The 144,179-nt window shown below is 33.8% G+C and overlaps 1 protein-coding gene, 1 long non-coding RNA gene and 1 pseudogene across 3 annotated transcripts; all 3 read left to right on the top strand.

Moving 5' to 3' along the window:
- Positions 1-1,551: 1,551 nt before the first annotated feature.
- On the top strand, positions 1,552-2,136 carry LOC142236973 (uncharacterized). The gene is made up of 2 exons (XR_012722284.1): positions 1,552-1,833; positions 1,901-2,136. It is a non-coding gene; the product is annotated as an uncharacterized LOC142236973 (long non-coding RNA).
- Positions 2,137-46,844: 44,708 nt separating this feature from the next.
- On the top strand, positions 46,845-132,126 carry LOC142233775 (proton-coupled amino acid transporter-like protein acs). 2 transcript variants are annotated; one of them, XM_075304808.1, is made up of 8 exons: positions 46,845-47,158; positions 105,028-105,280; positions 112,555-112,741; positions 112,810-113,245; positions 119,908-120,097; positions 131,063-131,238; positions 131,324-131,479; positions 131,755-132,126. In XM_075304808.1, exons 2-8 carry the CDS (start codon positions 105,117-105,119, stop codon positions 131,844-131,846), a joined length of 1,401 nt encoding a protein of 466 aa, XP_075160923.1. In that variant the 5' UTR covers positions 46,845-47,158; positions 105,028-105,116; the 3' UTR covers positions 131,847-132,126. The 2 variants fall into 2 exon arrangements, with proteins under 2 accessions (XP_075160923.1, XP_075160922.1); XM_075304807.1 differs by lacking the exon at positions 46,845-47,158 and adding an exon at positions 47,178-47,547.
- Positions 113,411-114,510, top strand: LOC142233372 (large ribosomal subunit protein eL20-like; annotated as a pseudogene).
- Positions 132,127-144,179: the final 12,053 nt, after the last annotated feature.

The following is a 144,179-nucleotide window of genomic DNA, read 5'->3' as shown; positions in this document are numbered from 1 at the left end:
AAATACAAATTTGTAAAAATCGAGCAATATTCTTATGTAAGAGCTACAAGTACGTATAAGTACGATCGGCTAGTACATCAAAATTTGAAATTTGTGTAACATTCACACAAAAAATTATCACCAACATTTTTTCAATTAAACACTTAATTGAATTTGGAAACGGATTCAATTAATATGTTAATTGATTCAATTAATTATTTAATCAAATCCGAATAAAACCCAATTAAAAAAATGATTGATATTTGTTACGTTTCCAATTAAAATATTAATTGATTCAATCAATTTGTTAATCAATTCGGAAATAATTTTCAATTACAAACGTGATTGAAATTTTTTCCGTTTCCAATTACACATGTGATTGATCCAATCACTTTTGTGATTGAAATTGAATAATTTTGAGCAATGGAAAGAGCGAAAAGAGAACAAGAGAATGGGTATTTATTCAACATTGTATGATGGAGAGATCAGTCTGTAGAAGTAACTTGTAACGAACGGTTGGGTTTTTGTTTTTCGCGTAAATTGAAAAACATGATTGGCGACATTCTGTCTGCTGCATGGAAAATGTGTACATAAATATTTTGAACGCAACAACAAATCATAGCAAAGGGTTGAAATAAATAAAGTGTGCAACAACAAATGGCCACGTGGTAAAGGTTTGAAAAATATATGAGAGAACGCATTTGAAATTACCTGTGTTTGTGGTATTGTAAAAATGGAAAACAATCTACGTTTATTGAAGGTAAGAAATTGTGAAATGTGAATACCGTTTTCCATTGAAGCCTGTTTACATTAAACGGACTAAAATAATATATTTTTTATTCATTTCTTTTAGTAACCAATTTTATTTCGTGAAATTGACCAATCAATCCCATCAACTCCATCATTTTATCAAATATGTAAGAATATGTTTGCAACAAAAAAGTGGGTACCGTATTGATCTTTTAAAATTATAATTTTTTTCACTCCTAGTTTTCTTTAAACCAAGAGCGGTATGGGTTTGTTGGAAGATTCACCTTGAAGTTGCGAAGTGGCGTTGGCATTAAATACAATTTACCTTTTTTTTTACCTGCCTTTTTCAGTTTGAACCCAAGTAGAGAGCAGTATATCTGATATATAAACAAATGAGCTGAATTATGTAATGGTAAAAAAGTTCTTTCTTTTGGATTTAAAAATATGAAAAATATCCGAAAATAATAAAAATATGTATTTCCCATTTATATATTTTTTCTATTTTTAGAATTTGCAAAGTATCATCAATATAATACCAAATATTACATTGCTTTCCCATTATTTTTATCTATGATTGGTTCAAATTTTAATAGACGATTTAAATGTGCGGAAATTTTGGAAAGGAATTGTTACTAAACTTAAATTACCGAGCTCCTTAATACACGGAGCCACCGTGGTGCAATGGTTAGCATGCCCGCCTTGCATACACAAGGTCGTGGGTTCGATTCCTGCTGCGACCGAACACCAAAAAGTTTTTCAGCGGTGGATTATCCCATCTCAGTAATGCTGGTGACATTTCTGAGGGTTTCAAAGCTTCTCTAAGTGGTTTCACTGGAATGTGGAACGCCGTTCGGACTCGGCTATAAAAAGGAGGTCCCTTGTCATTGAGCTTAACATGGAATCGGGCAGCACTCAGTGATAAGAGAGAAGTTCACCACTGTGGTATCACAATGGACTGAATAGTCTAAGTGAGCCTGATACATCGGGCTGCCACATAACCTAACCTAACCTAATACACCTTTTTATGCTAAAAGACTACAACTGCAAAAGAAGATTATAAATCTGCAACCTGGAACTAAGAATTGAACTTGATATTCTATGCAGGTAATGTTCAACAAAATTAACTTTTAATTTAACAAAATTAAATTCGAATTATTCTGTTTACTTTCAGAAAAACTAATTTAGCTTACAGGCTGCTGATTTATTGGAAATCTAGGCGCATCTACATATTAGAAGGACCATGCTAACATGGTTATTATTATAAGGAAGATAATGATTTATATAATTTATGTAATTGTATTTGTAAGTTATGTTAGAACAAACCACAAATGACAAGAACCAAATTTATTTGTCTATTGCATAATTCAAAAAATAATAAAATATTAAATATGTTTTATAAGAAACACATATTTTCTTGTATTTCAAATAAAATTAAATACGATTTTGGGGTCGCAATATATAATTTCTTTGATTGAAATTTATAGCCAATTTCAATTAATTATTTAATTGAATGAATCAAATAGTTGATTGTTTTTTGTCGCGAAATTAATTAAAATTTTAATTGATTCAATTAAAACTGTGATTGAATTTTATGTTAAAAATCAATCGCGTTTTTAATTGATTCAATCACACAATTAATTGATTCCGTGACAAAAGTCAATTAAATTTTTAATTGAAAATCGTGTTGGTTTTCAATCAAAATGGGTGATTGATACTATCATTTTCGTGATTGAAGACATTTCAATTAAAAAAATGATTGAATCCGCGATTTTCGTGATTGAAATCAAAAAAAAAAATTTTGTGTGTTGGTTAATAAATAACAGTACTATGGCCAAATTTGGGAAAATCGAGCGATGCATATATATGGAAGCTATATCTAAATCTGAACCAATTTGCATAATATTTTGCTGGTTTGATTAATACCACAAAAGGTTACCTTGTGCAAGATTTGAGTAAGGTCAGTTAAGAAATGAGGCCTGTATGGTCAAACATAAGGCTATTAGGGGCGAATTTTTCAAAATCGGGTGATACATATATGGGAGCTATATCTACATCTGAACCGATTTCGATGAAATTTGGCACATATAGTTAGTACTATAGAGGACTGGATCTAGCCAACTTCTAGTAAGATCGGTTAATAAATAAGGGTTCTATGGCCAAATTTGGGAAAATCGGGCTATACATATATATGGGAGCTATATCTAAATCTGAACCGATTTCGATGATGTTTTGCACATATAGTTAGTGCTATAGAAGACTACCTTTAGCCAAATTTAAGTAAGATCGGTTGATAAATAAGGGTTTTATCGCCAAATTTAGAAAATTCGGGCGGTACATATATATGGGAGTTATATCTAAATTTGAACCGATTTCGATGATTTTTTGCACATATAGTTAGTGCTATAGAAGACTACATTTAGCCAAATTTGAGTAAGATCGGTTGATAAATAAAGGTTTTGTGGCCAAATTTGGGAAAATCGGGCGATACATATATATGAGAGCTATATCTAAATCTGAACCGATTTGGATGAAATTTTGCAGACTTGAAGGGCGATGGAAAAGATTAGATTTTGCCAAATTTGGTGACGATGTGTATGCAAAAAAAGCGCAACGTGACCCCATTTGTCGAAATCGGGCGATACATATATATGGGAGCTATATCTAAATTTGATCCGATTTCTTCCAAATTCAATAGCGTTCGTCCTTGTGCCCAAAAAACTCCCTGTACCAAATTTCATCAAAATCGGTTAATAATTGCGACCGGAATCCTGTGAACAACAAATACATGGACAGACGGACGGACGGACGGACACCAAGCGCTAGATCGACTCAGGAGGTGATTCTGAGTCGATCGGTATATATTTTATGGGGTCTAAAATCAATATCTCTGGTAGGCACATTTTTTGGCCAATCAAACTTATTATACCCTGACCACTATGTGCTTTAGGGTATAAAAACAAAATTATTTGGAAACACACAAATAGGAACTCCTACCCATTTAATTTAAACAACATTAATATTGTATGTTAAGGCGGAAACCATTTTATGGGGTTGATAATGGGTTCTACAAACACATTTTCTCACACTGAAAAAAAAGCGTACTCGGTTCCAAAGATTTTGTCTTTACTTTAAAAAATTTGGTATTGATTCCGAGCCAAAGAAGCGGAGAATACAAGTAAGGATACTTTTAAGACACAATTCTCTTTTAAATTTAGGTTTTGTGTACTTGCTTCTAGAAAGCAAATTTTAATTTTTCGCTTTCTCAGCTTTTTTCTTCATATGCTATCAAAGTCCTTTAAAAACGTGTTAACGGCAACTTTATTTTCCAAATTAGGACTCGACTTCCAGTAGAAATTATGTTATGTTTGAAGTAAAAAACTTCTTTAAAATAAAGTTTTGAAAAACATGTCCTATATTTGAACGATTTTTTGCTTTGTAGTCAAGATGCAAAAAGACAACAAATTTAAAGACAATTTCATTAAATTTAAGAATTTTTCTGAATTATTAAAGTCAAGTTGACCTTAGCCTATAAATTTTTTCTTTCATGTTAAGATACCCATTTTTAAGTCAAATCACTTAATTATAAGGACAATACGACTTCATTGAAAAGTTTATCGACTTTTGGACAAGGAAAATAACTTTATTTTAGAGAAATGCGTCTTCTATGCTAAGCAAAATTTGTATTCGTATTTTAAAGACATGAAATCTTTGACCTCACGACAATATTTTTTTCAGTGCATATCAAATTTGACTTCACTGGCTTTATTCACAGATTTCAATGTCGCTATGAAATCAACGTGCGACATACTCTCATATAATTGTCAACTATATTAAACCATACAAGTCTATGTGATTGGATGGTGTGTTATGTTATTTATGTTCTATTATATTATTTATTAGATTTTTGTTGTTTTGCCATTTAACCTTATTCACTTTAGAGTTCATTTAAAAGTTTATTGACTTCATGTGTTTACCGCATAATGCATGTGTGACGATTTGTTATGTTTCTCCAGTAATAATCTAATAAAATTTATAAAATCTCAACCATATGCTGGGCCGTTAAATAAACGTTTAAAATAGTTTTCAATACTATAATGGGTAGGTGAAATGCGAGCGGCACAATCAAATTCGTTATGTAATTTTAGGCGCAATGTGGAGTTATCTAACTTTTTAGATATTTTGGGTAGAATTCTATTCTAGTTCTACGAATGTTGCCAGATAAGGGGATCCATATTGATCGTCAAAGAAAAGTCTCCACAGACAAAAGATCAACAAACTATTTCCCATTAAAATTTTGCATGCAGTTGAAACTAATAACATATTTTATAGGAAAACTAACTGATTCAATTGATTTGATTTAAAAGAAAAGTAATTTGGTTAACCGTATAAAAATTGAGGGATCTACCCTTTAGATATAAGCAGATATACCAACATATGATGATATAGAATTAGATATAAATGTATATAATTCCATATACACAGAAAAAAAAGTGTCTCGTAAATTTAAGAAGATTTTTACAATAATTTATTACAAGAATTTTCCAGAATTTTAGTTCATTTTTCGTATTTTCTACGAAAATTAACTACTCGAAAGGAAATTTTACAAATTCTAAGTAGCAATCGTTTAGTTCATGGCCTACAAAATACGATGGAAATTTCCTTAAAAAATTTCTTAACTGGTAGTTAAAAATTCGTTTGTCATGCTATAAAACTACTTGTGAAATGTAAAGTATTTTCTAAATAATAAGTGAAATTTACCATAAGATTTTTTTGTATGAGAAAATATTTTTTTACGAAAAATGAACTTGAAAGTGGATAGCAATTTCTTACTGACAATTCCTATGGTTAATAATTGTTGGTAAAAAATTTCCCAATGAAATATTTTTAGTTCACATGTAATTAAATTTATAGACATTTTCGTCAAAAATGGGTAGATATCATTTCATGAAGTTTTTGCTAATTTTAAGTTAAACGTTTCATCGTTCTTATACTGATATGCATTTAAGAGTATTGTTTTTAGAGTAAATTGTGGACAGATGCGATGAACTAATGCATAGTACAGAGATCTTTCTCGTCAAAGTGGAATATGTTTAATGTAATGATGATGTTACTTGATTTTTTTTTTTTGAGAGTGAGAGCATGCAATGCAATAATGAGAAATGGTAGCGAGTGATGGGGATGTTGTGTATATCTGAGCGTGGGGTTGTTTTTGTTCTTTCAGTGGTTTGTGTGTGTGTTTATTATTGGCGAATGGTTTATTTGTCTGGATGAGGTGTTGTTTTCAATGAAAGCACATGTGTTTTTGTTGTTGTAGGAATGTTTTGGTTTTGCTTGGTTTTGTTTGGCATGCTTCAGTTATATAGTTGGCGTTGGCGTGGGATGTTGCATCTTTTTAGCAAGTATGTAACAAGGGAATATAAAGGTATGGAATATTTTGGTTTTTTTAGACATATATTGGTGTTTGTTTATTAAAACTTTGAAATGAAAGTTATTACTATTTTAGCGATGAGATGTACGATGGCGAAGTGATGATCGGTAGCTTAGAAAAAAGTTATTAAGAATGTTCAATATTTAGGAAAAAAATGCTGAAATGGAAAGTATATTGAAATTGTTTTATCTAATTTAATTTTTATTATACAATGTAAAAAATAAATATTCAATTTCAGAGTAACTCCAGATGAATTTGTATATTATTATTTGCTAATTATTATTATTATTTTTTTTTTAACAAGTTTCATGTTTTTCTTTGTTGTAAAAAAATGTCTAAGTTAAGAGCAACCCCAGATGGATTCGGGCAAATTTTTATATTTCTCCTCAGCGTATAATTTAATAGAGAAGTGGTAAGTTTTCTTTTAAAAATTGGCTTTCTTCTCACTAGAATATTTACCTTTTAATGACATTTTTATTGTCAAATACCTTATTTTAGTATTTAATCAAATATTTTTGGAAAATTTTTGTTACACCTCAGCATATAGCAGGTAAGTATTCTTTTTAAAATGTGATTTTCTTTTAAAAATTATATTTTTTATTTATATCATTATTTGCTAATTATTATTATTATTATTATTATTTTTTTAACTAGTTTAATGTTTTTCTTTGTTTTAAAAAAAAATATTAAATTTCAGAGCAACCCCAAGATGGATTCAGGCATATTTTTATATTCCTCCTCAGCGTATAATTTAATAGAGAAGTGGTAAGTTTTCTTTTAAAAATTGGCTTTCTTCTCACTAGAATATTTACGTTTTAATGACATTTTTATTGTCAAAAATTACAGGTTTTAATACCTTATTAGTATTACCTAAATCAAATATTTTTAGAAAATTTTTGTTACACCTCAGCATATAGTTTAATCATAAATTGGTAAGTATTCTTTTTAAAATGTGGTTTTCTTTTAAAAAGGATATTTTTTATTTATATCATTATTTGCTAATTATTATTATTATTATTATTTTTTTTTTTTTTTTGAAACTAGTTTAATGTGTTTCTTTGTTGTAAAAAAAATATTTAATTTCAGAGCAACCCCAAGATGGATTCGGGCATATTTTTATATTCCTCCTCAGCGTATAATAGAGAAGTGGTAAGTTTTCTTTTAAAATTTGGCTTTCTTTTCACTAGAATATTTAAATTTTTATGACATTTTTATTATCAAAATTACATGTTTTTAATACCTTATTTTAGTATTACAATAATCAAATATTTTTGGAAACAAATTTAATATTTTTATTGTATTTAATTTCAGAATAACAATTTGGAAACATTTTTATGAACTGGTAAGCTTTCTTTAACATTCTTTTAACCAGAATATTTAGTTTTTTTGCCTATTAATTCTTTAAACTGATTTTTTGGTAACCAATTTAATGTTTTTTATTTAATGTAAAAAATAAATATTTAATTTCAGAGTATCCCCAAATGAATTTCGATAACTTTTTAACCTCAGCGTACAATTTAGTAGAGAATTGGTAAGTTTTATATTAAAACTTTGGCTTTCTTTTGACAAGAATATTTATTGTATTATGTCCTTCACATCGATAACAACACAGTTTTATGAGTTAATATATTACTTAATTCATTATTTCTCTAATTGTTTCAGGTACAAAGTTTATGAGGTACGTTTATCTAAGAAAAGTTGAATTCCTTACACCATTTATTAAAATGCCCTCAAATATGGTAAGTTACAAGCTAATTTAAAGAGATTAAAAATTATATTTTATTACATGTTAATTTTTAACATTTTTCATTATTCCTTCCATTTTTTTCAGCAAGATATGTGAATATACTAACGATGAATAAAAAACTAAGGAAAAGTCAAAATGTCCAAATAGCGAGTTAAAATAAACTAATTTCTTGTTCCACGTGGTCATAATTTTTATTCACAAAAACATTGTATTAAGAACTCTCATCATAAGTTTTTATAATAAAGTATTTTTGCTTAAAGAAAGTTGAATTTTAATGTATGCACATTTTCATAATAGTAAAACGGGTTGTTGTTCCTTTAATTATTTAATTTCTCTGTACTGTGGGATGATTGATTTAAAAATAGTTTAGTCGTCGACATTTTAAGGAGACTGTTAACCACTTTTTATTATCGGGTTTCCCAAAAAATAAGCAGGTAAACCAAAATAATACTGACTTTTTAACTTGGTAGGGGTATATAAATCTTATGGTGTTGTAAAAATGAACTAAAATACAATGTTATAGATTAACTAAAATTTAAGAGAATTATAAACTAGACAAGTTGAAAAAAATCTTAAGGGCTAAATCATGGTCAATATTACTACAGTTTAGTTCATTTTGCAATGGAAAAGGGTTCACTGTTTTTTCAGTGTATGACCAGATCTAACATCAGATCCAATAATATATAGGGACAGATATAATTACATCTAAGACATTAAATCTAGGCCAATTTTGAGATCTGATCAGATCTAATTCCATAGTAATTAGATATGATTAGATCTTACTATTTCTCGGATCTACTCATATCTAATTGTATCAAATTAGATCTCTTAATTTTTTTCTCGGGTAGGAAAATGACTTTCACACTGTGGAACAGGGTATTATAAGATTGTGCATATGTTTGCAACACCGAGAAGGAGACGAGATAGATACATGGTGTTGTGGCAATAATGCTCAGGGTGGGCACCTGAGTCGATTTGTCCGTCTGTCCATGTCCGTCTGTCTATGAACACATTCTTGTGTTTTTGTCCAATCGAGTTCAAATTTGTCACAAGTATGTGTTTTGGGTCAGAATAGAGCCCTAATGAGTTTGGAAGAAATCGGTTAAGATTTAAGTATAGCTCCCTGGGCGCTTACCCTATTCCAACGATTTCGTCCTTACACTCCAAAAAAAAGTTTACTTAGATCCAAAAATTTTGACCTTCCTTTAAAGATTTTGGTATTGATTCCGAGCCAAAGCGAGCGAGCGGCTTCTTTAAAATAAAGACATTTTTTAGGGACCTCCCTGGCTTTACATCTAGGATCGATAAAATTGTAATTGGATACAGATCTCATTCATCGAATTTTAATTCTCTGTTTGCGATATATTAATAAAGGTATTCATGTACAAACAAATTCCAGTTTCAAAATCCAAATTATGCCAAGTAATTCAAAGTAAAAACTGTTTTCTTAATGCTAAAAAAAAACTTTAAACCAAAGATGCAAATCCTTAAAATAAGTGTTAGCCTACATTTGAAGCATTTTTATCTTAAATTTAAAAATTCAATTTGTCAGTTGAGTTAAAGACGATTTCTTTACATTAAAAATGTTTTTCTTTATTTTAAGAAACATTTGCCTTACTTCAAATATCTTCAACTTCAACATAGGGCCGCAAAATTTCACGATTTGTGTCCTAAATTTAATGAAAAAAATTTTTGAAGCAAGAATTGTAAGCTTTCTTTTAATTAAAATGTCATTATTTTAAAGAATTTTGTCCTTAGCATTGCGTAAATGTCGAGTCCTAAAATTTAAGTTGCATAATCTTCCATATTAGGTCAATATTTTTTTCAGTGTTCATTGATGATTTTCTTATTTATTTCGCGCTAACCCACAGAAAAAGTGAAACCACAGCGAAAACAAGTAAGGAAAGTCTAAAGTCGGGCGGGGCCGACTATATTATACCCTGCACCACTTTGTAGATCTAAATTTTCGATAGAATACCACATCCGCCAAATGTGTTGGGGGCTCCATATAAAGGTTTGTCCCAAATACTTACATTTAAATATCACTCGATCTGGACAGAATTTGATAGACTTCTACAAAATCTATAGGCTCAAAATTTAAGTCGGCTAATGCACTATTTACACTGAAAAAACAGTGAACCCACCAGGAAAGATAACTTTCGATTAATTTTAGAAAATTTTGAATTTTTTTAGAAAATTTTAACTAAACAGTATTACAAGTGCTGGCATCACTCCGATATGGTAAAAATAAGTAAATATTTTTCGACAAATTCAAGAAAATTTATTAGACATAACTAAGTTTTTGCACTTGTTAAAGAAAATTTTGTAGTTTTAAGAGAAATCTTGGAGTTCAAAATTGCAAGAATGTCTTTAGTGCCATACGAAGTTCATGATGGACACATATTTGGTAAAATTTACAAATTTAAAGAAATAATGAACTATTTTGTGAGAAATACGAAATTAGGAAACCTTTATGCTTTATTTTTGTATAATTTTTTCCTGTTTTTTAGTTAATTTAACTATCATACGCAAAAAATTATTTGAGTAAAGTAAACTTTTTCCAAACATAATGATTCTATGAACTAATATAAAGTTAAATTGGCTTTAGTGAAATAGAGAGTTCACTTTTTTTTGAGTGTAGGGTGGAACACAATGTTAGTAAAAAACAAGTAAGTAAAGTAGAAAGTCGGGCGGGGCCGACTATATCATACCCTAAACCACCATTACAGAATTAGTAATCATAAGCATTTGTGGGGTAACATATAGGTCTGGGAGATAAACCGCAGATACATATTTAAGAAAATTAAGGGGTACATGTCTATGGGTGCTTTGTGTCAATCTGGTTATAGCTCATAGTCAATGTTGCCAGGGAAAATGTTCGGCTTACCCTAAAAGAACAAAAGAAGTTCCCTACTTCCCCATACATTCCCAAACAATTTTCCCTACTATATTTTTCGTTAAATTTAAAAAATTTTACAAAACAAAAATGGTTCTAAGTACTTTGTTATCTTAAAACATGAATATGCAACGTATATAACTTAGAATATAAATTTGTATTACCACCACGGTTGCCTCAGTTGGTAGAATTCTACCCAAATTAGTAACCTTTTTTGTTAAATCTCTACAAAAATAAAATTTTGGAAAAAGTTTCTATAAACAAATTTTTGTGAGAAATTTTTCTATAGAAATAAAATTTTGACAATAAATTCTATAGAAATAAAATTTTGAGAAAAAATTCCACAGAAATAAAATTTTGAGAAAATTTTTTTAGAAATAATATTTTGAAAAAAAAAATTCTATAGAAATACAATTTTGACAAAATGTTCTATAGAAATAAAATGTTAACAAAATTTTCTACAGGAATAAAGTTTACCACACATTATTAAAGATCAAGCCTTGCCGGCTTCTAATTTCCTCCTCTAGAGCCACCAAAATGTAAAAATTATTACAAATTATGTTGAGTGAAAATGTCCTACACTGTGGCCCTACGTCCCTACAAGACGCTAAATATTAGAAAAAACCTACATATAGGGAATTTCCCCTGGCTGTAGTTGATATTGCACCTACGGGGTTAGTATGACACTAATATTGAGCCCATTATTAAAAAAGAGAAAATCGTTAAATTAGTGTGGGTAATAAATCAAAATTTGTAAAAATCGAGCATAATTCTTATGTAAAAGCTACAAGTACGTATAAATACGATCGGCTAGTACATCAAAATTTGAAATTTGAGTAACATTGTTTAATAAATAAGAGTATTATGGCCAAATTTGGGAAAATAGAGAGTTGCATTTATATGGAAGCTATATCTAAATCTGAACCAAATTGCATAATATTTTGCGGGTTTGATTAATACCACAAAAGGTTATCTTGTGCAAGATTTGAGTAAGATCAGTTAAGAAATGAGGCCTATATGGTCAAACATAAGGTTATTAGGGGCGATTTTTTCAAAATCGGGTGATACATATATGGGAGCTATATCTACATCTGAACCGATTTCGATGAAATTTTGCACATATAGTTAGTACTATAGAGGACTGAATCTAGCAAACTTTTAGTAAGATCGGTTAATAAATAAGGGTTTTATGGCCAAATTTAGAAAAATCGGACGGTACATATATTTATTTATTTATTTAAGTCTATGGATTACAATCCTTACAGACTAGCAGAATTAAAAGTAAATTAAATCTAAAGTCGAGTTAAACTTATTTAAGGACATTGCAAAGTCCAAACCATGCAAGCTACTCAATTTATTAAACTCTTTAAGTGCTCTTAAGATTGGTTCATGATTGGCATAGTTACTTCTATGCAAAGGTATACTAAAGAATAGAGGTCTGCACAATTCCATTTGTAACTGCAGAGTACACGTGTACTTGCTACATGAGTACATCTATTTGAGAGAGTCGCAAAACTATTGGTACACATTTTGATGAACACCAAAAGTCACGAGTAACTTCTTGTTGGTACTCTGATGTCTTCACTACCAACAAACACATATTCCTCTTTCTCTTTTATTGAAGTGTACTCAGAGTGATCACGTCGAATATGTTGCGAGAACAAAACTTCATAGAGTACTCCATGTACCACGTGCAGTTTCAGAAATACAAAAAAACAGTTACTCTCCACAATATATGTTTTGGTTTGTTATAAAGAACGGCAAACGTTAATGTAAGTGTGTGACATACATAAATATATGAAATATGTAATATACATACATATCTACACTCTTAGAAAAATATGTTTTTCATATGTTCCGATATAAACAAAATGTGTTTCGGGCACAATTTTTAAGCACAATTTATTTAAGTGCAAACATGTAATGTTCCTAAACTAACACTAAATGTTTGGGACATCTATGTTAATATGTTAGAATATATTATGTTTGGGGCATGAATGTTTCATAAAAATCATATGTGTGAATGCCAACATATATGAATTTACAAATTTCGACTAAACATACATATGTTGTGATATTTTATTCAAAGCGACAGAGAGAGAGAGTATAGAGAAAGAAATAGAGATGGAAACCGGGAGAGTTGACGAAAGATATCAACATAACACACCGAAAGAATCAAAAGAGAACAATTTCTGTGAAACCGCTTGCATGTTGTTTCGGAAAACTGTTTTATGATAAGGCCAAAAATTTGATATGCTTAAGTCTAAATATTATTTAATTTGAATAAAGAGAATGGACATTCCGAACCAAGAGAATAGACATTTGAAAAACAAACAGCATACGTTTTCGCCTTGAGAGCAGGGGCCAAATCACCGCATTCGTCATCGAGTTCTGTTTCGTATAGAGAAACATTTCGATCGCATTAAATTTTTGCATCACCGCATTCGATCGTAATTTATTTTGTCTACTACTTTTTTTTACATTGCTGTAAACATATGGTAATAAGAAATTGAAAGAGAGTAGAATTTCAAAATAATGTTTTGTTATCAAATTATGTTATTTCTGAGATATTTACATTGTTTTTGTGTGTTAAAATATATGTGTAAAAATATATTATGAATCCAAGTGTTTTTTTCTTCGTTTTCGGATTCAGACGATGAGAACAAAGTGGCATTAATAAGGAAAAATATTCGTGACAAAAGCAGTCCTTTAGCATTGCCTGAATTGTGTTTTTAACATCCATAGATTTAAAAGACGTTTTCATATGTCAAAAGAAGCTTTTAAATATGTTCTTGAAAAAATAAGTTTTTTTGAAGCGGCTATTGAGCATTCCTTTCTTTGAGCCGATTCCCCAAATGCAAGTAATATATTTTCTTAAATGTATTTTGCCAAAATGGAATAATAATTACATTTTCACCAACTTTTTTCTTTTTGTTTGCCTTTTTTCTGCTCAAAAATCACTACATACTTCGTTTTCGATAGCATGCTACCTATCGTGTTCAACTTCGAGTAGAAACAATTCGATAACGACTGCGGTGATCCGCGTAAACTACATTACGAAGACGAAGTACTCGATTTCGACTGCGGTGATTTGGCCCCAGCATTTTATGTATGTGTGGACATGTGTTTTGTTTATCATTTTGGCATTATGGGCACAATTTTTTTCTTGGTTCGTTAAAAGAAATCAGTGGTCTTCATAAAAATAACAAAAAGGGCACTATACTCTTTTTAGAGTTGGGACAGTAAAATGAAATAAGGAGGAAATAGTGAAAAATTACGCAGTAAAATGTATAAAAACAAAGTTTAGTTCCTCTTTATTAATAAGTAGTCCACGAGGAGTTGACGGACACCTTCAAATATAAAAGCGGGCATTAAGTTCGAGTTTTGCAGCTAAAACAATTTAAAAAGTTTATTTTCTTTAAAATGAATTATTAAAGAAAAATAAAAGGCATTTTAGAGCGATGGTATTAAATGCTAGTAAAAAACTGTTCACGCCTAAATAAATTTATGTTTATATTATAAAATTATTTATGTATGTTTATACTCGACTCCACGTTCTTCTTTTGTTAGAGTTTTTGAATTCCTTCCAAATTTTAAAGTTTTGTACCAAAAACAGTTTTTTGTTACAAAATTGTTATTTTTGCAATAAAAAAATAATATTTTATCCAAAAATCAGCCAATTTCGTTTATATCAAGCACTGTTACTGACTATAAATCTTTAATAACCCACATTTCGAAGTTTCATAATAAAAATTTAATATAGTATAAATATAAATGTGTAAATTAAAAAAAAAAACAAAAAAAATTGTTCGGTCGGACCAGGAATTGAACCCACGACCCTTTGCATGCAAGGCAGACATGCTAACCACTGCTCCACGTGGCAAACAAATGTATGTTTCTGTTAAATAATGTTATGTTTGCATGGGCTCGTGGGCGCTGCAAACTATGCTATATAAATGTAACTTATAACGATAATTATCTGCTGGTGACCATAATAGCTACGTAGCCCAGTGGATAGTGTGTTGGTTTACAAACAGTATGGTCCTCGGTTCGATTCTCCGTGCAGGCGAAAGGTAAAATTTAAAAAAATTTATAAAAGTGAATAATTTCTTCAACATTATTTGTATTACAGAAAAAGGTGCCAAGAACTAAAAATTTCGTGGAAGTGAAAATTACGATAATGTTAGGGAATGAGCACAATCGTCTTTGGGAAAAATTCTTCCAAGCATATAATATTTTTGGGCTCAAAATGCTTCCAAACATATCATATGTTCACATAAAACAAACATATTAATGTTTCGGCAGTATCCAATAATATATGTGCTTCCTGCAAAATATGTTTGGAACATATGTTAAAGAAGCGATTTTTTTTGAGGGTGTATGATTAATAATAATGGAAAGTTTTGCTTCGCACATAACTGAGAGTTACTTGTGGTACCACGTGAAGAGAAGAGAATCCATGTTGTACTTTTTCTCAAGTACTTACATTTTTATTGTTCCTTTTTTTCGGAACACATATTATTTCGGATAAGTACTTGGTGGTATTTGACAAGCAAGTGTTCTCTTCACTTCACTACTTGCGCTCTGAGAGACAGACAGTGTATGTACTATATTCGATAGCGAATTGCATACATGTAGTGAAAAGTTATTTGATGCAGACCTCTACTAAAGAACTCAAATTGACGCAAACATCGCACTGGTAAATTAAAGCCAATTGTTTCAAGAAGCAATGGGCAATCTATAACTCCATTTACGATCTTATAGATACATTTAATAGAACATTTGGATCTATGATTGCTTAATGTTTCTAAATGAATCAATCTACATCTATCTTCATAAGAAGGTAGAGGATCAACAAATGCAATAGGGGCCAAAGCAAATTTAATAAATTTCTTTTGTAGTTTTTCAACGCGATCAGTATGTACTTTGTAGATTGGATTCCAAATCATGTTGGCATAATCAAGCTTAGATCTAACCAAAGCAGTATATAGTGACTTTCTGGTGTACGGATTAAGAAACTCTTTGCTATTACGTTTGACAAACGCTAGCATCGAGTACGCTTTAGGTAAAACATAATCAATATGTAAATTGAAAGAAAGTTTAGAATCAAACATTACACCTAAATCAAGTTTTCTATCCACCTTTTCCAAAACTTGACTATCAATAGAATAATAAAATCTTAAAGTGGACGATCTTTTAGAAAAAGTTAAATGGACACATTTTGATACATTGAGGGGTAAATGGTTCAATTTACACCAATTCAAAATTCTATCAAAATCAGATTGAAATAAAAGTGAATCATGCTGATTTGTAATACTAGAAAAAATTTTCATATCATCAGCATATAATAGAAAATTGGAGAAAGAGCAACACATTGAAATGTCATTCAGAAAAAGCACAAAGAGCAGAGGACCCAAAATACTACCTTGAGGCACTCCGGAAGTAGCTGAATACACATATGACTTGGTATCATTAATAACAACAAAGCAACGTCTATCTCTCAAATACGAATGAAACCATAACAATAAACTTGAATGAAACCCTATTTTAGATAATTTTGATAACCCTATTTTAGATAATTTTGATATATGGGAGCTATAGCTAAATCTGAACCGATTTCGATGATTTTTTGCACATATAGTTAGTGCTATAGAAGATTATATTTAGCAAACTTTGAGTAAGATCGGTTGATAAATAAACACCCAGAAAAAAGTGACCCCTTCTTTAAGTTAAAATGAACTCATTGTGAAGAAAGTTGAACTTCGTATAGCGCCAAAGACATTTTTATTTGTTTGAACGATGTGATTTTCGTAGAAATTAGGAATAATGCATTCCATATATTAGTTAACATTTTCCTATATTTATATACCACTATACTACAGAATGAAAAAATTTAACTAATTTGAATTCATATATGGAATGATTTTATTGAAATTTTTTCATTCATTTCGACAAATCTTACACATTTGTGGTAAAACTTTTACTTCATAATTAGAACTGCTTACCTTCGTTTTTAAATGCAATTTTATTTATTTCTATAAGCAATTTTATCTTCAATAAAAGACATGTTTTATTAATATATTGAATATATTTATTAAGAATCAACAGCATCGAATCTCTTTGAAATATTAGTTTATTATTCCACTATTTCCAATTTCCGTGTGATACTATCAACTGTAAAACGCACTTTTTCTTCTTCTTGCACTTTTCACTTTTAATAAGTTGCTGCCTAACGATTTTGTCCTCCTTTTACAATTTCAATACCTACAAATATAAAAAATCATAAAACATTTTTGTTGCAAAAGGTTAGCGTCACTGAATATTACCTGATAATTGAAGATTCCAAAATGAAGACAAATGAAAGGGTTGTTATTCTGCTGGTGTTTTCTTTCTTTATACACTATCACGAACATTGATAGATTTATTTAAAAAAAACGAAAATTTTTCTCACTAATTTAAAATAACAAATATTTTATATATTTTATTTGTTATTTATTATATTATTTTACCATATTATTTTTTAACAATCTCTCCGTATACCAAAACAACGCGATTCCAACTAAAAAAACAACCGACGCGCAAATATATCGATTACACCCACGCGCAAACACATCGATTACGATGACAGGTATCGATTACAGGTAGACAATAGAAATTTAGGAAAATTTCCTATATTCTAACAAGTGTGTTTCCTTAAGTTTTGAAAGGATTGCATACTTCTTAGTACGAATGAACTAAAATATTTTTCTATGCCAAGTGTTGTTCGTATGTATGAAAAACTTTCTATTATAAAGGAAGTCGCAATTATCATTTTATAAGAAATTTTACTAATTTTGAGGAAACTTGGCTTTAGTTCGGTTTTTGTTTATTTTTACGAATGCTTTGTTATCGGTGAATAAAATTTTCTTTTTCAGTAGTAAATTCTTATACCCAGCGAAGAAAATAGTATGAGTAAAATTCCATGCCTTATTCTAGTTAATGAACTATTCCTAACTGCTTACAGTTTAGCATTTTTTTACTGAAACGAGTAAATTTTATTATTTTTCACAAAAATGTACCTTAATGGAAATAAAATGGATAAACTATATTGATGAAAATTTTTTCCTTTAGTTTCGAAGGCACTTTTTTCTGGGTGAAGGTTTTGTGGCCAAATTTGGGAAAATCGGGCGATGCATATATATGGGAGCTATATCTAAATCTGAACCTATTTGGATGAAATTTTGCACACGTGAAGGGCGATGGAAAAGATTACCTTTTGCCAAATTTGGTGACGATGTGTTTGCAAAAACGCGCAACGTGACCCCATTTGTCGAAATCGGGCGATACATATATATGGGAGCTATATCTAAATTTGATCCGATTTCTTCCAAATTCAATAGCGTTCGTCCTTGTGCCCAAGAAACTCCCTGTACCAAATTTCATCAAAATCGGTTAATTATTACGACCGGAATCCTGTGAACAACAAATACATGGACAGACGGACGGACACCAAGCGCTAGATCGACTCAGGAGGTGATTCTGAGTCGATCGGTATATATCTTATGGGGTCTACAATCAATATTTCTGGTAGGCACATTTTTTGACCGATCAAACTTATTATACCCAAACCACTATGTGGTTTAGGGTATAAATATGGGAAACATTTAAATCTGAAGCAATTTTAAGGAAACTTCGCAAAAGTTTATTAGAAGTTTAGGAAAATTAGAGCCATTTTTACAACTTTTCGCCTAAGCACTGGCGGTTTTACAAGGAAATTGTTGGTATTTTGACCATTTTTGTTGAAATCAGAAAAAAACATATATATGGGAGCTATATCTAAGTCTGAACCGATTTCAACCAAATTTGGCACGCATAGCTACAATGCTAATTCCACTTCCTGTGCAAAATTTCAACTAAATCGGAGCGAAAAATTGGCCTCTGTGGTCATATGAGTGTAAATCGGGCGAAAGCTATATATGGGATATATATCTAAATCTGAACCGATTTCAACCAAATTTGGCAAGCATAGCTACAATGCTAATTGTACTTCCTGTGCAAAATTTCAACAAAATCGGAGTTAAAAATTGGCCTCTGTGGTCATATGAGTGTAAATCGGGCGAAAGCTATATATGGGAGCTATATCTAAATCTGAACCGATTTCAACCAAATTTGGCACGCATAGCTACAATGCTAATTCTACTCCCTGTGCAAAATTTCAACTAAATCGGAGCAAACAATTGGCCTCTGTGGTCATATGAGTGTAAATCGGGCGAAAGCTACATATGGGAGCTATATCTAAACTGAACCGATTTCAACCAAATTTAGCACGCATAACTACAATGCTAATTCTACTCCTTGTGCAAAATTTCAACTAAATCGGAGCAAAAAATTGGCCTTTGTGGTCATATGAATGTAAATCGGCCGAAAGCTATATATGGGAGCTATATATAAATCTGAACCGATTTCAATAAAATTTGACACACCTGACTACACTACTAATTGTACTCCTAGTGCAAAATTTCAACCAAATGTGGGTAAAACTCTAGCTTCTGGGACCGTATTAGTCCATATCGGGCGAAAGATATATATGGGAGCTATATCTAAATCTGAACCGATTTCAATAAAATTTGGCACACTTGACTCTAGTACTAATTGTTCTTCTTGTGCAAAATTTTAAGCAAGTTAGGGTAAAACTCTGGCTTCTGGGGCCATATAAGTCCATTTCGGGCGAAAAAAAAAAAGAGAGAAAAAAAAAAATATATATATATATATATATATATATATATATATATATATATATATATATATATATATATATATATATATATATATATATATATATATATATATATATATATATATATATATATATATATATATATATAGACTTTGATTACAAACATGTGTTCACGGACAGACGGACATGGCGACTCAGGAGCCCACCCTGAGCATTTTTGCCAAAGACACCATGTGTCTATCTCGTCTCCTTCTGGGTGTTTTAAACATATGCACTAACTGTTCCACAGTGTGGCGCAGGGTATAATACGTTAGGTTAGTTGGCAGCCCGATGTATCAGGCTCACTTAGACTATTCAGTCCATTGTGATACCACATTGGTGAACTTCTCTCTTATCACTGAGTGCTGCCCGATTCCATGTTAAGCTCAATGACAAGGGACCTCCCTTTTATAGCCGAGTCCGAACGGCGTTCCACATTGCAGTGAAACCACTTAGAGAAGCTTTGAAACCCTCAGAAATGTCACCAGCATTACTGAGGTGGGATAATCCACCGCTGAAAAACTTTTTGGTGTTCGGTCGAAGCAGCAATCGAACCCACGACCTTGTGTATGCAAGGCGGGCATGCTAACCATTGCACCACGGTGCCATAATAAGAAAAATATTCTCACATTTGGCAAAATGTAACTAAAACCAACTAATTCACGAGAACTAAAGTAATGTTAAATTGGCTATAAAAAATTCTGGGTGAAAGAAGCGGATAATTGCAGTGAGGATGCCCTTAGTCACAGTGAAAAAAACATTTTACACTTCAATCGCAATTAATTAATCAAAGTAATTCTTAAATAAATTTTTTTCAATCATAGAATGATAATATCAATCAGCAAAGTGATAAATTTTTCAATCAATTAAAATTGTTTATAATTCAATTAAAATATTAATTGTACAAAAAAATGGTTATATATTTTCCATGTGATACTGGGAAATCCAATAATCTTCATATGTATAAACTTTAAATTGAACTTTTAAACGCTCTTGTTGAGGGAGTACGCTTCGTAAAATCCGAGCACGTAAACAACGATCAAATATGAAGGTTTCGGTCACCGTTTTCTTCGACTACAATGGCGTGGTGCATATTGAATTCTCGTAACAATAAAACCTTGAAGTTATGCGCATTTCTCAGATACGTAAAGAATTCCTGAAAAAGCAATCATGGATTTTGGTCCTTTTTTTATACCCTCCACCATAGGATGGGGGATATATTAACTTTGTCATTCCGTTTGTAACACATCGAAATATTGCTGTAAGACCCCATAAAGTATATATATATTCTGGGTCGTGGTGAAATTCTGAGTCGATCTAAGCATGTCCGTCCATCCGTCTGTTGACATCACGCTAACTTCCGAACGAAACAAGCTATCGACTTGAAACTTGGCATAAATAGTTGTCATTGATGTAGGTCGCATTGTGTTGCAAATGGGGCATATCGGACCATACCCCTAGATTTGGCTTGCGGAAACTCTTCATACGATCCGGTTAAAATTTGGTACGTGGTGTTAATATATGGTCTCTAACAACTATGCAAAAACTGGTTCATATCGGTCCATAATTATATATAGCCCCTATTTAATCCGATCCCCAGATTGGAACTCCAGAGCCTCTTGGAAGAGCAAATTTAATCCGATCCGGTTAAAATTTGGTAAGTGGTGTTAGTATATGGTCTCTAACACCAATGCAACAATTGGTCCATATCGGTCCATATATTACCCCCATATAAATCGATCCCCAGATTCGATCTCCGGAACCTCTTGGTTCCGATTCGGTTGAAATTTGGTACATGTTGGTATATGGCCGCTAACAACCATGCAAAAATTGGTCCATATAGGTCTATAGTTATATATAGCCAATGGCCAGTCACACAAAAATTGGTCCATATCGCCAAAAACAATCTACCAAAATTTGATTTCTATAGAAAATGTTGTCAAAATTTTATTTGTATAGAAAATTTTGTCAAAATACTATTTATATAGAAAATTTTGTCAAAATTTTAGTTCTATGGAAAATTTTGTCAAAATTTTATTTCTATAGAAAATTTTGTCAAAATTTTATTTCTATAGAAATTTTTGTCAAAATTTTATTTCTATAGAAAATTTTGTCAACATTTTATTTCTATAGAAAATTTTGTCAAAATTTTATTTGTTGTTGTTTTTTTATTTCAGCTTAAAACCATACATTGACTAAACTACAAGAGTAGCTTAACCAACAGAGGAAAAGAATGTTTGTCAAATTTATTTGGGCAAAGCCCTATAGACTGCAAGATGGTTGGATGGACGCACGTTTCGGAATTACCACATTCCTCATCAGCATCCTCTACTTGCAGCAAAACTATCAACCAATTATCAGAATAAATTCAGGCAGTTTATTAAACCCAACAAAAACCACACTTGAACCCTCCGAAAAAAGGTTTTACATTGATAGCCGGCTTATGCCGAAATAAACTCGAAACAAACATATCTCTTTTCCTATGCCACTGTCAAATCATCGATTTGAATTCACATGGCTGGGTTTATTTTGAGCGTGCCTCCTCTTCTTTTTCCATTTGTTTTGTTTTGTTATTGTTGGTTTTGTTCTTTAAGCATTGTTGTTGTTTTTTTATTTCAGCTTAAAACCATACATTGACTAAACTACAAGAGTAGCTTAACCAACAGAGGAAAAGAATGTTTGTCAAATTTATTTGGGCAAAGCCCTATAGACTGCAAGATGGTTGGATGGACGCACGTTTCGGAATTACCACATTCCTCATCAGCATCCTCTACTTGCAGCAAAACTATCAACCAATTATCAGAATAAATTCAGGCAGTTTATTAAACCCAACAAAAACCACACTTGAACCCTCCGAAAAAAGGTTTTACATTGATAGCCGGCTTATGCCGAAATAAACTCGAAACAAACATATCTCTTTTCCTATGCCACTGTCAAATCATCGATTTGAATTCACATGGCTGGGTTTATTTTGAGCGTGCCTCCTCTTCTTTTTCCATTTGTTTTGTTTTGTTATTGTTGGTTTTGTTCTTTAAGCATTGTTGTTGTTTTTTTATTTCAGCTTAAAACCCAGCCATGTGAATTCAAATCGATGATTTGACAGTGGCATAGGAAAAGAGATATGTTTGTTTCGAGTTTATTTCGGCATAAGCCGGCTATCAATGTAAAACCTTTTTTCGGAGGGTTCAAGTGTGGTTTTTGTTGGGTTTAATAAACTGCCTGAATTTATTCTGATAATTGGTTGATAGTTTTGCTGCAAGTAGAGGATGCTGATGAGGAATGTGGTAATTCCGAAACGTGCGTCCATCCAACCATCTTGCAGTCTATAGGGCTTTGCCCAAATAAATTTGACAAACATTCTTTTCCTCTGTTGGTTAAGCTACTCTTGTAGTTTAGTCAATGTATGGTTTTAAGCTGAAATAAAAAAACAACAACAATGCTTAAAGAACAAAACCAACAATAACAAAACAAAATTTTATTTCTATGGAAAATTTTCTCAAAATTTTATTTCTATAGAAAATTTTGTCAAAATTTTATTTCTATAGAAAATTTTGTCAAAATTTTATTTCTATAGAAAATTTTGTCAAAATTTTATTTCTATAGAAAATTTTGTCAAAATTTTATTTCTATAGAAAATTTTGTCAAAATTTTATTTCTATAGAAAATTTTGTCAAAATTTTATTTCTATAGAAAATTTTGTAAAAATTTTATTTCTATACAAAATTTTGTAAAAATTTTATTTCTATACAAAATTTTGTAAAAATTTTATTTCTATAGAAAATTTTGTCAAACTTTTATTTCTATAGAAAATTTTGTCAAAATTTTACTTTTATAGAAAATTTTGTAAAAATTTTACTTCTATAGAAAATTTTGTCAAAATTTTAGTCCTATAGAAAATTTTGTCAAAATTTTATTTCTTTAGAAAATTTTGTAAAAATTTTATTTGTATAGAAAATTTTGTCAAAATTTTATTTCTATAGAAAATTTTGTAAAAATTTTATTTCTATAGAAAATTTTGTAAAAAATTTTATTTCTATAGAAAATTTTGTCAAACTTTTATTTCTATAGAAAATTTGGTCAAAATTTTATTTCTATAGAAAATTTTGTCAAAATTTTATTTCTATAGAAAATTTTGTCAAAATTTTAGTCCTATAGAAAATTTTGTCAAAATTTTATTTGTATAGAAAATTTTGTCAAAATTTTATTTCTATAGAAAATTTTGTCAAAATTTTAGTTCTATAGAAAATTTTGGCAAAATTTTAGTTCTATAGAAAATTTTGGCAAAATTTTAGTTCTATAGAAACTTTTGTCAAAATTTTAGATCTATAGAAAATTTTATCAAAATTTTATTTCTATAGAAAATTTTGTCAAAATTTTATTTCTATCGAAATTTTTGTCAAAATTTTATTTCTATAGAAAATTTTGTCAAAATTTTAGTCCTATAGAAAATTTTGTCAAAATTTTAGTTCTTTAGAAAATTTTGTCAAAATTTTATTTCTATAGTAAATTTTATCAAAATTTTATTTCTATAGAAAATTTTGTCAAATTTTTATTTCTAAAGAAAATTTTGTCGAACTGAATTATATACGTATCTAATCGGCCTTTTTTTTTTGGTTAATACATACCCCGTATGGACTAGCTTACCATTTAGAAGACGGTGTTAAGAAGTTTTAAGATACCTTGCCATCGGCAAGATTTTCCGCAACCCAAGTATATCGATTGTGGATGACAGTCTTTAGTAGAAGTTTCTAAGTAATCCATGGTGGAGGGTACATAAGATTCGGCCTGGCCGAACTCACGGCCGTATATGTTTTTTTTTTTTTAAGGCGATCACAAAAGCCGAACCGGGTAAACGGTGTAGGTTTTGGACACCCTAATCGCCTATCGACATTCGCTATTAATGTGCTTATACACTTCGACTAAATTTAACCCTAACTAGCATTTTCAGAGCACTTGGACAGAAGCACCCTATAAAATGATCTGACGTTCATGGCAGACAATGCCATCAAATTCTTAATTGAAAAATTACCCCCGGCAAATTGTATAAGTAGCAGATAAACATCAACTATCGTAACACTATCCCAATGTGTTATAAAGATGGATATCAGGTTGTCTTTCACACATTTCTTCCATTAGAAGATCTCATATGAGATTACTTAGATTATCAGTGTAAATAGTCTACGTGATTCTAAATGCGTCTACGCATTCATGAGAAATTCTGCATAATTTGCAAAGTTCCTCAATGGTTGACATTTTGCTTCTCAGATTTATTAGACATGATATAAAAATTGGCTTTGTATTTAATTGAATTTAATATGAATGAATGAATTTTGTTCAGTGTAAATTATTTTAAAGTGACAGTAGATGGAATTCATATGATTTCCTTAAATTGCTTAGACATAGCGTGATATTACTTTCTGAATTTTAAATGAAAAGAATGCAATTTATTCTTTTCTTCTATACAATCATCAGGAAATATGACATATAGAGTAGTGTTTGCTAATAGCACCCAATGGAAATGTGGCCGAACAAATATATGAAATACTAGCCGAACCAGGCTCGTTTCGCAGCGCATTTCTATAGAAAATTTTGTCAAAATTTTATTTCTACAGAAAATTTTGTCAAAATTTTAGTTTTATAGAAACTTTTGTCAAAATTTTAGTTCTATAGAAAATTTTGTCAAAATTTTATTTCTATAGAAAATTTTGACAAAATTTTATTTCTATAGAAAATTTTGACAAAATTTTATTTCTATAGAAAATTTTGACAAAATTTTATTTCTATAGAAAATTTTGTCAAAATTTTATTTCTACAGAAAATTTTGGCAAAATTTTAGTTCTATACAAACTTTTGTCAAAATTTTATTTCTATAGAAAATTTGGTCAAAATTTTATTTCTATAGAAAATTTTGTAAAAATTTTATTTCTATAGAAAATTTTGTCAAACTTTTATTTCTATAGAAAATTTTGTCAAAATTTTATTTTTATAGAAAATTTTGTAAAAATTTTACTTCTATAGAAAATTTTGTCAAAATTTTAGTCCTATAGAAAATTTTGTCAAAATTTTATTTCTTTAGAAAATTTTGTAAAAATTTTATTTGTATAGAAAATTTTGTAAAAATTTTATTTCTATAGAAAATTTTGTAAAAAATTTTATTTCTATAGAAAATTTTGTCAAACTTTTATTTCTATAGAAAATTTGGTCAAAATTTTATTTCTATAGAAAATTTTGTCAAAATTTTATTTCTATAGAAAATTTTGTCAAAATTTTAGTCCTATAGAAAATTTTGTCAAAATTTTATTTGTACAGAAAATTTTGTCAAAATTTTATTTCTATAGAAAATTTTGTCAAAATTTTAGTTCTATAGAAAATTTTGGCAAAATTTTAGTTCTATAGAAAATTTTGTCAAAATTTTAGTCCTATAGAAAATTTTGTCAAAATTTTAGTTCTTTAGAAAATTTTGTCAAAATTTTATTTCTATAGTAAATTTTATCAAAATTTTGTCAAATTTTTATTTCTATAGAAAATTTTGTCAAAATTTTATTTCTATAGAAAATTTTGTCAAAATTGTATTTCTATAGAAAATTTTGTCAAAATTTTATTTGTATAGAAAATTTTGTCAAAATTTTATTTCTATAGAAAATTTTGTCACAATTTTATTTCTATAGAAAATTTTGTCAAAATTTTATTTGTATAGAAAATTTTGTCAAAATTTTATTTGTATAGAAAATTTTGTCAAAATTTTATTTCTATAGAAAATTTTGTCAAAATTTTAGTTCTATAGAAAATTTTGTCAAAATTTTAGTCCTATAGAAACTTTTGTCAAAATTTTAGTTCTATAGAAAATTTTGTCAAAATTTTATTTCTATAGAAAATTTTGACAAAATTTTATTTCTATAGAAAATTTTGACAAAATTTTATTTCTATAGAAAATTTTGACAAAATTTTATTTCTATAGAAAATTTTGTCAAAATTTTATTTCTACAGAAAATTTTGGCAAAATTTTAGTTCTATACAAACTTTTGTCAATATTTTATTTCTATAGAAAATTTTATCAACATTTTATTTCTACAGAAAATTTTGTCAAAATTTTAGTTCTATAGAAACTTTTGTCAAAATTTTATTTCTATAGAAAATTTTATCAACATTTTATTTCTACAGAAAATTTTGTCAAAATTTTAGTTCTATAGAAACTTTTGTCAAAATTTTATTTCTATAGAAAATATATGAAATACTAGCCAGGCTCGTTTCGCAGCGCATTCCTGATTTTTTATAACTGAGAGACCATTTATTAAAACTTTTCTCATTCACTTGGAAGTACAGTTCTAAAGAACACTTTGCGTTAACTAAGGCAACCGTATTCTCCATAGTACATTTCGTGCAACACTTATTTTTAAGAGAGTTAACTCATGGAAGAGTTTGATGTATTGTGTATTATTTAAATTTCTCCGATCGACATTTCATAAAATTTTGATAAAAATTTTAATAAAGTTAGATTAAATGTGAATTCGGAAATTCGAAGTAAAATTCTTCCGACACTGCGTTACCTATTTTTAATAGCTGGATGATCTTTAAGGAAAATTTCAAATTTCGCGACTCTAATAGTAAAAGATATTCAGAATTATTAACATGGACCGCTCGTAAAATTATCAAAACAAAAAAATAATCCAGATATCCTTTTAAAGAGTAGGATCAGTCTGCCTACAGGCACTAAAAATTATGTAATATTTTTCAACCCATAGTTCCCTTTATATTTGCACAAATCGGAAATCTTGCTTTTTCGATTTTTAACGGGTAACGTCCCAGCAAAAAAATTTGGAAGTTCTTCTTAAGGCACAACTTTAAAAGCACTTCCAAAAATGTTCTCCCATAGATGTTCTTTATTTTAGCTGCACAGGATGTTTATTTGAGTCAATTTTTTATAACTCGCTTTTTTCATATTTTTAATGGGAAATTTAAGAATGGGTTAAAAACATATCAAAAATTAATAAAATTATTTAAATTTTGCCGAAAAAAATGCTAAATCCGAATTTTGGAATATATTTGATGTCAAACGTTCCAGACAACCGTTATAATGCTTTAAAAATCATAATAAATTTTAAAAATTATTTATTCGTCAAAATATCACAAAATTTCTTTATTCACATCCAAATCACTGGATTCGTATCACACCTTAGGAAGTGATGCGAATTCAGTGCAACGGCTGTTGAAATGGTGAACATCCGTCCTATGACAAGCCCATGTTAAAATCATCGCTTCTGTACCAATTTTGAACCACTTCTGGATTCAAAAAGAACATTTTCACTACTTTTTTAGCGACGCTTTTTTTGCTGGGGTATCTACAAACGTATGCTGAATATATACGGACGAAAAAGATTGTTTTTCATATGTTTCAGTGTAAAATTTAAATGTTTGGAACTCAAATTTGTAGCACATTATTGTTAGGTGCAAGCATATAATGTTTTTAAACTAGTATAACATGTATGGAACATATATGTTAATACGTTAGAACATATTATGTTTGAAACTTTTTAATATAACATGTATTGATGGAAACATATATTAATTTGGAAATTTCGTATAAACGCATATATGTTTAGAAACGTCAAAGAGAGAGAGAGAGAGAGAGAATACAGGAAAATTTTAAACAGGGCGAAAGAAACGAAACACTTCAACATAACACTGTGAGAGAATCAAAATTACAACAAATGGTTCTCCACACAGAAAAAAAATATTATCAAAATATTTGCAATTAAAAAGTTGATTGAAGTTGAAAAAAATTTTCAATTAATAATTTAATTGATACAATTAACTTTTTAATCAAACTCGGAAGACTAAGTCACTTAAAAAAGTAATGAACATTTTTTTTTTAATTTTTATACACTGCCACGCCACACTGTAGAACAGGGTATTATAAGTTAGTGCATATGTTTGTAACACCCAGAAAGAGACGCGATAGACACATGGTGTCTTTGGCAATAATGCTCAGGGTGGGTCCCTGAGTCGATATTACCATGTCCGTCTGTCCGTCCGTCTGTCTGTGAACACATTTTTGTGATCAAAGTCTAGGTCGCAATTTAAGTCCAAGCGCCTTCAAATGTGGCACATGTTCCTAATTTGGGTCACAATAGAACCCTATTGATTTTGGAGAAATCGGTTCAGATTTAGATATAGCTCTCATATATATCTTTCGCCCGATATGCACTAATATGGACCCAGCAGCCAGAGTTTTATACCGAGTTGCTTTAAATTTTGTACAAACATAACACTTAGTCGTATAGTCAAGTGTGCAAAATTTGGTTGAAATCGATTCAGATTTAGATATAGCTCCCATATATATCTTTCGCCCGATATGCACTTATATGGACCCAGAAGCCAGAGTTTTATCCCGATTGGCTTGAAATTTTGCACAAGGAGTACAAGTGGTAGTATAGTTATGTGTGCCAAATTTGATTGAAATCGGTTCAGATTTAGATATAGCTTCCATATATATTTTTCGCCCGATTTTCCGTCATATGACCACAGAGTTCCAAGTTATAGTCCGATTTACGTGAAATTTTGCACAGGGAGTAGAATTAAAATACTAAGTATGCATGTAACATTTGGTTGAAATCGGTTCAGATTTCTATATAGCTTCCATATATATGCTTTTCCGATTTGCACAAAAATGGCCAAAATACCCACATTTTCCTTATAAAATCGCCACTGCTATGTCGAAAACTTGTAAAAGTGTATATAGCACCCAACACATTTGATGGATTTGATATAGTATCGAAAATGTGGATTTACAAAGTGGTGCAGGGTATGATATAGTCGGCCCCGCCCGACTTTAGACTTTCCTTACTTGTTAAATAAAAATTTATTTCAAACAATCAATTTCTTAATCAAACTAAAAACACAAAGTCCGATAAGAAAGTAATTGAAAATTGTCACGTTTTTATACCCACCAACATAGAATTTTGACGGGGGTATAATAAGTTTGCATTCCGTTTGTAACACATTGAAATATCGAAATAAGGCGATATAGCCATGTCCGTCTGTCTGTTGTAATCGCTAGAGTGACCGCAACTTATATGGGGCAAAAAAATGTAATCGTGTTCGCCTTAACACCACAAAACGAATCCCCTTTCCAGATATTGGGATAGCCAAAATTTGAGCCCGATTAAACGACGTTAACACGTGCCGCTCGTCGCTCAAAATTTGAAAAAAAACGAATGTTTTGGCCAAAAAGTTGACGTATTGAGCCATAACTCGAGAACGGTAAATAATAAAAACACGCACGATATCACAAGCGATAGCTTATATTGTCCTTAAAGATTTATGTTATGAACAAACTTGTTGTAACTCTGAGTCAAACCGAGTTACGCCAGCCTTTAGCTTCGAAAACGCGACCTGGTGCCACTAGGAGCATTCGCCTCAACCCCACAAAACGAATCCCCTTTCCAGATATTGGGATAGCCAAAATTTGAGCCCGATTAAACGACGTTAACACATGCCGCCAAACTTTTTGGCAAAAAAATTCTTTTTTTTTTCAAATTTTGAGTGACGAGCGGCACGTGTTAACGTCGTTTAATCGGGCTCAATTTTTGGCTATCCCAATATCTGGAAAGGGGATTCGTTTTGTGGGGTTAAGGCGAACAAGATTCCGACATTTTTTTTTGCCCCATATAAGTTGCGTTCACTCTAGTAATCACGCTACACTCCTCAATAATGAAGCAATCGATTTTTGTCTGCAGGCAGGTCAAATTCGAAGATGTTCTATATCGCTACAGGTTTTGATATAGTCCCCATATAAACCGACCTCCCGATTTGAGGTCTTGGGTTTATGCAAACCGTAGTTTTTATCTAATTTGCATGAAATTTTAAATCTAATATTATTTGAGGACCATTAATAGGTGCTCCGAAAATGGTGAGTATCGGTGGTGAATGTTTTAGTATAGCCCCCATATAGACCGATATTCCGATTTTACTTTTTTGGCTTGTAGAAACCGTAGTTGTTGTTCATTTTTACTGAAATTGAAAATCTGGAGTTTTTTTTAGAACTATAAATAGGTATGTAAGAAATGATTTTATTGTTTGGGATTCTAGAAACCGTAGTTTTTACCAGGGATCCGGAGCGGAGCAAGCCCTTTTTTTGCCGGAGCGGGAGCGACATTTCTAACATCCGGAGCGGAGCGGGAGCGGAGCGGTTTCCAAATGAAAAACCGCTCCGCTCCGAATAAAATATTACTTGAATGAAATGTGTAACTTTGAAATTACACTGTGTAGGTAATTTCTAATTTACACTGAAAAAACAGTGAACCCACCAGGAAAGAAAATTTTAGTTAATTGTTGAAAAATTTGATTATTTGTAGAAAATTTTAACTAAACAGTATTATAAACGCAGATGTCGCTCCGATTTCGCAAAAACAAGTAAAAAATTTTCGACAAATTTGAGAAGATTTATCAGACAATATTATTATTTTTCACTTATTAAAGGAAACTTCGTAGTTTGAAGGAAAAAATTGGAGTTCAAAATTGCAAAAATGTCTTTAGTGCCATACGAAGTTCATGATGGACTCATTATTGGTAAAATTTACAAATATTAAGGAATTCTGAACTATTTTGTGGGAGACACGAATTTAGTTCATCTTTATACTTCAATTGTGTATAATTTTTTCTTCTGCTTTAGTTAAGTTAACTTACGTACGCAAAAAATTGTTAATGGCATGGAAACTTTCTTAAAACGTAATAATTCCATGTACTAAAAGACAATTAAATCAGCTTTAGTGAAATATAGGGTTCACTTTTTTTTGAGTGTAGCTAGTACTTAGCGTAGTGTGAGTAAACGTTTAAAAAGTACGATATGTATTTTTGTACGTACGTACATTGGGGAAAACACAACGTGTTTTTTAGTAATTGTTTTCAAAAACGGCAAATGTCAAAATATATATCTAGTATGTGTTGTAAAAGTAACAACAGTACTTTCGATCAATTTCATCCCGTATTACTACAAAGATGTTTGTAATGAACGTCAAATAAATGCAATTAAACGATCTTATTTATATTTAATTTTTTAGTTTTCTACACTGAAAAAAATATTGTCGTGAAGTCAAAGATTCCATGTCCTTAGAATAAGAATGCAAATTTTGCTTAACATGGAAGACGCATTTCTCTAAAATAAAGTTTTTTATACCCATCACCATAGAATGGTGACGGGGGTATAATAAGTTTGTCATTCCGTTTGTAACACATCGAAATATCGATTTCCGACTATATAAAGTATATATAAAGTATATATATATATATATATATATATATATATATATATATATATATATATATATATATATATATATATATATATATATATATATATATATATATATATATATATATATATATATATATATATATATATATATATATATATATATATATATATATATATATATATATATATATTCTTGATCAGGGCGAAATTCTAAGACGATATAACGATGTCCGTCTGTCCGTCTGTCTGTTGTAATCACGCTACAGTCTTCAATAATGAAGCAATCGTGCTGAAATTTTGCACAACCTCGTCTTTTGTCTGCAGGCAGGTCAAGTTCGAAGATGGGTTATATCGGTCCAGGTTTTGATATAGTCCCCATATAAACCGACCTCCCGATTTGGGGTCTTGGGCTTATAGAAATCGTATTTTTTATCCAATTTGCCTGAAATTTGAAATCTGGAGGTATTTTATGACCGTAAAGAGGTGTGCCAAAAATGGTGAGTATCGGTCCATGTTTTGGTATAGCCCCATATAGACCGATCTCCCGATTTTACTTCTTGGACTTATAGAAACCGCAGTTTTTATCCAATTTACCTGAAATTAGAAATCTAGAGGTATTGTAGGACCACAAATACGTGTGCCAAAAATTGTAAGTATCGGTCCATATTTTTGTATAGCCCCCATAGAGACCGATCTCCCGATTTTACTTCTTGGGCTTATAGAAACCGCAGTTTTTATTCAATTTACCTGAAATGGGAAATCTAGAGGTATTGTAGGACCACAAATACGTGTGCCAAAAATTGTGAGTATCGGTCCATGTTTTGGTATGGTCCCCATATAAAACGACCTCCCGATTTGGGGTCTTGGGCTTATAGAAAGCGTATTTTTTATCCAATTTGTTTGAAATTGGAAATCTAGGGGTATTTTCGGACCATAAAGATGTGTGCGGAAAATGGTGAGTATCGGTCCATATTTTGGTATAGCCCCCATATAGACCGATTTCCCGATTTTACTTCTTGGGCTTCTAGAATCCGAAGTTTTTATCCTATTTGCCTGAAATTGGAAATCTAGAGGTATTTTCGGGTCATAAAGAGGTGTGCCGAAAATAGGGAGTAGCGGTCCATGTTTTAGTATAGCCCCCATAATAACGATCTCCCGATTTAACTCCTTGGGTTTCTAGAAACCGTAATTTTTATCTGATTTGCCTGAAATTGTAAATATTCTGGTATTTTAGGCTCGGTCCATTTGGTAATGCCTCCATATAGACCGACTTCACTTGAATTGCTTGAAACTCAATGTAAAATTTCCAGATTTTACTTCTACATATTTAAGATTTCAAATCAAGACGTTATTTTATAATTTTCTTGCACACTTACAAGAGATGTTAATGATTCCTCTAAAACTCAAACAAAAATGGTTCTTATAAATCCAGAATCTGATATAGTCCTCATAGGTGAAATCTTTAAATTTATTTTCGGGAAGTGTCCTCAAGTCCACAAGCCCTCCTAAAATTTCAAAGGAAACCCTAATATTTGGTTCATGGTGGTGGGTATTTAATGTTCGGCCCGGCTGAATTTAGTGCTGTATATACTTGTTTTCTTGTCCAAAAGGCAATAAACTTTTGAATGAAGTTGCAATGTCCTTATAATTAAGTGATTTTACTTAAAAATGTGTATCATAACATGAAAGATAAAATTTTTGAGGTAAGGTCAACGTGACTTTAATAATTAAGAAAAATTCTTTAAAATTAATAAAATTGTCTTTAAATTTGTTTCCTTTTTGCATCTTGCCTACAAAGCAAAAAATCCTTAAAAAATGAGACATGTTTTCAACACTTTATTTTAAAGACGCTTTTTACTTGAAACATAGCATAATTTCTACTGGAAGTCGAGTCTTAATATGGAAAAAAAAATTACTCGTTAACTCGTTTTTAAAGGATTTTGATAACAACTGACGAAAAATCTAAAAAAATGAAAAATTAACATATGCTTCCTAGATTGCTTCCTTTAATGAAGTCAAAATGGATTTAATATTTCTGAAAAAATCTTCAAAATTAATAAAATATTTCAACACATTGTTTTAAAGTCATTATACCCTAAACCACATAGTGGTTAGGGTATAACAAGTTTGATCTGCCAAAAAATGTGCCTACAAGAAATATTGATTTTAGACCCCATAAAATATATACCGATCGACTCAGAATAACCTCCTGAGTCGATCTAGCGCTTGGCGTCCGTCCGTCCATCCGTCCGTCTGTCCATGTATTTGTTGTTCACAGGATTTCGGTCGCAATTATTAACCGATTTTGATGAAATTTGGTACAGGGAGTTTTTTTGGGCACAAGGACGTACGTTATTGAATTTGGAAGAAATCGGATCAAATTTAGATATAGCTCCCATATGTATTGCCCGATTTCGACAAATGGGGTCACGTTGCACTTTTTTTACTAACCGATCGTCGTCAAATTTAGCACAAAATAATCTTCTGTATCACCCTATAAGTCTGAAAATTGCATCGAAATCGGTTCAGATTTAGATATAGGTCCCATATATATGTATCGCCCGATTTTGTCAAATTAGGTCATAAAACCCTTATTTATCAACCCATCTTACTCAAAGTTGGCGAAATGTAATCTTCTATAGCACTAACTATATGTGCAAAAAATCATCGAAATCGGTTCAGATTTAGCTATAGCTCCCATATATGTACCGCCCGATTTTTCTAAATAAAATAAAACTCAATTGAACAAATAATACAATGTTTGTACTATAATTTTCTCGAAGAGGAGCGGAGCGGAGCGAGGAGCGGAGCGTTTTTTTTTTTTCTCCGGAGCGGGAGCGGAGCGGAGCGAAAAAAATGGACCGCTCCGGATCCCTGGTTTTTACCCAAGAATAACAAGTATTCTTTAACAATATGGGACATATCCTAAGGGTCATTATCTTGGACAAACACAAATCCATCTTCCAGGTCCATTTTTTGGACAGATTCAGAATATTTAAATTATCTATTTTGTTTACATTTCCTTCAAGAAATATCAGGTTTTCAACGTCATTTGCATGCAGTCACATTCCCACCTACGTGGTTAACAGTATGTGTAATCATGTACAACTTTATTTGTTGACAGTATGCGTAAAGAAGATTAGGTTTGGGAGTATATATTACAGAGACGATTTTTTCAGGCTGTACAGGAGTAGGTTAGGTATAGTTGCATCCCGATATTTCAGGCTCACTTAAACTATTCAGTCCATTGTGAAACCACAGTGGAGTCCGAACGGCGTTCCACATTGCATTGAAACCACTTAGAGAAGCTTTGAAACACTCAGAAATCGTCCTTAAATTAGCTGAATCTTTAGATTTAAGATAAAAACGCTTCAACTAAGACTTATTTTGAGGATTTAGCATCTTTGCTTTAAAGTTTTTTTTTTTTTGAATTAAGAAACTATTTTTTACTTTGAAGTATCCGTTATAAATTGGATTTCTAAACTGGCGTTCGCTTGTACGTGAATAGCTTTATTAATATATCGTGAAAAGAGAATTAATATTCGATAAATGAAATTTGTATCCTAATTTTAATTTTATTGATCCTAGATTTAAAGCCAGGCAGGTCGCTAATAAATTTCTTTATTTTAAAGAAGCCGCATCTTTGGCTAAGAATCAATACCAAAATCCTTAAGGGAAGGTCAAAATCATTGGATCCAAGTAAACTTTGTTTTGGGTGTACCTTTAAATCTAGGCTCTATAGTCATTGTATTGATAATTTAAAAAAAAAAGTTAACCAAAGATCCAATATTCTCAACTAACTATTAGGACGGGAGCCACCGTGGTGCAATGGTTAGCATGCCCGCCTTGCATACACAAGGTCGTGGGTTCGATTCCAGCTACGACCGAACACCAAAAAGTTTTTCAGCGGTGGATTATCCCACCTCAGTAATGCTGGTGACATTTCTGAGGGTTTCAAAGCTTCTCTAAGTGGTTTCACTAGAATGTGGAACGCCGTTCGGACTCGGCTATAAAAAGGAGGTCCCTTGTCATTGAGTTTAACATGGAATCGGGCAGCACTCAGTGATAAGAGAGAAGTTCACCACTGTGGTATCACAATGGACTGAATAGTCTAAGTGAGCCTGATACATCGGGCTGCCACATAACCTAACCTAACCTAACCTAACTATTAGGACATCGCTAGAGCGACTCTGAATTTCAGCACGGCTCAGAATGGGTCCTGAGACCAAAATTTCGATGTGTTACAAACGGATTGGCAAAGTTAATATAATTTCATATAAAAACAAGTATATACGGCCGTAAGTTCGGCCAGGCCGAATCTTATGTACCCTCCACCATGGATTGCGTAGAAACTTCTACGAAAGACTGCCATTCAAAATCGAATTACTTGGGTTGTGGTATTTTAAAACTTCTTAACATAGTTTTCTAAATTGTGAGTTAGTCCATACGTGGAATATATTAGACAAAAAAGTTATGTATAGGTAAGTCTACAAATAATTACGAATCGACATGGAAATTGAAATATGGGGGTCGCTTATATGGGAATTATGAACTTGATATGGACCAATTTTTGTGTGATTGGGGATCGATTTATCTGAAGGCTATATATAACTATAGACCGATATGGACCTAGTTAGGCATGTTTGTTAACGGCCATATACTAAAGGGTGATACGGTCAAATATTCAAATATTCAGTTAGGCTTTCGCTTTTCCAAATCCGAATTGCCGGGCCTCACGCTTGACACCTGCCATCAGATTTTGTACAGCCACCTTGTCCACCTTCTTCGCCGCAGAAAGCCAGTTTGCCTTGAACTGCTGCTCGTCCTTAGCAGTTTTTTTGGTCTTCTTTAGGTTCCGCTTGACAATAGCCCAGTATTTCTCAATTGGGCGGAGCTCTGGCGTGTTGGGAGGGTTCTTGTCCTTGGGAACCACCTGCACGTTGTTGGCGGCGTACCACTCCATGGCCTGTTTACCGTAATGGCAAGATGCCAAATCCGACCAAAACAGTACGGAACAACCGTGTTTCTTCAGGAAAGCCAACAGACGTTTATTCAAACACTCTTTCACGTAAATTTCTTGGTTGACAGTCCCGGAAGCTATGAAAATGCTGCTTTTCAAGCCACAGGTACAGATGGCTTGCCAAACCAGATATTTCTTTGCGAACTTTGACAGTTTTATGTGCTTGAAAATATCTGCTACCTTTCCCCTTCCTTTTGTCGTATAAAACTCCTGTCCCGGAAGCTGCTTGTAGTCGGCTTTGACGTAGGTTTCGTCGTCCATTACCACGCAGTCAAACTTCGTCAGCATCGTCGTGTACAGCCTCCGGGATCGCGCTTTGGCCGTCATATTTTGTTTATCATCGACATTTGGAGTCACTACCTTCTTGTAAGTCGATAGTCCGGCTCGTTTTTTGGCTCGATGCACGGTTGTAGACGATACACCCAGCTTATTTGCGGCATCTCGGAGAGAGAGGTTAGGGTTTCGCTTGAAACTACCGGCAACTCTCTTTGTCGTCCCAGCGGCTTCCGGTTTTCGATTTCCCCCCGATCCAGACTTCCTGGCTGTCGACAAACGTTCCCCAAACACTTTAATTACATTTGTAACGGTTGATTTGGCAACTTTTAGCGATTTTGCCAGCTTTGCGTGCGAGTAGCTCGGATTTTCGCGATGCGCGAGCAAAATTTTGATACGCTGCTCTTCTTGCTTGGACGACATTTTGACAACTGAAGAGTGAATTCCAAAATCAAAATAGGAGCAACATTCTACACACACACACCTTCAAAATGATGGGTGTTCAGGTTTTTTAAATGCAAAATTGAAAGAAATACGTCAAGTTTATATTGACCAAATTTTGACCGTATCACCCTTTAGCACAATGTACCAAATTTCAACTCGGATGAAATTTGCTCCTCCAAGAGACTCCAAAACCAAATTTCGGGATCGGTTTATATGGGGGCTATATATGATTATGGACTGATATGGACCACTTCTAGCATGGTTGTTAAATATCATATACTACCACCACGTACCAAATTGCAACCAGATCGGATGAATTTTGCTTCTCCAAAAGGCACGAGAGGTCAAATCTGGGGATCGGTTTATATGGGGGCTATATATAATTATGGAGCGATGCAAACCAATTTTTGCATTGTTGTTAGAGACCATATACTAACACCATGTACCAAATTTCAGCCGGATCTGATGAAATTTGCTTCTCTTAGAGGCTCCGCAAGCCAAATCGGGGGATCGGTTTATATGGGGGCTATATATAATTATGGACCGATGTGGCCCATTTGCAATACCATCCGACCTACATCAATAACAACTACTTGTGCTAAGTTTCACGTCGATAGCTTGTTTCGTTCGGAAGTTAGCGTGATTTCAACAGACGGACGGACATGCTTAGATCGACTCAGAATTTCGCCACGACCCAGAATATATATATCTTATGGGATCTTAGAGCAATATTTCGATGTGTTACAAACGGAATGACAAAGTTAATATACCCCCAACCTATGGTGGAGGGTATAATAAACTTTTGACAAATTTTTCTGCAGAAATAAAATTTTGACACAATTTTCTATAGAAATAAAATTTTGACATTTTCTATAGAAATAAAATTTTGACAACATTTTCTATCGAAATAAAATTTTGACAACATTTTCTATCGAAATAAAATTTTGACAAACTTTTCTATAGAAATTAAATTTTGACAATATTTTCTATAGAAATAAAATTTTGACAAAATTTTCTATAGAAATAAAATTTAACAAAATTTTCCATAGAAATAAAATTTAACAAAATTTTCTATAGAAATAAAATGTTGACAAAATTTTTTGTAGAAATAAAATTTTGACAAAATTTTCTATAAAAATAAAATTTTGACAAAATTTTCTATAGAAATAAAATTTTGACAAAATTTTCTATAGAAATAAAATTTTGACAAAATTTTCTATAGAAATAAAATTTTGACAAAATTTCCTTTAGAAATAAAATTTTGACAAAATTTCCTTTTGAAATAAAATTTTGACAACATCAGATTATTCAATCAGATTTTTTCGTTTGGAAGTTTTTTTTGGTAAAATTTTCTCCAAATTTTGGTAGATTTTTTTTGGCTCTAGTGGCAACCGTGCTGGGAATTCCTACCTCACCCGAAATTATTACCACTTGTTCCGGTCGTTGACGCATTACCTGGCAGTTTAGCAGTTTTGTTCTGATAAGGAATACAAAAATTGGTTTTACTTGCTAATTGAGCCAAAGATGAGTATTTTTTGTCGCGGTATCTGCATGTTACCAAAAGATGGGACAAAGTACTGGCTGGCGATGGGCAACATTTCGATTGAGTAACCTGTTAGAATTTTATTCGGAACATTTAAAAAAATACAACATTTTTAATTTGCATTCCCAATATTATTCAATTTCTGTCCTTGAGCATCATCTCGTATTAAATATGTGAATATTATTATTTTTATTTCAAGATTTAGATATATTAAAATAAATATATAACAAGTAAATACAGTCGAAAGTTCAGCCACGCCAAATCTTATGTACTCTCCACCATGGATTATATACCAGGTTCTACTAAAGACTGTCATCCACAATCGAATTATTTGGGTAGTGGTGACAGTTATCGATGACAAGGTATATTAAACCTTCCTAGCATTGTCTTCTAAATTGTATGTTAGTTCATATGGACTGATATGAACCAGTCTTCGCATGGTTATTAGAGGTTCAAATTTCAACCAGTCAGATGAAATATGTTCGTCCACGAGGCTTCCGAAGTTAAATCTTGGTGGACCAATTTTATTGATGTTGGTCGGGTGGTATTGCAAATGGGCCATATCGGTCCACTTTTACGTATAGCCCCCATATAAACGGACACCCAGATTTGGCTTTCAGACCCTCTAAGAGAAGCAACTTTCATCCGATCCGGTTGAAATTTGGTACATGGTGTGAGTATATGGTATCTAACAACCATGCAAAAATTGGTCTACATCGGTCCATAATTATATATAGCCCCCATATAAACCGATCCCCCGATTTGGCTCTCGGAGCCTCTAAGAGAAACAAATTTCATCCGATCCGGCTGAAATTTGATACATGGTGCTCGTCTGTGGTCTCTAACAACCATGCAAAAATTGGTCCACACCGGTCCATAATTATATATAGCCCCCATATAAACCGATTTCTCGATTTGGCTTTCGGAGCCTCTAAGAGAAACAAATTTCATCCGATCCGGCTGAAATTTGGTACATGGTGTTGGTATATGGTCTCTAACAACCATGCAAAAATTGGTCCAAATCGGTCCATAATTATATAGCCCCCATATAAACCGATCCCCGTATATACTTGTTCATTTTACTGTCCCAACTCTAAAAAGGGTATAGTGCCCTTTCGTTATTTTTATGAATATCCCTTTGTAATTTTTGTATATTTTCCACCGTTTTTATACCCTCCACCATAGGATGGGGGTATATTAACTTTGTCATTCAGTTTGTAACACATCGAAATATTGCTCTAAGACCCCATAAAGTATATATATATATATATATATATATATATATATATATATATATATATATATATATATATATATATATATATATATATATATATATATATATATATATATATATATATATATATATATATAACTTCCTAACTTCCGAACGAAACAAGCTAGCGACTTGAAACTTGGCACAAGTCGTTATTATTGATGTAGGTCGGATGGTACTGCAAATGGGCCATATCGGTCCACTTTTACGTATAGACCCCATATAAACGGACCCCCAGATTTGGCTTTCAGACCCTCTAAGAGAAGCAAATTTCATCCGATCCGGTTGAAATTTGGTACATGGTGTGAGTATATGGTATCTAACAACCATGCAAAAATTGGTCTACATCGGTACATAATTATATATAGCCCCCATATATACCGATCCCCCGATTTGGCTTTCGAAGCCTCTAAGAGAAACAAATTTCATCCGATCCGGCTGAAATTTGATACATGGTGTTCGTATGTGGTCTCTAACAACCATGCAAAAATTGGTCCACACCGGTCCATAATTATATATAGCCCCCATATAAACCGATTTCCCGATTTGGCTTTCGGAGCCTCTAAGAGAAACAAATTTCATCCGATCCGGCTGAAATTTGGTACATGGTGTTGGTATATGGTCTCTAACAACCATGCAAAAATTGGTCCAAATCGGTCCATAATTATATAGCCCCCATATAAACCGATCCCCGTATATACTTGTTCATTTTACTGTCCCAACTCTAAAAAGAGTATAGTGCCCTTTCGTTATTTTTATGAATATCCCTTGGTAATTTTTGTATATTTTCCACCGTTTTTTTAAATTCCATTGCCAGAATATTTTGACTTACTCCTTGTACGTTCCAATTTCTTTTAATGAACCACGAAAAAATTGTGCTCACAATGCCAAAATGATAAACAAAACACATGTCCACACATACATAAAATGCTGCTCTCAAGGCGAAAACACATGCTGTTTTTTTTCAAATGTCTATTCTCTTGGTTCCGAATGTCTATTCTCTTCACTGCGAATATTCTTTCTAATATTCAAATTAAATAATATTTAGGCTTAAGCATATCAAAATTTTGGCCTTATCATTATCAACAGTTTTCCGAAACAACAAACAAGTGGTTTCACAGAAATTGCTCTCTTTTGATTCTCTCGCTCCCTCCTGGTTTCTATCTCTATCTCTATTTCTTTCTCTATACTCTATCTCCGTCGCTATCTGAATAAAATATCACAACATATATATGTTTATTCAACATTTGTAAATTTATATATGTTTACATTCACACATATTATTTTTATTAAACATTCATGCCCCAAACATAATATATTCTAACATATTAACATATGTGTCCCAGATATTTAGTGTTAGTTTAGAAACATTACATGTTTGCACTTAAATATATTGTGTTTAAAAATTGTGCCTGAAACACATTTTGTTTATATCGGAACATATTAAAAATATATTTTTCTAACAGTGCAATTTATTCGGGGCCTATGATGGACCGATATGACCCAATTTTTCATGATAATTGAGGAACATATACTGACTTTCCTCCTCCAGTGGCCCCAGAATTCAAATCTGGGGGTCTGTTTATATGTGGGCTATATGTAGTCCGACAATACCGACCGACGGTCTGTGACCAATATGACAAAGTTTATATAGCCCTCATCCTATGGTGGTGAAAGTAAATGTAGATATAGTAAACGGTAAAGACCCAGCAAAAATATTGGAACTTCTTTTAAAGGTACAACTTTAAAATCGAATCCTCCCAAATTGTTCTTTATTTTAACTACAAAGAGAGTTCTTTTAATTAAATTTTTTATACCCACCACCATAGAATGGTGACGGGGGTATAATAAGTTTGTCATTCCGTTTGTAACACATCGAAATATCGATTTCCGACTATATAAAGTATATATAATCTTGATCAGGGAGAAATTCTAAGACGATATAACGATGTCCGTCTGTCTGTCTTTTGTAATCACGCTACAGTCTTCAATAATGAAGCAATTGTACTGAAATTTTGCACAAACTCGTCATTTGTCTGCAGGCAGGTCAAGTTCGAAGATGGGCTATATCGGTCGAGGTTTTGATATAGTCCCCATATAAACCGACCTCCTGATTTGTGGTCTTGGGCTTATAGAAATCGTAGTTTTTATCCAATTTGAAATCTAGAGGTATTTTGTGACCATAAAGAGGTGTGCCAAAAATGGTGAGTATCGGTCCATGTTTTGGTATAGCCCCCATATACACCGATCCCCCGATTTTACTTCTTGGGCTTATAGAAACCGCAGTTTTTATTCAATTTACCTGAAATTTGAGATCTAGAGGTATTGTAGGACCTCAAATGCTTGTGCCAAAAATTGTGAGTATCGGTCCATATTTTGGTATAGCCCCCATATAGACCGATCTCCCGATTTTACTTCTTGGGCTTATAGAAACCGCTGTTTTTATTCAATTTACCTGAAATCGGAAATCTAGAGGTATTGTAGGAACACAAATACGTGTGCCAAAAATTGTGAGTATCGGTTCATGTTTTGGTATGGTCCCCATATAAAACGACCTCCCGATTTGGGGTCTTGGGCTTCTAGAATCCGAAATTTTTAATCCTATTTGCCTGAAATTGGAAATCTAGAGGTATTTTCGGGTCATAAAGAGGTGTGCCGAAAACGGTGAGTATCGGTCCATATTTTAATTTAGCCCCCATAAGAACGATCTCCCGATTTAACTAATTGGGTTTCTAGAAACCGTAGTTTTTATCTGATTTGCCTGAAATTGTAAATATTTTGGTATTTTAGGCTCACAAAAACGTGTATCGGATTAAGTTTTTATCGGTCCATTTGGTAGTGCCTCCATATAGACCGACTTCCCTTTTGAGGGTGTAGAAGGCGCACTGATCATGAAAATTACTTGAAACTCAATGTAAAATTTCAAGATTTTACTTCTGCAGATTTAAGATTTCAAATCAAGACGTTATTTTATAATTTTCTTGCGCACTTGCAAGAGATGTTAATGATTCCTCTAAAACTCAAACAAAAATGGTTCTTATAAATCCAGAGTCTGATATAGTCCTCATAGGTGAAATCTTTAAATGTATCTTCAGGAAGTGTCCTCAAGTCCTCATGCCCTCCTGAAATTTCAAAGGACACCCTACTATTTGGTTCATGGTGGTGGGTATTTAAGATTCGGCCCGGCCGAACTTACTGCTGTATATACTTGTTATAATTCGCTTTTTCATATTTTTAATGGGTAATTTTAACTGATTTTGTTCCAAATAGGTTAAAACCAGAGTAAGAATTAATGGTAGACATTATTTAAATGTTGTCGACAAAAATGCTAAATCTATTCTAGAAAGATAGCGAATTGTTGAAAATATTTGCGGTCTAGCGTTTCAGATGAACGTTAGAATGTATTAAAAATCATAAAACATTATAAAAACAAGTAAGGAAAGTCTAAAGTCGGGCGGGGCGACTATATTATACCCTGCACCACTCTGTAGACCTAAATTTTCGATACCATATCACATCCGTCAAATGTGTTGGGGGGCTATATATAAAGGTTTGTCCCAAATACATACATTTAAATATCACGCGATCTGGACAGAATTTCATAGACTTCTACAAAATCTATAGACTCAAAATTTAAGTCGGCTAATGCACTAAGATGGAACACAATGTTAGTAAAAAAAATATGGGAAACATTTAAATCTGAAGCAATTTTAAGGAATCTTCGCAAAAATTTATTTATGATTTATCACTCGATATGAATGTATTAGAAGTTTAGGAAAATTAGAGTCATTTTTACAACTTTTCGACAAAGAAGTGGCGATTTTACAAGGAAAATAATGGTATTTTGACCATTTTTGACGAAATCAGAAAAACATATATATGGGAGCTATATCTAAATCTGAACCGATTTCAACCAAATTTGGCACGCATAGCAACAATGCTAATTCTACTCCCTGTGCAAAATTTCAACAAAATCGGAGTTAAAAATTGGTCTCTGTGGTCATATGAGTGTAAATCGGGCGAAAGCTATATATGGGAGCTATATCTAAATCTTAACCGATTTCAACCAAATTTGGCACGCATAGCTACAATGCTAATTCTATTCCCTGTGCAAAATTTCAACCAAATTGGGGTAATACTCAGACTTCTAGGGCCGTATAAGTGCATATCGGGCGAAAGATATATATGAGAGCTATATCTAAATCTGAACCGATTTCTTCCAAAATCAATAGGGTTCTATTTTGACCCAAGACACATACTTGTGCCAAATTCGAAGTCGATTTGGCTTAAATTACTACCTAATCCCTTTGTTACAAAAATGTGTTCACGGACAGACGGACATGGCTATATCGACTCAGGAGCCCACCCTAAGCATTTTTGTCAAAGACACCATGTGTCTATCTCGTCTCCTTCTGGGTGTTGCAAACATATGCACTAACTTAAAATACCCTGTTCCACAGTGTGGCGCAGGGTATAAATATGGGAAACATTTAAATCTGAAGCAATTTTAAGGAAACTTCGCAAAAGTTTGTTGTTAATTTTTTTGGTACGACCTTCTTATTCTTTATTTTTGGTTATTTTTAGATCTGTTCTAAAATGGGCTTTCAAGGTCTCTCAATATGCAAATAAAAAGACTTTATTTCATATTTACATCCGACGTTTCGTTGGTGATTTCCAACTTCTTCTGGGATGAATTTTTTATTGAAATCTGGCAACCATATTGTAAACAGAAAAAAAACATACAATTACTTCTATGTGGCGTATCATAAGCTAAACTCTAAACTTACATTTAGTCTTTTGTCATATTTTTTTAAATTAATTTTAAATTGTAAAAAGTAACGGCACAGGAACACCACGACATTAAACAAATATTTAAAATAATTTCAAAAAAAAGTTTATTTATGATTTATCGCTCGATATATATGTTTTAGAGGTTTAGGAAAATTTGAGTCATTTTTACAACTTTTTGAGTAAGCAGTGGCGATTTAACAAGGAAAATGTTGGTATTTTGACCATTTTTGTCGAAATCAGAAAAACATATATATGGGAGCTATATCTAAATCTGAACCGATTTCAACCAAATTTGGCACGCATAGCTACAATGCTAATTATACTCCCTGTGCAAAATTTCAACTAAATCGAAGCAAAAAATTGGCCTCTGTGGTCATTTGAGTGTAAATCGGTCGAAAGCTATATATGGGAGCTATATCTAAATCTGAACCGATTTCAACCAAATTTGGCACGCATAGTTACAATGCTAATTCTACTCCCTATGCAAAATTTCAACAAAATCGAAGCAAAAAATTGGCCTCTATGGGCAAATGAGTGTAAATCGGGCGAAAGCTATATATGGGAGCTATATCTAAATCTGAACCGATTTGGCTGATATTTTGCAAGTTTTTCGAGACTCATAAAATATTCGGATGTACGGAATTTGAGGAATTTGAGGAAGATCGGTTGATATACACGCCAATTATGACCAGATCGGTGAAAAATATATATGGCAGCTATATCTAAATCTGAACCGATTTGTTTCCAAAATCAATAGGGATCGTCTTTGAGCCGAAACAGGACCCTATACCAAATTTTAGGACCATCGGACTAAAACTGCGAGCTGTACTTTGCACACAAAATACATCAACAGACAGACGGACAGACAGACGGACAGACAGACAGACAGACAGACAGACAGACAGACAGACAGACGGACGGACATCGCTAAATCGACTCAGAATTTAATTCTAAGACGATCGGTATACTAAACGATGGGTCTCAGACTTTTCCTTCTTGGCGTTACATACAAATGCACAAACTTATTATAACACAGTAGTGGTGAAGGGTATAATTAGTTATTTGACAAAATATCATAAATTTTTTTAATTCGAATCCAAAAACTGAATTCGGATCACACCTTAAGAAGTGATTCAAAATCAGTGCAACTATTGTTGAAATGGTGGACATCCCTCCTATGACAAGCCCATGTTTAATTCATCGCTTCTGCGCCAATTTTGCACCACTTTCGGATCCAGAAAGAACATTTTTGCTGCTTTTTTTGCAACGCTTTTTTATCTGGGAAGTTTAATATGGACGACCGACATTGTGTACTTGTTTTTGAGGAAAGTTGTTAGCCAATGGTTTTCGTAATGAAAAATGTAGGGAGGCTGATATCATACCAAGATAGACCAGTATATGCTTAATGGAATTATTCATCTGTCTTTCAACCCATACCACTGTGCAATGTCAGCGTACTCTCGAAAATGATGCGGCAGCTTTAAAACGCTCTATGGCACTAAGCTTTTCAAATCGCCAAATGATCACTGTGTTGTTACGGTCTGAAGTTAACACCGTAAGTAATCGCTGGCGTCAACATCGCCAATTGCGGCGACCTGTCATGAAATGAACTGGCCGTCGCAGTAACGTCCACTTAATTGTATATTTCGCCAAAGAGTTTCAGTATGTGCTTAAAACTGTTCAAACTGTAGGCATACAGATTTAGTCGTTAACGCACGGCCAATACGTACACTTAGTTCAAATAAAACAAAACGCAATCAGAGCAAAAGAGAAACGAAATCGCAACGCGAAAAGAAAAGTTCTTTTTACCTGTGGTCAGCCAATAAATAAACTCGATTTTCAACAAAAAAAAGTCAACTTAGGGTCACTAATCAAAATTTTCAAAAAAAAAAAAAAAAAAACAAAGAAACACGCTTAATATATGTAAATCATTGTTTCAAATGTGGATATGAAAAATTTTAAATATATTTTGTTGATAAAAATATAAACTAGAAATCTTTCCAGTAAGAAGCTTAATATATACAATCCAAAGAAAATTAAAACAGAAATATATAGTTGTTTAAAAATAATAAAAAAATTAGTGAATTGATTACGTATCTTACACTTGTTGCTACTGACAAAGTGTTAATTATTTGATTACATAGTTTTTGGAGCATTAAATCGCTATCCATAATAACAACAACATTTCAGCATCGCTGATTTCAAATCAATTCAATCATTATTTGCACCTCACTACGTAATAGCATAGTATACCTACGTAGGAAGGTATCTATTGTGGAATTTAACAGGCTTCCAGCGGTATTTAAATTAATATATCATTGAAATCTCAACTAAACAATCCAATCAAAGCCTACCATACCTACTGTCATCAGCAACAAAAACGCACAGCGGGGTTAGTATTATGCTCGTATATCCAAATATGTATATTTGCTCAACATACAAACATATAAACAATTACGTATTTACATACCATTTAATTTGTATAAATAGTTATTAATGTTTTCTTCTATTTCTATTGTTGTTATTGCCGCATATATATTTTGTTGACGACATTGCCCAAGAACTTTACCGCTCGATGTGCAAGATCACACACCACCAACGGAAACGGAAGCTTATATTAAGACACCATAGTAAAAACAATAACAAACGATGTGCTTTCAACAGTAATGGATTATCTGTGAAATACAATTGTGTGTGTGTGTGCATGTGTTTTTAAATGGTTTATGTGTTCAGTTGATTTTGCAAGTGACAAAAAGAAGCAACTGTCCTATTAATAGTAATTTACAATAGGTCCGTTCCACTAAGAAACATTCACTAAAAATCACATACGTGGATTGCCTTTTATATTTGGGTATTCGAAAACAAAAACAAATCGTTCTATTGTTTTTCAAAATATTCCCCATTAAGATCTATACACTATAGCATGCGTGTGAACCAATAGTCGAAACATCTCTGATTGGGGTATCTCCAAAACATACCCCAGCAAAAAAATGGAGCACTATTTCAGCAGGATTGTAAGGGAGAGATGCAGTATCAACTGCTTACAAAACAACCGAATCAGCGCTGATTTTTGTGGGCGATGTCCCGATCTAGGGCAGCTTCTACATAGCGCTGATATAATTTCTCATTTTAATAGATATATTGCTCAGAAGTGATATATAATCTTGAGTATAGCATTGTTGGCATGAAGGAAAACAGCACTACCTTCCATGCATCTATACTGCATGAATTGCTTACAATAACGTAAACGAATGATCATAAACTAGTTTGATTACTCGTTTACGTTATTGCCACCGATTCATGCAGTGTGGATGCACTGCCTACTTTTTTGTATACCACAAAGCGCAACTAAACTCTTACTGCTGAGTATTTTTTGCTGGGACATTTGAATACATCAACCGCTTCTTCAGGTGTCGATAAACGTTGACCTCCCATTTTATTATACCCTGCGCCACACTGTGGAACAGGGTATTATAAGTTAGTGCATATGTTTGCAACACCCAGAAGGAGACGAGATAGACAAATGGTGTCTTTGGCAAAAATGCTCAGGGTGGGCTCTTGAGTCGATATAGCGATGTCCGTCTGTCCGTGAACACATTTTTGTAATCAAAGTCTAGGTCGCAGTTTTAGTCCAATCGACTTCAAATTTGGCACGAGTATGTGTTTTGGCTCAGAATAGATCCCTATTGATTTTGGAAGAAATCGGTTCAGATTTAGATATAGCTTCCATATATATTTCGCCCGATACGGACTTATATGGCCCCAGAAGCCAGAGTTTTACCCTAATTTACTTAAAATTTTGCACAAGAAGAACAATTAGTACTATAGTCAAGTGTGCCAAATTTTATTGAAATCGGTTCAGATTTAGATATAGCTCCAATATATAGCTTTCGGCCGATTTACATTCATATGACCACAGAGGCCAATTTTTTGCTCCGATTTAATTGAAATTTTGCATAGGGAGTAATATTAGCATTGTAACTATGCGTGCCTAATTTGGTTGAAATCGGTTCAGATTTGGATATATCTCCCATATATAGCTTTCGCCCGATTTACACTCATATGACCACAGAGGCCAATTTTTAACTCCGATTTAGTTGAAATTTTGCACAGGGAGTAGAATTAGCATTATAGCCATGCATGCCAAATTTGGTTGGCATGGGTTCAGATTTAGATATAGCTCCCATATATATGTTTTTCTGATTTCGACAAAAATGGTCAAAATACCAACATTTTCCTTGTTAAATCGCCAATGCTTAGTCGAAAAGTTGTAAAAATGGTTCTAATTTCCCTAAATTTCTAATACATATATATCGAGCGATAAATCATAAATAAACTTTTGCGAAGTTTCCTTAATATTGCTTCAGATTTAACTGTTTTCCATATTTTTATACCCTCCATCATAGGATGGGGGTATATTAACTTTGTCATTCCGTTTGTAACACATCGAAATATTGCTCTAAGACCCCATAAAGTATATATATTCTGGGTCGTGGTGAAATTCTGAGTCGATCTAAGCATGTCCGTCCCTCCGTCCGTCTGTTGAAATCACGCTAACTTCCGAACGAAACAAGCTATCGACTTGAAACTTGGCACAAGTAGTTGTTATCGATGTAGGTCGGACGGTATCGGTCCACTTTTACGTATAGCCCCCATATAAAGGGACCCTCAGATTTGGCTTGTGGAGCCTCTAACAGAAGCATATTTCATCCGATCCGGCTGAAATTTGGTATATGGTGTTGGTATATGGTCTCTGATAACCATGCAAAAATTGGTCCACATCGGTCCATAATTATATATAGCCCCCATATAAACCGATCCCCAGATTTGGCTTGCGGAGCCTAAAATAGAAGCAAATTTCATCCGATCCGGCTGAAATTTGGTACATGGTGTTGGTATATGGTCTCTAACGACCATGCAAAAATTGGTTCAGATCGGTCCATAATTATATATAGCCCCCATATAAACCGATCCCCAGATTTGGCTTGCGGAGCCTCAAAGAGAAGAAAATTTCATCCGATCCGGCTGAAATTTGAAACATTCTCCAGATTTGACCTCCGGAGCCTCTTGGAGGAGCAAAATTCATCCGATCCGGTTCAAATTAGACACGTGGTGTTAGTATATGGTCGCTAACAACCATACCAAAATTGGTCCAATCACACAAAAATTGGTCCATATCGGTTCATAATCATGGTTGCCACTAGAGCCAAAAATAATCTACCAACATTTTATTTCTATAGAAATTTTATTTCTATAGAAAATTTTGTCAAAATTTTATTTCTAGAGAAAATTTTGTTAAAATTTTATTCGGTTCATAATAAAATTTTCATCATTGTCAAAATTTTATTTCTATAGAAAATTTTGTCAAAATGTTATTTCTATAGAAAATTTTGTTCAAATTTTATTCGGTTCATATTCATGGTTGCCACTCGAGCCAAAAATCATCTACCAAGATTTTATTTCTATAGAAAATTTTGTCAAAAGTTTATTTCTATAGAAAATTTTGTTAAAATTTTATTTCTGTAGAAATTTTTGTCAAAATTTTCTTTCTATAGAAAATTTTGTGAAATTTTTTATTTCTATAGAAAATTTTGTGAAAATTTTATTTCTATAGAAAATTTTGTGAAAATTTTATTCCTGTAGAAAATTTTGTCAAAATTTTATGTCTACTTTGTCAAACTGAATTATATACGTGTTGGATCGATCTTTTTTGATTTAATATATACCACGTATGGACTTACATACAATTTAGAAGATGGTGTTAGGAGGTTTCAAGATACCTTGCCATCGGCAAGCGTTACCGCAACCCAAGTAATTCGATTGTGGATGGCAGTGTTTAGATGAAGTATCTACGCAATCCATGATGGAGGGTACATAAGCTTCGGCCTGGCCGAACTTACGGCCGTATGTACTTGTTTTTTTACTAACATTGTGTTCCACCCTAGTGCCGACTTAAATTTTGAGTCTATAGATTTTGTAGAAGTCTATCAAATTCTGTCCAGATCGAGTGATATCTAAATGTATGTAAAGGGTGATTCTTTTGAGGTTAGGATTTTCATGCATTAGTATTTGACAGATCACGTGGGATTTCAGACATGGTGTCAAAGAGAAAGATGCTCAGTATGCTTTGACATTTCATCATGAATAGACGAACGATCTGCCACAACGTCGAATTTTCAGTGAATGGGCCCTAGAAAAGTTGGCAGAAAATCCGCTTTTTTATCGACAAATTTTGTTCAGCGATGAGGCTCATTTCTGGTTGAATGGCTACGTAAATAAGCAAAATTGCCGCATTTGGAGTGAAGAGCAACCAGAAGCCGTTCAAGAACTGCCCATGCATCCCGAAAAATGCACTGTTTGGTGTGGTTTGTACGCTGATGGAATCATTGGACCGTATTTTTTCAAAGATGCTGTTGGACGCAACGTTACGGTGAATGGCGATCGCTATCGTTCGATGCTAACAAACTTTTTGTTGCCAAAAATGGAAGAACTGAACTTGGTTGACATGTGGTTTCAACAAGATGGCGCTACATGCCACACAGCTCGCGATTCTATGGCCATTTTGAGGGAAAACTTCGGAGAACAATTCATCTCAAGAAATGGACCGGTAAGTTGGCCACCAAGATCATGCGATTTGACGCCTTTAGACTATTTTTTGTGGGGCTACGTCAAGTCTAAAGTCTACAGAAATAAGCCAGCAACTATTCCAGCTTTGGAAGACAACATTTCCGAAGAAATTCGGGCTATTCCGGCCGAAATGCTCGAAAAAGTTGACCAAAATTGGACTTTCCGAATGGACCACCTAAGACGCAGCCGCGGTCAACATTTAAATGAAATTATCTTCAAAAAGTAAATGTCATGGACCAATCTAACGTTTCAAATAAAGAACCGATGAGATTTTGCAAATTTTATGAGTTTTTTAAAAAAAAAAGTTATCAAGCTCTTAACAAATCACCCTTTATTTGGGACAGTCCTCTATATATAGACCAGAGAATGAAGCCGCCGAGTCGCGCCGATTTAAATCAGAAAAATTTGTATATAATTGTCGTATTTTTCCCAAAATTTTGAACACAACCAATCATATTTAAGCTGCTATAATAATTTAGCAAAAATTTAGCTCAGAAAATTTGAACGAAAAGTAAATTTGTTTGTAAGATAGGTTGTACAACTAATCTCATTACCATTCGATTATCTTCAAATTGATTTTATAATGGATAATTGTCCGCCGCCGAGTGAACAAAATTATATTGGCTCAGCCGTCAAGCCGCCGCCGCCGGAGGCAAAAATTTAGTGTCCGCCGCCGCCGACAAAAATGGGTCGGCTTCATTCTCTGATATAGACCCCAACACATTTGACGGATATGATGTGGTATCGAAAATTTAGATCTACAAAGTGGTGCAGGGTATAACATAGTCGGCCCCGCCCGACTTTAGACTTTCCTTACTTGTTTTTTACGTACGGTAATAAAAAGAAGTCATTCAGTGCCAAGTCAGGACTATACGTCGGATGATCCATCAAATCCAGTTGTTTGAGCCGATACGTAAGAGCTCGCATTGTCCTGGTGAACAGGGCAGCCGATTTATCGGCATTTTGACGATTTTTTACTCAAAAAATGGACAATTCCGATTTTTTCCGATTTTAACGATATTAACTACGTTCTCTAGACACATAGTTTACGGAGTTAAAATTTTTACATTTTGAAGAAACTTTTGAAAATATTAAAATAAATTTGAAAAATTTTGGGAAAAAAAAATCGGAAACAAAACGTGGAGTACTTTGGCTCTTCGAGTTTTGTCAAAATTCGTACAAATAATCATGATTCTGCCAAACTCCACAGCAAACGTAGAAATTTTTAAGCAAAAAACTAAAATTAGATGCTATTAGGCAATTCATTGGATGGAATATTCTGTTCAAAAAATAAGCTAAAATGAAATAACTCAAGTTGTTTTAATAACAGGTTGGCTGATAAGTCCCCGGTCTAACAAAGAAAAACACATTTTTTTGTTGCCAAAATTTGTTTCTAATATTCAACATAATTCCTTCAAGATCGATAGAACGATTATAACGATCTTCCAATTTTTTGATACCATTTTGGTAGTACTCCTTCGGTTTTGCCTCAAAATAGGCCTCAGTTTCGGCGATCACCTCTTCATTGCAGCCAAATTTTTTCCCCTGCGAGCATCCTTTTGAGGTCTGAGAACAAGAAAAAAGGTGGGGAAGCAATTCGAAGCCCAATTCATGAATTTTTGCCATCGTTCTCAATGACTTGTGGCACGGTGCGTTGTCTTGGTGGAACAACACTTTTTTCTTCTTTCTATGGGGCCGTTTTGCCGCGATTTCGACCTTCAAATGCTCCAATAACGCCATATAATAGTCACTGTTGATGGTTTTTCCCTTCTCAAGATAATCGTTAAAAATTATTCCATGCGCATTCCAAAAAACAGAGGTCATTACTTTGCCAGCGAATTTTGAATCTTTCCACGCTTCGGAGACCGTTCACCGGTCGCTGTCCACTCAGCCGACTGTCGATTGGACTCAGGAGTGTAGTGATGGAGCCATGTTTCATCCATTGTCACATATCGATGGAAAAACACGGATGTATTACGAGTTAACAGCTGCAAACACCGCTCAGAATCATCAACACGTTGTTGTTTTTGGTCAAATGTGAGCTCGCGCGGCACCCATTTTGCACAGAGCTTCCGCATATCCAAATATTGATGAATGATATGACCAACACGTTCTTTTGATATCTTTAAGGCCTCTACTATCTCGATCAACTTCATTTTACGGTCATTCAAAATAATTTTGTGGATTTTTTGATGTTTTCTTCGGTAACCACCTCTTTCGGGCGTCCACTGCGTTCACCGTCCTCCGTGCTCATTTCACCACGCTTGAATTTTGCATACCAATCAATTATTGTTGATTTCCCTGGGGCAGAGTCCGGAAACTCATTATCAAGCCAAGTTTTTGCTTCCACCGTATTTTTCCCTTCACAAAACAGTATTTTATCAAAACACGAAATTCCTTTTTTCCATTTTTTTTTCACAATAACAAAAGCTGCTTCACAAAAGACGCTTTATCTCACAAACTAATTGACTTACAGACGTCAAATTTTGGCACGAATCATCTGAAGGTTGGTACTATATAAAAATAATATACACACTGAAAAAAAAGCATGTCCGGTTCCAAAGATTTTGTCTTTACTTTAAAAATGTTGGTATTGATTCCGCGCCAAAGAAGCGGAGAATTCAAGTAAGGATACTTTTAAGACACAATTCTCTTTTAAATTTGGGTTTTGTGTACTTGCTTCTAGGAAGCAAATTTTAATTTTTCGCTTTTTCAGCCTTTTTTCTTCATATGCTATCAAAGTCCTTTAAAAACGAGTTAACGACAGCTTTATTTTCCAAATTAAGGCTCGACTTCCAATAAAAATTATGCTATGTTTCAAGTAAAAAACGTCTTTAAAATAAAGTGTTGAAAAACATGTCCTATATTAGAACAATTTTTTGCTTTGTAGTCAAGATGCAAAAAGGCAACAAATTTAATGGCAATTTCATTAAATTTAAAGATTTTTTTTTGAATTATTAAAGTCAAATTAACCTTAGCCCAAACATTTTTTCTTTCATGTTATGATACCCATTTGTAAGTGAAATCACTCAATTATAAGGACAATACGACTTCATTGAAAAGTTTGTCGACTTTTGGACAAGGAAAAAATTTCCATTAGAGAAATATGTCTTCTATGCTAAGCAAAATTTGCATTCGTATTTTAAAGACATGAAAACTTTGACCTCACGACAATATTTTTTTCAGTGCATTTAATACTAGCGACGCTATCTATGTGTCAGACCGGGGACTTATCAGCCAACCTATTACTCAGAATGTGCAATAGAAAGTTTTACTAATTATGATAAAATTCTAGTACAGTATAAAAAATAACTACCCAGCAAAAAAATTTGGAAGTTCTTCTACAGCCACAACTTTAAAAGCACTTCCAAAAATGTACTCCCTAAGATGTTCTTTATTTGAACTGCAGAGGAAGTTTATTTGAGTCAATTTTTTTATAACTCGCTTTTTTCATATTTTTAGCGTGAAATTTAAAATTTTATTGTTTCAAACAGGTTAAAAACAGATTAAGAATTAATAAATTAGTGCAAATTAATTAAATTTTGCCGAAAAAGATGCTAAATCCTTTTTAGAAAAATTGTGATTTTATGCAAATATTAAAAATATGTCAAACGTTCCGGACAAGCGTTATAATGTATTAAAAATCATAAAAATTTTAAAAATTATTTATTCGTCAAAATATCACAAAATTTCTTAATTCACATCTAAAACATTGAATTCGCTTCACACCTTAAGAAGTGATCAAAATTCAGTGCAACGGCTGTTGAAATGGTGAACATCCGTCGTATGACAAACGAATGTTAAATTCATCTTCAAATTTGCACCACTTCCGGATCCAAAAAGAACATTTTCACTGCTTTTTTGGCGACGCTTTTTTTTGCTGGGTACATATAGACATATCTATCGGAAACACCAGAAAAAACCGCGGGACTTTTTATTTAGTTTCAAAATATATAATTTTTAAATAAAAGTGTTACTCAATTAATAACAATATTTTAGAAAATTTTATTTTTTATACAAAAATTACGAAATATTTTTGTTTAAGAAAATGATTTTTATGGTAATGTTATTTTAATTTTGTGTTTTGTATATCAAGTAAATACTTTTGTTTTGTGTTTACCCAAAAAATATGTTTAATTTTAATATTATTTATTTGCCGATTTTTTGACGATTTTTAAAATGCAAGTGCGATTATGACGATTTTTATCGAAAAAAGTGACGATTTTTCATGAAATTTTATTGGCAGCCTTGCTGGTGAAGAGTGATCCGTCTTCGGCGGTTGGTTTTCCTGATGTTTTGGAAAACAACTTGCAAACAGATGGTTGTGTACCACAACATGCCCAGCCAGCAAAAAACAGAGATTCCAAAAAAAGTAGTTTGGATCCCCCATTTGTGATCCGTAAGTAGTCCAAGCTTGGGTTATCTGCAAAGAATTTTACATGGGCTTGTCATAGGACGGAAGTACTCCATTTTTGGATGCTTTGCATTGCTTTAGAAGTTAGATGAAGAAAATTAGAAAAACCAAATTTCTATCAGAATTTTTGTATACCCACCACTATAGAATGGTGACGGGGGTATAATAAGTTTGCCATTCCGTTTGTAACACATCGAAATATCGATTTCCGACTATATAAAATATATATATTCTTGATCAGGGAGCCATGACCGTCTGTCCGTTCGTCTGTCTGTCTGTATGGCTGTCTGCCTGGCTGTCTGTTGTAATCACGCTACAGTCTTCAATAATGAAGCAATCGTGCTGAAATTTCGCACAAACTCGTCTTTTATCTGCAGGCAGGTCAAGTTCGAAGATGGGCTATATCGGTCCAGATTTTGATATAACATAGTCCCCATATAAACCGACCTTCCGATTTGGGGTCTTGGGCTTATAAAAACCGTAGAGTATATCCAATTTGCCTGAAATTGAAAATCTAAAGGTACTTTAGGACCACAAGGGGGTGTGCCAAAAATGCTGAGTATCGGTCCATGTTTCGATATAGCCTCCTTATAGACCGATCTCCAGATTTTACTTCTTGGGCTTATAGATACCGTAGTTTCTATCCAATTTGCCTGAAATTGAAAATCTAAAGATATTTTAGTACCACAAGGAGGTGTGCCGAAAATGTTGAGTGTCCGTCCATGTTTTGATATAGCCTCCATATAGATCGATCTCCAGACCGATCTTCTTGGGCTTACAGATACCTTAGTTTCTATCCAATTTGCCTGAAAGTGGAAATCTAAGGGTATTTTAGGACCACAAGGAGGTGTGCCGAAAATGGTGAGTCTCGGTCCATGTTTTGATATAGCCCCCATATAGACCGATCTCCAGATTTTATTTCTCGGGCTTATAGAAACCGTAGTTTTTATAATATTTGCCAGAAATTGGAGATCTAGATGTCTTGTAAGACCACAAATACGTGTGTTTAAAATGGCGTGTATTGGTCCATGTTTTGGTATATCCCCCATATAGACCGGTGTCCCGATTTTACTTCTTGGAAACCGTAATTTATATCCAATTTGCCTGAAATTGGAAATCTAGAGGTATTTTAGGAACACAAGGAAGTGTGCCGAAAATGGTGAATATCGGTCCATGTGCACCGATATTGAAAAATGCTTGAAACTGAATTATAATTTCCAGATTTTACTTCTGGTAATCATTTAAATAATGGAGGTAAAAATCTACAGATGTTAGATTTAAAATCAAGGCGTTATTTCATCGTTTTCTTACACATTGCAAACGATGTTTATGATTCCTCTAAAACTTAAAAAAATATGGTTCTTATAAATCCAGAATCTGATCTAGTCTTCATAGGTAAAATCTTTGAATTTATCTTCGGGAAGTGTACTGGTTGAACTGATCTGCTTGTCATTACAATCCCCCCGAAAATTTCACAGGAAACTATAATATTTGATTCATGAGGGTGGGTATTTAAGATTCGGCCTGGCCGAACTTGCTGCTGTATATACTTGTTTGTTTTTTTTTTATTTATTTAACGATCCAGGCTTTTTCTTAATCGCTTACGTTTTCTAACTTGAACACATAAAAATGAAATAAATTCTATATTTACGATTGTGTGACATAAATCAATTTTAATCGCGATTTTCATCTGGATAATACGCTTTTTTGAAAACTAATATCACATTTCAACTAATTGGCATGCACATCGAATATTTTCGATCGTCCGGGTCGAATCTTTTATACCCACCACCACGGATTATGTACAATCACATCGAACTACGTTGAAAGCTATCACACAAAAATTATATATTTATGTCCATATTCATAATATTTTACCGACAGTTTATGGAAGAAATTTGTATGGTAATAGTAGGTTTAAAGTTTACGTTTACTTTTATGAATATGGGGGTTAATATAAAACTGCGATTTTTGCTTAGCACAGAAGACGATTTTTTGCCTGGCAATTGTTAGGTTATATATATTGGCAGCCTGATGTATCAGGCTCACTTAGACTATTCATTCCTTTGTGATACCACAGTGATGAACTTCTCTCTTATCACTGAGTGCTGCCCGATTCAATGTTAAGCTAAATGACAAGGGACCTCCTTTTTATAGACGAGTCCGAACTATGTACTAACTTATAATACCCTGTTCCACAGTGTGGCGCAGGGTATAAAAAGAACAAATAGAAAAGACACCACGCACAAGTAGGAAGGTTGCCTTTTATACTTCGGGATTGGGCATCCCTAGTATTGCAATCTGCCAACTTAGAGCTCTATCATAAAGCTTGACATTTTTGAGGTTATACGTACTTGGAACGTTTCGACATGTGAGAACTACTAGTGTTATTTAGAGCAGCTTAAAAGATTCATCTCGCCCAAAAATGGAATTGATCTTAATTCAATTTTTGGCGATGAAGATCCGTCAAGGACCAGTGTTTAACGATGGTATGTTGCATTCAGTCCGAGAGGAAGTTCATGAAGGTCATCCAAAATAAGTAGTTGTTCCCGAAACCATTGATGCTATTCGCTAACGGATATTGCAAGATCGTCAAGTGACCTATCGTAAGATTGAGACAATCTTAATATTGTCTTATATATTGTAAATTAGTGCATTAGTTATGGCAATTTCGATTGGGGAAAAAGGTGCAACATTCTCGAAATTGATTGCAAAATATGAAGGACACTGTCAAAGCTTTTGGGTCCTGTATTCCTAAAAATATTATGAGTTAAAAATAACTTTGAAATGGCACTATCATTTGGGCGAAAATACAATGAGGGAAAAAGTAGTGAAACACCAAGGCAACTTTTTTTTGCGAAACGAAAACGCCATTAGATAAAATGCCCCCTTCGACGATATATTGAAAAAAAAAGTTACACCCTATATTTACCTGATCACTTCCCTCTAAGTATCCCATAAAGTCATGGGCGTAGGAAGGCCTCAGGGGAGGCCCGAATTTGACAATCCATTTACGACTTTCCATTTTTATACCCTTCACCACTACTGTGGTAGAGGGTATAATAAGTTTGTGCATTTGTGTGTAACGCCAAGAAGGAGTAATCATAGACCAACCTTTTAGTATACGGATCGGCTTAGAATTAAATTCTAAGTCGATTTAGCGATGTCCGTGTGTCTGTCCGTCTGTCTGTTGGTGTATTTTTGTGTGCAAAGTACAGCTCGCAGTTTTAGTCCTCAAATTCCGTACATCCGAATATTTTATGAGTCTTGCATAATATTAGCCAAATCGGTTCAGATTTAGATATAGCTCCCATATAGCTTTCGCCCGATTTACACTCATATGACCACAGAGGCCAATTTTTAACTCCGATTTAGTTGAAATTTTTCACAGGGAGTTTTAACTCCGATTTAGTTGAAATTTTTGCACAAGGAGTAGAATTAGCATTGTAGCTAAAGGGTGATACGATCAAAATTTGGTCAATATAAACTTAACGTATTTCTTTCAATTTTGCATTTAAAAAACCTGAACACCCCTCATTTTGAAGGTGTGTGTGCGTGTAGAATGTTGCTCCTATTTTGATTTTGGAATTCACTCTTCAGTTGTCAAAATGCCGTCCAAGCAAGAAGAGTAGCGTATCAAAATTTTGCTCGCGCATCGCGAAAATCCGAGCTATTCGCACGCAAAGCTGGCAAAATCTAAAATCTAAATCTAAAAGTTGCCAAATCAACCGTTACAAATGTAATTAAAGTGTTTGGGGAACGTTTGTCGACAGCCAGGAAGTCTGGATCGGGGGGAAATCGAAAACCGGAAGCCGCTGAGACGACAAAGTTGCCGGTAGTGTCAAGCGAAACCCTAACCTCTCTCTCCGAGATGCCGCAAATAAGCTGGGTGTATCATCTACAACCGTGCATCGAGACAAAAAACGAGCTGGACTATCGACTTACAAGAAGGTAGTGACTCCAAATCGCGATGATAAACAAAATACGACGGCCAAAGCGCGATCCCGGAGGCTGTACACGACGATGCTGACGAAGTTTGACTGCGTGGTAATGGACGACGAAACCTACGTCAAAGCCGACTACAAGCAGCTTCCGGGACAGGAGTTTTATACGGCAAAAGGAAGGGGAAAGGTAGCAGATATTTTCAAGCACATAAAACTCTCAAAGTTCGCAAAGAAATATCTGGTTTGGCAAGCCATCTGTACCTGTGGCTTGAAAAGCAGCATTTTCATAGCTTCCGGGACTGTCAACCAAGAAATTTACGTGAAAGAGTGTTTGAATAAACGTCTGCTGCCTTTCCTGAAGAAACACGGTTGTTCCGTACTGTTTTGGCCGCATTTGCAATCTTGCCATTACTGTAAAAAGGCCATGGATTGGTACGCCGCCAACAACGTGCATGTGGTTCCCAAGGACAAGAACCCTCCCAACACGCCAGACCTCCGCCCAATTGAGAAATACTGGGCTATTGTCAAGCGGAACCTCAAGAAGACCAAAAAAACTGCTAAGGACGAGCAGCAGTTCAAGGCAAACTGGCTTTCTGCGGCGAAGAAGGTGGACAAGGTGGCTGTACAAAATCTGATGGCAGGTGACAAGCGTGAGCCCCGGCAAGTCGTATTTGGAAAAGCGAAAGCCTAACTGAATATTTTTCCTGAATTTTATACTAATTGAACTTGAACAAGTATATACGGCCGTAAGTTCGGCCAGGCCGAAGCTTATGTACCCTCCACCATGGATTGCGTAGAAACTTCTTCTAAACGTACCAAGAGGCCAAATCTCGGGATCGGTTTATATGGGGGCTATATATGATTATGGACTGATATGGACCACTTTTGGCACTGTTGTTAAATATTGTATACTACCATCACGTGCCAAATTTCCACCAGATCGGATGAATTTTGCTTCTCCAAAAGGCACCGGAAGCCAAATCTGGGGATCGGTTTATATGGGTGTTATATATAATTATGGACTGATATGAACCAATTCCTGCATGGTTGTTGGATACCATACACTAACATCGCGTACCAAATTTCAACCGAATCGGATGAATTTTACTCTTCCAAATGGGCTCCGGAAGTCAAATCTGGTGGTCGGTTTATATGGGGGCTATATATAATTATGCACCGATGTGGACCAATTTGTGCATGGTTATTAGAGACCATATACTAACACCATATACCAAATTTCAGCCGGATCGGATGAAATTTGCTTCTCTTAGAGGCTCCGCAAGCCAAATCGGGGGATCGGGGCTATATATAATTATGGACCGATGTGAACCAATTTTTGCATGGTTGTTAGAGACCATATACTAACACCATGTACCAAATTTCAGCCGGATCGGATGAAATTTGCTTCTCTTAGAGGCTCCACAAGCCAAATCGGGCGATCGGTTTATATGGGGGCTATATATAATTATGGACCGATGTGGACCAATTTTTGCATGATTGTTAGAGACCATATACTAACACCATGTACCAAATTTCAGCCGGATCGGATGAAATTTGCTTCTCTTAGAGGCTCCGCAAGCCAAATCGGGGGATCGGATTATATGGGGGCTATATATAATTATGGACCGATATGGACCAATTTTGGCATGGTTGTTAGAGACCATATACTAACACAATGTGCCAAATTTCAGCCGGATCGGATGAAAATTGTTTCTCTTAGAGGCTCTGCAAGCCAAATCGGGGGATCGGTTTATATGGGGGCTATATATAATTATGGACCGATATGAACCAATTTTCGCATGGTTGTTAGAGACCATATACTAACACCATGTACCAAATTTCAGCCGGATCGGATGAAATTTGCTTCTCTTAGAGGCTCCGCAAGCCAAATCGGGGGATCGGTTTATATGGGGGCTATATATAATTATGGACCGATATGGACCAATTTTGGCATGGTTGTTAGAGACCATATACTAACACAATGTACCAAATTTCAGCCGGATCGGATGAAATTTGCTTCTCTTAGAGGCCTCGCAAGCCAAATTTGGGGGTGCGTTTATATGGGGGCTATACGTAAAAGTGGACCGATATCGCCCATTTGCAATACCATCCGACCTACATCAATAACAACTACTTGTGCCAAGTTTCAAGTCGATAGCTTGTTTCGTTCGGAAGTTAGCGTGATTTCAACAGACGGACGGACGGACGGACGGACATGCTCAGATCGACTCAGAATTTCACCACGACCCAGAATATATATACTTTATGGGGTCTTGGAGCAATATTTCGATGTGTTACAAACGGAATGACAAAGTTAATATACCCCCCATCCTATGGTGGAGGGTATAAAAAGAAATTTAATTTGATTTTTTAAATAAACGATTTCACCGATTTACACGAGTTTTCCCTTGACCAAATTTTGACCGTATCACCCTTTATGTGTGCCAAATTTGGTTGAAATCGGTTCAGATTTAGATATATCTCCCATATATAGCCTTCGCCCGATTTACACTCATATGCCCACAGAGGCCAATTTTTTGCTCCGATTTAGTTGAAATTTTGCACAGGGGATAGAATTAGCTTTGTAGCTATGCGTGCCAAATTTGGTTGAAATCGGTTCAGATTTAGATATATCTCCCATATATAGCTTTCGCCCGATTTACACTCATGTGACCACAGAGGCCAATTTTTAACTCCGATTTAGTTGAAATTTTGCACAGAGAGTAGAATTAGCATTGTTGCTATGCGTGCCAAATTTGGTTGAAATCTGTTCAGATTTAGATATATCTCCCATATATAGCTTTCGCCCGATTTACACTCATGTGACCACAGAGGCCAATTTTTAACTCCGATTTAGTTGAAATTTTGCACAGAGAGTAGAATTAGCATTGTTGCTATGCGTGCCAAATTTGGTTGAAATCGGTTCAGATTTAGATATAGCTCCCATATATATGTTTTTCTGATTTCGACAAAAATGTTCAAAATACCAACATTTTCCTTGAAAAATCGCCACTGCTTAGTCGAAAAGTTGTAAAAATGACTCTAATTTTCCTAAATTTCTAACAAATATATATCGAGCAATAAATCATAAATAAACTTTTGCGAAGTTTCCTTAAAATTGCTTCATATTTAAATGTTTCCCATATTTATACCCTGCGCCACACTGTGGAACAGGGTATTATAAGTTAGTGCATATTTTTTTACTAAAATTGTGTTCCACCCTAGTGCATTAGCCGACTTAAATTTAGAGTCTATAGATTTTGTAGAAGTCTACCAAATTCTGTCCAGATCGAGTGATATTTAAATGTATGTATTTGGGACAAACCTTTATATATAGCCCACAACACATTTGACGGATGTGATATGGTATCGAAAATTTAGATCTACAAAGTGGTGCAGGGTATAATATAGTCGGCCCGCCCGACTTTAGACTTTCCTTACTTGTTTTTATATAACATTAAACAAGTATATACAACCGCACAAAGTTCCGTTAAAGACTTTCATACACAATCGAATACACAATTCCACAATTGTGCACGCAGAGAAGGAATATGATCACGTCAAACCTGTTTCAAGAGCAAAATGTTATTTTTGTATGGTGACCATGTAACATGTTTGTCACTAAAATGTTATTTTCTCGTTAAATATAACCTGCTTGCCGAAATAAGATACATGAGAAAATAACATGGTTGCGAAAACCATGTTACATGGTCACCACCCAAAAATATCATTTTGCTCTTAAAACATGTTTGAGGTTATCATATTCCTCCTCTGGGTGTGGTAGCAGTTGCCGATGACAATATATAGTTTTATTTCTTAACATTGTCTTCTAACCTGTATGTTAGTTTCTTAATTATAAGTCAATGTTTGAAGTCTGATATTTATGAAATATGTTAAGTTAGTGTATATGTTTGCAACACCCAGAAGGAGACGAGATAGACTATTCAGTCCGTTGTGATACCACATTGGTGAACTTCTCTGTTGGCTCAGAATATAACCCTATTGAGTTTGGAAGAAATCGTTTCAGATGTAGATATAGCTCCCATATATACATTTCGTCCGATTTACACTCATATAACCCCAAAGACCAGTAATGCTGATGACATTTCTTAGTGTTTCAAAGCTTCTCTAAGTGGTTTCACCGCAATGTGAAACGTCGTTTCGGACTCGGGTATAAAAAGGAGGTTCATTGTAATTGAGATAAGCGTAGAATCGGCAAGCACTCAATGATAGGAGAGAAGTTCACTACTATGATGTCACAATGAACTTAATAGTCTAAGTGAGCATAAATATCGGGCCGCCATTGTACCTAACCTAACCTAAAGCATACTTTCAGCAAAGCAAATGATCCGAAAATGGAGTACTTCCGTCTTATGACAAGCCCATGTAAAATCTATTGGAGATAATCCACTACTTTCGAATCAAAAGTTCAAACCATTTTTTTTTAATTTTCTTGTTTTGCTGGGATATAATTATGTCCACCTCCAAGCTTACGTACGGCGGTATACACTTGCGTTGTTGTTGTTTTGTATATTATTCCACCGTACAATGTCACATATTTAATTAAGTGCAATCTTTTAGATCATTCGGTGAATATGGGATGAAATGATATTATGACAATGATACAGATGATGACGGTGCTAATGAAAATGTTTTTTCGTTCCGTATGTCTACAGCGCGGTTTGTTGATGAGATTTTTCATCAAAATAAATTAACTTATATTTGTATGTAGAAAAATAAATATAAGCAAATTATTCATAAGTTGGCTCGTCGTTCAAAATGAATAGAAAACAGACCTACAACCAAATAAATATCTGTTAAATGACAGGCGCGTCTATAAAATTACAATTATTAAAAACAAAAGTGTTATCCATGAAACAGGTTTCAATTTTTTGTCCAATTGAAATTCCAAATTCTTGTTTAATATCAATCGGCAAAAACGTTTATGGCATGATTGTTTAAAAAAAAAAAAAATATATACCACAAAAATGTCTACGAGACAGTCTACGCTAGATATGAAAAGAACAATAAAATAATCACATTTTTATAGGGGATTTTTTCTACCAAATTATTTTTGAATTCAAATGAATTACTGTTCTCTGTTAGGTTTATATTTTCTTGTGACAATTTTATTTTTTCTGTAGACGATTTTGTCAACATTTTACTTATATAGAAAATTTTGTCAAAATTTTATTTCTATAGAAAATTTTGTAAAAATTTTATTTCTATAGAAAATTTTGTAAAAATTTCATTTCTATAGAAAAGTTTGTCAAAATTTTATTTCTATAGAAAAGTTTGTCAAAATTTTATTTCTATAGAAAATTTTTAAAATTTTTTTCTATAGAAAATTGTGTCAAAATTTTATTTCTATAAAAAAATGTATCAAATTTTATTTCTATAGACAATTTTGTTGAAACGCTATTTCTATAGAAAATGTTGTCCAAATTTTATTTCTATGGAATTTTTTTTTTAATTTCATTTCTATAGACGATTTTGTCAAAATTTTATTTCTATAGAAATTAAATTTATTTTCTTTAGTAACTTTTTTCAAACTTTTATTTTTATATTTATTTTGTCAGAAAACTTTATTTCTATAGAAAATTTGTAAAATACCTTTTACAAAATCTACCAAAACATCAAGAATTCTACCAACCTACGAAACAGTAAAAAATTACCACTTTTGGTGGAATTCTACCAACTGTTGGAAGCGTTCTACTTACACAAATGTGCATTTTCCTTTCTCTACTTTATTTTCGTTTCTCCGAATCAATAGCATTTAGACTTAACATAAGCATATCAAATTGTGCCAGGAGCCTTATTAACGTAACAGGCGTGTAGTCAAAATGAATGCACATATCCAAGATATCGATAACAATACATGTCTCTCAAGTTGTTTTAGAACCAAAAAACATTTTGTCCTCATTCGATTCTATAGAAAATTTTGTCAATATTTTATTTCTATAGAAAATTTTGTCCAAATTTTATTTCTATAGAAATTTTTTTCAAACTTTTATTTCTATGGAAAATTTTGTCAAAATTTTGTTTCTATAGATTTTTTTTTTAATTTTATTTCTATAGAAAATTTTATTTCTATAGAAAATTTTGTCAAAATTTTATTTCTATAGAAAATTTTGTCAAAATTTTATTTCTATAGAAAATTTTGTCAAAATTTTATTTCTATAGAAAATTTTGTAAAAATTTTATTTCTATAGAAAATTTTATAAAACTTTTATTTCTACACTGAAAAACTATTTTCGTGATGTCAACGCTTGCATGTCTTTAACAGGTTGGCTGATAAGTCCCCGGTCTAACAAAGAAAAACACATTTTTTTTGTCAAAATTCGTTTTTATTATTCAACATAGTTCCCTTCAAGAGCGATACAACGATTATAACGACCTTCCAATTTTTTAATACCATTTTGGTAGTACTCCTTCGGTTTTGCCTCAAGATAGGCCTCAGTTTCGGCGATCACCTCTTCATTAAAGCCAAATTTTTTCCCTGCGAGCATCCTTTTGAGGTCTGAGAACAAGAAAAAGTCGCTGGGGGCCAGATCTGGAGAATACGGTGGAGAATATACGGCCGTAAGTTCGGTCAGGCCGAAGCTTATGTACCCTCCACCATGCATTGCGTAGAAACTTCTACTGAAGACTGTTATCCACAATCGCATTACTTGGGTTGCGGTAACACTTGCCGATGGCAAGGTATCTTAAAACTTCCTAGCACCGTAATATATACCACATAGTCCATACGTGGTATATATTAAACTAAAAAAGGCCTATTAAATACGTATATAATTAAGTTTAAAGTTTCTATAGAAATAAAATTTTGACAACATTTTCTATAGAAGTAAAATTTGGAAAACAAATTCTATAGAAATAACATTTGCATTTTTGGGATTATTTATTTGGCTCGAGGTCATGGACTAATGAAAAATGCTGGTGTTAATGTTTTTCACTACTTTTTATTGAAATATTGCTGTTCTTGGATATTTCGATACACCATCGGTGATCATCTTCAGCGAGATATTATAATGCTCATGCCTAACTGAATTTAGATAAAATTGACTATAGAAATAAAATTCTGACAAAATTTTCTATAGAAATAAAATTCTGACAAAATTTTCTATAGAAATAAAATTTTGACAAAATGTTATATAGAAATAAAATTTTGACAAAATTTTTTATAGAAATAAAATTTTGACAAAATTTTCTATAGAAATAACATTTTGACAATGTTTTCTATAAAAATAAAATTTTGGTAGATTATTTTTGGCTCGAGTGGCAACCATGATTATGAACCGATAAGGACCAATTTTTGTGTGATTGGGGACCGCCTATATATAACTATAGACCGAAAATCTGGGGATCGATTTATATGGGGGCTATATATAATTATGGACCGATGTGGACCAATTTTGGCATGGTTGTTAGAGACAATATACTAACACCACGGACCAAATTTCAATCGGATCGGATGACTTTTGCTCCTCTAAGAGGCTCCGGAGGTCAAATCTGGGGATCGGTTTATATGGGGGCTATATGTAATTATGGGCCGATGTGGACCAATTTTTGCATGGTCATTAGAGAACATATACCAACACCATGTACCAAATTTCAGCCGGATCGGATGAAACTTGCTTCTCTTAGAGGCTCCGCAAACTAAATCGGGGGATCGGTTTATATGGGGGCTATATATTATTATGGACCGATGTGGACCAATTTTTCATGGTTGTTAGAGACCATATACCAACACCACGTACCAAATTTCAACCGGATCGGATGAAATTTGCTTCTCTTGGAGGCTCCGCAAGCCAAATCTGGGGATCGGTTTATATGGGGGCTATATATAGTTATGGACCGATGTGGACCAATTTTTGCATGGTTGTTAGAGACCATATACTAACACTATGTACCAAATTTCAGGCGGATCGGATGAAATTTGCTTCTCTTAGAGCAATCGCAAGCCAAATTTGGGGGTCCGTTTATATGGGGGCTATACGTAAAAGTGGACCGATATGGACCAATTTTTGCATGTTTGTTAGAGACCATATACTAACACCATGTACCAAATTTCAGCCGGATCGTATGAAATTTGCTTTTCTTAGAGCAATCGCAAGCCAAATTTGGGGGTCCGTTTATATGGGGGCTATACGTAAAAGTGGACCGATATGGACCAATTTTTGCACGTTTGTTAGAGACCATATACTAACACCATGTACCAAATTTCAGCCGGATCAGATGAAATTTGTTTCTCTTAGAGCAATCGCAAGCCAAATGTGGGGGTCCGTTTATATGGGGCTATACGTAAAAGTGGACCGATATTGCCCATTTTCAATACCATCCGACCTACATCAATAACAACTACTTGTGCCAAGTTTCAAGTCAATAGCTCGTTTCGTTCGGAAGTTAGCGTGATTTCAACAGACGGACGGACGGACGGACGGACGGACATGCTCAGATCGACTCAGAATTTCACCACGACCCAGAATATAAATACTTTATGGTGTCTTAGAGCAATATTTCGATGTGTTACAAACGGAATGACAAAGTTAATATACCCCCATCCTATGGTGGAGGGTATAAAAAGCGAAAATTTTAAATTTGCTTCCTAGAAGCAAGTACACAAAACCCAAATTTAAAAGAGAATTGTGTCTTAAAAGTGTCCTTACTTGTATTCTCCGCTTCTTTGGCTCGGAATCAATACCAAAATCAAAATCTTTGGAAACGGACTTGTTTTTTTTTTTCACTGTATAGACAATTTTGTCGAAATTTTATTTCTATTCCTAACTGCTTTCAGTTTAGGATTTTTTACTGAAACAAGTAAATTTTATTATATCACATAAAGATTTACCTTAATGGAAATAAAATGGCTAAACTAAATTGATGAACATGTTTTCCTTTAGTTTAGAAGGCGCTTTTTCTTGGTTGTATAGAAATAAACTTTTGACAAAATTTTCTATAGAAATAAAATTTTGACAAAATTTTCTATAGAAATAAAATTTTGGTAGATTATTTTTGGCTCGAGTGGCAGCCATGATTATAAACCGATATGGACCAATTCTTGTGTGATTGGAGGTCGGCTATATATAACTATAGACCGATATGGACCAATTTTGGTATGGTTGTTAGCGGCCATATACTAACACAACGTTCAAAATTTGCACCGGATCGGATGAATGTTGCTCCTCCAAGAGGCTCCGGAGGTCAAATCTGGAGAACGGTTTATATGGGGACTATATATAGTTATGGACCGTATGGACCAATTTGTGCATGGTTGCTAGAGACCATATACCAACATCATGTACCACATTTCAGGCGGATCGGATGAAATTTGCTTCTCTTAGAGGCTCCGCAAGCCAAATCTGGGGATCGATTTATATGGGGCTAAACATAATTATGGACCGATGTATACCAATTTTTGCATGGTTGTTAGAGACTATTTACCAACACCATGTACCAAATGTCAGCTAGATCGGATGAAATTTGCTTCTCTTTGATGCCCCGCAAGCCAAATCTGGGGATCGGTTTATTTGGGAGCTATATATAATTATGGACCAATGTGAACCAATTTTTGCATGGTTGTCAGAGACCATATGCCAACACCATGTACCAAATTTCAGCCGGATCGGATGAAATATGCTTCTTTATATGGGTGCTATACGTAAAAGTGGACTGATATGGCCCATTTGCAATACCATCCGACCTACATCAATAACAACTATTTGTACCAAGTTTCAAGTCGATAGCTTGTTTCGTTCGGAAGTTAGCGTGATTTCAACAGACGGACGGACGGACATACTTAGATCGACTCAGAATTTCACCACGAATATATATACTTTATGGGGTCTAAACTTTTGTGAAAAAATTGGTTTATGATTTTTTATGGTTTGTAGGTATTGAAATTGTAAAAGGAGGACAAAATCGTTAGGAAGCAACTTATTAAAAGTGAAAGGTACAAGAAGAAGAAAAATGCGGTTCACAGTTGATGACATTGCATGGAAATTGGAAATAGTGGAATAATAAACTAATATTTCAAGGCCAGTCGATGCGATTGATTTTAAATAAGTATATTTAATATATTAATAAAACATGTATTTTATAGAAGAAAACAAGTATATACAGCACTAAGTTCGGCCGGGCCGAATCTTAAATACCCACCACCATGAACCAAATATTAGGGTTTCCTTTGAAATTTCACGAGGGCTTGAGGACACTTCCCGAAGATAAATTTAAAGATTTCTGGATATTTTACATTTGGGTTTCAAGCAATTTTCGTGATCAGTGCGCCTTCTACACACTCAAGAAGTGAAGTCGGTCTATATGGAGGCATTACCAAATGGACCGATAAAAACTTAATCCGATACACGTTTTTGTGAGCCTAAAATACCAGAATATTTACAATTTCAGGCAAGTCAGATAAAAACTACGGTTTCTAGAAACCCAAGGAGTTAAATCGGGAGATCGTTCTTATGGGGGCTATACTAAAATATGGACCGATACTCACCGTTTTCGGCACACCTCTTTATGACCCGAAAATACCTCTAGATTTCTAATTTCAGGCAAATAGAATAAAAACTTCGGATTCTAGAAGCCCAAGAAGTAAAATCGGGAAATCGGTCTATATGGGGGCTATACCAAAATATGGACCGATACTCACCATTTTCGGCACACCTCTTTATGGTCCTAAAATACCTCTAGACATCCAATTTCAGACAAATTGGATAAAAACTACGCTTTCTATAAGCCCAAGACCCCAAATCGGGAGGTCGTTTTATATGGGGACCATACCAAAACATGGACCGATACTCACAATTTTTGGCACACGTATTTGTGGTCCTACAATACCTCTAGATTTCCAATTTCAGGTAAATTGAATAAAAACTGCGGTTTCTATAAGCCCAAGAAGTACAATCGGGAGATCGGTCTATATGGGGGCTATACCAAAACATGGACCGATACTCACCATTTTTGCCACACCTCTTTATGGTCATAAAATACCTCTAGATTTCAAATTTGAGGCAAATTGGATTAAAACTACGATTTCTATAAGCCCAAGACCCCAAATCGGGAGGTCGGTTTATATGGGGACTATATCAAAACCTGGACCGATATAGCCCATCTTCGAACTTGACCTGCCTGCAGACAAAAGACGAGTTTGTGCAAAATTTCAGCACGATTGCTTCATTATTGAAGACTGTAGAGTGATTACAACAGACAGACAGACAGACAGACAGACAGACAGACAGACAGACAGACAGACAGACTGACAGACAGACGGACTGACGGACATGCTTATATCGTCTTAGAATTTCTCCCTGATCAAGAATATATATACTTTATATAGTCGGAAATCGATATTTCAATGCGTTACAAACGGAATGACAAACTTATTATACCCCCGTCACCATTCTATGGTGGTGGGTATAAAAATGCTTATATAAATAAATAAATTGTACACGATCACAAAAAATCGCTTCTGTAACATATACTCCCAAACATATTTTGCTTCAAGCATATACATTTTTGGCTATTGCCCAAACATTTATATGTTTGATCTCTTCCAATATATAATATGTTTGAAAGCATATTGGTCTAAACAATATATGTTTGGGTAGTCTAAGTTCCAAACATTTTGTATTTTTGCATCCAAATTCAATAATGTTGTCTTCCAAAAAACAATATGTTATTATGTGAACATATAATATGTTTGGAAGCATTTTGCACCCAAAAATATTATATGCTTTAAAAAAATTCTCCCAAACAATATTGTTCTCAAAATTTTATTTATTTATTTATATATTTACAATCATAATGAATTATGAAAATAAACAGGTAATATAGGTGCTAACAACATAGGTTTTCGACCTGAATGCTCAAAATTTTGTTTCTGCCCAATTGCATATTCTCCCACATCTTTCTCACTTCCACGAGATTTTTTAGTTCTTAGCACCTTTTTCTGTGATACAAACATCGTAGAAGAAATTATTCGATTGTATGATTTTTTTTTTATATTTTAATTTTACCTTTTGCCGGACGGGGATTCGAACAGCGGACCACACAGTTTGTAAGGATCAAAGAAGTAGCTGATCAATTGCCCAAGGAAAAATAAAATGTTTATTTTGTAATAACAAGCAACAACCACCAACTTAATTCAATATCGCTCCCTGTGAAATAGCGCTCCAAGCTACTAAACACATATATGTTTATAGGCTATTTCTAAATTAATATATGTTTGCATCCAAGCATATTATATTTACAAACATTTTATGTCCCAAACATAATATGTTCTAACATATTAACATATATCTCCCAAACATGTTATGCTAGTTTATGAACATTATATGCCTGCACTCAAAAATATTGTGTTTAAAAATTTGTGTTCCAAACATATACTGTTTATAGCCAAACATATGAAAAACAGTCTTTTTCATCCGTGTATTTAAAAACAAAGCTAAGCAGTTCTAATTTTGAAATAAAAGGTTTAACACAAATATGTAAAATTTGTCCAAATGAATGAAAACAGTTCAATGAATTCAATTCAGTTAAATTTTTCCATTCTGTAGTATAGTGGTACATAAATATAGGAAAATGTTAACTAATATATGGAATACACTCTACCTAATTTCTACGATAATCACATCGTTCAAATAAATAGAAATGTCTTTGGCGCTAGACGAAGTTCAACTTTCTTCACAATGAGTTCATTTTAATTTAAAGAAGGAGTCACTTTTTGCTGGGTGTAGAAATGAAATTTAATTTCTTTAGTAACTTTTATCAAACTTTTATTTCTATAGACAATTTTGTCGAAAATTTTATTTCTATAGAAAATTTGTAAAGTACCTTTTACAGAATCTACCTAAACATCAAGAATTCTACCAATATACCAAACAGTAAAAAATTTACTATTTTTGGTTGAATTCTCCAAGATATCGACAACAAAACATGTTTCTCAAGTAGTTTTAGAACCAAGAACCATTTTGTCCTCATTTGATTCTTAAACTTAGTTATGTTGATGTCTTTCGTCAACTCTCTCCGTCAGTAGATTTAATTCTATCTCTATACACTGAAAAAAAAGCATACTCGGTTCCAAAGATTTTGTCTTTACTTTAAAAAATTTGGTATTGATTCCGAGCCAAAGAAGCGGAGAATACAAGTAAGGATACTTTTAAGACACAATTCTCTTTTAAATTTAGGTTTTGTGTACTTGCTTCTAGGAAGCAAATTTTAAATTTTCGCTTTCTCAGCTTTTTTTCTTCATATGCTATCAAAGTCCTTTAAAAACGAGTTAACGGCAACTTTATTTTCCAAATTAGGACTCGACTTCCAGTAGAAATTATGCTATGTTTGAAGTAAAAAACTTCTTTAAAATAAAGCTTTGAAAAACATGTCCTAAATTTGAACTATTTTTTGCTTTGTAGATGCAAAAAGACACCAAATTTAAAGACAATATCATTAAATTGAAAGAATTTTTCTGAATTATTAAAGTCAAGTTGACCTTAGCCTATAAATTTTTTCTTTCATGTTAAGATACCCATTTTTAAGTCAAATCATTTAATTATAAAGACAAAACGACTTCATTGAAAAGTTTATCGACTTTTGGACAAGGAAAATAACTTTATTTTAGAGAAATGCGTCGTCTATGCTAAACAAAATTTGTATTCGTATTTTAAAGACATGGAATCTTTGACCTGACGACAATATTTTTTTCTCTATCTTCTCTATCTCTCTTCCTCATCATTTTCTGTATGTGTATAAATACTATCCGCTTCTTCCAAAGAAACTTTTTCTACTCGATCCAATATAGTGGGTATTTATGATTCGGCCCCGTATATACTTATCTCTATAAATTTATTAAAAAAACTCATTAAGTTCATACATATGCGATTTGTATCATATATGACTTGATGACTTCTGCAATTCATAAGGCTATATTTATGTTATTTGTTATAAAATGTAGTTACATTACTGTGCAATTGATATTTTGCTCGTAGACTTTCAAGGTGATCTATGTCTTTATAAGTGGAAATATTTGTGACAAACTCGTTTTATCTAAGCGTTTGACTAAATCGCCCTAGGTGTTAGATTGTAACGAAATTTTTTACATTAAGTGTCATTTCTACCAGGGTGAACAATGAACTTTGCATTTGGACAATGTCAAACCAAAGCCGAATATTGAACGATGTTTGTTACTTACGTCTTATTCTGAAAATTAAATTGCTCTTAAGGCTAAAGCGTTACATTTTTTCCAGGGAGGAAAATTTTGGTTAATTTTCCAAAGGTTTAACTAAAGTGTATTACAAACGCAGATGTGACGCCGATTTCACAAACATAAGTAAATCTCTTACGGCAAGTTCAAGAAAACTTATTTGACATAATTGTTTTGTTTACTTGTTAAAACAAGTAAGTAAAGTCTAAAGTCCGACTATATTATACCCTTCACTATTATGTAGACCAAAATTTGTGTTACCATCTCAACTCCTTCAAATTAGTTGGGAGTTATTATCAAGGTTTATATTGCCATATACAAATATTTTTGTACTTCTACAAAATCGCTAGAATTAACAAGTATATACGGCCGTAAGTTCGGCCAGGCCGAATCTTATGTACCTTCCACCATGGATTGCGTAGAAACTTCTACGAAAGACAGTCATCCACAATCGAATTACTTGGGTTGTGGTATCTTAAAACTTCTTAACATCGTTTTCTAAATTGTGAATTAGTCCGTACGTGGTAGAGAGCCAGAATTGATATGGGGGCTATGAACTTGATATGGACCAATTTTTATGTGATTGGGGATCGATTTACCTGAGGGCTATATATAACTATAGACCGATATGGACCTCGTTAGACATGGTTGTTAACGGCCATATGCTACCACAATGTACCAAATTTCAACTGACTCGGCTGAAATTTGCTGCTCCACGAGGCTCCAAAAACAAATCTCGGGATCGGTTTATATGAGGGCTATATATGATTACGGACTGATATGGACCACTTTTGGCATGGCTGTTAAATATCATATACTACCACCACGTACCAAATTTCAACCAGATCGGATGAATTTTGCTTCTCCAAAAGGCACCGGAGGTCAAATCTGGGGATCGGTTTATATGGGGGCTATAATTATGGACTGATATGAACTGATATGAACCAATTCCTGCATTGTTGTTGGATACCAATACTGACATCACGTACCAAATTTCAACCGAATCGGATGAATTTTGCTCTTCCAAGGGGCTCCGGAGGTCAAATCTGGGGATCGGCTTATATGGGGGCTATATATAATTATGGACCGATTTCGACCAATTTTTGCATGGGTGTTTGAGGCCATATATTAACACCACGTACCACCTCTCAACTGAATCAAATAAATTTTGGTCTCCCAAGGGGCTCCGGAGGTCAAATCTGGGGATTGGTTTATATGGGGGCTATATATAATTATGGACCGATGTGGACCAATTTTTGCATGATTGTTAAAGACCATATACTAACTCCATGTACCAAATTTCAGGCGGATCGGATGAAATTTGCTTCCCTTAGAGGGTCCGCAAGCCAAATTTGGGGGTCCGTTTATATGGGGGCTATACGTAAAAGTGGACCGATATGGCCCATTAGCAATACCATCTGACCTACATCAATAACAACTACTTGTGCCAAGTTTCAAGTCGATAGCTTGTTTCGTTCGGAAGTTACCATATACTAACACCATGTACCAAATTTCAGCCGGATCGGATGAAATTTGCTTCTCTAAGAGGCTCCGCAAGCCAAATGGGGGGATCGGTTTATATGGGGGCTATATATAAATATGGACCGATGTGGACCAATTTTTGCATGGTTGTTAAAGACCACATACTAACACCATGTACCAAATTTCAGGCGGATCGGATGAAATTTGCTTTTCTTAGAGGCTCCGAAAGCCAAATCGGGGGATCGGTTTATATGGGGGCTATATATAATTATGGACCGATGTGGACCAATTTTTGCATGGTTGTTAAATACCATATACTAATACCATGTACCAAATTTCAGCCGGATCGGATGAAATTTGCTTCTCTTACAGGCTCCGAAAGCCAAATCGGGGGATCGGTTTATATGGGGACTATATATAAATATGGACCGATGTGGACCAATTTTTGCATGGTTGTTAAAGACCATATACTAACTCCATGTACCAAATTTCAGGCGGATCGGATGAAATTTGCTTCCCTTAGAGGGTCCGCAATCCAAATTTGGGGGTCCGTTTATATGGGGGCTATACGTAAAAGTGGACCGATATGGCCCATTAGCAATACCATCTGACCTACATCAATAACAACTACTTGTGCCAAGTTTCAAGTCGATAGCTGGTTTCGTTCGGAAGTTAGCGTGATTTTAACAGACGGACGGACATGCTCAGATCAACTCAGAATTTCACCACGACCCAAAATATATATACTTTATGGGGTCTTAGAGCAATATTTCGACGTGTTACAAACGGAATGACAAAGATAATATACTTCCATCCTATGGTGGAGGGTATAAAAATGGTTGAATCAATTAAAATGAATATCATTTGTATATAAGAAGAAAGGTTTCTTCTTCTTTATTCTGAAATGCGCATTCGGATATTAGCTATCATACACCGAAAAAAAAGTAAACAGTTTTATAGGAAGAATAAACTAACTCGTACGAAAATTGAACTAAATTTTGGTACACATTTTGAGATTTCCCCAAAGCATTGTTAAAAATTTAATGCTCTGTTGTACTTTTTAACTACAGTTCATGAAATTACACCCTCTAATATGTTAGAAGAAAATATTAACTAAAAGTTAAGAAGAAAATCATTGGCGCCAAATCATGACCATTTTAACCATACAGTAGTTCATTCTTACTATTTTTGGGAATCGTACGAAAATTTTCATTTGCTTTAGTTCATATTGAATTTACACAGAAAAAATATCACCAAAATATTTCCAATTAAAAAGTTAATTGAAGTTGAAAATTTTTTCAATTAATAAATTAATTGATACAATTAACTTTTTAATCATGATAGAAACATTAAGTTAATTAAGTCAATGATTGAAAATTTTAAAATTTGTAATTAAAAAATTAATTGATACAATTAACCTTTTAATCTAATTCGGAAGACTAATTAAAAATGTATTTCAAACAATCATTTGTTCAAACAATCATTTGCCAATTCAGAAAGTAATTAAAAATAGTTACCTTTTTTTAATTAATAAATTAATTGAGTTTTGCAATCAACATCAATTAAATTTTTAATTGAATCAATTACAAAATTAATTGAAATTTGCTGAAAAAATCAATTAATTTTTTAATCAAGAATTTTTTCTATGCCCAATTAAAACTGTGATTGATACTATCATTTTCGTGACATTTCAATTAAAAAATTAATTGGATCAATTAATTTGGTGATTGAATCAGAAAAATTTTTTTAGTGTGTATGTGTAGTCATCGAACTTTATACTCACACTTAGTTCATAAAATATTTGAGATATACTTAAAAAACGAAAATTTCTTTGGGCTGTGGAAAATTTCGCAAAAAGTAATAAAATTTAACTACTGACAAATAATTTTTTTACAATAAAAATAAGTTAAATTTAGCGTTAGTTTAACTACGGAAATTTTTTTCTGTGGACAATGGTAATTGTGTGTGAGTTATGAAATAAGATGGTGTATTTTATTCAATTAAAAATAAATTTAATTCGATTTTTTCATATTCAACAGTGTTCGTCCTTGTGCCAAAAAAAAAAAAACACTGTACCAAATTTCAATCGGTTAGACGAACAAGAAATACATCGGTACACAGAAAAAAAGTCTGTTGTAAAACTGATGCTATAATGAACTAATATTTATTGCAAAATTTTTATTTTGTTTTAGTCTATTTTTAAAATTTCGGCCGGGGTTTAAGACTTTCTCCTATGGACAGAGTCCAAAGTGGGATAACGCAGTCCCAAGGGGGGAAAGTTGCGGGACTTCGGCCGGGGTTTTTAGACTTTCTCCTATGGACAGAGTCCAAAGTGGGATAACGCAGTCTCAAGGAGAAAAGTTGACGGCCTTCGGCCGGGGTTTAAGACTTTCTCCTATGGACAAAGTCCAAAGTGGGCTAACGCAGGCCCAAGGGGGAAAGTTGACGGCCTTCGGCCGTTTTTGTGAGTCTAAAATACCAGTATATTTGCAATTTCAGGCAAATCGGATAAAAACTGCGGTTTCTAAACACCCAAGAAGTTAAATCGGGAGATCGGTCTTATGGGGGCTATACTAAAATATGGGCCGATACTCACTGTTTCCGGAACAACTCTTAATGTCCTAAAATATTTCTAGATTTAAAATTTCAAGCAAATTGGGTAAACACCTCGGTTTCTAGAATCCTAAACAATAAAATCATTTCTTGCTTACCTATTTGTATTCTTAAAAAACATCCAGATTTTCAATTTCAGGCAAATTGAACAACAACTACGGTCTCTACAAGCCCAAAAAGTAAAATCGGGAGATCGGTCGATATGGGGCCCAGGGCTGTGGAGTCGAGCCAATTTTGCTCGACTCCGACTCCGACTCCAGCAATTTTCATCAGCTCGACTCCGACTCCGGAGTCGACTCCGGGTAATATAAAAAAATCTCATTTTAATACCACTAATTTGTAGTTCTATTGTGGGATCGATATAAAGTATCGTATTTATTTATGTGTGCAAAAAAAAGGTCTTAATTTCACATTAGATGCCAATTGAACTCTATATTTCAAATTTGGGGCAATGTTTAATAAATAAAATAATTATATAAATACCCATCATAATATGAGAAGATACCAGCAGTATATGTATTTGTGGACCAACATTATTGATACTATCTCAAATCCTTTATATTTGTTGCGAGCTATATAAAGGTTTATATTCCCATATACATGAATTTGAATCTGAATCTGAATCGATTTAGACAAAATTGTATATACTTCTAAAAAATCTATGTACTTAAAATTCAAATCTAACGTTATGGAACGTAACACAATTTTAACAAAAAATAAAAATGCAAGGAAAGTCTAAAGTCGGACGGGCCGATTATAATATACTCTGCACAACTTTGTATTGAGATCTAAATTTTGATAAAATCTCAAATCAGGCTTCTACAAAATCTGGGGCAATATTTGGGAAATATTTATAATTGTTTAGACAATTTCGCAAAAATGCATTTATGATTCATTCATTGAAAAATTGGAAAATTTGAGTCATTTCTATAAGTTTTCGACTTAGCAGTAAGTATCAGTGAGCATACAATTTTGGAAAAATTTTTGTCTAGTAAAAAAAATTTTGCAAAATTTTCTATAGAAATAAAATTTTTGCAAAATTTTCTATAGAAATCAAATTTTGACCAAATATATAGAAATACAATTTTGAATAAAATTTTTATAGAAATAAAATTTGGCAAAATTTTTTATAGAAATAACAGTTTGAAAAAATTATCAATGGAAATACAGTTTAAAAAAAATTGTGTAGCAAACAAAATTTTCGAAATTTCTATAGAAACAAAATTTTGCAAAATATTCTATAGAAACAAAAATTTGACTAAATTTTCTATAGAGATACAATTTTGACTAAATTTTATATAGAAAAAAATATTTCTATAGTAATAAAATTTCGAATACATTTTGTATAGCAGTGAGCATCAGTAAGAAAAAAAAATTTTTGAGAAAATTTGCTATAGAAATAAAATTTTAAAATTTTTTCTTATAGAAATAAAATTTTGACAAAATTATTAATAAAAATACAATTTTAGAAAATTTTTTGTGTAGTAAATAAAATTCTGCAAAATATTCTACAGAAACAAAATTTTGACTAAATTTTCTATAGAAATTAAATTTTGACAAAATTTTCTTATAAAAAAATGTATTACTATAAAATTTTGGCAAAGTTTTCTATAGAAATAAAATGTTGACCAAATTTTCTAATAAAAAATCTATTACTATAAAATTTTGGCAAAATTTTCTATAGAAATAAAATTTTTACTTAAATTTTTATAGAAATAAAATATTAATAGAAATAAAATTTAAAAAAAAAAATTGTGTAACAAACAAACTTTTGCAAAATTTTCTATAGAAATAAAACTTTGCAAAATATTCTATAGAAATAACATTTTGACTCAATTTTCTATAGAAATAAAATTTTGACAAAATTTTCTATAGAAAATAATATTTCTATAGTAATAAAATTTTGAATAAATTTTTTATAGAAATAAAATTTTGACAAAATTTGCTATAGAAATAAAATTTTGACAAAACTTTTTATAGAAATAACATTTTAGCAAATTTTTCTATAAAAAACAACTTTGAAAAATTTTTCTGTCAATATTCCACATATGGCCTTAAAATAAAATGTAAAAAAAAATAATTTCGGGTATTAAAATGGATCGATCCAGTCCATCTGCTAGTCTAACATTCTAGAAAACATCAAAAGATAGCCGTAATTGGAAGTTGATTTTCATTTACAATCATGCTGTACATTGATCGAATGAATAACGCAATGGAAACTAATTTGCGTAAAAACTTGCTTAGTTACAAAAATGTGAAGTGTTTTAAAAAATTAGGTTTAGCCGGAGTCGGAGTCGAGCAAAATTTTTACGACTCCGACTCCAGCAAAATCTTCAGACTCCGACTCCGGCTCCACAGCCCTGCCCTCCACCATGGATTGCGAAACTTCTACGAAAGACTGTCATCCACAATCGAATTACTTGGGTTTGGTATCTTAAAACTTCTTAACATCGTTTTCTAAATTGTGAGTTAGTCCATACGTGGTATATATTAGACAAAAAAGTTATGTATAGTTAAGTCTACAAATAATTACGAATCGATATGGACTTTTTGCACGGTACGTAGAGAGCCAGAATTGAAATATGGGGGTCGCTTATATGGGGGCTATATACAATTATGGACTTGATATGGACCAATTTTTATGTGAGTGGAAATCGATTTATCTGAGGGATATATATAACTATAAACCGATATGGACCTAGTTAGGCATGGTTTTTAACGACCATATACTAGCACAATGTACCAAATTTCAACTCACTCGGATGAAATTTGCTTTTCCAAGAGGCTCCAAAACCAAATCTCGGGATCGGTTTACATGGGGCTATATATTATTATGGACTGATATGGACCACTTTTGGCATGGTTGTTAAATATCATATACGATCACCACGTACCAAATTTCAAGCAGATCGGATGAATTTTGCTTTTCCAAAAGGCACTGGAGGTCAAATTTGGGGATCGGTTTATATGGGGCCTATATATAATTATGGACCGATACCAACCAATTTTTGCATGTGAGTTTGAGGCCATATATTAACATCACGTACCAAATTTCAACTGAATCAGATGAATTTTGGTCTTCCAAGAGGCTCCGGAGGTCAAATCTGGTGATCGGTTTATATGGGGGCTATGTATAATTATGGACCGAGGTGGACCAATTTTTGCATGGTTATTAGAGACCATATACTAACACCATGTACCAAATTTCAGCCGGATCGGATGAAATTTGCTTCTCTTAGAGGCCTCGCAAGCCAAATCGGTGGATCGGTTTATATGGGGGCTATATATAATTATTAACCGATGTGGACCAATTTTTGCATGGTTGTTAGAGACCATATACTAACACCATGTACCAAATTTCAGCCGGATCCGATGAAATTTGCTTCTCGTAGAGGCCTCGCAAGCCAAATCGGGGGATCGGTTTATATGGGGGCTATATATAATTATGGAACGATGTGGACCAATTTTTGCATGGTTGTTAGAGACCATATACTAACACCATGTACCAAATTTCAGCCGGATCGGATGAAATTTGCTTCTGTTAGAGGCCTCGCAAGCCAAATTTTGGGGTCCGTTTATATGGGGGCTATACGTAAAAGTGGACCGATATGACCCATTTGCAATACCATCCGACCTACATCAATAACAACTACTTGTGCCAAGTTTCAAGTCGATAGCTTGTTTCGTTCGGAAGTTAGCGTGATTTCAACAGACGGACGGACATGCTCAGATCGACTCAGAATTTCACCGCGACCCAGAATATATATATTTTATGGGGTCTTAGAGCAATATTTCGATGTGTTACAAACGGAATGACAAAGTTAATATACCCCCCATCCTATGCACGCAAAGAAAAAAAACGTTTGGAAAACGTGTACCGAAAACGTTTTTCTTTTGTTAGAGTTTTTTGAATTGCCTCGAAAATTGTAAACTTTTATCACCAAAAAAATTCGTTTGTTACAAAATTTTTATTTTTTCAATAAAAAAGTTATTTTTGAAACAACAACACAGTCCATTTCGTTTATATCAAACACTGTTCTTTTCTGACTTTAGGTCTTTAATAAGACACATTTTACAGTTCAAAATTTAATATACTACAATGTAATGTTGAACATTTTTTCGGAATCTTCCGAACCTATGTGGAATATATGTAAAAAAAAAACAAAAAAAAACTTTGGTCGAAGCAGGGATCGAACCCACGACCCTTGGCATGCAAGTCGGACGTAGCAACCACTGCTCCACGGTGCCAAACTAAATGTTTGTTTCTCTTAAATAAACTTTCTTTATTCGGTTCGTGGGCGCCGCAAGCTATGCTATATAAATATAACTTATATGGATATTTATCTATTGATGACCATAACAGGTACATAGCTCAGTGGTTAGTGTGTTGGCTTACAAAGTGCATGGTCCGCGGTTCGATTCTCCGTCCAGGCGAAAGGTAAAAAAAATTTTAAAAATTTATAAAATCGTATAATTTCTTCTACATTGTTGGTATTACAGGAAAAGGTGTTAAGAACTAAAAAAACTCGTGGAAGTGAGGGAAAATGCAATTAGCATTGTTTTTTTTTTTGTTTTTGAGTTTGTCTTTATGAAATTGTTTTTACATCCTGGAAAAGAATAAACGTTTATCACAAAAAGTATATATTTTGCTTCCAAATACACTTCCTTACAGCGAAAAGCAAATGAGAAACGAACTTTGTTTGTCTAAAATTTCGTTTGGAAGGAAAGAATTATTTTTTTGCGTGTGGTGGAGGGTATAAAAATAATATTAAAATTGGTGAAAATTTGTTTCGATTTTTTTTTTAATTTCTTTATTCAAATGAACTCTGCATGACCAAGGGATATTAGAAAGGATAATCCTGTTTCACATTTAAATAAGATCCATGAATGAATCGGATTAAGATCTTCATCTCTAGTTGACCACATGAATGCTTAGAAAAAAAATGATAATTGCTTACATATGGAATATTGCATGAGTTCATGGGATAAACGATCACACTGCTTTAATTAAATGATACGATATATATAAATTAGTTTTTTTTTTGCTACATTTAAAAGCTAACATTTCACATTCAAGACTATTGTTTTGGTTTGTTCACAATCATTTATTTCCTGAATAAAATAATAATCTATTTAAATATCCACTTGAAATTGTTTGTTGCGGGTTGTCTTCCAAAAACAGAAAAACACGCGATGTAATACACATGCCTCGAGCTTATTATACTACTATGGACAAAAAATAAAATGAATATGTTTGTTAAGGTACCCAACTATCACTTACCACCATAAAACTCCTTACAAGGAAGCCACCGTGGTGCAATGGTTAGCATGCCCGCCTTTCATACACAGGGTCGTGGGTTCGAACCCATTTACGACGAAACACCAAAAAATTTTTCAGCGGTGGATTATCCCACCTCAGTAATGCTGGTGACATTTCTGAGTTTTTCTAAGTGGTTCCAATGTGGAACGCCGTTCGGACTTGGCTATAACAGGTTGGCTGGTAAGTCCCCGGCCTGACACATAGATGGCGTCGCTAGTATTAAATTCATATTATTTTTATATAGTACCAACCTTCAAATGATTCGTGTCAAAATTTGACGTCTGTAAGTTAATTAGTTTGTGAGATAGAGCGTCTTTTGTGAAGCAACTTTTGTTATTGTGAAAAAAATGGAATAAAGGAATTTCGTGTTTTGATAAAATACTGTTTTCTGAAGGGAAAAAATACGGTGGAAGCAAAAACTTGGCTTGATAATAAGTTTCCGGACTCTGCCCCAGTATTTTATTGGTATGCAAAATTCAAGCGTCGTGAAATGAGCACGGAGGACGGTGAACGCAGTGGACGCCCGAAAGATGAGGTTACCGACGAAAACATCAAAAAAATCCACAAAATGATTTTGAATGACCGTAAAATGAAGTTGATCGAGATAGCAGATGCCTTAAAGATATCAAAGGAACGTGTTGGTCATATCATTCATCAATATTTGGATATGCGGAAGCTCTGTGCAAAATGGGTGCCACACGAGCTCACATTTGACCAAAAACAACAACGTGTTGATGATTCTAAGCGGGGTTTGCAGCTGTTAACTCGTAACACACCCGAGTTTTTCCATCGATATGTGACAATGGATGAAACATAGCTCCATCACTACACTCCTGAGTCCAATCGATAGTCGGCTGAGTGGACAGTGACCGGTGAACCGTCTCCGAAGCGTGGAAAGACTCAAAAGTCCGCTGGCAAAGTAATGGCCTCTGTTTTTTGGGATGCGCATGGAATAATTTTTATCGATTATCTTGAGAAGGGAAAAACCATCAACAGTGACTATTATATGTCGTTATTGGAGCGTTCGAAATCGCGCAAATCGGCCCCATATGAAGAAGAAAAAAGTGTTGTTCCACCAAGACAACGATGGCAAAAATTCACGAATTGGGCTTCGAATTGCTTCCCCACCCACCGTATTCTCCAGATCTGGCCCCCAGCGACTTTTTCTTGTTCTCAGACCTCGAAAGGATGCTCGCAGGGAAAAAATTTGGATGCAATGAAGAGGTGATCGCCGAAACTGAGGCCTATTTTGAGGCAAAACCGAAGGAGTACTACCAAAATGGTATCAAAAAATTGGAAGGTCGTTATAATCGTTGTATCGCTCTTGAAGGGAACTAACATATGTTGAATAATAAAAACGAATTTTGACAAAAAAAAAATGTGTTTTTCTTTGTTAGACCGGAGACTTATCAGCCAACCTGTTAAAAAGGAGGTCCCTTGTCATTGAGCTTAACATCCCAGCAAAACAAATTGGAAGTGCTTCTAAAGGCACAACTTTAAAAGCACTTCCAAAAATGTTCTTCCAAAGATGTTCTTTATTTTAACTACTCAGGAAGATCTTTTAATTCAATTTTTTGTAACTCGCTTGTTTCATATTTTTGAATCTTAAATTTTTTTATTTCAAATAGGTTAAAACCCGAGTAAGAATTAATAAAATGTTACAAATTATTTAAATTTTTTCGAAAAAAAATGATAAATCCATTCTAGAAAAATTGCCAATTTTTGAAAATATTTTGTCAAACGCTTCAGACAAGCGGTACGTTTTAAAAAATCATAAAGAAAATATAAAAATTATTTATTTGACAAATTATTGCAAAATTTTTTTATATATATCCAAAACACTGAATTCTGATCACACCTTAAGAAGTGCTGCAAATTCAGTGCAACGGCATTTGAAATGGTGGACATTCGTCCTATGACAAGCCAGTGTTAAATTCATCGCTTCTGCGCCAATTTTGCACCACTTCCGGATCCAAAAAGAAACATTTTCACTACTTTTTTGGCAACGCATTTTTTGCTGGGATCGGGCAGCACTCAGTGATAAGAGGGAAATTCACCACTGTGGTGTCAAAATGGACTGAATAGTCGAAGTGAACTTGAAATATCGGGATTAGAGGTGTGCGCGTGACTTAAATTTATCTCACACTCAAGCACATTCACGAAGCAAAATATTTATTCACGCACGATACGCGCGGTAGCCAATCCCACGCACGCACATTCACGAAATGAAAACCAGTACTCACGCACGAACTACTTTTAAAGACTCACTTTCTCGCACGATTCACGACAATTCACGTGATTCACGACAAATTCACGAGACTCACGATATTTTCCAAACGGAAATCAACCAAGGTAACAAAATTCAAAAATAGAATACAGTTCGAGAATTAAAATAATTTCAGTTAATATACGGGCGTGAATTAAATCTTGATTAATTTCGTGTGCGTGATTTTGCAGAAATTTTATTCACGCACATTCACGAACCGATTTTATTTCTCACGCAAGACATATATATTTTAGTCCCATTCACGCACATTCACGAGAGTTGCTTTAAATTTTGTTCACGACTCACGTGATTCACGCGCACACCTCTAATCGGGATGCCACGATACCTAAAACAAAAACTCCTTACAAAATCCCAGTTGCGAAAAGCAACCGAAATATATATTTCAATGGTTTGTGGAAAATTTCAAAAAAAAAAAAAAATAAATAACGTTTAACTACAAAGAAATAATTTATTATAGGATGGAGGGTATATTAACTTTGTCATTCCGTTTGTAACACCCCAGCAAAAAAAGTGTCGCCAAAAAAGTAATGAAAATGTTCTTTTTGGATCCGGAAGTGGTGCAAAATTGACGCAAAAGCGATGAATTTAACATGGGCTTGTCATAGGACGGAAGTCCTCCATTTCCACAGCCGTTGCACTGAATTTGCATCACTTCTTTAGGTGTGATCCGAATTCAATGTTTTGGATGTAAATTAAAAAATTCTGTGATATTTTGTCAAATAAATAATTTTTATAATTTTTTATAATTTTTAATGGATTCTAACGCCTGCTGGAAACGTTAGACCTTAAATATTTTCAAAAATTCACAATTTTTTCAGATTGGATTTAGAATTTTTTTCGACAAAATTTAAATGATTTGTATCATTTTATGAACTCTTACTCTATTATTAACATATTTGAAACAAAAAAAGTTAAAATTACCCATTAAAAGTATGAAAAAACCAAGTTATAAAAAATTGAATTAAAAGAACTTCATGGGTAGTTAAAATAAAGAACATCATTGGGAGTGCATCATCTGGAAGTGCTTTTAAAGTTGTGCCTTTAGAAGAACTTCCAATTTTTTTGCTGTGACATCGTAATATTGCTCTCAGACCCCATAAAGTATATATATTCTGGGTCGTGGTGAAATTCTGAGTCGATCTAAGCATGTCCGTCCGTCTGTTGAAATCACTTCCGAACGAAACAAGCTATCGACTTGAAACTTGGCACAAGTAGTTGTTATCGATGTAGGTCGGATGGTAATGCAAATGGGCCATATCGGATCACTTTTACGTATAGCCCCCATATAAACGGATCCCCAGATTTGCTTTGCGGAGCCTCTAAGGAAGCATATTCCATCCATATATAGCCCTCATATAAACCGATCCCCAGTTATGGTCCGCAACCTCAAAGAGAAGCTAATTTCATCCGATCCGGCTGAAATTTGGTATATGGTGTTGGTATATGGTTTCTACACTGAAAAAAATATTGTCGTGAGGTCAAAGATTTCATATCCTTAAAATAAGAATACAAATTTTGCTTAGCTTAGAAGACGCATTACTCTAATATAAAGTTTTTTTTTCCTTGTCCATAAGTCGATAAACTTTTCAATGAAGTCGTATTGTCCTTATAAAGGGTGATACGGTCAAAATTTGGTCAAGGGAAAACGCGTGTAAATCGGGGAAATCGTTTATTTAAAAAATCAAATTAAATTTCTTTTTCAAGTTCAATTAGTATAAAATTCAGTAAAAATATTCAGTTAGGCTTTCGCTTTTCCAAATCCGAATTGCTGGGCCTCACGCTTGACACCTGCCATCAGATTTTGTAAAGCCACCTTGTCCACCTTCTTCGCCGCAGAAAGCCAGTTTGCCTTGAACTGCTGCTCGTCCTTAGCAGTTTTTTTGGTCTTCTTTAGGTTCCGCTTGACAATAGCCCAATATTTCCCAATTGGGCGGAGCTCTGGCGTGTTGGGAGGGTTCTTGTCCTTGGGAACCACCTACACGTTGTTGACGGCGTACCACTCCATGGCCTTTTTACCGTAATGGCAAGATGCCAAATCCGGCCAAGACAGTACGGAACAACCGTGTTTCTTCAGGAAAGGCAGCAGACGTTTATTCAAACACTCTTTCGTTTGAAGCACTAAAATTTTCTTTAAAAGCAAATAGAAAAATTTGGAGACAAACGTTGAATCAGTTATCAAAAATTCGGGTTTATTTTCTCTAAAAGAAATTAATTTATAAGAAATAGGAATTTCGTTTGTCTAAAATTTCGTTCCGGAAAAATTAGATTTTCTTTGAGTGTATAGATAAATATTTCTACGCTTATCATGGAGAGAAAAAAAAGCAGAAAAAACGAATATATTTAAATTTGTTTCCTAGTATCAAGTACGCAAAACTCAAAATTGTAAAATTTGAATTACATCTTAAATTTATCGTTACTTGAATTTTCCGCTTCTTTGGCTCAGAACCTATACAGAAATCATAATTTTAAAGACAAAATCTTTGCCTTTTTTAAATCTCTTTTTTCAGTGCACGCAAAGAATGCGAGTAATTTGCTATTATGTTAGCAAAATGTCCGTAAGATTTTATCCCACACCCAAAAAAAAAGTGAACCCACCGCGGAAGAAAATGTAGGTTTATTTTAGAAAATTTTAACTAAAATAGTTTTCTAATTGCAACATGTTACAAATAAGTTAATACTTTTTGTCAAATTGAAGAACATTTTTTTAAAAATAATCAATTTTTTTCTGTTGTTTAAAAATATTTCATACGTTGAAAGAAAAAATTGGATTTAAAAATTGTTAAAATGTCTTTAGCGCTGTACGAAGTTCGAGTCAGGTACAATTTTAGTAAAATTTACTCATTTGAGAGGCTTATGAACTCAATTTAAGCAAACTTCTGCCATTTTAGGAAAATATGAACTATTTCATTATACCCTGCTCCACACTGTGGAACAGGGTATTATAAGTTAGTGCATATGTTTGCAACACCCAGAAGGAGACGAGATAGACACTGGTGTCTTTGGCAAAAATGCTCAAGGTGGGCTCTTGAGTCGATATAGCGATGTCCGTCTGTCCGTCTGTCCGTGAACACATTTTTGTAATCAAAGTCTAGGTCGCAGTTTTAGTCCAATCGACTTCAAATTTGGCACAAGTATGTGTTTTGGCTCAGAAGAGATCCCTACTGATTTTGGAAGAAATCGGTTCAGATTTAGATATAGCTCCCATATATATATTTCGCCCGATATGGACTTATATGGCCCCAGAAGCCAGAGTTTTACCCTAATTTACTTAAAATTTTGCAGAAGAAGAACAATTAGTACTATAGTCAAGTGTGCCACATTTTATTGAAATCGGTTCAGATTTAGATATAGTTCCCATATATATCTTTCGCCCGATATGGACTAATACGGTCCCAGAAGCCAGAGTTTTGCCCCAATTTGGTTGAAATTTTGCACAGGGAGTAGAATTAGCATTGTAGCTATGCGTGTCAAATTTGGTTGAAATCGCTTCAGATTTAGATATAGCTCCCATGTATAGCTTTCGCCCGATTTACACTCATATGACCACAGAGGCCAATTTTTAACTCCGATTTAGTTGAAATTTTGCACAGGGAGTAGAATTAGCATTGTTGCTATGCGTGCCAAATTTGGTTGAAATCGGTTCAGATTTAGATATAGCTCCAATATATAGCTTTCGGCCGATTTACACTCATATGACCACAGAGGCCAACTTTTTGATCCGATTTATTTGAAATTTTGCACAGGGAGTAGAATTAGCCTTGTAGCTATGCGTGCCAAATTTGGTTGAAATCGGTTCAGATTTAGATATATCTCCCATATATAGCTTTCGCCCGATTTACACTCATATGACCACAGAGGCCAATTTTTAACTCCGATTTAGTTGAAATTTTGCACAGGGAGTAGAATTAGCATTCTTGCTATGCGTGCCAAATTTGGTTGAAATCGGTTAAAATTTAGATATAGCTTCCATATATAGCTTTCGCCCGATTTACACTCATATGACCACAGAGGCCAATTTTTAACTCCGATTTAGTTGAAATTTTGCACAGGGAGTAGAATTAGCATTGTAGCTATGCGCGCCAAATTTGGTTGAAATCGGCTCAGATTTAGATATAGCTCCCATATATATGTTTTTCTGATTTCGACAAAAATGGTCAAAATACCAAGATTTTCCTTGTAAAATCGCCACTGCTTAGTCGAAAAGTTGTAAAAATGACTCTAATTTTCCTAAACTTCTAATACATATATATCGAGCGATAAATCATAAATAAACTTTTTCGAAGTTTCCTTAAAATTGCTTCAGATTTAAACGTTTCCCATATTTTTTTACTAACATTGTGTTCCACCCTAGTGCATTAGCCAACTTAAATTTTGAGTCCATTGATTTTTTAAAAGTCTATCAAATTCTGTCCACATCGAGTGATATTTAAATGTATGTATTTGGGACAATCCTTTATATATAGCACCCAACACATTTGACGGATGTGATATGGTATCGAAAATTTAGATCTACAAAGTGGTGCAGGGTATAATATAGTCGGCCCCGCCCGACTTTAGACTTTCCTTACTTGTTTTGGTGCACTATATTTGTATACAACTTTTTTTCTTATTTTTAGTTCACGTCATTAAAGTTAGCAACAAATTATTAAAATGAGGAACATTTACTCATATTGTGCAAAATTTAATTAAAATGAAGTAATCTTCACGAACTAAAATAAAGTTCAGTTGGCATTAGAGCCCCTTTTTCTGGGTGCATATTTCATTCACATCAATCTTTTATTTTCATAAATCCAAATTAACTTGGGGATCTCTGATTCTAATATATTACCTCTTATAGAACGTCGCAAGAACATTGACATTGATGGTTTGTTATAGTAAAGACCGCATATAGTAAATGCCAAAGATTGCCTAAGTAGAAATGCACAAAACGAAAACATGACCCACTTCACATAGATTATTCTTCTGTAGGCCAAGAAACTATACAGGAAATTTCACTTGGTTATGCCAAAACTGTTTTGTATATCAACAACAATAATGATTGGTATTTTAAAAGCCATTCAACTCGTTGCCGTTTCATCTACCATATGTGGTTTGTACCCAACCATGTTTCATGGGATCAGTCAGAATCGATTGTTTGACTGTCGTCACCCACAAGCACGTGATATCTGGGTATAGCAATTACGCTCTGCCCTTGAAAATTTCAGTAGTAAATTCAGGGCTTTAAAATGCACAACTTAAGGCCTTCACATTTTATATAGAAATAAATCGTTTTTGTTATTTCAATTAGGCAATGTAGGCAAAGTGGAAATCACCCGGCTATTAATATTATTCACCTTCAAATTTCAAGTAATTCGGTTATCTGCAATAAAAAAAAAACTTGCCCGGTTCCAAAGATTTTGTTTTTACTTTAAAAATGTTGGTATTGATTCCGAGCCAAAGAAGCGGAGAATACAAGTTAGGATACTTTTAAGACACTATTCTCTTTTAAATTTGGGTTTTGTGTACTAGCTTCTAGGAAGCAATTTTTCGTTTCTTCATTAACTTTGTCATTCCGTTTATAACACATCGAAATGTTGCTCTAGTACCCAATAAAGTATATATTCTGGGTAGTGGTGAAATTCTGAGTCGATCTAAGCATGTCCGTCCGTCCGTCTGTTGAAATCACGCTAACTTCCGAACGAAGCAAGCTATAGACTTGAAACGTGGCACAAGTAGTTGTTATTGATGTAGGTCGGATGGTATTGCAAATGGGCTATATCGGTCCACTTTTACGTATAGCCCCCATATAAATGGACCCCCAAATTTGGTTTGCAATTTCATCCGATCCGGTTGAAATTTGGTACATGGTGTCAGCATATGATCTCTAACAACCATGCAAAAATTCGTCCACATCGATTAATAATTATATAGCCCTCATATAAATCGATCACCAGATTTGCCTTGCGGAGCCTGTAAGAGAAGCAAATTTCATCCGATCGGGGTGAAATTTGGTACATGGTGTTAGTATATGGTCTCTAATGACCATGCAAAAATTCACACACATCGATTCATAATTATATATAGCCCCATATAAACCGATCACCAGATTTGAGGCTCCATAATCACACTGAAAAAAAATCATACTCGGTTCCAAAGATTTTGTCTTTACTTTAAAAAATTTGCACCCAGAGAAATGGTTGGTTGGAATTCGAGCAGGATAACAGAAAGATAGTTCAGATACATTATTTTTAGTTGTGTGGATCATATGTTTGTTATTTCTTTCGTTTGGTAGTTGATATAACCAATAAAATATCAATGCAATCAAATGCTATTACTAACGACCAAATATTGGGTTTTTGTAACTCAATTCATTAAAAACAAATTTCATTGTGTTTTATTGATTTATTTTCCCAAAGTGTCAGCAAACCCGACAAAAAGTCTGTACAGCAAATAATTTGGTTGTGTCAACAGATTTAAAAAGTGATTGTTGCTGCAACCAATATTTGGATATATCAACATCAATACTTCAATAGGAGTAAAATTGTTAAAAAGGTAAGTAGAATATTAAATGTCAATAAATCGATAATATTTTGAAAATTTAAATTTCAGTTTAAATATGTATGGTATATACGAATAAAATCTGAATCACCAAAAGGAAATAAAAAGAAGTAAGTTCATTGTTTCGACTGCTCCTTGATCTCAGATGCGTACCAGTGGATCTATGTTTCGTCAGCCTGAGAGACAGTTCTTCAATCTTAAATAATGGATTTGTCTAAATGTATGCGCAATGGTAGCCGTTTCGGGACATCTGAACGTTACCCATCAAAAACCATTGGGGGGAGCAACTCATTCAACAACAAAATCTTGGCGGTAGCTACAGGAGGAAAAGAACTTTTCGATTATTTGCCAGCGCAAAATAGATTCGGAAGATAATTCGAAAGATACATTGCGATTTGAAGGGAACAACAAAATCGGATTAGTCCTACAAAAATTGTTATATCTAAATATTTTTTAATCTAAATATTAACATATATTAACAATAAATTATTAAAAATTAATAATGATTTTTTTTTTGCATAATTTTGCATGCTATTCGTGGTTCAAATAGGGTACCGACAGCAATATTATTGGTTGCCCTGATAATTCAAAAGGCAGTTACTTCAGACAATAGTTGGCTGTCATAACAAACAAATACAATTATATTGGTTGTGAATGCCAATTTTACTGTCAATTGGTTGAGGCAACAAATTCTATCGGTTAGATTCCGGTAGTAGATGGAACCAAATGAATTGGTTGGCAAAAAATTGGTTGTCACAACAAATTTGTTTTCTGTGTGTGGTATTGATTCCGAGCCAAAGAAGCGGAGAATACAAGTAAGGATACTTTTAAGACACAATTCTCTTTTAAATTTAGGTTTTGTGTACTTGCTTCTAGGAAGCAAATTTTAATTTTTCGCTTTCTTAGCTTTTTTCTTCATATGCTATCACAGTCCTTTAAAAACGAGTTAACGGCAACATTATTTTCCAAATTAGGACTCGACTTCCAGTAGAAATTATGCTATGTTTGAAGTAAAAAACTTCTTTAAAATAAAGTTTTGAAAAACATGTCCTATATTTGAACGATTTTTTGCTTTGTAGTCAAGATGCAAAAAGCAACAAATTTAAAGACAATTTCATTAAATTTAAAGAATTTTTCTAAATTATTAAAGTCAAGTTGACCTTAAATTTTTTCTTTCATGTTAAGATACCCATTTTTAAGTCAATTCACTTAATTATAAGGACAATACGACTTCATTGAAAAGTTTATCGACTTTTGGACAAGGAAAATAACTTTATTTTAGAGAAATGTGTCTTCTATGCTAAGCAAAACTTGTATTCGTATTTTAGAAACATGAAATCTTTGACCTCACGACAATATTTTTTTCAGTGCATATATAGCCCCCATATAAACCGATCCCGAGATTTGGTTTTGGAGCCTCTTGGAGGAGCAAATTTCATCCGAGTCAGTTGAAATTGGGTACATTGTGCTAGTATATGGCGTTTAATAAACATGCCTAACTAGGTCCAAATCGGTCTATAGTTATATATATCCCTCAGATAAATCGATCTCCAATCACACAAAAATTGGTCCATATCAAGTTCATAATTGTACCCCCCATATAAGCGACCCCCATATTTCAGTTGTGGCTCTCTACGTACCGTGCACAAGTCCATTTCGATTCGTAATTATTTGTAGACTTACCTATACATACCTTTTTTGACTAAGGGGTGATACGGTCAAAATTTGGTCAATGGAAAACGCGTGTAAATCGGTGAAATCGTTTATTTAAAAAATCAAATTAAATTTCTTTTTCAAGTTCAATTAGTATAAAATTCAGGAAAAATATTCAGTTAGGCTTTCGCTTTTCCAAATCCGAATTGCCGGGCCTCACGCTTGACACCTGCCATCAGATTTTGTACAGCCACCTTGTCCACCTTCTTCGCCGCAGAAAGCCAGTTTGCCTTGAACTGCTGCTCGTCCTTAGCAGTTTTTTTGGTCTTCTTTAGGTTCCGCTTGACAATAGCCCAGTATTTCTCAATTGGGCGGAGCTCTGGCGTGTTGGGAGGGTTCTTGTCCTTGGGAACCACGTTGTTGGCGGCGTACCACTCCATGGCCTTTTTACCGTAATGGCAAGATGTCAAATCCGGCCAAAACAGTACGGAACAACCGTGTTTCTTCAGGAAAGGCAGCAGACGTTTATTCAAACACTCTTTCACGTAAATTTCTTGGTTGACAGTCCCGGAAGCTATGAAAATGCTGCTTTTCAAGCCACAGGAACTTTGACAGTTTTATGTGCTTGAAAATATCTGCTACCTTTCCCCTTCCTTTTGCCGTATAAAACTCCTGTCCCGGAAGCTGCTTGTAGTCGGCTTTGACGTAGGTTTCGTCGTCCATTACCACGCAGTCAAACTTCGTCAGCATCGTCGTGTACAGCCTCCGGGATCGCGCTTTGGCCGTTGTATTTTGTTTATCATCGCGATTTGGAGTCACTACCTTCTTGTAAATCTATAGTCCGGCTCGTTTTTTGGCTCGATGCACGGTTGTAGACGATACACCCAGCTTATTTGCGGGATCTCGGAGAGAGAGGTTAGGGTTTCGCTTGAAACTACCGGCAACTCTCTTTGTCGTCTCAGCGGCTTCCGATTTTCGATTTCCCCCCGATCCAGACTTCCTGGCTATCGACAAACGTTCCCCAAACACTTTAATTACATTTGTAACGGTTAATTTGGCAACTTTTAGCGATTTTGCCAGCTTTGCGTGCGAGTAGCTCGGATTTTCGCGATGCGCGAGCAAAATTTTGATACGCTGCTCTTCTTGCTTGGACGGCATTTTGACAACTGAAGAGTGAATTCCAAAATCAAAATAGGAGCAACATTCTACACACACACACCTTCAAAATGAGGGGTGTTCAGGTTTTTTAAATGCAAAATTGAAAGAAATACGTCAAGTTTATATCGACCAAATTTTGACCGTGTCACCCTTTAGTATATACCACGTATGGACTAACTCACAATTTAGAAAGCGATGTAAAGAAGTTTTAAGATACCACAACCCAAGTAATTCGATTGTGGATGACAGTCTTTCGTAGAAGTTTCTACGCAATTCATGGTGGAGGGAACATAACTTCGGCCTGGCCGAACATACGGCCATATATACTTGTTATACCCACCACCATAGAATGGTGACGGGGGTATACTTGTTTTTTTCTTCATATGCTATCAAAGTCCGTTAAAAAAAACGAGTTGTCCTTATAATTAAGTGATTTGACTTAAAAATGCATATCGTAACTTGAAAGAAAAATTGTTTGGGCTAAGGTCAACTTGACTTTAATAATTCAGAAAAAATCTTTAAATTTATTGAAATTGTCTTTAAATTTGTTGTCTTTTTGCATCTTGACTACAAAGCAAAAAATCGTTCAAAAATAGGACATGTTTTTCAACACTTTATTTTAAAGACGTTTCTTACATGAAGCATAGCATAATTTCTACTGGAAGTCGAGTTTTAATTTGGAAAATAAGATTGTTGTTAACTCGTTTTTAAAGGACTTTGATAGCATATGAAGAAAAAAAGCTGAAAAAGCGAAAAATTAAAATTTGCTTCCTAGAAACAAGTACACAAAACCCAAACTTATTTGAAAGAGAATTGTGTCTTAAAAGTATCCTTACTTGTATTCTCCGCTTCTTTGGCTCGTAATCAATACCAACATTTTTAAAGTAAAGACAAAATCTTTAAAACCGGGCATGCTTTTTTTCAGTGTAATTTGCAAAACCTTCTCAAAAGAACTTCCATGGAAGTGAAAAATTCAAACGGCACGGGATATGAAACCCCAGCGGGGATGATTTTTTATACCATACCATAGCATACCATAAGGGTATATTAACTTTGTCATTCCGTTTGTAAAACATCGAAATATTGCTCTAAGACCCCATAAAGTATATATATTCTGGGTCATGGTGAAATTCTGAGTCGATCTAAGCATGTCCGTCCGTCTGCTGAAATCACGCTAACTTCCAAACGAAATAAGCTATCAACTTGAAACTTGGCACAAGTAGTTTTTATAGATGTAGGTCAGATGGTATTGAAAATGGGTCATATCGGTCCACTTTTACGTATAGCCCCCATATAAACGGACCCTCAGATTTGGCTTGCTGAGCCTCTAAGAAAATCATATTTCATCCGATCCGGCTGAAATTTGGTACATGAAGTTGGTATATGGTCTCTAACAACCATGCAAAAAGTGGTCCACATCGGTTCACTTTTACGTATAGCCCCCATATAAACGAACTCTAAAATTTGGCTTGCGGAGCCTCTAAGAGAAGCAAATTTCATCCCATCCGGCTGAAACTTGATACATGCAGTTGGTATATGGTCTCTACCAATCGTGCAAAAATTGGTCCATATCGGTGCATAATTATATATAGCCCCCATATAAACCGATCCCCAGATTTGGCTTGCGGAGCCTCTAAGAGAACCAAATTTCATACGATCCGGCTGAAATTTGGTACATGGTGTTAGTATATGGTGTCTAACAACCATGCAAAAATTGGTCCATATCGGTCCATAATTACATATAGCCCCCATATAAACCGATCCCCCGATTTGGCTTGCGGAGCCTCTAAGAGAACCAAATTTCATCCGATCCGGCTGAAATTTGGAATATGGTGTTAGTATATGTTCTCTAATGACCCTGCAAAAATTGGTCCACATCGGTCCATAATTATATATAGCCCCAATATAAACCGATCCCTAGATTTGACCTCCGGAGCCTCTTAGAGGAGCAAAAGTCATCCGATCCGATTGAAATTTGGTACGTGGTGTTAGTATATTGTCTCTAACAACCATGCACGAATTGGTCCATATCGGTCCATAATTATATATAGCCCCCATATAAATCGATCCCCAGATTTGTCCTCCGGAGCCTCTTGGAGGAGCTGAATTCATCCGATCCGGTTGAAATTTGGAACATGGTGTTAGAATGTGATCTCTAACAAATACGCAAGAATTGGTCCATATCGGTCCATAATTATATATAGCCCCCATATAAACCGTTCCCCAGGTTTGATCTCCGGAGCCACTCGTGCCAAAAATAATCTACAAAATTTTTATTTTTATAGAAAACATTGTCAAAATGTTATTTCTATAGAAAATTTTGTCAAAATTTTATTTCTATAGAACATTTTGTCAAAATTTTATTTCTATATAAAAATTTGTCAAAATTTTATTTCTATAGAAAATTTTGTCAGAATTTTATTTCTATAGAAAATTTTATCCAAATTTTATTTCTATAGAAATTTTTTTTCCAAATTTTTTTTCTATGGAACATTTTGTCAAAATTTTACTTCTATAGAAAAGTTTGTCAAAATTTTATTTCTATAGAAAATTTTGTCAAAATTTTATTTCTATAGAAAATTTTGTCAAAATTTTATTTCTATAGAAAATTTTGTCAGAATTTTATTTCTATAGAAAATTTTATCCAAATTTTATATCTATAGACATTTTTCTATAGAAAATGTTGTCAAAATGTTATTTTGTCAAAATTTTATTTCTATAGAAACTTTAAACTTAATTATATACGTATTTAATCGGCCTTTTTTAGTTTAATATATACCACGTATGGACTATGTGGTATATATTACGGTGTTAGGAAGTTTTAAGATACCTTGCCATCGGCAAGTGTTACCGCAACCCAAGTAATTCGATTGTGGATGACAGTCTTCAGTAGAAGTTTCTACGCAATCCATAGTGGAGGGTACATAAGCTTCGGCCTGGCCGAACTTACGGCCGTATATACTTTTTTTTTTGCTGGGAATTCTTATAGCGGACAATATTTCAGGACATCAAGAACTTGTAAACAGACTGATCACATGCAACAAAAACTACGCCCTAAAAAATAATATCACAAAAACGAAATACATGATAATAAGTAAACAGCGGTCACATAATTCAGTAACATTAAAAATATATGGAATTAACGTGGAAAGATTTCATACTTTTAAATATCTGGGAGCTATAGTCAATAACGAATGGGACAACTCTAAAGAAATAACATTAGAAATAAAAAAATTTAAAAACAAAAATGCTTTATATGAAAACATGTTTATGGTCTGTCCTATTATATGGAGTGGAAACTTGGATCTTGAAGTCTGTAGATATGAAAAAACTCGAAGGAGTGGATATACCGACGCATCCTTAAAATACCATGGACACATTTCATATCAAATAATGAAGTTCTAAGTCGATTAAACAAAGATAAAGAATTACCGAATACTATAAAGAGATGAAAAACATCATATTTTGGCCACATTATGAGAAACCAGAAGTACAAGCTGCTACAAAATATTATGCGTGTGTATATTGAAGAAAGGCCTAGTAGAGGGAGAAAACAACTTCTGTGGATCAACAACATTCAACAGTGGACCGGCATACGCGATATCACAAATCTGCTAAGCGAAGCCAGAAACAGAGAGACTTTTGCCGATATCATATACAATATTTGATTATATATATGTACTAAATAATAATATTATTGTATTTGCATTTTGGTCGCCAACATTCGAAAATCGATTAGACAAATAAAGAAGAGGTCTTTTCTTAGTCACCTTTTTTATTCGAATCATCAAACTATAAAGACAAAAGGACTTCATTGAAAATTTTATTGAGTATTGGACAAGGAAAAAACTATATATGGGAGAAATTCGTCTTCTATTCTGAGGAAAAAAACGCATTCGTGTTTTAAGAACATGAAAACTTTGGCCTCACGACAATATTTTTCAGTGTGGTTACACTTAAAAGGGCAGCTCGGAAACTTCTAAGCCTAGCACAAAAATCGCGGTACAAACAGGAAAACTGTTTTGGAAACTTCCATCTCTGTTATGAACACATGTTAAATTTTGTTTCGATCTGGCAACTCCTTCATATAGAAACAGGTGTTCAAAAAGACGCTTCCGCAATTTTTTTACAATGAAAAAATTAGAATTGCGTGCTGTCATTAAATATTTACTTAAACAAGTATATACGGCCGTAAGTTCGGCCAGGCCGAATCTTATGTACCCTCCACCATGGATTGCGTAGAAACTTTTCGAAGCACTGTCATCCACAAATTTCAACTCACATGGTTGTTAAATATCATATACTACCACCATGTACCAAATTTCAACCAGATCGGAAGAATTTTGCTTCTCCAAAAGGCACCGGAGGTCAAATCTGGGGATCGGTTTATATGGGACCTATATATTATTATGGACTGATAGGAACCAATTCCTGCATGGTTGTTGGATACCCTATACTAACATAACGTACCAAATTTCAACCGAATGGGAAGAATTTTGCTCTTCCAAGGTGCTCCGGAGGTCAAATCTGGGGATCGGTTTATATGGGGCCTATATATAATTATGGACCGATATCGACCAATTTTTGCATGGGTGTTTGAGGCCATATATTAACATCACGTACCAAATTTCAACTGAATCAGATGAATTTTGGTTTTCCAAGAGTTTCCGGAGGTCAAATCTGGTGATCGGTTTATATGGGGGCTATATATAATTATAGACCGATGTGAACCAATTTTTGCATGGTTGTTGGAGACCATATACGAACACCAGTACCAAATTTCAGCCGGATCGGATGAAAAGGCTCTGCAAGCCAAATCGGGGGATCGGTTTATATGGGGGCTATATATAATTATGAACCGATGTCGACCAATTTTTGCACAGTTGTTAGAGACCATATACCAACACCATGTACCAAATTTTAGCCGGATCGGATGAAAATTGTTGCTCTTAGAGGCTCCGCAAGCCAAATTTGGGGGTCCGTTTATATGAGGGCTATACGTAAAAGTGGACCGATATGACCCATTTGCAACACCATCCGACCTACATCAATAACAACTACTGGTGCCAAGTTTCAAGTCGATAGCTTGTTTCGTTCGGAAGTTAGCGTGATTTCAACAGACGGACGGACATGCTCAGATCGACTCAGGATTTCACCACGACCCGGAATATATATACTTTATGGGGTCTTAGAGCAATATTTCGATGTGTTACAAACGGAATGACAAAGTTAATATACCCCCATCTTATGGTGGAGGGTATAAAAAGTTTATCGGGACAACATATTCATAATGATATGGTGAATGTGTTAGGTGAAAGTGATCCTTCATATGCAACAGTAAAAAATTGGGTTGCTGAATTTAAACGTGGCCGTACAAGCATTGAAGATGAACCACTTAATGGACGTCCAAAAAAAGCAACAACAACAGAAATTGTAGCCAAAGTGTATGATATGGTATTAAATGATCGACGAATAAAAGTGCGTGAAATTTGCTAATATCATGGGCATCTCAAATGATCGAGTCCATTTAATTTTGCATGAAGAACTACAGATGAAAAAGCTTTCTGCAAGATGGGTGCCGCATTTGTTAACAGTCGATCAAAAACGCATAAGAATGAACATTTCTCAAGCTTGTTTGGATCGTTTTAAGCGAAATAAAATGGATTTTAAGCGTCGTTTCATAACTGTTGATGAGACATGGATCCACCAGTATACTCCAGAGACAAAAGAACAATCCAAACAATGGACTGAAGCTGGAGGAAGTGTCCCAACACAGAAAAAAAATTGTCTCGTAAATTTAAGAAGATTTTTACAATAATTTATTACAAGAATTTTCCAGAATTTTAGTTCATTTTTCGTATCTTCAACGAAAATTAACTACTCGAAAGGAAATTTTACAAATTCTAAGTAGCAATCGTTTAGTTCATGGCCTACAAAATACGATGGAAATTTTCTTAAAAAATTTCTTAACTGGTAGTTAAAAATTCGTTTGTCATGCTATAAAACTACTTGTGAAATGTAAAGTATTTTCTAAATAATAAGTGCAATTTACTATAAGATTTTTTTGTATGAGAAAATATTTTTTTACGAAAAATGAACTTGAAAGTGGATAGCAATTTCTTACTGACAATTCCTATAGTTAATAATTGTTGGTAAAAAATTACCCAATGAAATATTTTTAGTTCACATGTAATTAAATTTATAGACATTTTCGTCAAAAATGGTAGATAACATTTCATGAAAATTTTGTAAATTTTAAGTTAAACGTTTCATCGTTCATAAACTGGTGTGCCTTTACGAATATTATTCTTAGAGTAAATTGTCAGCAGATGCTATGAACTAATGCATAGTACAGAGATCTTTATCGGCATAGTGGAATGTAATTAATGTAGAGATGATGTTACTTGAGTTTTGTTGTGTATACATGAGCGTGGGGTTGTTTTTATTTTTGTTCATTTAGTGGTTTGTGTGTGTGTGTGTTTGTTATTCGCGGATGGTTTATTTGGCTGGATGAGGTGTTGTTTTCAATAAAGGCACATGTGTTTTTGTTGTTGTAGGAATGTTTTGGCTTTGCTTGGTTTTGTTTGGCATGCTTCAGTTGTATAGTTGGCGTTGGCGTGGGCTGTTGCACCTTTTAAGTAGGTATGCAACAAGGGAATATAAAGGCATGGAATATTTTGGATTTTTGAGAAATATATTGGTGTTTGTTTATTAAACCTTTTAAATGAAAGTTATTAATATTTTATCGGTAGTTTAGAAAAAAATTATTAAGAATATTTAGGAAAATATGTTGAAACTGAACGTGTATTGAAATTTTTATTATTCTATGCAAAAAATTAATATTCAATTCCAGATGAATTTGGAAAATTTTTGTTATATCCCAGCGTATAGTTTATTCATAAATTGGTAAGTATTTTTTTAATATGACTTTCTTTTAAAAATAATATTTTTTATGTATATTATTATTTGTTAATTAATTTTTTTGGAAACCAGTTTAATGTTTTTCTTTGTTGTAAAAACAATATTTGATTTCAGGGCAACTCCAGATGGATTCGAACAAATTTAAAAAATAGAGAATTGATAAGTTTTCTTTTAAAAATTGACTTTCTTTCAACTAGAATATTTACGTTTTTATGACCTTTTTATAATCAAAATTACAGGTTTTTAATACTTTATTTTAGTATTTCTTTAATCAAATTTTTTGGAAACCAAGGTAATATTTGTAATGTATAAACAAATATTTAATTTCAGAATAACCCCTTAAAATTTGGACACATTTTTAGTACTCCTTTGCCTGTAATTTAATAGTGAATTGGTAAGGATTCTTTCACTTTCTTTTAACCCTGGACAGCCATCCTTATTTTTTGTACATTAACGTCATCCTTCGTCATTTTGACCACGGCTGATTTTCATCGTGAGCGAAAAAGTGAACCAAACATGAATTTATTTTCTTATTCAATTTGGTTTTAAGTAGTATATAACAAAAATTCATAAAACGGTCCAATTAGTATAACTTAAATTTACCATTTCCCAATAGACTAAAATGCATTTTAAATCGAAAATGAAATTACGTGTCGTCATTTTGACGAATGATGACTGTCTAGGGATATCAAGAATATTTGCATATTATTATTTTTTTTTCATTAGATTTTTTGAAAACCTATTTAATAATTTTATTTAATGTAAAACATAAATATTTAATTTCAGAGTAACCCAAATAAATTTGGACAACTTTTTATATTTCCCCTCAGCGTACAATTTAATAGAGAATTGGTAAGTTTTATATTAAAACTTTGGCTTTCTTTCAAATAGAATATTTATTTTATTATATCTTTCACATCGATAACAACACAGTTTTATGAGTTTATTTAGAATACTTCATTATTTCTCTAATTGTTTCAGGTACAAATTTTATGAGATACGTTTTCCAAAGAAAAGTTGAATTCCTTACACCCCAAATATGGTAAGTTACAAGCTAAAATGAAGAATTAAAAATAATATTTCATTACATGGTGTTAATTTTTAACAATTTTCATTATTGTTTCCATTTATTCCAGCAAGCTATGTGAAAAAATTACCTACGATGAATAAAAAAACGATAAGTCTAAATGTCCAAACAGCGGGTTCAAATGAACTACTCTCTGTTCCACATGGTCATAATTTTTATTCACAAAAAACATTGTATTAAGAACTTTCATCATAAGTTTTTATAATAAAGTACTTTTGCTTAAAGAAAGTTTAATTTTAATGTATGAAAATGTTCATAATAGTAAAACGGTTTGTTGTTCCTTTAATTATTTAATTTCTCTGTACTGTGGAATGATTGATTTAAAAATAGTTTAGTCGTCGACATTTTAAAGAGACTGTTAACCAATTTTTATTATCGGGTTTCCCAAAAAATAAGCAAGCAAATCAAAACAATACTGACTTTTTAACTTGGTAGGGGTATATAAATCTTAAGGTGTTGTAAAAATGAACTAAAATACAATGTTATAGATTAACTAAAATTTAAGAGAATTATAAACTAGACAAGTTGAAAATAATCTTAAGGGCTAAATCATGGTCATGGTTTTTTTAACACAATATTTTTGAGTGCAAGCATATTATGTTCATAAACTAGCATAACATGTTTGGGACATATATGTTAATATGTTAGAACATATTATGTTTGGGACATAAAATGTTTGTAAATATAATATACTTAGATGCAATCATATATTAATTTGGAAATAGCCTATAAACATATATGTGTTTAGAAAGAGAGACCTAGAGAGTATGCTGCAAGTAAAACAATTGAAGTAACCAATTGGCGCCTTAAAAATATATCCACACAAAGAAAAGGTGAAACATAATATGTTTGAACAATACAAACAATATTTTGTTTGCACCAATCCTGAAAATATATATGCTTGAAGCAAAATGTGTTTGGGGTATATGTTACAGAAGCGATTTTTTTGAGGGTGTAAAATCAACGAGTTGCTTGACCACCCACCTTATTCTGCTGATTTAGCTCCCAGTGACTTTTACTTGTTCCCAAATCTAAAAAAATCCTTGCTGGCAAGCGTTTTACCTCAAATGAAGATGCAATTACAGTTGTAAACCTCTATTTTGAAGACCTTGAGGAAAACTATTTTAGTCAAGAGATAGAATTGCTAGAAAAGCGTTGGACTAAGTGTAACATATTGAAGTTTCAGGAGATTATATTGAAAAATCAAAATATTTTTGAAAAACTAACTATTCTCTTTCATTGATAGGCTAAGAAGTTTCCGAACCGCCCTCGTAATTAATTTTAAGAAATTAACGATAAGTGATTGTGTTGAATATTCGGAATTATAGTATAAAGGAATGTAAAAAATATGTCATCAACCTATCTCAATTATTGTGCATATTATGAGAATATCGAAAAATTTTGTATTAGTTCGATTATTGTGTTCAAACACTAGTGGTGCCGTCTAAAATTTAATTCCCATTGTGCATGTATTGTATGTATAATGATATATACATGTCATATATTTAAAAATAGTTTTAGTTATTATATTGTTTTTAAAATAAATATACAACATTCATACTAATTACATGAACCAATATTAGTATTCAATAGTCTTATTTCAAATCATTTTTCTCATTGCAGAATAATTATTCTCATCAAGAAGATTCAACAGTCTGTACGTGTTCTTCTGTAACGACTTTCGGCATTAAAGGCTGAAGATTTCTTATATCATGTCTAAACATGGTCAAACAAATCCGGCATATGTATCCGATGTCGCGGACAAAATCTCAAACAAATATACTTTGGAGTTAGCAGAAAAGGGTGCCAAAAACGCAAGTCAACAAAATAATGACTATGACCCATATAAACATCGTGATGTGGAACATCCAACCACGTAAGTTCTATATTTTTAAGTTTGTTTGTCTTAAGCTGGAAGAGATTTGCGTTAATCCAAAAATAAAAAATAAAACACAAACATTTTGGAGAATTGGAGATTCGTTTTTATACCCTCTGCCATGATTGATGTAACAGGTATAACACACCGAAATATTGGTCTTGGACCTCTTAAGTATATCTATTCACAGTCGTGGTGGAATTCTGAGTCGATCCAGCAATGTCCGTCCATCCATCCATGGATTATAGTCACGCTAATTTCCGTCCGAAACGGACGAAAAAGACTACACACAAAAAAAAATTTTCTGATTCAATCACGAAATTAATTGATCCAATTAACTTTTTAATTGAAATGTCTTCAATCACAGAAATGATAGTATCAATTAAAAAATTAATTGGCAGTCAATTAAAAAATTAATTGATCCAATTAAAAAATTAATTGATACTATTAATATGTGTGATTGATTTTTATTTCAATTAAAAAATTTGTTGATTCAATTAAATTTTTAATTGAACATTTTTTAAAACTCAATTAAGATTTTAATTGGAAAAATGTTCGTGAAATTTTTTTCTGTGTAGTTTTCATATGTTTGGGTGTAAAAATTATATGTTTGGAACTCAATTTTTTTAACACAATATTTTTAAGTGCATATCACACTTCTTTTAGGTAAAGATGTTCACTTTCAAGCTGGAGGCGTAAATTTCATTCGCTCAGGCTGAAATTTGACACGTTATGCTATTGTATGCTCTCTTATAAAATATCATTTATTTCCACGATTACTATTCTTTAAAAATTCATTTTAAAAGAAATAAAGTTTTTCAATTGTTACTTTGGACCAGCAAAGTTCCAATTGGATTCTGCTTTTACAGATTCATTTTCGAATTTTGTGGCTAAATTCAAACTTAATACTCACTTTAACAGTGAAAAACTTGGTATTTATGTTATATACACGCATAGAAGGAATATGATCACCTCAAACATGTTTCAAGAGCAAAATGTTATTTTTGTATGGTGACCATGTAACATGTTTGCCACTAAAATGTTATTTTCTCGTCAAATATAACCTGCTTACCGAAATCGGATACATGATTTCCGAGAAAATAACATGGTTGCGAAAACCATGCTACATGGTCACCACCGAAAAATAACATTTTGCTCTTAAAACATGTTTGAGGTGATCATATTCCTTCTCTGGGTGTATAGAGCTCATGTATCAGTTTACATTTGATGTTCTTTAGCCTCCCGGAAAAGCAAATTTGATTCAAATCGGTGGAAATTTGGTACGTGATGTCAATACAGAGTAGCAGATTGAAACCAACTTCACGTTGCTATCATTCCTAAACAGCACGTCTGATAGATTTATTTCAGAGAGAGATAATTTAATTATTTACAAGTTTCCCTACGGTAATTTGGTGCAATTTGCCATTGACGAAACTATCACAGAACATGTATCGGTGATCCAGTTTGTCGCAATTTTTAAATTTTCATATAACAATCCAACAGAATAATCAATTGCGATTCGGATGCTTCAAATGAAACAGGTCCATAAGACTTTGTCCTAGACTGGTTTATGGGGATGTCCTATTAAATTGTCCAGCGCGATTCCTTTGGGATGAGTCCAAATCTTGTCTTAAATGGTAAATTTACCTCATCAATGACAAACCCATGGGAATAAATATGTTGTTCCTAGTACAATCAACAATAATTGATTGGTATGCAAAATTCATACGTGGTGAAATGAGCACGGAGGACGGTGAACGCAGTGGACGCCCGAAAAAGGTGGTTACCGACGAAAACATCAAAAAAATTCACAAAATGATTTTGAATGACCGTAAAATGAAGTTGATCGAGATAGCAGAGGCCTTAAAGATATCAAAGCAACGTGTTGGTCATATCATTCATCAATATTTGGATATGCGGAAGCACTGTGCTCACATTTGACCAAAAATAACAATGTGTTGATGATTCTGAGCGGTGTTTGCAGCTGTTAACTCGTAATACACCCGAGTTTTTCCGTCGATATGTGACAATGGATGAAACATGGCTCCATCACTACACTCCTGAGTCCAATCGACAGTCGGCTGAGTGGACAGCGACCGGTGAAGCGTCTCCGAAGCGTGGAAAGATTCAAAATTCGCTGGCAAATTAATGGTCTCTGTTTTTTGGGATGCGCATGGAATAATTTTTATCGATTATCTTGAGAAGGGAAAAACCATCAACAGTGACTGTTATATGGCATTATTGGAGCTTTTGAAGGTCGAAATCGCGGCAAAACGGCCCCATATAAAGAAGAAAAAAGTGTTGTTCCACCAAGACAACGCACCGTGCCACAAGTCATTGAGAACGATGACAAAAATTCATGAATTGGGCTTCGAATTGTTTCCCCACCCACCGTATTCTCCAGATCTGGCCCCCAGCGACTTTTTCTTGTTCTCAGACCTCAAAAGGATGCTCGCAGGGAAAAAATTTGGCTGCAATGAAGAGGTGATCGCCGAAACTGAGGCCTATTTTGAGGCAAAATCGAAGGAGTACTACCAAAATGGTATCAAAAATTGGAAGGTCGTTATACTCGTTGTATCGCTCTTGAAGGGAACTATGTTGAATAATAAAAACGAATTTTGACCAAAAAAATGTGTTTTTCTTTGTTAGACCGGGGACTTATCAGCCAACCTGTTAGAAAACTTGCACCTGAGCTGAAATTATCGCGAGCTGAACTTTTCAACACATATTGAACAATGAGTTAAATCCATCGAAGTTCCAAAAAGTGCAAGAGCTCACTACTGCACAAACAACAGTTAGACTGGCAAGGTCTGAGGAGTTGCTTCCACGGTTGCCACACTAAAAAAAAAGCATGCCCGTTTTTTGTCTTTAATTTAAAAATTTTGGTATTGATTCCGAGCCAAAGAAGCGGAGAATACAATTAAAGATACTTTTAAGACAAAATTCTCTTTTAAATTTGGGTTTTGTGTACTTGCTTCTAGGAAGCAATTTTTAATTTTTCGTTTTTTTTCAGCTTTTTTCTTCATATTTCATCAAAGTCCTTTAAAAACGAGTTAACGACAACTTTATTTTCCAAATTCAGACACGACTTCCAGTCGAAATTATGCTATGTTTCAAGTAAAAGATATCTTTAAAATAAAGTGTTGAAAAACATGTCCTATTTTTGAACGATTTTTTGCTTTGTAGTCAAGATGCAAAAACACAACAAATTTAAAGACAATTTCATTAAATTTAAAGAATTTTTCTGAATTATTAAAGTCAAGTTGACCTTAGCCCAAACACTTTTTCTTTCATTTTATGATACCCATTTTTAAATGAAATCACTTAATTATAAGAACAATACGACTTCATTGAAAAGTTTATCGACTTTTGGACAAGGAAAAAAACTTTATATTAGAGAAATGCGTCGTCTATGCTAAGAAAAATTTGCATATTTTAAAAACATTAAATCTTTGACCTCACGACAACATTTTTTTGAAGTGCACAGTTGACAGAATTCTAAAATGTGACAAAATTTTCTATAGAAATAAAATTTTGACAAAAATTTCTATAGAATTAAAATTTTGACAAAATATTCTATAGAATTACAATTTTGACAAAAATTTCTATAGAAATAAAATTTTGAAAAATTTTGACAAAATTTTCTATAGAAACACATTTTGACAAAATTTTCTAAAGAAATAAAATGTTGATAAAAATTTCTATAGAAATAGAATTTTGACAAAATTTTCTATAGAAATAAAATTTTGACAAAACTTTCTCTAGAAATAAAATTTTGACAAAATTTTCTATAGAAATAAAATTTTGACAAAAATGTCTATAGAAATAAAATTTTGACAAAATTTTCTAAAGAAATTAAATTTTGACAAAATTTTCTATAGAAATAAAATGTTGACAAAATTTTCTATAGAAATAAAATTTTGACAAAATTTTCTATAGAAATAAAATTTTGACAAAATTTTCGATAGAAATAAAATTTTGACAAAATTTTCTACAGAAATAACATTTTGAAAAATTTTGACAAAATTTTCTATAGATTTAAAATTTTGACAAAGTTTTCTATAGATATAAAATTTTGGCAAAATTTTCTATAGAAATAACATGTTGACAACATTATCGAAAGAAATAAAATTTTGACAAAATCTTCTCCAAATTTTGGTAAATTAGTTTTGGATCGAGTGGCAAAAGTGGCAACCACTTTGTATCCAATTATCGAAATTGATTTTCTCCGATGAAAATCCATTCCAAATTGAGCTCTTTTTGAACAAACAAAATTATCAGGGGTTTTCTAAGTAAAAACAAGTCAGCTGATAATTTACACCTTCGATTGGCCACCAGAACACAGTCACCGCCGATGGTAATGGTGTGGCCCGTCGTAACTGTCGATGGCCGATTCTCATATTATTGGGAAAATGCCCTAAAGACAGTATTGAAGCCCCGGGAAGACAGACATTTCGGATCTATATCTAAATATGGACTCAAAGTTATTATAACCTGACCACCACACAGAAAACGTAATTTTTTGGATTCAACCACGAAATTAATTGATTCAATTAATTTTTAATTGATATGTCTTCACTTACAGAAATGATACTATCAAACACCAAATTTAATTAACAAATTAAAGGATCCAATTAAAAAATGAACTGATACAATTAAATAATTAAAAATTGTTTTAATCAATAAAATTTTTAATTGAATATTATTGAAAATTCAATTAGTATTTTAATTGGAAGTATTTTTGTGATATTTTTGCTCTGTATGTGGTTTATTATTTAATAGCAAATGTCTTCGAGGTAAGGCCATTTGACTTTAATGTAAAACAAAACATTAACCCTTAAATGCGCACTGTATCGTTTATGATACCACCAGAAACAAATTCGTACGTCTTAAAATGTCGACCCTATTAAAAGAAATCAAGTTTGTTGCGTATAAAACATAATAACGCAGTTTCAAAAAATATGTTTTCCGGAAAATCTATAGTACTTCTGTGTAATTTGAAATCAAATTTGAAAGTCAAATTTTGACGAAAATACAAAAACCTACAAACCTCAATCACAGAAGTGATAGTATCAAATAAAAAATTAATTGAAAGTCAATTAAGAAATTAATTGATCCAATTAAAAAATTTGTTAAATCGATTAAAATTTTAATTGAATATTTTTATACCCTGCACCACACTGTGGAACAGGGTATTATAAGTTAGTGCATATGTTTGCAACACCCAGAAGGAGACGAGATAGACACATGGTGTCTTTGGCAAAAATGCTCTGGGTGGGCTCCTGAGACGATATAGCCATGTCCGTCTGTCCGTGAACACATTTTTGTAATCAAATCGCAGTTTTAGTCCAATCGACTTCAAATTTGGCACAAGTATGTGTTTTGGCTCAGAATATTACCCTATTGATTTTGGAAGAAATCGGTTCAGATTTAGATATAGCTCCCATATATATTTCGCCCGATATGGACTTATATGGTTCCAGAAGCCAGAGTTTTACCCTAATTTGCTTAAAATTTTGCACAAGAAGAACAATTAGTACTATAGTCAAGTGTGCCAAATTTTATTGAAATCGGATTTAGATACAGCTACCACCGTGGTGCAATGGTTAGCATGCCCGCCTTGCATACACAAGGTCGTGGGTTCGATCCCTGCTTCGACCGAACACCACACAGTTTTTCAGCGGTGGATTATACCACCTCAGTAATGCTGGTGACATTTCTGAGGGTTTCAAAGCTTCTCTAAGTGGTTTCACTGCAATGTGGAACGCCCTTCGGACTCGGCTATAAAAAGGAGGTCCCTTGTCATTGACCTTAACATGGAATCGGGCAGCACTCAGTGATAAGAGAGAAGTTCACCAATGTGGTATCACAATGGACTGAATAGTCTAAGTGAACCTGATACATCGGGCTGCCACCTAACCTAACCTAACCTAACTAATCATATATATCTTTCGCCAGATATGGACTAATACGGTCCCAGAAGCCAGAGTTTTACTCCAATTGAAATTTTGTACTAGGAGTACAATTAGTAGTGTAGTCAAGTGTGCCAAATTTTATTGAAATCGTTTCAGATTTAGATATAGCTCCCATATATATCGTTCGCCCGATTTACACTCATATGACCACAGTGGCCAATATTTTACTCCGATTTAATTGAAATTTGGAACAGGGAGTAGAATTAGCATTGTAGCTATGCGTGCTAAATTTTGTTGAAATCGGTTCAGATTTAGATATAGCTCCCATATATAGCTTTTGCCCGATTTACACTCATATGACCACAGAGGCCTATTTTTTGCTCCGATTTAGTTGACATTTTGCACAGGGAGTAGAATTAGCAATGTAGATATGCGTGCCGAATTTGGTTGAAATCGGTTCAGATTTAGATATATCTCCCATATATAGCTTTCGCCCGATTTACACTCATATGACCACAGAGGCCAATTTTTAACTCCGATTTAGTTGATATTTTGCACAGGGAGTAGAATTAGCATTGTAGCTATGCGTTCAAACTTGGTTGAAATCGGTTCAGATTTAGATATAGCTCCCATATATATGTTTTTCTGATTTCGACAAAAATGGTCAAAATACCAACATTTTCCTTGTAAAATCGCCACTGCTTAGTCGAAAAGTTGTAAAAATGCCTCTAATTTTCCTAAACTTCTAATACATATATATCGAGCGATAAATCATAAATAAACTTTTGCGAAGTTTCCTTAAAATTTCTTCAGATTTAAATGTTTCCCATATTTTTTTACTAACATTGTGTTCCACCCTAGTGCATTAGCCGACTTAAAGTTTGAGTCTATAGATTTTGTAGAAGTCTTTCAAATTCTGTCCAGATCGAGTGATATTTAAATGTATGTATTTGGGACAAACCTTTATATATAGCCCCCCACACGGATTGATATTGTATCGAAAATTTAAATCCACAAAGTGGTGCAGGGTAAAATATAGTCGGCCCCGCCCGACTTTAGACTTTCCTTACTTGTTTATAACTCAATTAAGGCTTTAATTGGAAAAAATTGCGTGAACATTTTTTCTGTGTACAATCAAATTGTTTGTTTGTAAGCAAAAACTTAGTTTAATGGGCACTGTAACGTTTAAAATACAACCACTATTCTTGCAAAAAAAACGAGAAAAAATAAATTTGCAAAAAATGTGCTATACAGATGTTCCATTTTCGCATACTATATATTTTGTCAACTTACAAATTCTACTTATGATCCATCCTTTAAGTGCTAAATAAATTAAATCATATTTTTTTCTATTTTTAGAAATTCGGAAACCATGTTCCACTTTCTCAAAGGGTCATTGGGTACCGGTATATTGGCCATGCCAAATGCTTTCAAAAATGCTGGATATCTAGCAGGAAGTATAGGAACAATAGTAATAGGAGCCATCTGCACATATTGTATTCATCAGCTAGTCAAAGCAGAATATGAATTATGTAAACGTCGCAAGGTAAGATGCCCGTAGGAAATTAAAAGCTTTAAATAATATTATATTACTTCTATATCTCTGTCTTTCAGACTGCCAGTATGACTTATCCCAAGGTCGCCGAAGAAGCTCTAATGGAGGGACCAACATTTTTCCGCAAATGTGCCCCCTACATTGGACATTTAGTTAACGCTTTCCTGCTTATATATCAACTGGGCACCTGCTGTGTTTATGTGGTATTTGTCTCCTCTAATATCAAATCGATTGCCGATTATTATCTTGAGTCACCCATAGATGTACGCATATGCATGTTGATTATCCTACTGCCACTGATACTCATTAACTATGTTCGAAATTTGAAATACATGGCCCCATTCTCAACATTGGCCAATGCCATAACAATGGTATCGTTTGGTATAATATGCTATTTTATTTTCCGTGAACCGATTTCAACGGAAGGCAAAGAAGCATTCGCGCCAGTGAGTGGATTCCCACTGTTCTTTGGTACCGTTCTCTTTGCATTAGAAGGTGAGTAAAGAGGCTCTAGTGGCACTAAAGTATACATGACTATTTGCTATAAGCAGAAATTTTGATGTACATAGAATAAAGTCAGAATTTCGAAACTAAGATGTTGAAAACCAAAATCTCAATATATATCTTATTACAATTAATGATTACTACACTGGAAAAAACATGTCCGGTTCCAAAGATTTTGTATTTGCACTAATGACTTTGGCATTGATCCCGATCCAAAAAAGTGGAGAATTGAAGTAAGAATAAATTTAAGATACAATTATTCTCTTTAAAATTTTTAAGTTTTGCGTACTTGATTCTAGGAGACAAATTTTAGTTTATTCGTTTTTATATCTAAGAGCCCCTAAAGTATATATATTCTGGGTCGTGAAGACGATCTAGCTATGTCCGTCTGTCCGTCCGTCTGTAGAAATCACGAACGAAACAAGCTATCGTTCGGATGTAGGCCGGATGGTATTGCAAATGGACCATATCGGACCACGTTTACGTATAGCCCCCATATAAACCGACCCCCAGATTTGGCTTGCGGATCCTCTTGGAGGAGCGAATTTCATCCGATCCGGTTGAAATTTGTACGTGGTGCTAGTATATGATCTCTATTATCCATGCAAAAATTGGTCCATATCGGTCCATAATTATATATAGAACCAAATATAAACCGATCCCCAGATTTTGTTTGCGGATCCTCTTGGAAAAGCAAATTTCATCCGATCCGGTTGAAATTTTCGTGAATGCTTCCAAAATAAAAGCCAAGGGACAGTTGAAGGAATACGAGGTAATCGGTCGCAAGTTGCCCTCTGAAAAGGAGCCTCAAACTCCTTTGTATAAAATGAGAATCTTTGTCCCCAACAACATTGTTGCCATCTGGTACTTCTTGCGCCAATTGAAGGAGATCAAGAAGACCACCGGTGAAATTGTCAACTTGAAACAGGTGTACGAAACCTCTCCCACCAAAATCAAGAATTTGGGCATCTGGTAGCATTACGATTCCCGTTCTGGTACCGTGAATACCGTGTCTTGACTGTTGGTGGTGCTGTCACCCAATGCTAACGCGATATGGGTGCCCGTCATCGTGCTCGTGCCCACTCCATCCAAATAATTAAGGTTGAAGATATTGCTGCTAACAAGACCCGCCGTGTACATGTCAAACAAGTCCACGATTCCAAGATCAAATTCCCCTTGGTACAACGTGTCCATCACAAAGGCAACAGGAAGTTGTTCTCCTACAGAAAACCAAGCACCTACTTCTTGTAAGTAGGAGGAAAGATTATTGGATAAATTGTGTGATGAAGGTGACTAAGACTATGTGGGTTTTACTGCAATTTCGTTTTTTTTTTTAATATTCTAAGACTATGGTGAATGCGTCAGTGAAACACACAGTGTTTAGTTTGGAAGTGAATAAAAGAAGAACAAAAAATTTATTACGTGGTGTTATTCATGCTAAAATTGGTCCATATTGGTCCATAATTATATATAGCCCCCATATAAACCGATCCCCAGATTTGACGTCCAGAGCCTCTATGAGGAGAAAATTTCGACAAAATTCGGACAAAATTTTGTACGTTATATTCCCAGCAAAAAAATTGTAAGTTGTTCCACAAACATTTCTTTTAAAGCCCATCCCAGAATCCCCCATCGAGTTTTTTCAACTTCCGATGCAGTCCTTTTGGACAAGTCCACAAACATTTCTTCTAAAGCTCATCGTGGGATCCCCCAATGATTTTTTTCAACTTCCGATGCAGTCCATTTGGACAAGTCCACAAACATTTCTTCTAAAGCTCATCGTGGGATCCCCCAATGATTTTTTTCCACTTCCGATGCAGTCCTTTTGGACAAGTGCACAAACATTTCTTCTAAAGCGCATCTTGGGATTCCCCAATGATTTTTTTCTACTACCGATGCAGTCCTTGTGGACAAGTATTAGAAAGAACGCAATCAGGCTACTTTAAGTGCAAATTTTGGACAACTAAATTTAAAAATAGAAAACTAATAAAAAATAAAAAAAAATAGAAAAAAAATTTAAAAAAAAAAATAATAATAATAAAAAAATTATTTTCATCCCCGCTGGGATTTGAACCTGCGACGTTTAACTTTTTCGCTGCCATGGAAGTTCATTTGAGAAAATTTTGCAAATTACGAGAATTTTTAATTTTTTGTTGATTTTCAATGAAAAAATATATTTATACGAAAATAAAGGGTTATTTGTTAAGAGCTTGATAACTTTTTTTTAAAAAAAAACGCATAAAATTTGCAAAATCTCATCGGTTCTTTATTTGAAACGTTAGATTGGTCCATGACATTTACTTTTTGAAGATAATTTCATTTAAATGTTGACCGCGGCTGCGTCTTAGGTGGTCCATTCGGAAAGTCCAATTTTGGGCAACTTTTTCGAGCATTTCGGCCGGAATAGCCCGAATTTCTTCGGAAATGTTGTCTTCCAAAGCTGGAATAGTTGCTGGCTTATTTCTGTAGACTTTAGACTTGACGTAGCCCCACAAAAAATAGTCTAAAGGCGTCAAATCGCATGATCTTGGTGGCCAACTTACCGGTCCATTTCTTGAGATGAATTGTTCTCCGAAGTTTTCCCTCAAAATGGCCATAGAATCGCGAGCTGTGTGGCATGTAGCGCCATCTTGTTGAAACCACATGTCAACCAAGTTCAGTTCTTCCATTTTTGGCAACAAAAAGTTTGTTACCATCGAACGATAGCGATCGCCATTCACCGTAACGTTGCGTCCAACAGCATCTTTGAAAAAATACGGTCCAATGATTCCACCAGCGTACAAACCACACCAAACAGTGCATTTTTCGGGATGCATGGGCAGTTCTTGAACGGCTTCTGGTTGCTCTTCACTCCAAATGCGGCAATTTTGCTTATTTACGTAGCCATTCAACCAGAAATGAGCCTCATCGCTGAACAAAATTTGTCGATAAAAAAGCGGATTTTCTGCCAACTTTTCTAGGGCCCATTCACTGAAAATTCGACGTTGTGGCTCGTTAGTAAGTCTATTCATGATGAAATGTCAAAGCATACTGAGCATCTTTCTCTTTGACACCATGTCTGAAATCCCACGTGATCTGTCAAATACTAATGCATGAAAATCCTAACCTCAAAAGAATCACCCTTTATATGCCGAAAATAAAAATAAAAACAATGCATAACATAAAAAAATAACTTTTTAGAAAATTATTTGATAAAAAAAAATGCCGCTGGTGAGATTTGTGACCCTGAGTTTCTTATTTTTTCGTTCATACTGATAAAGAACATCTCGAGAAGCTTTTAGAATTTTATTCCTTGGTGTCGTATTACGATCATATCACAAACATTTGAATTGACCTTTCGACGCTTTATGTTCAATGGCGTTTGGTGCTGAGTGTGCTAAGGCGTTCTGTTATGGTGCCAGCAAACCCAGGTTCAACCCCTGGTGGGAGCGAAAAAGTTTTTTTCAAATTGTAAAAATTATATAATAGCAAAATAATTGTGTAATAAAACATATGGATGAAAAAAAAGTGAAATTGGTTGAAAAAAGATTTTTTTCGCTTTTTAAATTTCTTCATTCAAATTAACTTCCAGGGCACAACTTCTAAAGCAATGCAAAGGACCCAAAAAGGGAGTACTTCCGTCCTATGACAAGCCCATGTAAAATTCATTGGAGATGATCCAAGTTTGCACTACTTCCGGATCACAGATTGGGGATCCAAATTACTTTTTTGGAAGCTCTTTTTTGCTGGATAAAGGGTGATACGGTCAAAATTTGGTCAAGCGAAAACGCGTGTAAATCGGTGAAATCGTTTATTTAAAAAATCAAATTAAATTTTTTTTTCAAGTTCAATTAGAAATTCAGGAAAAATATTCAGTTAGGCTTTCGCTTTTCCAAATCCGAATTGCCGGGCCTCACGCTTGACACCTGCCATCAGATTTTGTACAGCCACTTGTCCACCTTCTTCGCCGCAGAAAGCCAGTTTGCCTTGAACTGCTACTCGCCCTAAGCAGTTTTTTTTTTGGTCTTCATTAGGTTCCGCTTGACAATAGCGCAGTATTTCTCAATTGGGCGTGTTGGGAGGGTTCTTGTCCTTGGGAACCACCTGCACGTTGTTGGCGGCGTACCACTCCATGGCCTTTTTACCGTAATGGCAAGATGCAAAAACCGGCCAAAACAGTACGAAACAACCGTGTTCCTTCAGGAAAGGCAGCAGACGTTTATTCAAACACTCTTTCACGTAAATTTCTTGGTTGACAGTCCCGGAAGCTATGAAAATGCTGCTTTTCAAGCCACAGGTACAGATGGCTTGTCAAACCAGATATTTCTTTTCGAACTTTGGCATTTTTATATGCTTGAAAATATCTGCTACCTTTCCCCTTCCTTTTGCCGTATAAAACTCCTGTCCCGGAAGCTGCTTGTAGTCGGCTTTGACGTAGGTTTCCTCGTCCATTACCACGCAGTCAAACTTCGTCAGCATCGTCGTGTACAGCCGCCGGGATCGCGCTTTGGCCGTCGTATTTTGTTTATCATCGCGATTTGGAGTCACTACCTTCTTGTAAGTCGATAGTCCGGCTCGTTTTTTGGCTCGATGCACGGTTGTAGACGATACACCCAGCTTATTTGCGGCATCTCGGAGAGAGAGGTTAGGGTTTCGCTTGAAACTACCGGCAACTCTCTTTGTCGTCTCAGCGGCTTCCGGTTTTCGATTTCCCCCCGATCCAGACTTCCTGGCTGTCGACAAACGTTCCCCAAACACTTTAATTACATTTGTAACGGTTGACTTGGCAACTTTTAGCGATTTTGCCAGCTTTGCGTGCGAGTAACTCGGATATTCGCGATGCGCGAGCAAATATTGATACGCTGCTCTTCTTGCTTGGACGGCATTTTGACAACTGAAGAGTGAATTCCAAAATCAAAATAGGAGCAACATTCTACACACACACCTTCAAAATGATGGGTGTTCAGGTTTTTTAAATGCAAAATTGAAAGAAATACGTCAAGTTTATATTGACCAAATTTTGACCGTATCACCCTTTATATATAGCCCCCATATAAACTGATCTCCAGAATTGTGTTGAGGACCTCATTTCATCCGATCCGGTTGAAATTAGGTACGCTGTGTTAATATATGGGCACTAACAACCAACCAAAAATTGGTTCATATCGGTTCATAATTATATAGCCCCCATATAAACTGATCCCCAGATTTGACTTCTGGAGCCTCTTGAAAGTGCAAACTTCATCCGATTCGGTTGAAATTCGGTACGTTGTGTTAGTATATGGCCACTAACACTCATCCCCCAGATAAACCGAACCACAGATTTTACTTCTTGAGCTTTCAGAATATTTCATTTGTTTTGCTAAAAAAAATTGATCCATATCGGTTCATAATTGTATATAGCCCCCATATAAACCACATATTTCACTTCTGGCTCTCTAATTACCACGCAAAAATTGGTTTATGTTGGTTCGCTATTATTAATAGACTCCCCTTTATATACAGATCAAGAACTGAATTATACAAATTTTAGTCGGCCTTTTTTCTCTAACATATACCCTTGTAATAATTGTGGATGACAGTCTTTAGTAAAAGTTTCTACGCAATCCATTGTGCCTATTGGTCCACGTTTTGGTATAGCTCCTATATGGACCAATTTCCTGATTTTGCTTCTTGGGCGTCTAGAAAGTGTATTTTCTATCCGATATGCCTGAAATTGGAAATCTAGAGGTGTTCTAGGACCATAAATAGGTGTGCCGAAAATACTGTCATTTTAGACCCATAACAAAGTGTATATGATTTAGTTTTATCGGTCCATTTGGTAAGGCCTCCATATAGACCGATTTCACTTATTGAGGGTATAGAAGGTGCACTGATCATGAAAATTGCTTGAAACTGAATGCAAAATTTCCAGATTTTACTTCTTGTAGTCATTTAAATGATTGTAATAAAAATTCAGAGATTTTAGATTTCAAATCAAGGCGTTATTTCATAAATTTCTTGCACTTACAAGAGATGTTTATGATTCCTCTAAAAATCAAACAAAAAATGGTTCTTATAAATTCAGAATCTGATCTAGTCTTCATAGGTAAAATCTTTACATTTATCTGTGGGATGCGTACTGGTTGAAATGATCTGCTTGTGAAAATATCTGTCATCAAACCCCCCTGAAATTTTCAAAGGAAACTATTATATTTGATTCATGGTGGTGGGTATTTAAGATTCGGCCCGGCCGAACTTACTACTGTATATACTTGTTCAGTATTATTAAAGCTATGTTGACCTTAGTCAAACAAAATTTTCTTTCATGTAAAGATATCCAGTCTTAAGTCGAATCGCTTAATTATAAAGACAAAACGACTATGTTACATTGTCACGATTTGGTTTTTCAGTGTATTAATAACACCGAATAGTTTGAAGTTAATCTAAGTTTCCCATATATTTTTTTTTAGAATTTACCTCTGTTTGTTGCTATAGCATCTTAGGGATAAACTCGCTTCAATGAAAAGTTTATCAACTTTAGTCAAGTAAAAAATTTTAAATTTTAAAAGTTTAGTACCAAAGAAATGCGTCTTCTATGCTGGCATTCGTAATTTAAAGACAATAATTTCTTTCCAGTGTACTTTGACATAGTCCATATATATAATTTATAATTTTCCGATTTTAATTTTCAGCCATTGGTGTTATTCTCCCGTTAGAAAATGAAATGAAGTCTCCAAAGAGTTTCGGCGGATCATGTGGTGTTCTTAATATTTCTATGGTTTTAATCGTATTTCTGTATGTAGGAATGGGTCTTTTCGGATATTTGAATTATGGTGATGATATTGAAGGATCCATTACGCTAAACCTACCGGCTAAAGAAGTGTAAGTATTTGAATGCCCAAGAATTTATTTATTGAGATGCTTCCGGTCTTTAGCGCTATATGAAGTTCTAGATAGACACAATTTAAGTAAACTTTACTAATTAGAGATACTTATTATGAACTCAATTTCAGCAAACTTCACACATTTTAGGAAAATATGAACAATTTTCATATTTAGTAAAATTATGTACTTCTTTTGTATAAACCTGTTTTTCTCATTTTTAGATCACGTTTAATAACGTAAGCAAAAAATAATTAAAATAAGAACAAGTATATACGGCCGTAAGTTCGGCCAGGCCGAATCTTATGTACCCTCCACCACACTGAAAAAACAGTGAACCCACCAGGAAGAACAATTTCGGTTAATTTTAGAAAATTTTGAATATTTTTAGAAAATTTTAACTAAACAGTATAACAAACGCTGGCATCACGCCGATGTCATAAAAATAAGTTAATATTTTTCGACAAATTCAAGAAAATTTATTAGACATAATTAAGTTTTTTCACTTGTTAAAGAAAATTTTGTAGTTTGAAGGAAAAAATTGGAGTTCAAAATTGCAAGAATGTCTTTAGTGACATACGAAGTTCATGATGAACGTATTTGTAGTAAAATTTACAAATTTAAAGAAATATTGAACTATTTTATGGAAGACACGAATTTAGTTAATCTTTATCCTTCATTTGTGTATATTTTTTTCCTCGGTTTTAGTTAATTTAACTAAAGTACACAAAAAATTATTAGAGTAGATGAAACTTTCTCCAAACATAATAATTCCATGAACTAAACGAAAGTTAAATTGGCTTTAGTGAAATAGAGAGTTCACTTTTTTTTGAGTGCATGGATTGCGTAGGAACTTCTACTAAAGGCTGTCATCCACAAACGAATTACTTGGGTTGCGATAACACTTGCCGATGGCAAGGTATCGTAAAACTTTTTAACACTGTCTGCTAAATTGTAAGTTAGTCCATAAGGGGTATATATTAAACAAAAAAAAAGGCCGATTAAATACGTATATAATTCAGTTTGACAAAATTTTCTATAGAAATAAAATTTTGACAAAATTTTCTATAGAAATAAAAACTTGACAAAATTGTCTATAGAAATAAAATGTTGACAAAATTTTCTATGGAAGTAAAATGTTGACAAAATTTTCTATAGCAATAAAATTTTGACAAAATTTTCTATAGAAATAAAATGTTGACAAAATTTTCTATAGAAATAAAATGTTGACAAAATGTTCTATAGAAATAAAATGTTGACAAAATTGTCTATAGAAATAAAATGTTGACAAAATTTTCTACAGAAATAAATTTTTTACAAAATTTTCTATAGAAATAAAATTTTGACAAAATTTTCTATGGAAATAAAATGTTGACAAACATTGCTATAGAAATAAACTTTTTACAAAACTTTCTATAGAAATGAAATTTTGACAAAACTTTCTATAGTAATAACATTTGACAATTTTTACATGGCTGTTAGAGGCCATATACTAACGAAATGTACCAAATTTCAACCGCATCGGATGACTTTTGCTCCTCCAAGAGGCTCCGGAGGTCAAATCTGGGGATCGGTTTATATGGGAGCTATATATAATTATGGACCGATATGGACCAATTTTTGCATGGTTGTTAGAGACCATATACTAACACCACGTACTAAATTTCAATTGGATCGGATGAATTTTGCTCATCCAAGAAGCTCCAGAGTTCAAATCTGGGGATCGGTTTATATGGGAGCTATATATAATTATGGATCGATATGGACCAATTTTTGCATGCTTGTTAGAGACCGTATACTAACATCAGGTACCCAATTTCAAACGGATCGGATGAATTTTGCCCCTCCAAGAGGCTCCGGAGGTCAAATCTGGGGATCGGTTTATATGGGAGCTATATATAATTATGGACCGATATGGACCAGTTTTTGCATGGTTGTTAGAGACCATATACTAACACCACGTACCAAATTTCAATCGGGTAGGATGAATTTTGCTGCTCCGGAAGGCTCCGCAAGCCAAATTTGGGGATCGGTTTATATGGGGGCTATACGTAAACGTGGGCCGATATGGCCCATTTTCAATACCATCCGACCTACATCAATAACAACTACTTGTGCCAAGTTTCAAGTCGATAGCTAGTTTCGTTCGGAAGTTAGCGTGATTTCCACAGACGGACGGACAGCCGGACAGACGGACGGACGGACATGCTTAGATGGACTCAGAATTTCACCACGACCCAGAATATATATACTTTATGGGGTCTTAGAGCAATATTTCGATGTGTTACAAACGGAATGACAAAGTTAATATACCCCCATCCTATGGTGGAGGGTATAAAAATTTTCTCACATTTGGCAAAATTAAACTAAAGTCAACTAATTGTCATGAACTAAAATAAAGTTAAATCGGTTATCGAAAATGTCGATGTCTTTTTTCTAAGGGTACTTTCTTAAATATAATGTATCTGAATGCAAATATATATTAATTTAGAAATAAACATATATTTGTTTGGAAACGTCAGAGAGAGAGAGCGAGAGAGAATAGAGAATAGAGAAAACAGATAAAAATAGTGCCGTAAACATATAACCAAAGCTTACAAAATAACACAGAGAGACTAAATGGTTCTCGATTTGAAAGACATATGTTGTTGTGGATAAATGTTTCGGGCATATGAACGAGGCATCTCAAAATTTGAAATATTTAAGTCTAATAATTATTAAATTTACTATTGTGTATCTTTCTTGTGTCATCCAAACAAATCAAGTCAGTTTGTGAATAAGTAGACATTTTCCGACCAAAGAAAAGGCAATAAAATAGCGAAGAGCACTAAAAAATTACTAATTAACAGATTAATTTATAAAATAACGAAAGTAATTTTCTATTTGGGGCCCTAAAAAGGGTAAAACATAAATTTTTGCTCAGTTCAAAAAATTTTTTGTTTGAACAAATTCTAAAAATATATATTCTTAGAGTATGTTTGGGAGTATATATTACAGAGCCGATTTGTTTAGAGGGCGACTCTTGCTATAATTGAGTATATGCATAGTACAAACTAAGTTCGTTTCGGTGAAAACCGAATATAAGAACGTTTTTATATAAGGTATAACAGTTTTCGTGCGAAATCGTGATCTTAGTACTAGGCCAGAGAATGAAGCCGCCGAGTCGCGGCGTCATTTTTAACCATGGACGACCAGCCGCCGCCGAATATGTCGACTCATCTCTACGAAAATTTAGCCGCCAATTAATCAAAAATATTGATGTCAATATGAACAAGTATATACGGCCGTAAGTTCGGCCAGGCCGAAGCTTATGTACCCTCCATTATGGATTGCGTAGAAACTTCTTCTAAACACTGCCACCCACAATCGAATTACTTAAGTTGCGGTAACGCTTGGCGATGGCAAGGTATCTTAAAACCTCCTAACACCATCTTCTAAATTGTATGTAAGTCCATACGTGGTATATATTAAATCAAAAAAGATCGATCCAATACGTATATAATTCAGTTTGACAAAGTAGATATAACATTTTGACAAAATATTCTACAGAAATAAAATTTTAACAAAATTTCTATAGAAAAAAAATTTTCACAAAATTTTCTATAGAAATAAAAATTTTTACAAAATTTTCTATAGAAAGAAAATTTTTACAAAAATGTCTACAGAAATAAAATTTTAACAAAATTTTCTATAGAAATAAACTTTTGACAAAATTTTCTATAGAAATAAAATCTTGGCATATTATTTTTGGCTCGAGTGGCAACCATGATTATGAAACGAATAACATTTGAACCAAATTTTCTATAGAAATAAAATTTTGACAATGATGAAAATTTTATTATGAACCGAATAAAATTTTAACAAAATTTTCTCTAGAAATAAAATGTTGACAAGATTTTCTATAGAAATAAAATTTTGGTAGATTATTTTTGGCTCTAGTGGCAACCATGATTATGGACCGATATGGACCAATTTTTGTGTGATTGGACCAATTTTGGTATGGTTGTTAGCGACCATATACTAACACCACGTTCCTAATTTGAACCGGATCGGATGAATTTTGCTCCACCAAGAGGCTCCGAAGGTCAAATCTGGAGAAAGTTTTATATGGGGGCTATATATAATAATGGACCGATATGGACCAATTTTTGCACGGTTGCTAGAGACCATATACCAATACCATGTACCAAATTTCAGCCGGATCGGATGAAATTTGCTTCTCTTAGAGGCTCCGCAACCCAAATCTGGGGATCGGTTTATATGGGGGCTATATATAATTAAGGACCGATATGGACCAATTTTTGCATGGTTGTTAGAGACCATATACCAACACCATGTACCAAATTTCAGCCGGATCGGATGAAATATGCTTCTCCTAGAGGCTCCACAAGCCAAATCTGGGGATCGGTTTATATGGGGGCTATATATAATTATGGACCGATGTGGACCAATTTTTGCATGATTGTTAGAGACCATATACCAACATCATGTACCAAATTTCAGCCAGATCGGATGAAATTTGCTTCTCTTAGAGGCTCCACAAGCCAAATCTTGGGATCGGTTTATATGGGGGCTATATATAATTAAGGACCGATATGGAGCAATTTTTGCATGGTTGTTAGAGACCATATACCAACACCATGTACCAAATTTCAGCCGGATCGGATGAAATATGCTTCTGTTAGAGGCTTCACAAGCCACATCTGAGGGTCACTTTATATGGGGGCTATACGTAAAAGTGGACCGATATGGCCCATTTTCAATACCATCTGACCTACATCGATAACAACTACTTGTGCCAAGTTTCAAGTCGATAGCTTGTTTCGTTCGGAAGTTAGCGTGATTTCAACAGACGGACGGACGGACGGACATGCTTAGATCGACTCAGAATTTCACCACGACCCAGAATATATATACTTTATGGTGTCTTAGAGCAATATTTCGATGTGTTACAAACGGAATGACAAAGTTAATATACCCCCATCCTATGATGGAGGGTATAAAAATGTATTAATAATAGTTGTTGTTTTGCCACTATCAATCAGTCTTAAGTTGATATAACAATCTTACAAAAATTTAGCTTAGAAAATTTTAATAAAATGTTAATTTGATTGTCAGATTGGTTGTGCAATTAATCTCTTTAAAATTCGGATAACTTCAAATCAGAGAATGAAGGCGACCCATTTTTGCCGGCGGCGGCTGGCACTAAATTTTTGACTGCTGCGGCGGCGGATTGACGGCTAAGCCGATATAAATTAGTCTATTCGGCGGCGAGCAATTATCCATTATAAAATCAATTTGAAGTTACGCAAATGGCAATCAGATTAGTTGTACAACGAATCTTACAATCAAATTTCCATTTCATTCAAATTTTCTGAGGTAAAGTTTTGCTAACATGTAATATAATAAGCAACGGAGCCCGTCGTAAAACTAGGAAAAACACGACTAATGTACGCGTTAGAATTGTTGTTGTATCCTGGAAACCAGTTTCTGTTAATTGTCATATGTTGTAGTTGACTGTAGAAACAATAAGCATTGTTCGACTGTTCACCACTTAGGTGAATTCTAACAAATTAGCTTTCTAAAAATAAATTTCGTGTTGTTGCATTACTATGTAACAAAACGAAATAAAAAAATATGATTAAGGGACTTGTAAGTTATATGAAAAGATGATGTACAGTGGGAGAAAAGATGATTCAATTTGTAAGAGGAAATTTCCCAAATGTTTTCTCCATAAGGAGTTAGCATAAAGGGCCCAAAATTGAGTTATCTCTCCCAGCCAGATCTATACTAAAGGCTGTGGAAAGGTTCATTCGCCCGAACCGAAACATGTACAGTCCAGGCGTGTATAGATTTGTATCTGGCGTTTTCTTTTCAATGGCTCTATTAACCATGTTCCTTAATCTATATCTGTCCATAAAGCTCGAATAATAATTGTATAATTAGATATAATGCATTTGGACGTCAATTGCCTGTTTCGGTATCAGGCTAACATGTAATATAGTTTTGCAAAATTATTATAGCAACTCGATCCTGATTGATTGTGGGTGGAGGATTCAAAATTTTAGCCAAAAATACGACAGTTATTAATAAGTTTTCCTGATTTAAATCAATATTTTTGATTAATTGGTGGCTAAATTTAAGTCGAGATGAGTCGACATATTCGGCGGCCGCGTCGACTGGCTAAAAATGGTCGGCGGCGGCTAAAATCAGCGGTGCGACTCGTCGGATTCATTCTTTGCTTCAAATTGATTTTATAATGGATAATTGTCCGCCGCCTAATAGACAAATTTACATCGGCTTAGCCGTCAAGCCGCTGCCGCTGGAGGCAAAAATGTTGGATAATGAATTTATAGTTGAAATGTATTTGAATATGAATTGATCTTATCGTTAGTTTTACGTTAAGTTTAAATACTCATCATTGCAACAACCCTGTAATTGAATTGTACGTATGTATTAGTGCAAACAATGTAAACCTAGATTATGCCAAATTTGGCACAGTTTTGCTTCTATCACTCAATAAATGAACTCCGTTTTATCAACATATACAACAGGTTATGGGCCTATAATCGCGTTAATTTTGTGATCGTTTTTTGAGTAAATTATAAGAAAAGTAAAAAGATGACAATGAATTACACACAATTTCCTAAGCTATCAAATAGCAATTATCATATTTGGAAATTTAATATGGAATTGCTGCTGCTGGAAAGAGAGCTGTGGGATGTGGTTGTTAGAGGTGCAAATCCTGCGTTGACTGGTGAGGATGCTGCTAAGTGGTTAGTGCGTGATGGTAAAGCGAGGGCTGCTATTGGTTTGGCTGTGGAGGAGTCACAGAAAGTAATCATAAAGCAACTGAAAACTGCAAAGGAGTTTTGGGACGCTTTAAAGAAACATCACGAAAAAGCAAACATAACCAACAAAGTTAGTTTACTTAGGCAAATGTCATCTATGCGTTTTGATGGTGGTACAACTATGGAGGATCACATCTGCGAATTTTTATCGATTGTGGACAAATTGCAGGATTTAGGAGAAACTGTTGAGGATCATAAGGCTGTTGCATTTTTGTTGGGTACGCTATCAGAGGACTATAGTCATGTTATTTCATCACTGGAAATGAGACCTGAAGCTGATCTCTCGCTGGATTTAGTGAAAGAAAAACTTTTGATGGAATACAAGAGGAAGACTAGTTCCGATCAACAAGTTGAATCTGCATTCAAGATACAGAAGAAGAAATTTGTGCCGAAATGTTATTTATGTGGAAGGCCAAGTCACATAAAAAGAAATTGCCCCAACAGAAATTCACAAAAACAACGATCAAATGATAACAGGGCGAATGTCGTACAAAGTGGTAAAGATAGAAATGCTTGTTTTAGTGTGAAAAATAAAAGGCTTAACAGAGAATGGTATATTGATTCGGCTGCAACTTGCCATATGTGTTGCGAGGAAAATTATTTTGTTGCACTGAATAAAAACCATTGTGATGTTGTATATTTGGCTAATGGGGCAGAGCTAAAAACAAGCGGCATTGGAGACTGTGAGCTGTTTTGTGAAGGCAACAAAATCCGTGTAAGAAATGTTTTGTTTGTTCCGGAATTGGACGGAAATTTAATCTCAGTTCGGAAATTAGATGTGGAAAATTACGAAATTTTGTTCAAGGCTGGTGGTTGCACAATAGTTAAAGGTGGAAATGTATTTGCAAAGGCAGTTCTTGAAAACAATATATATGTGCTGAAGCAGTGTCATAGCGCAATGAAGATATCGCAAAATTCGGAATGTATACATGTATGGCACAGACGACTTGGTCATCGAAATATACAATCTATAAACACTACAATAAACAAGGATCTTGTTGAAGGTATCAAAATAAAGAAATGTTCCTGTATTAGTGACTGTGAAGTATGTTTAAGGGCAAAATTGGCCAGATCATCTTTTCCAAAAGCATCGGAGTCTAAGTCGAGTGGAATTTTGGATTTAGTACATTGCGATTTATGCGGACCAATGCAAAACACAACACCTTCTGGAAATCGCTATTTTATGACGCTGATTGATGACTACAGCAGATATTGTAAAATTCATTTTCTCCCATCGAAAGATAAGGCGTTTGAGAAAATAAAAGAATTTGTGAATGAATGCGAGAATCAATTTGGAAAACGCATGAAAATCGAGGAGAATTTGTATCGAGGTGGAGAATTTGTAAACAAAAGAATGGAGCGTTTCTTCAAATCAAAAGGGATAATACATCAGCTGACTGCGCCTTACTCCCCTGAACAAAACGGGGTTGCCGAAAGGCGAAATCGTAGTTTGACGGAAATGGCAAGATGCATGCTTTTTGATGCAAATCTTGAAATAAAATATTAGGCTGAAGCTGTAAATAATGCCAACTATATTCAAACCCGTTTGTTGTCTGCTGCTGTTGATGTTACCCCATACGAACTTTGGTTTGGTAAGTCCCCAAATTTAAATCATATCCGTGTTTTTGGTTGTGTGGCATATGCTCAAATAAATAAACAGAAACGTCAAAAGCTTGATGATGTTGCTGTGAAATACAACCTGGTGGGATATTGCGATAATACAAAGGCGTATCGTTTGCTGGATACAAAGACGAATAAAATAGTAATTAGCCGAGATGTAAAATTTTTGGAATCGAAAATTATTTCCAATGAAGAGGATCTTGTTGATAATTGTGAAGAGAATGGAGAGTTTGTGTGCGTCTCTTTTGAAAATGAAGAAGAAGAAATAGAATCAGAAATTTCGGATGATGACGATTTTCATGGGTTTGATTCGGAATCGAATTTACCTTCAAATGAAGAGAACAACGAACAACCATCCGTTAATATCGCGGAACGAAGATCTTCAAGAATCAACAAAGGTATACCTGCAAAGAAGTACGGTTATAAAGTCTATTATGAGGATGACCCACATACTTATGAAGAGGCTATGGCTAGATCGGATAGCAAAAATTGGTTGGATGCTATGAGGCAAGAAATGGATGCATTGCACAGAAATAATACGTGGACTCTTGTGGAACTACCGAAGGACAAGAAAATAGTCGGAAACAAATGGGTTTATAAATTGAAGGAAACTGCTGATGGTGAGATGAGGTATAAGGCGAGATTGGTCGCAAAGGGGTATTCCCAAAAATATGGTGAAAATTACGACGAAATTTTTGCGCCAGTCGTTAAACAGTCTACCATTCGAAGTTTATTGGCCATCGCAAGTTTCAATAGAATGAATGTTAAACATGTTGATATAAAGACGGCATTTCTGTACGGTGAGTTGGACTCAGAAATTTATATAGAACAACCTAAAGGCTTTGTAGAACCTGGTAGCGAAAATCTTGTTTGTAAATTGAATCATAGCCTATACGGATTAAAACAATCAGCTCGTTGTTGGAATCAGCGTATCAATAAAATTTTTCATTGATTCTGGATTCAGAAGGGGAAAGGCTGAACCTTGTTTATATGTTAAAGGCGAAGGCGATTCAATTGTTTACATTTTGATTTATGTCGATGACATTATTGTCGCTACGAAGAATGATGTTGAAATGAATAATATACTATCTATATTGAGGTCGAATTTTGAAATAACGGAGCTTGGTGATTTGAAACGTTATTTGGGAATTGAAGTAAGTTGCAAAAATGGCGTGTATTATTTGTCGCAAGAAATTTATATTGACAAACTACTGAGAGAATTTGGTCTCGAAAATTCTAAAACTTCTTCAATTCCAATGGATCCTGGATATTTCAAATCCGAACTTGGAGATATCTTACCTGATAACAATTTATATAGAAAGGCGATTGGTTCCTTGTTATATATATCGAATAATACCCGACCCGATATATCAGTCGCCGTATCGATTCTATCGAGAAAAGTTAGTTGCCCGAATAACTCAGATTGGACCGAGGTCAAACGCATAATGAAATACCTGAAGGGAACAAAGACTTTGAAACTGTGTGTCGGTTCTAAATCTGATTTACAACTAAAAGGATATGCTGATGCCGATTGGGCAGGAGACACGAATGGGCGCAAATCTACAAGTGGCTACATTTTTAAACTTGGTGATGCTGTTATAAGCTATGCTAGCCGCAAACAATCTAATGTAACTTTGTCGTCGACTGATGCTGAATTTGTTGCACTTGCCGAAGCGACACAGGAACTTCTTTGGCTGATGCAATTATTTAAAGAATTTAATATCAATGTTTCGTCACCAACTACTTTGGAAGATAATCAAAGCTGTTTGAAAATACTGCAAGCTGAAAAGATAAACCCGAGAACTAAGCATATTGATGTGAAATACTATTTCGTTCGAGACTTATATGAATCTGGAGATGTTATGTATGAGTATTGCCCAACTGAAATAATGCTGGCAGATATTCTCACAAAACCTTTACAGCGATTGAAGATGACTAGATTGAGAGAATTAATTGGTTTATATAATTGAAGTAAATTTGTATTTTTTATTAATGTTTATATAAATTAATTACAAAGCAATATTAATAATATTGAGAAGGGGTGTTGGATAATGAATTTATAGTTGAAATGTATTTGAATATGAATTGATCTCATCGTTAGTTTTACGTTAAGTTTAAATACTCATCATTGCAACAACCCTGTAATTGAATTGTACGTATGTATTAGTGCAAACAATGTAAACTTAGATTATGCCAGATTTGGCGCAGTTTTGCTTCTATCACTCAATAAATGAACTCCGTTTTATCAACATATACAACAAAAAATTTAGTGCCAGCCGCCGCCGGCAAAAATGGGTCGGATTCATTCTCTGTACTAGGCTATAGGTATAATTGCATTCGGGGTCTATACACAACTTATTTGGCAGCAGACGTCAAAAATATTCTCCTCTGACCACATAGTGGATTTAGGACGCAATTATGTTTAGTTTATATGTTATTTACTTTTATGTAGTATTCATTTTACAATATTGTTATTATTATTGTCTCGTTACAGTTTGGCTCAATGTGTAAAGGGTATGCTAGCTTTTGCTATTTTCATTACTCATGGTTTAGCTTGCTATGTAGCCATTGATATTACCTGGAATGATTATGTTGCACGTAAATTGGGACCCCAACGATCGAAATTATTTTGGGAATATGTTGTGCGTACTCTTTTGGTCCTAGTCACATGTGAGTATAAAAAGCGACTATGATTAAAATCTACGAGTATTCACATATTTTTTAATTTTCTCTTTGATTTCAATTAAAATTTTAGTTTTGCTAGCTGTTGCAATACCCAATTTGGAATTATTCATTTCGCTCTTTGGAGCCCTGTGTCTATCTGCCTTGGGCTTGGCATTCCCCGCTCTAATACAAATCTGCACCCATTGGTATAATACCCATGGGATGGCAAAAGTTTGGCTGTTATTTAGTAAGTATTCGATCTAGCTGTGACAAAATCATAAAATTTATTTTCAATTTTATGATTTTTAAATAAAAAGTATTTTTTGTTTTCTTGGAAATAAAAAATTTTGTTAAAAACAATTTTGGCGATAAATTAAAAACAAAAATTTACAAATAATAACTTTTGTGGTACCCATTTTCCAAATTTTTTTCTTTGCATGTAGGCATAATTAATCCTGTTTGTGGGGATCTTTACCATATCTATAGCAAAATAAATTAAAGTATTTATTTCTCTACTTGCAGGCAACTTTGTATTGATTATAGTCGGTATACTTGGATTAGTAATCGGTACATACACATCACTAGCGGAAATTATTGCAAGCTTCTCAGAATAGATGCATAATAATCAGCAGCATGGTACAAACTCCCATCGACTGGATGACCAATGGATGTCCTGTATACAGTAGAAAATCGCCAGAAATATATAAGCATTTATAATACGAACATTCCACTATATAATAATGAATGTTGACGAATAGTTTAGGGTATTTATTTCTTAGTTACAATTGGGACCAATGTTATTATTTTAATTTTAGAAGGCAAAATTTACTCGAATGTGAAACTGAATAAACTAATTAAGCCATTAACGAAACCAAGGCTAAACTTAAGCATTAATTTCGTATTGTAGTTTTACTTACAAACACAAAGCAAAAGTGAGCGTGAGGCTTTAAACGTTGTTCGTGCGTGAGCGTGAGTGAAATTTTACTCACGCGCACACCTCTACTTCACAGTTTTAACCCTTAAATGCACAAGATCACCGACTCCTCCGAAAAAAATATATAATATGCAAAATGGTAAATAAAGAACACCTGCACTGAAAATCAAATAAGTAAAGTAGAAAGTCGGGCGGGGCCGGCTATATCATATCCTAAACCACCCCTACTGAATTCGCATTTCCATATTTAAGGACATTAAGGTGTACATTTTTATGGTCACAATTTGAGCACAAATGTCCGATATTATATATAGTTGTAGTTATAGTTGGTTTTGCACTTACAGAGTTAGTATAAAACAAATATGGAGTCCATTATTAACAAGTATATAAGGCCGTAAGTTCGGCCAGGCCGAAGCTTATGTACCTCCACCATGGATTGCGTACACCCTCACAAAAAATCGCTTCTGTAACATATACTCCCAAACATATTTTGCTTCAAGCATATACATTTTTGGGTATTGCCCAAACATTTATATGTTTGATCTCTTCCAATATATAATATGTTTGAAAGCATATTGGTCTAAACAATATATGTTTGGGTAGTCTAAGTTCCAAACATTTTGTATTTTTGCATCCAAATTCAATAATGTTGTCTTCCAAAAAACAATATGTTATTATGTGAACATATAATATGTTTGGAAGCATTTTGCACCCAAAAATATTATATGCTTAAAAAAAAATTCTCCCAAACAATATTGTGCTCAAAATTTTATTTATTTATTTATATATTTACAATCATAATGAATTATGAAAATAAACAGGTAATATAGGTGCTAACAACATAGGTTTTCGACCTGAATGCTCAAAATTTTGTTTCTGCCTAATTGTATATTCCCCCACATCTTTCTCACTTCCACGAGATTTTTTAGTTCTTAGCACTTTTTTCTGTGATACAAACATTGTAGAAGAAATTATTCAATTTTATGATTTTTTTATTTTAATTTTACCTTTTGCCGGACGGGGATTCGAACAGCGGACCACACAGTTTGTAAGGATCAAAGAAGTAGCAGATCAATTGCCCAAGGAAAAATAAAATGTTAATTTTGTAATAACAAGCAACAACCACCAACTTAATTCAATATCGCTCCCTGTTAAATAGCGCTCCAAGCTACTAAACACATATATGTTTATAGGCTATTTCTAAATTAATATATGTTTGCATCCAAGCATATTATATTTACAAACATTTTATGTCCCAAACATAATATGTTCTAACATATTAACATATATGTCCCAAACATGTTATGCTAGTTTATGAACATTATATGCTTGCACTCAAAAATATTGTGTTTAAAAATTTGTGTTCCAAACATATAATGTTTATAGCCAAACATATGAAAAACAGTCTTTTTCATCCGTGTAGAAACTTCTTCTAAACACTGCCATCCACAATCGAATTACTTAAGTTGAGGTAACGCTTGTCGATGGCAAGGTATCTTAAAACCTCCTAACACCGTCTTCTAAATTGTATGTAAGTCCATACACGGATGAAAAAGACTGTTTTTCATATGTTTGGCTATAAACATTATATGTTTGGAACACAAATTTTTAAACACAATATTTTTAAGTGCAAGCATATAATGTTCATAAACTAGCATAACATGTTTGGGACATATATGTTAATATGTTAGAACATATTATGTTTGGGACATAAAATGTTTGTAAATATAATATGCTTGGATGCAAACATATATTAATTTAGAAATAGCCTATAAACATATATGTGTTTAGTAGCTTGGAGCGCTATTTAACGGAGCGATATTGAATTAAGTTGGTGGTTGTTGCTTGTTATTACAAAATTAACATTTTATTTTTCCTTGGGCAATTGATCAGCTACTTCTTTGATCCTTACAAACTGTGTGGTCGGCTGTTCGAATCCCCGTCCGGCAAAAGGTAAATTTAAAATAAAAAAAAATCATAAAATTGAATAATTTCTTCTACAATGTTTGTATTACAGAAAAAGGTGCTAAGAACTAAAAAATCTCGTGGAAGTGAGAAAGATGTCGGGGAATATACAATTGGGCAGAAACAAAATTTTGAGCATTCAGGTCGAAAACCTATGTTGTTAGCACCTATATTACCTGTTTATTTTCATAATTCATTATGATTGTAAATATATAAATAAATAAATAAAATTTTGAGCACAATATTGTTTGGGAGAATTTTTTTAAGCATATAATATTTTTGGGTGCAAAATGCTTCCAAACATATTATATGCTCACAAAATAACATATTGTTTTTTGGAAGACAACATTATTGAATTTGGATGCAAAAATACAAAATGTTTGGAACTTAGACTACCCAAACATATATTGTTTTGACCAATATGCTTTCAAACATATTATATATTGGAAGAGATAAAACATATAAATGTTTGGGCAATACCCAAAAATTTATATGCTTGAAGCAAAATATGTTTGGGAGTATATGTTACAGAAGCGATTTTTTGTGAGCGTGTACGTGGTATATTTTAAATCAAACAAGATCGATCAAATACATATATAATTCAGTTTGACAAAATTCTCTATAGACATAAAATTTTGACAAAATTTTCTATAGAAATAAAATTTTAACAAAATTTTCTACAGAAATAAAATTTTCACAAACTTTTCTATAGATATAAAATTTTGGCAAAATTTTCTACAGAAATAAAATTTTAACAAAATTTTCTATAGAAATAAAACTTTGACAAAATTTTCTATAGAAATAAAATTTTGACAAAATTTTCTAGAGAAATAAAATTTTAACAAAATTTTCTATAGAAATAAAATTTTGACAAAATTTTCTATAGAAATAAAACTTTGATAACATTTTCTATAGAAATAAAATTTTGGTAGATTATTTTTGGTTTATATGGGGGCTATATATAATTATGGACCGATGTGGACCAATTTTTGAATGGTCATTAGAGAACATATACCAACACCATGTACCAAAATTCAGCCGGATCGGATGAAATTTGCGTCTCTTAGAGGCTCCGCAAGCCAAATCTGGGGATCGGTTTATATGGGGGCTATATATAATTATGGACCTACGTGGACCAATTTTTGCACGGTTGTTAGAGACCATATACCAACATCATGTACCAAATTTCAGGCGGATCGGATGAAATTTGATTCTCTTTGAGGCTCCACAAGCCAAATCTGGGGATCAGTTTATATAGTGGCTATTTATAATTATGGACCGATGTGGACCAATTTTTGCATAGTTGTTAGATACCATATACCAACACCATGTACCAAATTTCAGCCGGATCGGATGAAATATGCTTCTGTTAGAGGCTCCGCAAGCCAAAATCTGATGGTCCCTTTATATGGGGGCTATACGTAAAAGTGGACCGATATGGCCCATTTGCAATACCATCCGACCTACATCAATAACAACTACTTGGGCCAAGTTACAAGTCGATAGCTTGTTTCGTTCGGAAGTTAGCGTGATTTCAACAGACGGACGGGCAATATTTCGATGTGTTACAAACGGAATGACAAATTTAATAAACCCCCTTCCAATGGTGGAGGGTATAAAAAACAATATTCTACAATTCCAAGTATTAAAATAGTTATATGCTCAAATCGGTGCCATTTCGTGTGGGTAATAGACCACATAGGTATGTGTGGCATTGAAATGAGACATTTTTTTATACCATGTGCCACACTGTGGAACAGGGTATTATAATTTAGTGCATATTTTTGAAACACCCAGAAGGAGACGAGATAGACACATTAATGCTCAGGGACGACTTCTGAGTCGATCTAGCCATGTCCGTTTGTCTGTGAACACATTTTGTAATCAAAGTCTAGGTCGCAATTTTAGTCCAATCGACTTGAATTATGTGTTTTGGGTCAGAATACAACCCTATTGACTTTTTTGGAAGAAATCGGTTCAGATTTAAATATATCGCCCGATATGCACTTATATGGCCTCAGAAGCTAGGGTTTAAAACTAATTTGCCTTAAATTTTGCAGAAGGTTCAATTGATCGTGTCGTAAAATGTGCCAAATTTTGATTGAAATTGATTCAGATTTAGATATAGCTCTCATATATACAGTGCTGTTCAAAACATTTACAACTAGCCCAACCATGAACATAATCCAGGTATATCTCCCATAATAATAACTTTATCGTTTTGCTTCCACTTAAAAAATAATCATTATGGAGTGTTATTTCCAAATTCTAATTGGGAAAATTAATGGGCTGTTTTTATACCCTCCACCCTAGGATGGGGGTATATTAACTTTGTCATTCCGTTTGTAACACATCGAAATATTGCTCTAAGACCCCATAAAGTATATATATTCTGGGTCGTGGTGAAATTCTGAGTCGATCTGAGCATGTCCGTCCATCCGTCCGTCTGTTGAAATTACGCTAACTTCCTATCGACTTGAAACTTGGCACAAGTAGTTGCTATTGATGTAGGTCGGATGGTATTGAAAATGGGCCATATCGGTCCACTTTTACGTATAGCCCCCATATAAACGGACCCCCAAATTTGGCTTGCGATTGCTCTAAGAGAAGCAAATTTCATCCGATCAGGCTGAAATTTGGTACATGGTGTTAGTATATGGTCTCTAACAACCATGCAAAAATTGGTCCACATCGGTCCATAATTATATATAGCCCCCATATAAACCGATCCCCCGATTTGGCTTGCGGAGCCTCTAAGAGAAGCAAATTTCATCCGATCCGGCTGAAATTTGGTACATGGTGTTAGTATATGGTCTCTAACAACCATGCAAAAATTGGTCCACATCGGTCCATAATTATATATAGCCCCCATATAAACCGATCCCCCGATTTGGCTTGCGGAGCCTCTAAGAGAAGCAAATTTCATCCGATCCGGCTGAAATTTGGTACATGGTGTTAGTATATGGTCTCTAACAACCACACAGAAATTGGTCCACATCGGTCCATAATTATATATAACCCCCATATAAACCGATCCCCCGATTTGGTTTGCGGAGCCTCTAAGAGAAGCAAATTTCATCCGATCCGGCTGAAATTTGGTACATGGTGTTGGTATATGTTCTCTAATGACCATGCAAAAATTGGTCCACATCGGTCCATAATTATATATAGCCCCCATATAAACCGATCCCCAGATTTGACCTCCGGAGCCTCTTAGAGGAGCAAAAGTAATCCGAACCGATTGAAATTTGGTCCGTGGTGTTAGTATATTGTCTCTAACAACCATGCAAAAATTGATCCATATCGGTCCATAATTATATATAGCCCCCATATAAGCCGATCCCCAGATTTGACCTCCGGAGCCTCTTAGAGGAGCAAAATTCATCCGATCCGGTTGAAATTGGGTACGTGGTGTTAGTATATGGTCTCTAACAACCATGCCAGAATTGGTCCATATCGGTCCATAATTATATATAGCCCCCATATAAATCGATTCGATTTTCGGCCTATAGTTATATATAGGCGATCCCCAATCACACAAAAATTGGTCCTTATCGGTTCATAATCATGGTTGCCACTTGAGCCAAAAATAATCTACCAAAATTTTATTTTTATAGAAAACATTGTCAAAATGTTATTTCTTCAGCAGAATTTTCTACGCAATCCATGGTGGAGGGTACATAAGCTTCGGCCTGGCCGAACTTATGGCCGTATATACTTGTTAGAAAATTATATTTCACGAAAATTAAAGAATCTTTAAAGAAAGAATCTTTAAGGGCATTATTTTTTGTATTTTTTACCTGAAATAGTTGTAAGGACCTATAAGATGATGGATTAAATGTACAAAAATGGTTCATGGCTTAATTTGTCCATAAACTGGTCGCCATAGGCCTTAATACCCTATTTTTTTTTAATAATTCGATACAATTACCGGCAATAAGCTCAAACAACATAATAAAAAGCAAAATATCGATGATTTTAAAGTTGGGGTATCACAAAAATGAATTTCGGAATATGCAAATACCAACTGCGTCTCGAGTTATAAAAAGTGGATGCACCAAAACTGTACACTGGGGTAGAAGAAAACCTAAGATTACGCCAATAGAAGATCATATAATCAAAAGAACTATGCAACAATTCAATCAAATATAATCTAAAGATGTCAAAAATTAAATTCAACTGGGTATATCTACCATAACGGTAACGAGGTAGAGCATTAGAAGTCGGATTGCCATTATACAAGAATGTCAAAAATCACCGATTCCAAAGAAAACTAATTTAGCGCGGCTTCAATTTTCACAAAAATACCTTAAATGAGCTCAGGAGCAGTGGATATATACTATCCCAGCAAAAAAAATTGGAAGTTGTTCCACAAACATTTCTCTTAAAGCCCATCACAGAATCCCCCATCGAGTTTTTTCAACTTCCGATGCAGTCCTTTTGGACAAGTCCACAAACATTTCTTCAAAAGCGCATCGTGGGATCCCCCAAAATGTTTTTCCACTTCCGATGCAGTCCTTTTGGACAAGTGCACAAACACTTCTTCTAAAGCACATCTTGGGATCCCCCAATGATATCTTTCTACTTCCGATGCAGTCCTTGTGGACAAGTATTAGAAAGAAAGCAATCAGGCTATTTTAAGTGCAAATTTTGTACAATTGAATTTTACAAAAAAATAGAAAACTAATAAAAAAAACTAAAAAACAGAAATTAAAAAAAAAAATAAAAAAAAAATAAAAATAATAAAAAAAATTCATCCCCGCTGGGATTTGAACCTGTGTCGTTTGACTTTCGCTTCCATGGAAGTTCTTTTGAGAAGGTTTTGCAAATTACGAGAATTTTTAATTTTTTTGTTGATTTTTAATGGAAAAAATATATTTATACGAAAATATATGCCGAAAATAAAAAATAACAAGTAAGTAAAGTCTAAAGTCGGGCGGGGCCGACTATATTATACCCTTCACCACTATGTAGACCAAAAATTTGTGTTACCATTTCAACTCCTTCAAATTTGTTGGGAGTTATTATGAAGGTTTTTATTAGAAATATTTATATAATTTATATACAATATGGAGACAATTTTACTTCTATAAAATCTCTAGAATTAAAATTTAAATCGGCTAACACCCTGTGATGAAACACAATGTTAGTTACAAAATATGGGAAATATAAAGGTAGTGCAATTAATGCAATTGTACGAAATAATATTCGAGCGAGAAATACGTATTCGAGATAAAGGAAAATTTAAGTAATATTTAAAATTGTTGCTACAGTGGCGCTTTTACAAAGATATTGGTTAAATCTCGGCATTATATGTGGTCAATTGTGGGTTGTGATATATTATTTGGCCTAGTTTATTTAAAACTCGACCGTTTTGTTGAAAGTGTGGTATTACAGTGTGAAATATGACTACGAAATCTGAACCAATTAGTTCAAAAGCATATTCTCTGTGGAAACTATCGAGTCAACTGAAGGAAACTTCCATTGAAAATAGGTCTAAAATATGAAACATTCTACTCAACTCTGGCGTATATTTACAAAATTTGAAGCAAATCAGGCTTCAACTCTGGCTTTTGTGCAAATCGGACGAAATATATATATATGGGAGCTATATCTAAATCTGAACCGATTTCAACCAAATTTGGCACAGATAACCATATTATTAAACGTACACTTTGTGCAAATTTTGAATCAAATCAGAGCAAAATTCTGGCTTTTGAAGCCATATAAGTGCAAATCGGACGAAAGATATATATGGGAGCTATATCTAAATCTGAACCGATTTTAACCAAATTTATCACAGTTAACAACATTATTAAACGTACTCCTTGTGCTAAATTTGAAGCAAATCAGGGTAAAATTCTGGCTTTTGAGGCCATATAAGTCCAAATCGGACGAAAGGTATATATGGGAGCTATATCTAAATCTGAAGCGATTTCAACCAAATTTGGCACAGTTAACCATATTATAAAACGTACACTTTGTGCAAATTTTGAATCAAATCAGAGCAAAATTCTGGCTTTTGAGGCCATATAAGTCCAAATCGGACGAAAGGTATATATGGGAGCTATATCTAAATCTGAAGCGATTTCAACCAAATTTGGCACAGTTAACCATATTATAAAACGTACACTTTGTGCAAATTTTGAATCAAATCAGAGCAAAATTCTGGCTTTTGAGGCCATATAAGTCCAAATCGGACGAAAGGTATATATGGGAGCTATATCTAAATCTGAAGCGATTTCAACCAAATTTGGCACAGTTAACCATATTATAAAACGTACACTTTGTGCAAATTTTGAATCAAATCAGAGCAAAATTCTGGCTTTTGAAGCCATATAAGTGCAAATCGGACGAAAGATATATATGGGAGCTATATCTAAATCTGAACCGATTTTAACCAAATTTATCACAGTTAACAACATTATTAAACGTACTCCTTGTGCTAAATTTGAAGCAAATCAGGGTAAAATTCTGGCTTTTGAGGCCATATAAGTCCAAATCGGACGAAAGATATATATGGGAGCTATATCTAAATCTGAACCGATTTTAACCAAATTTATCACAGTTAACAACATTATTAAACGTACTCCTTGTGCTAAATTTGAAGCAAATCAGGGTAAAATTCTGGCTTTTGAAGCCATATAAGTGCAAATCGGACGAAATATATATATATATATATATGGGAGCTATATCTAAATCTGAACCGATTTCAACCAAATTTGGCACAGATAACCATATTATTAAACGTACACTTTGTGCAAATTTTGAATCAAATCAGAGCAAAATTCTGGCTTTTGAGGCCATATAAGTCCAAATCGGACGAAAGGTATATATGGGAGCTATATCTAAATCTGAAGCGATTTCAACCAAATTTGGCACAGTTAACCATATTATAAAACGTACACTTTGTGCAAATTTTAAATCAAATCAGGGCAAAATTATGGCTTTTGAAGCCATATAAGTGCAAATCGGACGAAAGATATATATGGGAGCTATATCTAAATCTGATTCGATTTAGCTGATGTTTAGCAGGTTTTACGTGACCGACAAAACATTCAGATATACGAAATTTGAAGAAGATCGGTTCATAAATACGTGAATTATGATCAAATCGGTGATAACTATATATGGCAGCTATATCTAAATATGAACCGATTTTTTCCAAAATCAATAGCGATTGTCTTCTACCCGAAGAAAGACGTTATGTAAAATTTGAGGACGATCGGACTTAATCTGCGTCCTGTACTTTGTGCACAAATTTACATATACAGACAGACGGACAGACAGACAGACAGACGGACATAGCTAAATCGACTCAGAATTTAATTCTAAGCCGATCGGTATACTAAAAGATGGGTCTATGACAATTATTTCTTGGCGTTACATACAAATGCACAAACTTATTATACCCTGTGCCACAGTAGTGGTGAAGGGTATAAAAACGATGCATGACATAAAAAATATTTTTTTAGAAAAATATTTGATAAAAAAAATGCCGCTGGTGAGATTTGAACCTGCGTTTCTTATTTTTTCGTTCATACTAATAAAGAACATCTCGAGAAGCAATTATAATGTTATTCCTTGGTGTCGTATTATGATCATATCACAAACATTTGAATTGACCTTTCGACGCTTTATGTTCAATGGCGTTTGTGGCTGAGTGTGCTAAGGCGTTCTGTTATGGTGCCAGCAAACCCAGGTTCAACCCCTTGTCGAAGCGAACAAATTTTTCAAATTGTAAAAATTAGATAATAGGAAAATAATTGTGTAATAAAACATATGGATGGAAAAAAAGTGAAATTGGTTGAAAAAAAAAAATTTCCCCTTTTTAAATTTCTTCATTCAAATTAACTTCCAGGGCACAACTTCTAAAGCAATGCAAAGGATCCAAAAAGGGAGTACTTCCGTCCTATGACAAGCCCATGTAAAATTCATTGGAGATGATCCAAGTTTGCACTACTTCCGGATCACAGATTGGGGATCCAAACTACTTTTTGGAAGCTCTTTTTTTGCTGGGATATTTACCTACGACTCAAAATTTAACTTGCATGGATCGGTTAGTATAATTTAGTACGAAGGCTGCAAGGAAAGCTTTAATCCAAGAAATATAAAAAGCTACGACAATCATGGTGGGGCCAATATGAGGGTCTGGGTCTGCATGGATTATTCAGCGCGATTATGACCTCTAGTATACTTGAAACGTGGTAAAACAATGGATTTCCAATGAAAAATTGCGTGTGCTTGGCTAGACTGTTCAGTCACCTAAAATAAAAGTCATAAAACAAGCTTTGGAAAGCTATAAAACGAAAAATTGGTACCATAGGATATCATTGACCATTTAATCCTAACCAATGGCCAAAAGTTGCGCAGAAGTAATCAAGCGGCATGGCTATAGTATTAACTATTAACATTTATCGTTAAAAGTTACAAAAACTTTAATTATTTTTAAATATATGTGACACTTAATATTAATTGCAAATGTTTTGAACAGGCGAAAACTCTCATTTTTTAAAAAAATTATAAATTATCAAAAAAATTGTATCGTTAGTTCCGTTATTTCCTTGACTCTTTAAAATTGACATAGTAAGCAAAAACATTGCATTAAAATTTTGGTTTAATATTTTTATTTTCATTATAATTATGGTTTATTTTCAACAGAGAATGTGGTTGCAAATGTTTTGAACAGCACTGTATATTTCGCCCGATTTAGACTCATATGAACACAGAAGCCAAAGTTGTACACCGATTTACAAGAAATTTTGCACAGGAAGTAAAATTGAGGTTCTGGATATGCATGTCAATTTTGGTTGAAATCGGTTCAGATATAGCTACCATATATCTTTCGGCTGATTTACACTCATATAACCACAGAGGCCAAAGTTTTACTCTGATTTACCACAGGGAGTGGAATTGAGGTTCTGGATATTCATGTCAATCTTGTTTGAGATCGGTTCAAATAGCTCCCTTATATATATAGCTCCCTTTTATATGTGTTTCTCCGATTTGCCCAAAAATATCCACATTTTCCTTGTAAAATCGCCACTGCTAAGTCGAATCTTGTAAAAATGGCTTAAATTTTCCTATACGACCGATAAATCATAAATACAGAAGTTGCCTTGAAATTGGATCAGATTTAAAAGTTTCCCATATTTATCGATTTAGCGATGTCCGTCTGTCTGCCCGTCCGTCTGTCTGTCTGTCTGTCTGTTCATGCATTTTTGTGCGCAAAGTACTGGTCACAGTTTACGTCCGATCGTCCTCAAATTTGGCATAGGGTCGTTTTTTGGGACAAAGACAATCGCTATTGATTTTCGGTTCAGATTTAGATATAGCTGCCATATATATTTATCCCCGATCTGGTCATAATTGGCGTGTTTATCAACCGATGTTCTTCAAATTCAGTACAACCGAATATTTTATGAGTCTCGAAAAACCTGCAAAATATCAGCCAAATCGGTTCAGATTTATATTTCGTCCGATTTAGACTGAATAGTCTAAGTGAGCCTGAATCTTAATCGGGCTGCCACTTTAACCTAACTTTAACCTAGACTCATATGACCACAGAGGCCACAGTTTACTACCGATTTACGTGAAATTTTGCATAAAGAGTATAATTGACATTCTACCTATGCTTGGTTAATTTGATTGAAATCGATTCAAATTTAGATATAGCTCCCATATATATCTTTCGTCCGATTTGCACTTATATGGCCTCAAAAGCCAGAGTTTTGCCGTGATTTAGTTCAAATTTTGCACAAAGAGTACGTTTAACAGTATCGATAAGTGAACCAAATTTGGTTGAAATCGGTTCAGATTTTGATATAGCTCCCATATATATCTTTCGTCCCATTTGAACTTATATGGCCTCAAATCCAGAATTTTTCGGTGATTCGGTTCAAATTTTGCACAAGGAGTACGTTTAATAGTATCGGTAAGTGTACCAAAGTTGGTTGAAATCGGTTCATATTTAGATATAGCTCCCATATATATCATTCGGCCGATTTGGACTTATATGGCCTCAAAAGCCATGACTTGCTTGAACTTT

This window comes from Haematobia irritans, chromosome 4, assembly GCF_050003625.1.
Source record: "Haematobia irritans isolate KBUSLIRL chromosome 4, ASM5000362v1, whole genome shotgun sequence".
Classification (NCBI taxonomy): Eukaryota; Metazoa; Arthropoda; class Insecta; order Diptera; family Muscidae; genus Haematobia; species Haematobia irritans.
This window is presented reverse-complemented; position numbering and strand designations above follow the sequence as displayed.

Bases quoted from the DNA above. Each gene is read 5' to 3' on its own strand.
- LOC142233775 (XM_075304808.1), top strand. From the start codon at position 105,117: ATGTCTAAACATGGTCAAACAAATCCGGCATATGTATCCGATGTCGCG. The intron at 105,281-112,554 runs GTAAGTTCTATA...TTCTATTTTTAG, and splicing joins GATGTGGAACATCCAACCAC to AAATTCGGAAACCATGTTCC. The intron at 112,742-112,809 runs GTAAGATGCCCG...TCTGTCTTTCAG, and splicing joins AATTATGTAAACGTCGCAAG to ACTGCCAGTATGACTTATCC.